At 43.1% G+C, this 144179-nt stretch overlaps 2 protein-coding genes across 3 annotated transcripts; both read left to right on the forward strand.

Annotated features, from left to right (window-relative positions):
* Positions 1 to 25368: 25368 nt before the first annotated feature.
* LOC147428328 (ATP-citrate synthase alpha chain protein 3-like) lies at positions 25369 to 68491 on the forward strand. 2 transcript variants are annotated; one of them, XM_086497318.1, is made up of 14 exons: positions 25369 to 25565; positions 53798 to 53911; positions 54434 to 54496; positions 54740 to 54901; positions 54975 to 55055; positions 55125 to 55176; positions 66507 to 66621; positions 66706 to 66787; positions 66890 to 66985; positions 67066 to 67167; positions 67283 to 67399; positions 67495 to 67611; positions 68098 to 68164; positions 68334 to 68491. In XM_086497318.1, exons 1-14 carry the CDS (start codon positions 25467 to 25469, stop codon positions 68396 to 68398), a joined length of 1332 nt encoding a protein of 443 aa, XP_086353444.1. In that variant the 5' UTR covers positions 25369 to 25466; the 3' UTR covers positions 68399 to 68491. The 2 variants fall into 2 exon arrangements, with proteins under 2 accessions (XP_086353444.1, XP_086353443.1); XM_086497317.1 differs by having other exon boundaries at positions 25372 to 25565; positions 68098 to 68491.
* A 12560-nt stretch (positions 68492 to 81051) lies between these two features.
* LOC147428329 (ATP-citrate synthase alpha chain protein 2-like) lies at positions 81052 to 86551 on the forward strand. The gene is made up of 6 exons (XM_086496830.1): positions 81052 to 81084; positions 81570 to 81632; positions 81861 to 82022; positions 82096 to 82176; positions 82246 to 82297; positions 86409 to 86551. Exons 1-6 carry the CDS (start codon positions 81052 to 81054, stop codon positions 86549 to 86551), a joined length of 534 nt encoding a protein of 177 aa, XP_086352956.1.
* Positions 86552 to 144179: the final 57628 nt, after the last annotated feature.

The raw sequence follows: 144179 nt of genomic DNA on the forward strand, positions 1-144179 counted from the left end.
CTCTGAGGTTGCACGACAGGTTGATGCGTCTTTTGTGGACAGTCAGGAGATGCATCTGGCTGACACGCCTTGTCAGTCAGAGATGCCTATTGCCAAGGATATATATGTTGATGCATGCTCCGTAGAGCTAGCAGGGCCCGCTAGCATTGCATCGGCATTCGGTGGTCTCATGTATGAGATGCTGATCTTGAGACCAGATATCGCAGCTGTAGTGGGAGCATTTGCAGTTGGGGTTGTCAGTCGTTTGTTGACTGATGATGGCATAGTGCACGAGGGAGATATGCAGGTATTGCGTACATACTTGCAGTACGTGTGCGGTACGTCTGGTGGTGTATGGACTTACACGGGAGCAGGACTACCGGATGCACACGATCACAGCCAGCCAGTGGGCATCGGTTGAGAGCGGTTTTCTCTCACCTTTTGTAGTCTTTAGACTAGGTTCTCTTGCTTAAATGCACAGTCGCCTTTAAGTGGGAGGTTGTTGGGGTATAGGCGTCTGTGCCTTGCCCGGCCGCCCAGAGTCTGGGCGTCCACTGACTTGTATACCTTATACATAGCATAAGTGTATAGGGGGCTGCTCACTCTTTGGAGTCTCCCCACCCACATCGTGTGTGTCTCCTTCTCTCTCTCTCTCACTCTCCGTCTGTGGTGCTCCCCGATCCCCTTCAGAATTGTGATCTATTATCGGTTTTGTTGAGCCCACTATGTGGGAAATGGTGCAGACCTTGGGAGCTTTGGTTTTTATAATGGAGTCTTTTTAAACTTGCCTATGGCTTTACAATTATTGAACCATAGGAAGTCCGAAAGGAGCTATCCCTCGGCAACTTCGCTATGTTAGACTCACTCCACTACTCTATAATTAACCAATTCGAGCCGTGGGTATAGGTACTTAAGTTCCTAATTTCAAAGGCTAAGAGGAGTAGCAACTAAGGTTTTGAATTGCCAAAGCATACACTAAGTAAACACATAAGTTTAATTAACATGGCTGACACTAAGCAAGAGAGTAAAATGAACATTGATAACTTTGATTTTGCACATAAAGGTGCTAATGATGATGCCCCATGTTTCTTAATTACCTTGTCACTAGGTTGCAACAAGCTATGGGCAACCCCACTTTGCAAGCCGAAGTTACTCAACAACTTCTTGCTTATGAGACTTCCTTTCCTCTCCAAGAGGAGAGAGAGCTTAGGAGGTCTCTTGATGAGACTCCCAAAAGAAGACTCTCTGCCATACAAGAGGAGGAATCCAAAGATCAAGAAAGTAATGAATCCCTAAATTCCTCCGAAGATGTGGCTTTACAAAGAAGGCAGACTAAACAATCGCCAACTCCTCCCAAGAGGAAACAGTTAACCCATAGTCCTTCACCAAAGTAATCCACCACACCATGGTTGCTTCGCACATCAATTCCCAACAAGCGGCTAGATGGAATGTCATGTCCATGGAACATAAAGACAAAAGTGATTCCAAGGGGAAAATTAATGCCCAAAATTCTTACCAAGGCTATTCCAACAACAACAACAATCAGTCCAAGGAGAAGGGAGTTTACAAAGGTAAATATAAACTCTCTTCTAAAGAGCTAGAAGATTTTTGTAAGGACCACAAATGTTTTAAGTGTGGGGAGCAAGGCCATGGTTATCGTCCTTGCCCCAAGAGAATTGCTCGCAATGAGACTCCTAGAGCCTCTATGTTTGAAGCTCCAAAAGAGGATGCTCATTGCCAAGGATTTCTCCTTTCCTATGCTTGGGGAAAGATGGAAGAGCATGATGCCTTTATTTTGTTTCTCATAACTTCATATGCACGGAGTTTACCACTAAGCTAGGTATACAAGCCCACAAAATGGGAGATGCATTGAAAGCCAATGGAGCTATCAAGGGACGAGACGTCTCAGTTACTTCCTTAATTGGAAAATTAAGGCTATGTGGACAAAAAAGATTTCTTCATCTCCCCTCTCAAACATGAGAATGTTATTGTTGGGGCACCATGGTTTAACCTCATGGCTTCCAACATGAAGTTTTCTGAAAGGAGAATTTACTTCACCTACAGGGAAGAGAGCATTTACATAGATGCTAATGAGTCGGGCAACACCATATCCTTGCAATAAAGGGAATCAAGAGGAATTACAGTTGTCTAATTTCCTAAATGGATCCTAAGATGTTTTCATTGATGACATCCCTAGTGAGATACCTCTAAAATGAAGGATGATGACCATGCAATTGAGCTCCTACCAGGAAGCTCACTGCCTAACAAGCCTCCTTATCGAGTTTCACAAGCTCAACAAGAGGAGATCATGAGGCAAGTGCATGAATTGATGGAAAAAGGGATGGTGAGGTCTAGCTCCTCTCCATTTTGTTCACCATTGCTTTTAGTGCAAAATAAAGACGAAACATTGACTATAGTAGTGACTAAATAAGATTACTATCAAAAATAGATTTCCCATGCCGTGGGTAGTAGATCTATTTGATAAATTACAAGTTTTGGCCTGATAAATGCTCCAGCCACATTCAAACTCATGATGGGCAAAAATCTTCAGCCCACTCAAATTCTCTTGAGGAGTACAAGCTACACCTCCAGGTAATTTTTCAAGTTGTGTGAGAGAATAAGCTTTTCATTAATCAAAAGAACCGTGAATTTTTCCTACAAGAGATTCAATAGTTAGGTCACATTATCCGTAAGGATGGCACTCGTATGGATCGAACAAAGTTAGAGATAATAAGAGGATGGCCTAATCCAAGGAATCTACAGGAGGTTCGAAGCTTCATAATTATGTGTGCATACTATAGATGCTTCATTAAAACAGTTCTCGCTAAAGCCCATTACATGACTTAACAAAAAAGAACGTTAAGTATTCATGGACTACAAAAGTGCAAGAAGCTTTTGAAGAAGCTTAAGGAGAATCTTATCTCTCAACGTGTACTCACACTACTAGATCTCTCAAAGCCATTTGAGGTCCAATGTGGTGCTTGTGGTAATTTCCTTGGAGCTATTTTGCTTCAAGAAGAGCATTCCATAGCATATGAGAGTCAAAGACTCAACTTCGATAAGTGAGTATTGGGCAAATACAAAAAAGAGCTACTAGTTATTCTATACATTGCCCTAAACACGTGGAAACACTATCTCTTGGGGACTCCATTCATCCTACGAATGGATCACAAAGCCTCAAGAACTTCATGATGCAAACCAAGCTCTCCGACAAACAAATGAGGTGGGCAAATTTTCTTTTGCGATTTAAATTTTATATTGCTCACATCGCTGGCAAGCACAATCAAGTGGTCGATGCACTTTCAGAACGACCAAGGGTAAATGTGGTGTCTATAGCAACTCACAATGATCTAGTTTTTATGATAGATGAGTATGCTACTGATTGAGAATTTAAGTACGTAACTACAGCCTTTGCAATAGGGAAGAAAAAAGAAATATTCACCTTTAAGGAAGATTATCTTCCAAACAGCAATAGGCTATGTGTTAATCACCCATACAATAACAAAGTCATATATGAATCCCATACTTCTCCTTATGCGGGGCAAAGATGGATCCCATAATCTACTCTGCGAGGAGTAGAAATGTTTTTGTGTTGGTCTACCATGAAAATTAAACATACAAGAGTATGTTTCAAAATGCATGGTATACCAAAAGTTGAAATTTGATCGAGGGAAGCAACTTGGATTGTTTCAGTCGATTGGCTTAACAAGAAAACACACTCTACCTGTCAAAAAGACTATTAAGGCACATCAAATGGCAACCCTCTTTAGATCTCAAATTTTCAAGTATCATGGCTTGCCAGCATCCATAGTGTCGAACAAAGATCCTAAAATGACCAATAATTTTTGGAAGCGTCTCTTTGAGAAGCTGGGAAGTAAATTAAATCTCTCTTTCGGCCTATCATCCGAACGGATGACCAAAGTGAAATAACTAATTTAATGATTCTTGAATCTACTAAAAGCCTATGTCATGGATGTAGATCAACATTCTCAATTAGAGAAGTACCTACCTCTTATAGAGTATGCGTACAATGACATTGTACATACTTCTATGGGGAAAGCACCCTTTGAGGTTAAAGAGGGAAGATCCAAAATCCCCTTACTACTTAAAGTACATGAGAGATCTTCACTACTGATGAATATAGCCAAGACTCACAAGAATCTTGTCCAAAGATTAAAGAGGTTACATCCATCTCAAAGCAAAGGCAAAAAGGGCTGCCGTGCTAATAAGCACAGAAGAGCCTTAGCCTTTAAGGAAAATGATTGGGTCTTGCTAAAGTTTCTCAAGGCTCAAGAGTATGATGCTAAACTAGCAAAAAGATACTATGGTCCTCAAAATTCTTAATCCAGTCAATGAGATGGCTTATCAATTGAATTTGCCCCACCATTTGCTCATGCACAATGTTTTCCATGAGAACCTACATAAGCCTTACAAAGGAGCGCCACCAAAAGAAGCAATAGTTGTTGCAGACCCTCCAAAAATCAAAGATCAAGAAGAAGTACTTCAACCTGAGTCCATCCTATGACATGAAAACAAGGTATTAAGAAACGGTAAGATTATCTGATGATATCTTATTAAGTTAAAGAATTATCCTTTTAAAGATGCTAAATGGATGCAAGAAACCTAACTTTAGGATAATATAAACCTTGTCAATGCTTAAAAATGTTGCACTTGTTTTTGTCTTATAAGACTAGTTCTCTTTTTATTGTGCACAAATTTAAGTAGTATGCATGCTTAGAATCATGTTTGTGGTGACGATGTCTCCCAAACACCAAGTAGAATTTGCCACTCTACTTTGGAAGTATGATATGGACTAAAGAGCAGACATGCTTGCGACAGCTATGTCTCCCAAGCACCAAATGGATTAGTCATCCATCTCGGAATGATGTCTTACGGTAAAAAGGGATCCTCTACCCGCTAAGAAAAATTGACTAATGACTATGGCTTTATCTCTTTTACCTCATAGTCGAGGATGACTATGATTTCAAGAGAGAGGTAATGTCATAAAATCTAATACCTAACTAACCCAAATGATTTTCTCATATTAAACCGATGATTTAATGTGGGAGAATAAACGGGAACAAGAGTTAGAATAGAGACATGTGCTTCTAGACCTATCTCAGCAGGGGACCAAAAGGAGAGATGGTTGTATCTCAATAGGGTTCCAAAAGGAGACGGTCTACCAAAGAGCAATGTGCAATAAGTGCTTCTAAACTTACCTCAACAGGGGACCAAGAGGAGAGATGGTTACATCTCAATACAGGTCCAAAAGGAGGTACTCTATCAAAGAGCAACGTGCATCTAATGGAGCTTAAAAGACGTTAGGGTTAGCTTCATTAAATACCTCCAATAGTTAGTGTTAAAATTCCTTTGACCTTAGGCAAGCTAGGGTTGAGCTTGAGGTGGAAACCCGACCTAAGCTTGAGGTGCTTGTCGTGCTTGATGATTAAGGTGCGTGCTTGATGACTAAGGTGCTTGTCATGCTTGATGACTAAGGTACTTGAGGTGCTTGTCATACTTAATGAGGAAGGTGCTTGAGAAGCTTCCCATGCATGGGGGGTAAGGTGCTTGAGTCAAAAAGAGACCCTACAAACTTAATGAGGAGGTGCTTGACAAGCTTCCCATGCATGGGGGGGTAAGGTGCTTGAGTCAAAAAGAGACCCTACAAACTTAATGAGGAAGGTGCTTCAGAAGCTTCTTATGCATGAAAGTCCCAAAGTTAGGGGAATCTTTGACTTAACCTTCCACTCACCCAAAGGGAACCCCTTTTCTCAAAGGGCACATGGGACACATGTCAGACTCTCCCTATGCTTAACCACATGGTGTGCTTGAATGCTATTGGTTGGGCTAAAGAGGGGTCCAATGAGCTTCTAGTTCCATCCAAAAAATATATAGATATTTTCAAGCTCTCTCTCTCTCGAAGGGGTAAGGAGGACATTTGTCCAAAGACTACCCATGTACTTGGATGCATGCTGCATGTGATTGGCTAGGGGGGAGAGGGGTCCAATGAGCTTGAAATATGTGTAAAAGTTACAACTGGCCCCAAGCAAGCAAGGGGAGTGTTGGGGAGATATACACCACACACACACACACACACACACACACACACTCATTTTGTGGATTCATGCTCACTTGGTGAAAGTTGAGGAACTCCACCTCCTTCTCCAAGCTTGTGAGAAGTGAGAGCCTACACCAACACTCTTGGCTATGGAATGCAAATCCAACCAAGAGCCATGCTTCAATGCTTAAGCTTGCCATCTTCTTCAACTTCATTACTATGCTATCATGTATGCTAGCAAGAAGAGTGATGATAAGTGAGAAACTATTTCTTTCTCCTATGGAATGTTTCTTCTTCCTCTTCCCTACCCTCATTCCTCGCTAGCTCTCTCCACCTTCGAAGGTGTTTGAGGCCTTGGGATTGAGGCTTGGGATAGTTAATGCTTTCTACAAAGTTTACATTATGTTTGTGATGCATGAAGCTTTCCATCTTCATTGCATCACCTAGGTCACAAGGAACATAAAGATTGTATTTACCAAGTCTCTCTTGATGGGAGAAACTATAACACAAATGCCTATTGGAGGGGGGACCGGCTCCGTATGAATCCGGTCCTCAACTATTGTCATGTTCTCTAAAATCTCTCTCTTGCAAAAGTATTGTTCATGCCAAGTTAACTAAGTACCATGTTTATGTTGCTACCATCAATTAAGTTCACCCGCTATGCTCACAAAGTAATCTCACAAAAGTGCTTTATCGAATTTCCTAATTCTGCTACTCTCAAAGTTCATAGGCCATTTCCATTACATCGTCCTTGTTTCCACCTTTGAATACTGGGAAGGAGATTTTTAGATTACTAGAATGCTCAGTGTCACTAGTTCTGGATTTGTGAACTGGTTTCTTCTCTTTCGATCCTCTCTTTCTGTAGTGGTATGTATCAACATCCAATCGCTGACTATTTCAATTTCAGACACTGTATCTTCTGCATTCTTCTTTTATGACCTTATTGATGACTCTCTTTACTGCCCTCACTGTCTTTAGTGTGTTTTTGGATTTGCTAGGATCGGTTTCTATGTTCAACCCATTCTACCTTCCTTCTCCTGGAATGAGTTGAGTTCCGGGAATCCCTTGATTCAGTAATTGTCCCTGGCTTTTGGGGGAACATCTGTCTGATTATATGTTCTTTTTAAATTTTGGAGCCTTGCTCTGATTCCTCCTGGATTGGATTGTTATGGTTTGGATAATCCATGAATCGGGTAGCTGGCCTTCGACCTCGTGTAACTTTTATGGGTGGCATCTCTAATGGGTTATAATGTCTCTAACACAACTGGGAGATAGTTCAACTATCAAGAGAAAATTCACTCATGCCGCCGTGATTGCTAAAATGGAATGAGCTGGACACTTCCAGTTAGCTATTCTAGGTTGGTAGTTAGAGTTAGTTCATACCAAACAATAGACTTAAGACCAGATCAGACATAACTGGAAGACAAGACTGTAATGACAGTGAAACAAGAAATGAAGACTGGACTGAAAAGGTGGAATTGGAATTGTGTATTAATAACAATCAATAGACAAGCACAATGATGGTAACTCAGTGGGAGTCAGATTACAAGAGTACATCAGTTCCAAGTTACAAGGATTTGGGCTCACGAATAATACAATGTAGCTGATATGGGATCTGACAGAGCCTCAAAATGAAGTAATGGACTCTATTTATAGGCCTCTGAGTGATTGTGCATAGTTACAATTACTATGGTAACTGTCCGTTGTTACTACCTAGGATTGTTCCCACCATCCACACGTTTGATTCCTCTAAATTGTTTGAAAGGGTGATGCTCAACCTCGAACTTGGGGACTCCAATCTTATGGTTGCATCACACTTTGGGCTATCAGAGGGAAGGAGAAGGGAAATCCAACATTACTAGATAAAACCCTTTTTTCTGATGAAGCTTGACGATGGAGATGTTTCTCCTTTTGTATTATAATGCACTCATGTAAACCCCATAACTTTCATTTATATACCCAATGTCATTGTTTTTGTGTAGGAGAAGGGAAATCCAACATTACTAGATAAAACCCTTTTTTCTGATGAAGCTGGACGATGGAGCTGTTTCTCCTTTTGTATTATAATGCACTCATGTAAATCCCATAACTTTCAGTTATATACCCAATGTCATTGTTTTTGTGTATACTTATCAAAGCTTGTAATGAAAAAGCCTTGGTGGCTTGAGACTTTTAAATACAAGGGGATACAAAAATGCGTTCTCATCGATTTGCACATGCTATGGAGAATGCAGAATAAAGAGGCCATTATATGAAAAAAGAATGAGTTCATTTTTTCGCATTTATTATGTAAAGATGGGGGAGTTCCTTTTTGGGTCCTTTAATAACCATGAAAGTGTCCTTTTTTTTAAGGCATGGATTTGGGATTGCAAGCTTTTTTGTTTCGACACACTAGAGGTCTCATAGGGGGAGTTGCTTATCCCTTCCAAATATTAGCCATGTTTCATGGTCGGGCAAGGGCCGCATACCATCGGGCAAGAGCCACAATTAGGCATCACCATGGCCACCTAATTGATGCACCACGTGCTGGGAACAATGGAGAGAACTCGTAGCAACGAGCTAGGAACCTCCTCCTCGAGTGAGCCTATCATAATAATCAATATCTAATTCTCCTAAATGATTTTCTCATATTAAACTGATCATTTAATGTGGGGAAGTGCCAGGGGAGAAAAAGCTAGAATATTGGTTAAGCTAGCAGACCGGCCACAGTAGGGATCCAAAGGAGGGAAAATAGGGATCTAAAGGGGGGGCCATCTGCAAAAGAGCCATGTGCAACAATGGGCTAAAAAGACCCTAAGGTTCAGCCCATTAAGACTTCCAAAATTCAAAGGTTGTGCCCAAAGGGTTAAAGCTTAGGGGGAATTGGATGCTTTGTGTGCTCTCCAAAGTCAATGCACGTCCCTACATGGGAGGGGGCGAGCCCTTCTTCTAGGGGATGAGAGAGAAATACACACACACCCACACACACACACACACACACAAGCCCCTTTACACAAAGGGAATTAGGGACACATGTCAGCTCCCTAGCCCAGATGCCCACAAGGTGTGCCCAATTCCTATTGGATGACCCTTGAAGTGGACCAATGAGAATTAAGCTAGAGTAAATCTAGTTTAATTAATTTAAAAACATTTAATAAAAGAAACCAATAAGAATTAAGTCTCCTAGAAGACTATTGGGCAGTCTCCCAAAGGGTCCAATGAGCATTCATGAGCCCCATGGCTTGCCTGATTCCTATTGGCCAGGAGGCAAAGGGGTCCAATGAGAGTTTAGTTTAATTATTTAATTACCTAAAGCTCTCACAAAAGGGGAAAGGGGGACACATGTCAGAAGGCTATCACTTATGCTGCTTAATTGTGATTAGCTTGACTTGGGGAGGGCCAATGAGGCTGCAGGAAGAGCAAATAGTAAGGGGGCTCGCCCAAGAGAGAGAGGGGGCTGATTTTTGCAAGGCATTAACACACACACACTCACACAATCTCATGTGTGAAGAAAAGAAGACTATCTCTTCCCAAGCTTTAATGGAGAGCTCATCACCTACTCCAAGCTTGTGAGATAGAAGCTTACATCAACACTCTCTTGGCATGTGGATGCAAATCCAACCAAGAGCCAAGCTTCAATGCATGCTCATCTCCTCTACCAAGCTAATTACTAAGCTAAGCTATGCTAATATGAGTGATTATGTGAGGAGATGTACATCTTTCTCGTAAGATACTCCTTCTTCCTCTCAATCTACTCTCATACCCTGCTAGCTCTCACCATCTTCGAAGGTGTGTGAGGTCTTGGGTCTGAGAACGGGGATAATTCAAGTTGTGTTTGCTAAGTGTTTTGCTTAGTGCATGAAGCTTTCATCTTCATTGCACTAGCTAGTCTTGAAGGAACACAAACAATTGTATTGTACAATGTCTCTCTTGATGGGAGAAACCATAATACAAAGCCTTTTGGAGGGGGGACCGGATCCATGAAAATCCGGTCCTCAACTGTTGTCATTAGCTTAATTTCTCTCTCTTTTCAAAGTATTGTCGATGCTATCTAACTAGGTGTTATGCTTTTTGTTGCTCGCTCCACCCAAGCACTCTTGTAATTCTCATTAGGAATCTATTCTAATGAAATGCCCACTATGTTCATGCTCATTTCCGCTACACACAAGTTATTAGGCCATTAAATGTTACAGAGCCACCCCAGGAGGAGGATGCACTCGAGTGTCCAAGGGCAAGAGCCCTAGCAACGTGAACACTAGGTGAGCACAAGGTGTCCCTCTCCAGTGTGGCCCAAAGGGGGTTTGAACCCACAACTGGTAGGTTGAGAGGCCAGAGCCTTATCTTTAGACCAACTCTTTGGGGACAGTTGCAAGCTATTTTACGAAATTTAACTCTACTTTTTGAGCTGGTTTGTGACTTTTGAGTTGATTTTATGAAGGAAAATCAAGAGGAGAGGAAACTCAAACAATGTAAGAGATTATCGTGCAAGAGTATTTGCATTAAAAGGCTTTCCTAATGGCTCTAAAAAAATTAAACTCACTACCTACAGAGTACATATACAAAGTGCTTAGTGAAAAGAAACTCTAAAGAGGAAATAAAACACTAAAGAAAAGAAAAAAAAGAAAAAAAACACAAATGTATAAGGTGCACTCGACCATCTATGCCACCATGCAGGACAAGATTTTTGCACCCTTTTGGACACTCCTGAAGCTTGGAGGCGGCATAGAGGAGCTAGCACACCCCTGGCTCTCAAAATCTAGAAAGGGTTCCTTGGACCCCTTCAGGAGGGAAGTTGCACGCTTGGTACACAACAAAGGAATTTCTATTTGTTGGAAGGATGTGGAGCTTGTAGTGATGCAACGTAACTTGGGTATGTACGAACGGCTTCTAATCGGTACACTCTTAGAAGTACTCGTAGCCTCACCTCCACTTGTTAATGGATCAAAAATTGATTAAAGAGTTGGTCGAAGCATAGAGTGTTCGTGCTTCCCAAGACTCGGATTACCTATAATGTGTTGATATACAAAGCGGATTGTTCATCCCACTCACCAAATTTGGAAGAAAAATTGGCCTGAAGAGTGCTGGCAAAAGAGTGTTAAGGACATTTGGGAGAGTCAATGGCCAAAATACATGAATATATTCATCTAGAAGGTGCTATGGAGAGCCTTGCCTACTGGTATTAAGGTGCGAACTAGAGGGTTGGCTCTGACACCTGCTCTGGTTGTAGGTCAGCCTCCAAAGACCCCCTTCATCTATTCATCACGTGCCTTACTTCACGTGGGCTGGCGGCTAAGGTGTGCAAATGGGTATGGAGAACTTGGAAGACAATTTTCTTTACCGGTGACCTTATCTTGGGAGGGCGTGGATTCCAAAGCCATGCCATTTTGGTGTGCACCCAAATGACTAGATTTTGCTACCTGAATCAGGTCTGGAAGTCTAAGAATCTTCAGGTATTTGAGGCCAAGATGGTGATAGCTTGTTTTGATGATATTGTGCGCATGAGCACTGAGCTCATCCATGGTGTTGGAGCTAGAAGAGGGTCAATGGATAACAATGAAGATTTGACTCATGCAATGAGCTGCTTGGAACACTCAAGAGGGTAGGTTTGTAACCGATGGTAGTATATCTTTACTTGTGTACAAGCCTCTATTAGAACCCTAGTCCCCCCAAGGCACATGTAGTGCTTGTGGGCAATTGTATTCTTTTTGAGTTATATAATTTCTCTCAACTTACAATTGTGCATTGCATAAAAAAAGGTGCACTCGACCATCTCTATTTATATGGACACAAAAAGTATTTTGACTTTCCACTTCCGTGGGTCTTTTCATTTACTAAACTCACCCTTCACTTATGCACATTCTTGTTCAATTGCACCAATCACGTCTTAGCATGCATAGATGGCCGTTACACGTTCAACAACCAGCAATCGTTCCACGTTACACGCAGCTAACGTGAAGGATTTATTATTTCCCAAACACAGAGAATCAAGGCATACCCAAGAATCAAAGTGTCACCTCCTCTTGGTGCTCTCTGCCTCCCCCCGTCTTTGGACACTCTTCAACTCCCTCTCGACCGTGCTCAGTAGCTCTCGCGGGCACACCTCCAGTGTCATCTCGTCGAGGAGGACGATACCTTCTTTTTGGGCCACGTGATTGGATGAATATCCTTTGCCATAATAGAGTATAATGTCGACGAGGAGGATGGTACCTTCTTTTTGGGCCACGTGGCTACCTGAATATCCTTTGCCATAATAGAGTAGTACCGATTTGATCTTGTTATGTACATTTTAGAGTGCTGATCTAGCATATTGCTTGAAGTTGTAGTGCAATAGTAACCAATAAATTCATAAAATAAGTAAAAATCTTAATCTAGAGGTGAGAAAAAATGGAGAATTTAGTATTGAGGTAGCTCTTGTTTAGACAAGATCATTACAATTGGCAATGTCAAAAGCGCTACATCTCTTTTTTCATCAAAGAATCTTGTTTTACACACTAGACTAGGATCTAGGCCCCTACATTGGCAAGATAAACTATCTCACCAATCTCTCTCTCTCTCTCTCTCTCTCTCTCTCTCTCTCTCTCTCTCTCTCTCTCTCTCTCTCTCTGTGTGTGTGTGTGTGTGTGTGTGTGTGTGTGTGTGTGTGTGTGTGTGTGTGTGTGTAGTAGTTCCTCAAATGTTAAAAATTCTCTCCTTCTTCTTCTTCTCTCTCTTGAGTTCTCTCTTTAGAAATAGGTATTGACTTCAAGATGCATCTTTGAGGTATTGACTTCAGCATTAAATGTTTTCTTCTCTTCTTGCAACAGAAAGGAGCTATATAGTGTTTACGACAAGAGACTTCTTGGGATTCTCAACAAGGCCGTCTATAGTAGATGAAAGCACTTCCTTTGCATCTGAGAATATTAGATATATGCTTGCATTAAAAAAACAAAAAAGAGAGAAAGGAAAATCAAAAAATGAACCTCAAGCCAACTCACAATTTGAAAGAAAGAGCACAAAAAAGGACTCGCCAAGCAAAAGCTCACTACACGCATTCCATTCCTAAAATTAATAGTTCTATGCATGCACTTCACAAAGGGCCTCACACGCCACTTTTTAGTTGGAAAACCCCTTGTAACATTTAATGGTCTAGTAACTTGTGTGTAGCGGAAAATAGCATGAATATAGTGGCATTTCATTAGAATAGCTTCTTAATGAGAATAACAAGAGTGCTTGGGTGGAGAGAGCAACAAAAAGCATAACACCTAGTTAGATAGCATGAACAATACTTCAAAAGAGAGAGAAATTAAGCAATTGACAACAGTTGAGGACCGGATTTGCATGGAGCCGGTCCCCCCTCCAAAAGGCTTTGTATTATGGTTTCTCCCATCAAGAGAGACATTTTACAATATAATTCTTTGTGTTCCTTCAATACTAGCTACTGCAATGAAGATGGAAACTTCATGCACTAAGCAAAACACTTATCAAACACAACATCAATTCCCTCACGGTCTCAGACACAAGACCTCACACCCCTTCGAAGATGGTGAGAGCTAGCGGGGTATGAGAGTAGATTGAGAGGAAGAAGGAGTATTCTTACGAGAAAGATGTACATCTCCTCACATAATCACTCATATCAGCATAGCTTAGCTTAGTAATTAGCATGGTAGAGGAGATGAGCATGCATTGAAGCTTGGCTCTTGGTTGGATTTTCATCACAAAGCCAAGAGTTGTTGGTGTAGGCCTCCCTTCTCACAAGCTTGGAGTAGGTGGTAAGCTTTCCATTAAAGCTTGAGAAGGAGAGAGAGTCTTCTTTGCTTCACACATCAGATTGTGTGAGTGTGTGTGTGATAATGCCTTCCAAAAATCAGCCTCCTCTCTCTCTCTTGGTCGACCTCCCTTGCTAATTGCTCATGCTACAACCCTATTGGACCTCCCCACGCCTAGCCAATGGAAATTAAGCAGCATAAGTGATAGCCTTCTGACATGTGTCCCCCTTTCCCCTTTTGTGAGATCTTTAGGTAATTAATAAATGCAACTAAAATCTCATTGGACCCCTTTGCCTCCTGGCCAATAGGAATCATGCAAGCCATTGCACTGCTGAAATGCTCATTGGTCCCGTTGGGAGACTGTCCAATAGTCTTCCAAAGAGCTTAATTCCTATTGGTTCTTTTATTAAGCGTTTTTAAAGTAATTAAACCTTATTTACTCTAGCCTAATTCTCATTGGTCCACCTCCATGGCCATCCAATAGGATTTGAGAACACCTTGTGGGCATCTGGCCTAGGGAGCTGACCTGTGTCCCCCTTTCCCCTTGTGTACAAATGAAGCTTGTGAGTGTGTGTGTGTGTGTGTGTGTGTGTGTGTGTGTGTGTGTGTGTGTGTGTGTGTTTCTCTCTCATACCCTACTTCTTGGGCTCGCCCCCTCCTATGTAGGGACTTATGAAGACTTTTGTACACACACACACACACAAAGCATCCAAATTTCCTAAGCTTTGACCTTTGGACACTACCTTTGAATTTTGGAACCTTAGCATTTTGGAAGTCTTAATGGGCTGAACCTTAGGGTCTTTTAAGCCCATTGTTGCACATTGCTCTTTTGCAGATGGCCCCCACTTTTTGATCCCTATTTTCCCTCCTTTGGATCCCTCCTATGGTCGGTCTGCTAGCTTAACCAATATTCTAGCTTTTTCTCCCCTGGCACTTCCCATATTAAATGATCAGTTTAACATGAGAAAATCATTTAGGAGAATTAGATATTGATTATTATGACATTACCTCTCTCTTGAAATCATAGTCGTCCTCGACTATGGGGTAGAGAAGATAAAGCATATTCATTAGTCCTTTTCCTAGCGGGTAGATGATCCTCTGTGCTTGTCAGCAACAGCCTTTTGCCTTTGCTGTGAGATAGAGATAGCATCCTTAATTTTTTGGAAAGATTCTTGTAGGTCTCGGCTATACTCATCTACAGCGAAGATCTTCCCGTGTACCTTAAGTAGCAAGGGACTTTTTTATCTTCCGTCAATTACCTCAAAAGGTGCTTTTCCCGTGGAAGTATGTACAGTGTTATTGTGGGCATACTCCACTAAGGGTAAGTACTTCTTCCATTGGGATCTTCGATCTACTTCCGTTACATAGGCTTTTAGTAGATCGAGAATTGTTAGGTTAGCTATTTCACTTTGGCCATCCGTTTTCGGGTGATAGGAAGAAGAGAAGTTTAGCCTTGTTCCTTCCAGAAATTACTGGTCATTCTAGGATCTCTATTCGACACTATGGACATTCGCAAGCCATGGTACTTGAAGATTTGTGAAATGAAGAGGGTTGCCATTTGATGGCCTTTGATAGTCTTTTTGACATGTATAAAATGAGCTTGTTTACTGAACCTGTCACTATCGTCCATATTCCCGTATTCCCATGGATAGACTTAGGCAATCCAAATATAAAATCCATGGATATGCTCTCCCATGGTGAATTAGGGATTGGCAAAGGTTGAAGCAATCCAGGTTGCTTCCCTCTATCAAACTTTGTCTTTTGGCATACCACACATTTAGAAACATACTCTTATATGTTTGCTTTCATGGTAGGCCAATAGAAATATGTCTCAATCTCCTTTAGGGTAGACTGAATCCCTCGATGCCCTGCATAAGGAGGAGCATGAGATTCATACATTACTTTCTCACGTAGTGAGCTAGTAACGCATAGTCTATTTCCATAGAGAAGATAACCATCTTGTAAAGTAAATGATTCCTCTTTCTTCCCTAGTGCAAGGGTTGAAATCACATCTCTAAAATCGGGATCATTTGCATACTCATCTATCATAGAAGATAGATCATTGTGAGTTGCTATGGAAACCGCATTCACTCTCGACCGTTTTGAGAGTGCATCGGCTACTTGATTATGCTTGCCAGCAATGTGAGAAATATGAAAATGAAATTGCGAAAGAAAGTTTTCCCACCTCATTTGTTTGTCGGAGAGCTTGGTCTGTGTTATGAAGTACTTAAGACTTTGGTGATCCGTTCTCGTAGAATGAAAGGAGTCCCCAATAAATAGTGCTTCCATGAGTCTAAGGCATGTAGAACTGTGAGGAGTTCCTTTTCATATATTCCTAGAGCTTGCTCAACAGGGTCGATCCTTCAACTTCATAGCCTATGGCGTGCCCTTCTTGGAGCAAAACAGCTCCAAGGCAATCACCACAAGCATCACATTGGACCTCAAATGGCTTTGAGGGATCCGATAGTGTAAGCACAGGTTGAGAGATAAGCTTTTCAAAAGCATTGTTCTCCTTGGCAGACCATGTGTACCTAACGTTTTTCTTTGTTAGGTCATGTAATGGTCCTGCTATTAGTGAGAACTTTTCTATGAAGCGTCTATAGTATGCACACATACCTATAAAGCTTCTTAAATCATGAAGATTCCTTGGTTTAGGCCATCCTTTTATTACCTCTAACTTTGATGGATCCATTTGGATGCCATCTTGAGAGATAATGTGACCTAAATACTGAATCTCTTGTAAGAAAAATTCACTATTCTTTCGATTAACATAAAGTTTATTCTTTCTTGGAACTTGAAATATTACCTAGAGGTGTTGCTTGTGTTTGTCTAATGAATTAGAGTAGATGATGATATCATCAAAGAACACTCCAGTAAAGGTTCAGTGAGGCCCGAATAGCTTCTCCATCAAGCGGTTGAATGTGGCTGGTGCATTGGTCAAGCCAAAAGGCATGAAAATGTATTCATAAAAACCAAACGTAGTGCGAAATGCGGTCTTTACAATATCTTGATCAACTATCCTTATTTGATGATAGCCACTTTTTAGGTCAATCCTACTGAAGTAGGTGGACCCTTGTAGCTTATCTAATAGGTCTTCTACCCGTGGAACGGCAAACCTATTCTTGATATTGATCCTATTTAGTGCTCTATACTCGACACACATACGATATGTGCCGTCTTTCTTTTGCACTAGTAGCACAAGAAAACAAAATGGAGATGAGCTAGGCCTAACCATGCCCTTCTCAACTAACTCATGCACTTGCCGCATAATCTCCTCTTGTTGAGCTTGAGAAACTCTATAAGGAGGTTTGTTAGGCGGTGAACTTCCTTGAAGAAGTTCAATTGCATGGTCATCATTGCCTCGTTTAGGAGGTAGCTCACAAGGGATGTCATCAATAAAGACATCTTGAAACCCCTTGAGAAAATTGGATAACTCTAATTCCCTTTGATTGTGTATATTTCTTTTGTTAAAAGATTAGGTTCATTTTGAGAGTCTTTAACAAAAATCATGTACACGGAAATAGAGCTCTTTATTGACTTGTTGAAAGCTTGTGTATGTACAATGGGTATAGTGTAACCCATTTCCTTAGCATCTATATACATATCTTTTTTCCTGAACTTAAAGGAGATTCTCATTTCAGGGAATTTAACATTGGCAGCATTGCGATCAAACCATGGTGCCCCTAGAATTACATCCTTATGCTTGAGAGGAGAGATAAAGAAGTCCTCTTTGTCCACATAGCTTTGGACATGGAGCCTCAATTTCCCTATTAAGGGAGTGACTGAAGCTTCTTGCCCATTGAAAGCACCGTCTGTGTGGCGGGTAGGACATCTCCCATCTCGTAGGCTTGTATGCCTAGCTTGGTGGCCAACTCTATAGATATAAAATTGTGACTAGAACCAGGGTCAAAAAGAATAAAAGCACCATGTTCTCTTACCTTTCCCCAAGCATGGCATAGAGGAGATCCTTTGTGGTGAATTTCCTCCTCTTGGATTTCGACCAAGGTAGCTCTAGGAGGTTCATGGTGGGTGTTCTTTTGGGGACAAGCGCGGCACACATGCCCTTGCTCGCCGCACTTGAAACAACGGTTATCCTTGCGATAATGCTCAAGCTCTTCAGGAGAGCGTTTATTTTTGCCTTTGTAAACTCCCTTCTCTTTAGCTTTGTTGGAGTTGTCCTTAGGAGACTTTTGGACATTGTCCTTCCCCTTAGGCTCACTGGAACCCTTGTTTTCCGTGGGCTTAAGATTACTTTTAGCCCCCATTTGGAAATTGATTCGAGAAGCCACCATAGTATGGTGTATAACCACTGATATGGTGCGTGGCCTTTGGGAGTTGACATACTCCGCCATTTCTTCAGTTAAGCCCGCACAAAATTGTTGCTTTTGCTCTCCAAAATCCAACTTCTTGAAGACAGTGGCTTTGAGTTGTAAATCCCAAAACTTGTCTACATATTTGTGAATGGATTCGTAGGGAGAGAGCTTCAAGCTTCATCATTCGGTGAGTACTTTGTCTTTGGCATCGGTGGCCAAAAACTGCTTCATAATGGAAGCTCTTAAAGCTTTCCATGTTCGTGGAGCTTCATCGTTGGACCATAGGCTAGACCACCATTGTTTGGCAGACTTTTGAAAGTGCATAGCTACATGGCGTAGCTTAGAGGACTCCATGAAGCCCTCATCTCCAAACGCCGCATTGAATTGTTGGATAAAGGCCAAGACTTTGTCCGTATCACCAAAGGTGCCATCGTAGGTAAGGAAAGAGATGCTCTTCCCTCCCTCTTTGAACTTCTTTAGCTTGGACGACCTCTTCCATGCGGCATAGGATTTCCTATGGCCTCTTCTTTTTGATGGTTCAAAGGTTGCACCATCACTTTCTTTAGAAGATGAAGAATTTGAGGAAGATGGAGAAGAGGGCGACCTCTTTCTCGCCTTGATCTTCATTGTCTTCACCATCACTTTCATAAGAGGAAGAGGATGAAGAAGATGGAGAAGAGGGTGTCCTCTTTCTTGCCTTTTTATTCTCTTGCTTTTTGTCATCCCTCTTTGAAGTATGGTGTGGAGAAGTATGAGATTGTCTTCTCCATTTTGGAGGTAATGGAGAGCGTTTAGCCCGTCGTCTTTGTGGAGCCATCTCCGCCGAGGTGGCGGGAGACTCACTTCTTTCTCGTTCCTTCGGTGGAGGCTCTTGAATTCTCCTTTGAGAAGGAGATGTGTCATCAAGGAGCAAATTTCTGAGCCCTTCATATGGATCCTCTTCTTCTTCCCGAATCGGAGAGAGACCTCTTTTGGAAGTCTCTCAAGGAGGCTTCCTAGGTGCTCTCTCGTCATGGTGGGGAGCTTGAAGAATTCCATGAGCACGAAGCTGCCGTTGCACTTCACTTTGGAGGGATGGATTGTCCATGGCTTATTGAAGCCTAGAAACAAGATAGTTAACAAGCATCAGGGCATCATTAGTAGCCTGCTCATTAACAAAATCAAATTTATCAACATTAATTTCACTCTCTTTACTATTGTCAGCCATTCTAACAACTTTTATGTGTAAACTTTTTAGGTGTACTTTGACACTTCAAGCCCTAGCTGCTACTCCTCTTTACCCCTTTAGAAAAAGCACTCAAGCTATTGTACTCGTGGCTCGAATACCATTAATTGCAAGGAATAGAAGAGAGGGTCATTCAACACCAAAACAACACCCGCTCCTGTCAAGCTGTAGGCAAGCCTCATAGGACTCCACTATTAAGACCATAGCTCTCGATGGTGATGCCCCGTTAACTGCACAAAGGCATGCACACTGCAAGGATGAAAAATCCCTATTCTACTTACTCACATGCAATTAATAGTACCAACCATTTATAGCTAGCTTGAGGACCTCCCTTCTTGAGCAAGAAAAGAGAAACCTTGTGCTCCGATACCAATGTAACATTCAATGGTCTAGTAGCTTGTGTGTAGCGGAAAATAGAATGAACATAGTGAGCATTTCCTTAGAATAGCTTCTTAATGAGAATAACAAGAGTGCTTGGGTGGAGAGAGCAACAAAAAGCATAACACCTAGTTAGATAGCATGAACAATACTTCAAAAGAGAGAGAAATTAAGCAATTGACAACAGTTGAGGACCGGATTTGCATGGAGCCGGTCCCCCTCCAAAAGGATTTGTATTATGGTTTCTCCCATCAAGAGAGACATTTTACAATACAATTCTTTGTGTTCCTTCAATACTAGCTAGTGCAATGAAGATGGAAACTTCATGCACTAAGCAAAAAACTTATCAAACACAACATCAATTCCCTCATGGTCTCAGACCCAAGACCTCACACACCTTCGAAGATGGTGAGAGCTAGCGGGGTATGAGAGTAGATTGAGAGGAAGAAAGAGTATTCTTTACGAGAAAGATGTACATCTCCTCACATAATCACTCATATTAGCATAGCTTAGCTTAGTAATTAGCATGGTAGAGGAGATGAGCATGCATTGAAGCTTGGCTCTTGGTTGGATTTTCATCACAAAGCCAAGAGTTGTTGGTGTAGGCCTCCCTTCTCACAAGCTTGGAGTAGGTGGTAAGCTTCCCATTAAAGCTTGAGAAGGAGAGAGAGTCTTCTTTGCTTCACACATCAAATTGTGTGAGTGTGTGTGTGATAATGCCTTCCAAAAATCAGCCCCCCCTCTCTCTTGGTCGACCTCCCTTGCTAATTGCTCATGCTACAGCCCTATTGGACCTCCCCAGGCCTAGCCAATGGAAATTAAGCAACATAAGTGATATCCTTCTGACATGTGTCCCCCTTTCCCCTTTTGTGAGAGCTTTAGGTAATTAATAAATGCAACTAAAATCTCATTGGACCCCTTTGCCTCCTAGCCAATAGGAATCAGGCAAGCCATTGTGCTGTTGAATGCTCATTGGTCCCGTTGGGAGACTGTCCAATAGTCTTCCAAAGAGCTTAATTCCTGTTGGTTCTTTTATTAAGTGTTTTTAAATCAATTAAACTAGATTTAATCTAGCCTAATTCTCATTGGTCCACCTCCATGGCCATCCAAAATAGGATTTGAGAACACCTTGTGGGCATCTGGCCTAGGGAGCTGACATGTGTCCCTCTTTCCCCTTGTGTACAAATGAAGCTTGTGAGTGTGTGTGTGTGTGTGTGTGTGTGTGTGTGTGTGTGTATTTCTCTCTCATCCCGTACTTCTTGGGCTCGCCCCCTCCTATGTAGGGACTTGTGAAGACTTTTGTACACACACACACACACAAAGCATCCAAATTTCCTAAGCTTTGACCTTTGGACACTACCTTTGAATTTTGGAACCTTAGCATTTTGGAAGTCTTAATGGGATGAATCTTAGGGTCTTTTAAGCCCATTGTTGCTTTGCTCTTTTGCAGATGACCCCCCTTTGGATCCCTATTTTCCCTCCTTTGGATCCCTCCTGTGTTGGCTGGTTTGCTAGCTTAACCAATATTCTAGCTTTTTCTCCCTTGGCACTTCCCCATATTAAATGATCAGTTTAACATGAGAAAATCATTTAGGAGAATTAGATATTGATTATTATGTCACCTCTTATGAATATGGGCACTAAAAGGCACAACATAGCCATACCTTAAAGGCAGTGCCAATAAAGCCTATCACCCATAGGAGTACAACTTGGAGGAGTACAATGTGTGTACTGGCTATACGTCAAGGTGGCATATAGGGTGAGTGCAATATGAACCAACGTATTGGTGCATAGTACCATGTAAAGTGATTGCCATTATCTTTCTAAAGAAACACTCCCCAATATGGATCCAAACCTAATTAGCAAGTCAATAACAAATGGGGTGTATCTTGGAATGCTAAGCAATGGGAATACATATTTACATGTATCTAGGCTTGCCCTCTAGCCATCAAGCACAAATGTCTCATGTGGCTCATCCTCCACCAGGGGGTTTGGATAGGGTCAAAAGCCAAGAAAATTGGGGTTTAAGATGGAGTTTGCTACAGGTGCAAGGTTCATGAAGAATGTTTGGTCCACCTATTTGTCAACTACAAATATAATCTTTAGTTTAAATTAGAGCTCCAAAAAGCATGCAACGTAGATGCCTTCTTTCTGACTTGGAGGCCTTTGTTATTGGTGTGAATGCAGCTTTGTAGATGTGTTGCTATGAACCTGCCTTAGGGGTGCTTTGTTATGGCAGATTTTGACGGAAAGAAACAAAGCAATGTTTGGCCATCCCCATTCCCCATCTGCAGTCCCCATGTCTATTTGCTTCATTGGGGTTATGAAGCAAAGCAGTGTTTGGCCGTCTCCATTCCCCATCTACAATCCCCATGTCTATTTGCTTCATTGGGGTTATGAAGGAAGTTTATGGCTGGGTAACCGATGTTACTGTCATTGAAGTCAAAGAATTGCAAAAAGTTCTTAGATGGCAAAGATGGAGACCTGTCATTCTCTCATTTTATGAGCCTTTAAGAATTCATTTGATCCTCAAATAGTTCTTCCTTTCTTGATCTCTTTATTGATGTCATCTTTTTGGCATGTCTTCTCTTGGCCTGGATAACCCATATCCTTCCTTAGGGGTGTTTGTACCTTTACCTTTCTTTTCATTAATTTAGTAGTTTAAAAAAAAAAAACTTGTGGTTTGCTAAAAAATGTACTATTATTGGGCCTTCAATGTCTCTAAGCTTTGAAAAACCTCAAATATTGACTTTTGTCAAATTGATCATTCAAATTAAATGGAAAAAATATCAATTTTGGTACTACCTAATTAGTCTTTTCATGAGGACTATGTTGCAATTTTTACATTTCAAATCTTAAAAAAATTTTAAACCCCACCCCCCCCCCCCCCCCCCCCCCCCCAAAATTTATGATTTTTATCCTTGAGTTAGAGCTTTTTAAATAGTCAGGTAGGTGGTGTGTAAGCACACCCTCCATCCCCTTTTGGGATGGGCCACACTCCTCAGCACTAAAGCCCAAGGGGTCTTTAATGAAGACCCCATCATGGGATCGACGATACGACCATTTGAATGCGGGAGATACGAGACGAAATCGATTGTTGGATTTAGTTCAAGCGTGTTCAAGTTTAGTTTGTTTTGTCCTAGTTTACTTTTTCTAGTGAAGTTCACTTTATATATTAATGTTTGCACATTGGAAACACGAAAAGCCACGTGCGCTCCCGATTAAGACATTGGGCTCCCACAATGCACGCTCGGGTTCAAATTTAGTGGGGGACACGCCACACCAATTTTTGGTTTGACATCCAATCTCTTCGAGATCATCGCGCATATGTTCTGGCCGTAGACCCTGTGGACTTACTGTCTAGGGGCCACTCCCGCCGATATGGCCCATGCCCTTTATGGTGGATGGTACTTGCATTGTGTCAATACCCTCACTTTGACTTCCTATCCATGGGCCACACCAACCAATATGGCTCCTGCTCTTTATGGATGGTGCTTGCATTGTGTCAATACCCTCACTTTGACTTCCTGTCCAGGGGCCACACCAACCAATATGGCGCCTGCTCTTTATGGATGGTGCCTGCATTGTGTCAATACCCTCACTTTGACTTAATGTCTAGGGGTCACACCTGGAAAGGTACCTTCCACAATTAGAGTTTGCCTATAATAGTAGCAAGCAATTTGCTACTGGATTTAGCCCATTCATGCTGATGTATGGATTTGAGCCTAAATCCCCTATTGCTATTGGCATAGAGAAAGTCAAAGATTGCCAAGCTCATGATTTCTTGTGCCCTCAAGACTAAAGAACACGGGGTCTTCAATGAAGACCCTGTAATGGGATCTACGGTGGGAAGCTGGACGCATGAGATGCTAGGTAGACTTGACCGTCTGATTTAAAGAAACGTGTCTGAGTTTACTTTTTTGTCCTAGTTTACTTTTTTGTCCTAGTTTACTTTTCCTTGCAAAAGATTACTTTATAGGATTTTTTTTCAGCTTTGTGGACAATGAAATGCATGCGCCCGCATGGTTAGCTCATCGTGCTGCCACAACCTAGGTGGTGGGTTCAAATCGAGGGGACAAAGAGCATTGACCCGTGCCTTTTTGCTAGATTTCGGTTCTCCTCGAGATTTGTGCGTGTACTTGTCTGTCGTCGATCCCATGACAGGGTCATTGAAGACCCTCTGTTCTTTAGTCTTGTGGCACACCTGCCTAGATGGCTTGGGCTCTTTATGGATGGTGTCTACATTGTGTTAGTAGCTTGTCAATAGGTGATATGATTTTTGAAAAAAAAAGAAGAGAATCAACAGAGATTCTCCTCATGCAATGTGTGAGCACTTAACTAAGGGTAGCATGCAGATGCCATGTGGAGAAAGGCAAAGAGACGCAAGGGTGCATAGACTCCGTAGCCGGGGGAGGGATTCCTGCAGGCGTAGAGTCGTGGTGCCGTGCGAGGGCTATTTTTTGGCCTAAGAAGGCCATATAGAGGAGTTGGTAGAGAAAACGTGCAAATCTCTCACCATCAAAAGTTTCACTATGACATTAAATGTAAGGTACCCTTTGTTTGCACTTTAGTCTTTTCATCACCATTTGATTACATACATTTTTTTTTTCATTTTAGTGTTTTTAAAAGGTGTCTCTATATTGGTGTTGATGTGAGGCATTAAAAATGTATAAAGAAGATCCTCTCCCTCTCTCTAACTCATGAAAATAAGTGTAAACTTGAAATTCTTTTAATTTTTAGGTCAAAATTTGAAGCATTTGCCGATAATAACACTAAAACTTGTGTAAATTTCTTGATTTTTTTAACAGCAAGCTCAAAATGTAACTGAGATTTTACAATTTTAGCCGATTAAAATACATTGGACCCCAATTTTTTTCCAATACTACCTCCCTCCCCCTCTCTCTCTCTCTCTCACACACACACACATGCACGCATGCACACACACCAATGTTCGATTTTTAAAAATAAAAATAGAGTAAAATTACAAAAAAATACCGATTATTTTGTAAAATTTCTTCTTTGACTCTACCCAAAGGAAATTTTGTATGTTTTTCTGAATGATTTTTCTCGAATATTTGATGTCACACACACACACACACACACACAATGTATTACAACTAAAAATATTGCCTTCTTGAGGCCATCGTAAAAACTTTACCTTGTTTTAATGTTGAGGATTGCAAAAGCTCACAGCTTGATGTGATAGTTGGAGCGGTTACAATAGCGGCGCTCAGAGCTTACTGCAACCCGAATTTTGATCGAATTTGTTGTTAGCATTTTTCAAGGGTAGGATAGGAAGGTAAGACAAATTTGCACACAATTGTGGCAAGGGTAGAGCTCTTGTCAACAACTCTGTCCTGTAATTGACTGCAAAGCTGAGGCCCTCTTGTCCTTTTCCTCTCAAAGGCGGGGGTAGACTCCAACTCTGCCGAAATTGACAAAGTTGAGCAAGCCAGGTAGCGTTGTTGACGCACACAAGCGGGGGTACAACTCCGGCATGCGGATCCCGCCCTAAGGTACTCCTTGAAGTGAGAAAATGGGATTCGAAGGCATCTCGTAAAGCAGCGAATAAAAGTGAGAACGAGCCGTAGGTAATGAATAGGACTTTGTCAATAACCTTGGTGCTTATCCACAATGCACATCAAGTATTTTCAATTAATATCGGTTGATACGGACGTATATTTTTTTAGCGATAATTAAGCGCGCTCGCTCTCTCTCTCTCTCTCTCTCTCACTCTCACTCTCTCTGTCTCTGTGTCTGTCTCTCGTGAAATGTAATTTTCTCCATCCATGGCCAGGAAGAAGATAAGAGAATATGACTCCAAGCGGCTTCTCAGGGAGCACCTTAAGCGGCTAGCTGGAATCACTTTAGATATCTACTCAGCCCAGGTGCGTTTGAACTTCCTCCATTTCGGGTGTTAGTCCTTGCAGCTGCTCAAGAAATGGTACTAAGCATGTACTCTTCCCATTGACTTGGCACTCTGGCGAACAATTAATGGCACAACTTTTTATGTCCGCCGCCGTGTCTTAGTGGCCTCATGCATGCCATTGATTTCAAGCTCAATCACAAAGTGGCAGAGAAAGATGTTAAGAGTTTCAGTTCTTGTCTGTGGTAGCTTTGGCATCTTTTAGGAGCATGTATCAGGAAATGGTAGCTGTCTTGTGGTTGTGCCGTGTCATGAATCTCCTAGTGATCTTTGGCCCTTAGGCTTAGCATATGATCTAAGCTCTTGCTCCATCATTTTTTGGCAAAGGTGTGGGCAACCATAATTGTCCTACCACCTTGGTTGCAAAGTCTTGGGATAGAGAATCACTTGAAAAGAGAATGGCCTTGCATAGCCCTCTCTATATCAAGACCTCTGTAACGGATCCTCTTGATCCCAAACCATGGGAACAAGCTCCTCCCACGTCAAATCATTGATCCTCTCTGAAGTAATCATGGTTGAATAGAATGCATTGTACTCGGTAAAATGCATGATCTAGATTATAGCCATATCTTTAGAAGAGATGATTCTTGCATCTTCTTAATGCGATCCTTCATGGACTTCGACTATTTTGGGTCCAAAGCATGCCTCCATTTGAGCTCTCTTCATAGACGTCATCCTATTGTAAACCTTTTCCAAGTGGTACAAGATCGCTCGAACATTAGGCATACTCGGAACATGTCCAAGTACCTCACGCGTATAATTGAGAATGATAAAAGACCGGATCCTTGTATTTAGCCGATCCCAAGCATGTTGAAGCTCTGCAAGCTTCTCCAACTCCAGAGACTCGTGTGTAGGAGCCTTTGGCGGCTCAATCTTATTGTGCACCATCAAGATAAGGCCGCAGGTCTCCAATACCGACTCTAAAGCACCTTCCAGTTTTGGTAGTTGGTTGCATCGAGTTTTTGATCCTGTGGAAACACCGGCAACATCGGAAACTTCCTCTCAAGCAATTCCACAAATGCTCCAAAGCATCATTCACTATATCTACGTAAGCTTCTTCTTCTATGTCCCCCTCATGAGGACTCTCCGCAACATTCTTCTTTTTCGGTGCCATTGTCAAGACACTCCAAGGTCGCAAAGCAATTCTCCATAGGCATCAAGGTTGCAAGCAACCTCCTCTCCTCGGCAAGGGCAGGGACACCAATTGAAATTGGTCCAAAATCAGTCCCCTTTGTTGCACACAAGTCTTCTGCTGGATGGTTGAAAATTTGCAAAGGTACCGAGCATGAACCGTGCCACTTGAATAACCTTTTGGTCTTCAAAATAGTCATGCTTTATCCAACTTGAGGTTGAAAATCAATAGCACTCGGTTGTCTATCGGTTGAAAATAGCAGCTATGCAAGGGTTCTTTGTGACAAGATAGAACAAATCAGCCCCCTCCCTATGCAAAAATGCAAATCTAGCAGTCTTCTTTGCGATGCAAATGCAGCCACAAGGCGCTCTTTTGTTGGTTGAAAAATGCAACCTCACATAGCCCCTCGTGCTTTGGACCCACTAGGCTCACAAAGTCAAGCCTATGCCTCCATTGGCTTTAAAACCATATCAAAGTGCAATGGAGGTGTGGTGACAAGGGAACACTTGGGAGAGAGGAGAAGAGAAAAAAATGAGAGAGAGAGAGAGAGAGAGAGAGAGAGAGAGAGAGAGAGAGAGAGAGAGAGAAATGAAATGTTATATTAACGTCTTCAAAAGGCCAAAGTGACCTATGAGACCAAAAAGTTACAATGTGGTGGATCTAATACAAAGTCAGAGTAACAAGATGACAAAATGAAATACTATGGAGTCATGAACTGCTAGGTGTGAACTAAGCAGCTAAACAGCTAGCTGGGATAGCTAGATCAGAGGAGATCCAGCATCGGTCGCTGGCGGATCTCATCAATGTCCTCCATGGTCAGTAGTCTGACCGGGCGTCGTGCATGTCGAGCCAAAGTGATCCGAATCCTCTGATGCAGCCTTCGTCGATGCTGTGTAGTCCCCCGCAGTCGTGGGCGTCTGGATCTCCCCAACTCAGTCGCTCGGTGGATCAGTGTGCCTCTGGTGTGAGGCGACGAGCATTGCTGTGGTAGTAACTTCTCCGGGTGTCCAGTGGCAGCTCTAAAGAAGTCTGTGATCTGTCTCTGAGACTGGCTGGCCTCTCCTCTCATCAGGCTCTCTCTCTGTCTACGTAGCTCGAGCAAAAACAAACCCAAGCATCTTTGATCCTCGTACCGCATGACTCTAGAGAATGGTCCAAAGCCCTGTCTGAACAAGCAATGGAAGTGGCCTCCTATCTCGTAGTAGACGGGGCGGTGGCATGTGTAGTGCAACTCTGTCTCAGGCTCGATGTCACATAGGGGGCATGTCCTGGCCTCTACCGGTACTCCGCTGTATCTCCCAGTCTCGATCCACAGCTGGTGTGAGGATGTGTGTATCTGGCCAATAGCACATCTTATCCCATGAGACAAGTGGGTGTCCATGTATTTGGGCCTCGTCACAAAACCATCCTCCGTAAGCTGGAGGAGATGCTCTCTGTAGAAAGCCATCTTCGTGCCCAGCTCCTGTGCTGGCTGTATCCATGTCCTCTTGGTGTCTAGCTGAGTCAAGTCCTGGCGAAGGAGCCTGGTGATCTAGGACTGTGTAAGACTCAGAGAGGGCGCATCCAGTGAGTACTGGAAGGGAGGCAATTTGTCTATGCTGAACCCATGTGCTTGAAACCATGATGTCATCTCCCCATACCAGCATGTTGTATCTCCCTGCATGGCTAACTGTCGAGAGGACTCAAGTGCAAGGCGTGCATATCTGTCTCTAGGCATGTGGGAGTGCAAGGCGTGCATATCTGTCTCTAGGAAGTTCCCACATGCAGTGTATGAAGGAGACAGATCTGGTGAGCGCCTCAATCACTAGTGGGGGGGCAGCTAGCTCTGCTCGTACAATAGCACGTGGTACTGAAGCCTTGGCTCTAATGAGCCGCGAGATCATAGAGACCAGAGGCTTCTCCATGTCCCCCCATCCATCACTGCGCCCTGTCCTCCCATGATGATCCAGTGAAGGTCCCGAAGCCACCAAAGTGTCAAAGAGCCAGAGCTTCGTCCGAGGCTCCTGAAACTGAATCTGTGAACACATCCTTTCCAATCTACCCAATGCTGCATGGGCTCTGGTCAATCTAGTCTCTGCTGTCCTCCTCAATGAAAATGCTGGCCCACTAAAAACCACTCCAAGGTAAGTGTAAGCATCTGTATACTCCACCTTCTCCTGGCCGTATGTGAATGCTGACGCTGACCTCCTGATCCACTGTGGGGTGGTATTAAATACCATGACCTTGGTTTTACCAAGGTTGACGGACAAACCACTTTCCTGGGCAAACCTATGTAAAGCATCCAAGTGACGTTCCATCCCCTCCAGAGAGTCGGAGATCAACACAATATCATCAGCATATAACAATATTGAAATCCATGTCCCTGCCAGCTGTGCACCTCTATCACCATCTCTCTCAATGTAGTCAGAAACCTCATCCATATACATACCAAATAGAGTAGGAGAGAGCGGGCAGCCCTGCTTCACCCCAATAGTGGAGTAAACCGGTGTGGATAGACCCTCTGGGGTGCGTACATGCCCTACTCTGACCTGTATAATGCCATGACCTCCCAAATGAGCTCTGTGGGTACTCCCATCTGCTGTAATCTGTGCATCAATCTAGCTCTGGGCACTGTGTCAAATGCTTTGCGGAAATCCACAAAGCTACATTAGATCCGTCTCCCATGCGATCTACCCTCCTCAATGATGGCTTTGAGTGTCAAGATATGGTCAAGCGTAGAAAAACCCCTCCTAAAACTTGCCTGCCCGGCTGTGCGTATCCCGTCACTCTCTGCCCATCTACTCAGCTGCTGCTCAAGAATAGATGCTTACAACTGTGCCAATGTGTGTCCAATCATGATAGTGCGATAATTCCCATGCTCCATAGGGTCTCCCGACTTGAAGATAGGTACAATAGTAGATAGGCTCCAAGTATCAGGCAAGCCCTCACGCATGGCACGGTTAAACATAACTGCTAGAAGCTCTGCTAGTAAATCTCTGGCATGAGTGAAATGCTCAGCCACTAAGCCATCATGATCATATGCTCTCCTAGTCTTCATCTTGTCAATGGCCTTCCTCACCATCTCAACGGTGAAAAAAGCACGTATGTGGGCATGGATCGGGGGCGTCGGGAAGGGGGGTCTGCTCAGGAACCGTGTACAGAGATGATGCATACTCGCCCCAGGCCTCTGTAGAAGTGATGGCGGGGGGGGGAGTGCTCATGAAAGAGCCGCCATGCCTCACGTGAGTCTTGACTCAAGAATAGCTGGTATAGATCCTGCTCTAGGCGAGCCAAAAACGTCCTCTTCTTCCGCCGCACTAGGCATCGGAAGTCAATCTGTGATTGTCTGTGAGTGATGTCCCCCAAAAGCACCTACCTCTGAAGTCTAGCTCTAGTGTCCCGGCATTCCTCATCATACCAACTGTTCTGGGGCATGCTCCTCGAACGGCGTCTCTGCTCAGGCTTGGTATGTGGGTATGCCTCTGCTGCTACATCATGTAGTGTCTGTGTCAGTATAGTAGTAAGCTCCTCTAGAGGTCGCCCTGGCTCCTCTGTGCACAGGCGTTTGTAGATCCCATCAATGTATACAGAGTCCGTCTCCCGCGTGAAGGTGTAGCGAGTAGGGATTGCTGCCCGTAGCCTATGTGCTACACTAAACTGAAAAGAGATGGTCAACGATACAAGAGCATGGTCCACTGCCACACCAATAGGTCTAGGTCCAACCGTGAGATCTTGGATACTAGAGATGAGGCTCGGCTGTGCCATGACATAATCGACGGTGCTGGCTCCGTGTTTGTGTGGAAAGCATGTAAAACCCCCCGCAACGGGAAATCTTTGTAGGCCATTCAAGATGGCCAATCCATGTGCAGTCCCCATGTCTATCAAGTGTCCTCCATACTCAGTGTGTTCTCCATCCTGTGATAGTCTGGATAGGCCCGTCTCTGCAACATCCAACTCTCTCAGCATCTCCTCTGAAGTATCATAAAATACTGTCTGATGATGGGCAGTCCTAGCATTGAAATCCCCTAGAATGATGATGTTACCATCTTTAGAGAACTCCCATATATCATCGTCCAAAATAGAGAAGGGGGACTGTCCTCTGGGTGGTGTATAAACTGACGTACTCGGGGGAAAGTAGCAAATAGCAATGTAAAGATATCTGCCTGTCTCTGCTCTCAATCTCACCCACATGTACCTAGCTTGCTCATCCTTGCGGGCTATGTGTATCAATGGCTGCAACTCCTCCCCGAATAACACTGCCACTCCTCCTGAGCCCCGCCCTCTGTGCTCTGATCGTGTCTCCTGTCTATAGGCTGTCTCCCATCTATATCCACTAATGTGAGGCATAGATTGCCCTGGGGCCTGATGTGTCTCAGAGTAGAAGACGATGTCTCTTCCTGTAAAACTATCCTCAAAAGCACCCACACAAGGCGCATAGATCCATTACAATTCCAGGTGGCAACTTTGAGTGTGGTCCTCTAGGTCTCGCATCGTCATGTGGAGCGCGCTCTACAATCACCACCCGGCCATCTCTGTAGAAGGCCGTCTTTCCCTTCTCCCTTGCCGCTTGAATCTCTGGCATTACCTGTCTCATATGCGCAAGCTGTGTGAGAGTGAGGTCATCTCCAAGGAATATGCCTGTTTTCTTTAGTGTAGGGCTCTTCTTCAAAAAGTCCTTCTTTGCCTCCATGGATAGGAAACGGATGATTAAAGCTCTCCCTTTTGAAGTCTCCCCATTGCCTTGTGTCTTCTTCCCTACCCTCCATGCCTTTGTATGAGTAGCCTCACTACCCATCATGCGGAGAACTTCCCCTTCCACATCATCTCGATCTTTTAGACCGGTTACTCTTATATGCAAGGCTCTAGTTTTCCTTCGCTGCTCTTCTTCTAGAGTCATGTTGATGATTGTAGGTGTAAGTTGCAGTGGAATGAATGTTGTTCTTTCTCAAGATGAGTGTTCCATATTTTGCTCAAGGTTCCTTTTAGTTCTCATGGAAGGGAGAGCCTTCTGTTCCTAATGGAGAGTGCTATGATCACGAACAAAGTGAGTGGATACTGTGCGTGCAAGTGTGTGAGACTGAGAGATAGAGAGAAGAGAGATACGACACCAGAGACGTAAAACCCTCCTCCGAAGGCCCCACTCGTTGGCGAGAGTGGTCTACGATTGATTGCACAAACGGGTACAATGATGATGCATGAAACTGATGTAGGTCTAGGCTATTTCGACGATGACAACCCAAATGGCGAGGCCGACAATAGGGCTGAAAACTGTATGGATCTAACTGCTGTCCAAAAACGCTCACTGCTGAATTCTGCTGCAAGTAAAACGCTAAACTTCGGGCTGACTTTATGCTGCTAGAAAAACGCTGAATTTGCCTGATAAAAAACGCTGATGACTGCTGTGTTTTAGGGCTGAAAACGTTGCTGTCCTGCTGCGGTTCAATGCTGAAAACACAGGTTTTATGTGCTGCTGGTCAAGGCTGAAAACGCTAGATGCAAAGGGGGTGAAGCTGTGCGGTATCTGCTGAAATCGCCAAGGCAAAGGAATGGCTAGCGATGATGCAAAACGCTAGGGCTGAGGGAGGGAAAAACGCCAAGGCAGGGGGTGCTTGGTGGTTCTTGCTGAGAGAGGGGAGGACCTGTCACCAATCGCCTGGTGTTCTCCTTGCTCATCTGCTGTTTAGTGCAAACCTTGGTTTGCTTATATATTTTCTTACCCAATTTAACCTACCTACTTTCCAACAAAAGTCACTTAAATTAATAAGTGAAAACTGTCAAAAATAGGTAAAATAGGCTAAATGCACTGGAAAAATCCCCTAACTGATTCTAATGGATTCTGATGGGAATGCTTACGATTATGCTGTGTGCAACCAGAGGAAATGCATCTATACTAAGTGACTGGGCATGCACAGTCTACGAATAGACTCACAAAAGTGCCAAATCACTTCTAATCTAGACTGACTAGACTGACGGAACCCTGTTATGCTGTAGCTTGTCCATGGACACATAGGGTTGGATGTGTCACGTGACATCCCCTCCTTTTTAAAGTGAGGTATTGGTACCGAGCTGCATGGCTTCCTTGTAGTCTACCAACAACTCTCGATAATCCTTGAAAAACTCTTCCTCCTACGTCTCGTTCAAACGATAGGGAGCCTTACTGACAGGCTGTGCCCCCTCCATAAGCTCGATGCGATGGTCCTCTGGCCGCTCTGGAGGGAGACGAGGTGGAAGATCATCCAGCAAAAAGAGATGGTTAAAACTTCGTAAACAACTATGAGTACTTAGCTGGAGCTTGAATGCTTTGGGAAACTGGAGCAGCATAGATTAATGCCGCTTGTGCTCCTCGTCGTAATTCACGCTTTACCTGCACATGAGAGATGAGAGGCAAAGAATGCAGGCCCTCCTTAACACGAATGATGAGGGGGAAATCAGTTTTGGCATGTAAAGTGAGAGTGTTAGCCTCCTAATTAATGAGAGGGTTGAGTTCACGAAACCATCTTATGCCCAAAATCATATCACATCCTTAGAGAGGAGACACAAGAAATTTCCTACTGAAAGAAGCTTGTTGAACGGTAAACATCACATCAAGGCACTCCTTCGTGATGAGAGAGTCCATACAAGGAGCGAAGCCAGAAACCTCCAGAGGAGATTTATGACCAACCTCTAGGCGGGCTCTCTCAACAAGAGAGAGACTAATCACATCATGCATATTGCCTGGATCAAACAATATGATAAAACGCTGACCCTTTACATGACCATAACACTTCATGAGAGACTCATCAATGTGTGCGTCAGAGTCATGTGAAGATTCAGGGTGGTGTGTGAGAGTGCTTATGGTTGTTGTGGGTGTCTTTCGTTCTTTAGGTGGGACTGTCTTAGGACAAGCCTTCTTAAGATCCTTCTATTAGTTAATGAAAACTGCCCATAGGGCTACAACCGCCTTTGCAAGAGAGGGCTACAAAAACCATGATGGGGAGACTCTCCCAATGAAAAACAGCATATGTACAATGAGGTTAAATCAAGAGATGGGGGGAGGGAATAGCCACACAGGTGGACGGTAGTGCCATCTGAGCACACCTTGGACTATGGTGTAGAAAGGCCTAGGGCGCCAGAGTCTAAGAAAAGCCTCTCGGCGCTCCCGCGTGCGGTCGGAGCTGCCTTGTAGTCCCTCAAGCTGGCCTCTGAGAGTATGGATCAGCTCTAGCCAAAAGTCACGAACAGTCTCTGCTGGTGGCATAGGGCGAGCCTCAAAGATGCGGAAACAGCGGGCCCGCCAGGTGAACCAAAGTGTCAGGCCACTGATGAGCTCCCAACACTTCTCTCTCTCATTGCACCACTCCTGTGGAGTATGCTCTGTAGCAGGTTGGAGTGTAGGTCGCCCCTCTTGCATCACTATCATCCTGCTGTTGGATGATAGCTCAAACTGAAGTGCCGGGCCCGTGAGGGTGGACCAAGCCGCTGCCCCCCAAGTGTACTGTCGAGCCGTGGAGAGAGCAGGCATCAGTCGAAGAACTCGTAGCCATACCTGCTGGGCCGAGGGACAGTCCCAAAGACAGTGACGCTGACTCTCCACCAAATGGTCACAAGCTGCACATGCAGCCGAGAGACCACTATGCACTAGCCAGCTCCCTACTGTAGTAGCTATGTGTGCAACCAGCCATTGGAACAAGGTGACTCGCCTTGGCTGTCTGGAGTCCCACAACCTCTCCCAAAAGGCTGCCAAGAACTCGACTGTGAGACCCTCCTCCTGCCAATGACGTGCTGTAGCGGGGCGGGCCTCTCTGTGCTGCTAGTATATGACGTTCCACTCGAACAATGTACTGAAAGAACGGGACTCCTAGGTGGTCTGCAGAAGAGAAGGGGTCCCTCCATAGCCACTCACCAGGATCCCACTGTACTCTTGCCAGTGGACAACACTCCCAAGTCCACAGCCTCCAGTGTCCAGTCTCAAGAGCTGTTGGGTCAGGGTCTATGACGCAAGTCCTCCCACAGATGCCCACTACTCGGATCCTTTGAAAACAACACTCTATTACCTGCGGGGCCTCTACTGTAACTCGCTGTAGTCGTCCCCCACCCTGAAGCTCGAAGAACAGGGTTGGGACAGTCTCTGAGCAGGCCCTAACTGAGATGAGAACCTCCAGTCGTGTGAAGGCTCCCATCCACTGGGGTGCTACTGGCTCGAGAGGCGTGAGCCACTCAACTGGAACTGACTCTGAGATGTCCTGACACATGCTCTGCACCCCTCTCATGCCGTGTAGTAGCTGGAGCCCCTGCACTCCTCTGACAAACCTGTGAACTCTACCCAGTCACCTAGAGAGCACGCTAGAGCTGCTGCCATGGGACCCCAGGAAACATGAGGCCGATTACCAACCAAGTGGCCTATGTGAGTGCTAACCATGGGGTTCCAGACGAGGGGCTGCCGAAGGCGCTCCTCCGTGCATGTCGGCTGTCTCTGCTCCAGGCCACGCCGTAAGAGCTCCCAAGATCGAAGCAAACTCACAGCGAAGCGGTCCTCCAGTCTCCTGCTCAAATCAACTCTGCGCATCTCTGTAAAGATCCATCTGGTCGAAGGTTGCCAAGGGCCTCTTGACTGAGGCACCCTGGCACGAAGCCGCTATAGCAAGAACTCCTTTCAAGGCTCCTCACCTGGAAGAAGTCCTCTGACAATGAACTTCCCAAGAAGGGCTCTGCTCTGCTGTGTTGGATCAATGATCCCAAGCCCTCCCCGAGAACAAGGAAGTGTGATGACCTACCAAGCCACCTTGGCTCGGGCTATCTGAGTGTCACGTCCTGACCTAAGGAAGTTCCTGATCAGCCTCTCTACCTGGTTGATACAAGAACTGGAGAAGATCTAGCAGGAAGTGATGTACCACATAGTCGCCAACAACACCTGGTTGGCAACTACTACTCTGCCAGCCAGAGAAAGTCGTGCTGAGCTCCAATGTAACAACTTTCTCCTGATAGACAGGAGAAGGGGGGCAATCTGCTGCTCGAGAGACAAGTCCAAACCAACCTGACAACCCAAGTACCGAACTGCAGTCCCTGGGGGAATCCACCTGAAACCCTCTCCTGGCATCCAATCGGGCACAGGAGCACTACCAAGCGAGAAAGCCACTGTCTTTCTCCAGTTGATCAGTGCGCCCGATGCACAACAGAAGGTCTCCAAAGCCTGCTCACATCTGTGAAGGTTGGCCTCCTGGCCATCCAAGTACAAGGCTGAGTCGTCGGCAAACTCAACGTCCAGTAGCTCATCTCCCCGAATAGGGAGTGCTAAGCCCCGTAGACCAACCTGCTGTGACACCAAAAACCTGCTCATCGCCTCCGCATAGATCAGAAAGAGGAAGGGGGCAAGAGGACAGCCCTGTCTGACCGAGCGTGTAAGCATGAAGCGATCACCTCTACCTCCTGCCAAAAGAACCTGACTGTGAGCCTGTCTGTACAAAGCTGACACCCCTCTGATCCAAGCATCTGAGAAGCCCATCCTGCGTAGAGTGCCCTCTAGAAAGTCCCAGTCAACTCTGTCGTATGTCTTCTCAAAATCAAGAAGAAGAATCACGAGGTCCTCACCACGGAGCCGTGCCAGGGCAGAAGCCTCCCAAAAAGTAAAGATGTTGTCAAGGATACTGCGTTCCTTGACAAAACTTGTCTGGGTCCCATGTATAAGGCTCTCTAAAAGTGGCTGAATCCTCAAACTCAAAGCCTTGGCAAGAATTTTGTAGGCTGAGTTGAGGATGGTGATGGGGCGCCACTGTCGAATCTCATCCAAGGAGCCACCCTCCTTGGAAATGAGGTAGATCAGGCCCTCACTCATGCTGTTAGGCATCACTCCTGTGTGCAAAATGTACTGAAAAGCACTACAGAGATATGGGCCAAGCAGGTCCCAGTACTCCAAGAAAAAGCTGGGAGTCAACCCATCCTCTCCTCGAGAGCTACCACGGGGGAGGGCCCTAAGAGCCGTGTGCAGCTCCTCAAGCTGAAGCGGCATCTCTAGCCTCTGACGCATCTCCTCAGTCACAAGACAAGGCATCTGTGCCCAAACTTGCTCCTAGCATGCATCCTGCCGCTCTGACTTGGGCTTTGCAGACAGTAACTCACGGTAGAAGTCAGTAGCAACTGCACGCATATCCTCGGGCTCACAAGCAACTGACCCGTCGGGCCTTCTCAACTGACTGACCTTGGCATGCGAGTGCCGATGTCCCACTGTCTCAAAGAAAGCACCAGTCACTCTGTCGCCCACCTGAGTCCACTGAGATGCCTGTCGGTGGAAAGCAAACTCATGTCACCTCTCCTCTGTGCTAGCAAGCTCCTGACGAGCCTGCTGTAACTGCCCCTCCAACCAAGGACTGTCTGGATGTTGCTCCTGCATCCTCTGTAGTGAAGCAATGCCCTGTTTGAGACGCTGCTCCGCCTCTCTCGCTGCAGCCCGGCGAGCCAGAGACTCCTGAAGAAAAAAGTGGCTAATCTGAGCTAGGCCTGAGGCCACTCTGTGAGCAGGAGAGTCTTGCCTGTCTCTGCCCTCTGTCCAGAGAGCCTCTACCCTCTCTCTGAGTACTGAGTCCAACAAGACCTTCTTTGGGATGTGAAGCATCGTGCTCCCACTCCTTTGCCTGTCTGCCACTGTGAGGATCACTGGTGCATGGTCCGAGAAAGAGGTCCCTGCCAGGATGCCCACTGACCCTCCCAAGTCACTGAAGTGGTCACTAATGTAGAAGCGATCTATCCGCGATAGATTCACTCCTCCCACTCTGCGGTCCGATCGAGAGAAGGCTAGACTGTCTGGGGGCCTCACAAAACCAAAGTGCTGCCATGTATCCGAGACCCTCAGAGTCATACAAAACCTCTCCCAAGCTGCCAACTCGACTCCATGCACAGTAGCATGGCTGCCACCAATCCTGTCAGAAGGGTCCTCCAACATGTTGAAGTCCCCTCCTATGCACCAATGATCTGCCTGCGGCAGAGACTCAACAATCTGTGACCAAAACTCTACTCGAGCACTCGCCACATTAGGCGCATAGATGTTCAGAAACCCACTAGGCCACCCTGAACTTGCATAGTAATCCACTGAGCCTTGCCTGGCACAATAATCCCTCTGCCCACAATGGCCTGCTGCAATGAGTCCGCAATAGTCATACATACCTCACCCTGGATGCCTCCAGGTCCAAAAGCAGCCGGCCAAAAAGTATCATATCGTCCACACAAAAGCTGACCACATCGCCGAATGCGGCTCTCACACAGATGGTGCTTCTAAAGCATAAGGAGATCAATCTCTCCTCCCACAAGGCAACGCTGAAGCTCTTGTCGCAATTGGCCCCGCTGACGCTGAAACTGGGGCCCACCTACTCCCTGCACGTTCCATGAGACGATCCTCATGGGGAGCGAGAGAGAACAGATGCTGCCGCAGCAGCTAGACGGGCTATCTTCGAGGCTGGCTTGGATGGGGAGTAATCCGCATCCGAGCGTCCTCTAGATAGGTGTGACTGCAATGAGTGCCTAGCCCAAGCCCAAGCAGAGCGAGCCGTGCGTAAAGCAACCTCCTCCGTCCAGGAGTCCTCATGAATGTATACATAGCATGGCAAACACTGTGTATCAGCAAAGAAGTAAACCACAATGTGTCTACATCCTGCTGAGTCTGGGGGTGTCACCGTAAACTTGGCCAATGGCCACAAGGCCTGTAGCATGTCTGTAACTCCTAGTTCTTCCATGTGGTGAGAGAACTCTAGGACCTGTGTATGCAACCATCCCAACACTGAGTCGAGAGTCCACTCTGTCTGGGCTCTGCCGCAAAGGGGGAAGGAGAAGCCAACTGCTGAGTCCAAGGCCTTTGTCCCCCTAGCGGCAAGGAACAGAGCATGGACCCTAAAGCAGGCTGCCTCATGGTCTGCTGAAGGATCGCCGAGAAAACAAGTGAAGCCGTAGTCGAAGAAGTCCTAGCGGTGCCGGATGTTAATGCTCGTCGGACCACGAGGGATAGCTGCAAGGGAAGATGTATGTACCTGCAGAGAGGGCCGTAGGAAAGGCTGACCCTCTCTCGCTAGGCGAGTCGTGGCAAAGGCGCTGCCAAGAGATCTCCTAGCCGCCGGAGAAGGCCCTGCCCCCTGGGCCGACTGTGGAACTGGAGCAGGAGGGGGGGGAGAAGGAGCTGGGGGAAGCGGTGGAGAAGAGGGGCGGGAGGGGGCGACAGAGGTAGAGGGGCGAGGTGCAGAGGCGGCGGGAGCAGAAGGCGGGTGTCACGATTGTGACTATGTTGCAGTATTACATCTCTTCCTAGTTGCAGATACGCGAAGTGCCATGCCGAGGAGGACCCCTGCGCTTGGATGGTCACACCCCTTCGCTCAAAGGACATGCCTCTTCACCAAAAGCCACACTCCTTTGACGACTGGTCACACCCCTTTGCTCTACGGGTGCGACTTTTCGCCCAATGGTTGCAGCTCTTCGCCAAAAGGATGCGTCTTTACATCTAAAGTCGTGTCTCTTCACCAAGAGACGTGTCTTTTCATTTATGTCTATTCGTCTCCTATATAAGGAGCCCTTGTATCACACAATCAATCAATCAAACACACGTTCCTCTCTTGTGTCTTTGTCTCTAGTCTAGTTCAGTTTTCAGTTTTCATCTAAGTACAGTTATGAATAAACACACTTAGTAGTAGTGTTCTTCACAGTGGTATCAGAGCAAATTTTTTCCCGGGACCCGAAGGTTGTGAGCCTCTCACCCTCGCCGCTACGCTCTAGCCCTTCCCGGAGTTGCATGGAAGCAGAAGAAAGATGGTACATATGTGCATACAAGCATGAGGTAACTTAAATCTATTCTGTTCCAATTACATACATATAGAACAAAGGACAGGGATGCAAATGTGGATGTGCGGGAGTGCCACGTACCTGGCCTCCTCATCGGGTGGTGTCCCTTTGGGATTGTGCGCGCACCTCTTCCTGTGAAAGGACGGTACCTCTTCACCTTGCTCGCACCCTTTCGCATACGGGTGTGTCGCTTCGCCTGTGTGCCCATTCACTCAGCAAGGGGCTGAATTCTCTTTGCTGGCTACTGCACATCAAAAGGGGCACCGCTTCGCGAAAGGGCATCATAGAAGCACCGCTTCTCTAAGGGTTGCACATAGGGTGTACCCCTTCCCCGCACCCTTTCCACACACCCCTACGCTGCAATTCTCTATGCTGGCCCTGAAATTTGCTTGCACTGGCTGCTTTGCGCTGAAATTCCCCACACACTGAAGCGCTGGCTGAGTCAATCGATGGGCTGGAAATGTTGAAACGCTGGCTGATTTGCATGCGTTGGTTGGCTGAATTCCCACGCTCCCTGGCTGCTGAATTTCCTTGCGTTGAACCTCTTGCGCTGGCTGTTTTGACGTTTCAGCCCAACAACACTAATTTATTGAACCATTAAAAAAAAAACCCAGCCCAAAGTTTGTATGCTTAAGTGGCAGCCCAAATTGGATGGCCGGCCTTTCCCCAAATTAACCCCAAAATTAAAAAGGCCCATGTGAAAGCACCTAGAATCCCTTTAACTTATTAAAATACCCAAAAATTTCAGCCCCGAAGTGGCCGGCCACACTTGACCGGCCTCCCCCAAATTAACTCAAATTTTTAAAACCAATGTGAACTCACTTACTTGATTAAAAAAAAAAAAAAAACCCCAAATTTATTAAACCCAAAGTGACCGGCCAAACTTGGCTGGCCTACCCCAAAAATTTATACACAAGAATTACAACCCATGTGCAACCATTAAAAGAGAATTACAGTAAAACAAATAAGATCCATCGTCCGAGCAAAGCCTTCCTTTTCATCAACGGTTCATGCTCGAGTATTCACCTCTCATTGTGGAAGCATCGGGTAGCCGCCTTGGAACAAGATATCTCCTCACTTACAATGAAATTGGAGGCTCTTCGGCGACAATTGCAACAACCTTTTGGAATCAAACAGTTTTCGACAGTTTCTCAGCAATCTATGTCTCACCCTCAGCATGTTTCTTCAGAGACAAGCCAACACAAACTCACTTTGCTTGAGCAACAATATGCTCAGAAGCAACATTCTTTGCAGCATGACTGTTATAACAAGCCTCAACCTCAAAATGATTATCGGCAAAAGCAGCAACATGAGGCTAGATCTCCCCTTAAAGAGCATTCAACCTCTTCGAAGTGGGCTCACATAGTGGCACATATTTCCGACCCTAGTCAAGTACTCGGTCGTGAACGCCGCAACGCTGGACAAGTTCCCCCTTGCAAGCCATGCCATGCTTCTCCTACTCTGGAAGCCTTAATACCCGCTGATAAAGCTGAAGATTCAAGAGATTTTGGTTCATGTGTGGCATCCCAAACGCACACAACTTCTTTGGTTGTGGTCCAGGCAAAAACAAAAGCCTCGTCACCGCCCTTGCAGAATGAAGTCTTTGTTTCTGATGAGATAACTGATGGTGTGGTGAATGATAATTCTTCAAACTTGAAGATACCAATTCTTACCTTCAATGATACAAAGGATAAAACAGATATAGAATCTTGCAGCACGACTTTAGTCGCTGCAATTGAATATTTGGACACAACTTGTTACACAGATAAACCTTTACAGATGGATATACCTCCAAACACTAATCTGTCTCAGTCTACGACATCCCTTCAAAAGGATTTTATTGTTCCAGACAAACCAATGGAAATACCTTACAGATTTCGAACCAGTGGTCTTTACTCAAAAGAAAACTCAAGTCAGTTTATCAATAATTTTACTCGAAGCAGATACAGATTCAATCTTTTCTTGGACAAAGCTCGAAGTTACAAATGACTTTGACAAAAGCACTAATCAAGTTGCAGATGTGATACTGATACTTTTGAAAAAGATGAGACAAGTTGCAGATATGATCAGTTTTCAGTTTGGCAAAATAGTCATGATCAATAAGAGTAGACAGTCCCAATGGCTGAGCCGATCTTGGATAGAAGTGGTAAGTACTCCCTCTGCAAATCCGGAAAGCAGACCGAGATGGGGATGTCTGCCTCCTCTACTAGAACATCCGAAGCAGGGTCGAAACCATGTCTCCACTGTCGAAAGTGGGCACGTGCTGCTCGGATGGTCAGTGGACTCATGGCGATGACCTTGGACGCCATCTCGGAGGTCTCAAACTCGATCTGGTAGTAGCCTCGTCCGAGTATCTGCACGTCCAGGGTCTTGCCCACCTCTGCGAGAAGGCGGGCCTGGAGAAGGTCACGCAGCTCTCCTCTGCTAGGTCGGGTGCCGAGAATCTTGCAGATGACAGAAGTCGCCTGCAAGCGCTCTACCTCTGCGGCTAGGCTCGCTTGCTCTGTCGGTGAAAGAGCAAGTCGAATGGTGGGCTCAGCGGGGTCGGGCGAGGGGGCTTCGGGCGAGTCCCTCTGTGGCGGAGCTGGAGCCTCCATCTGTGTCTACTGCTGCGTCGGAGGAGCGGATAGAGTGATTTCGCTGCAAACGACCTTGACGAGCACTGTCCAAGGAGTAGTACTGCCAATGCCGGCTGAAGGAGACCTTCGGGAAGAAAGGCGTAAAAACGAAGGAAGCGGCGGGGGGGGGGGGCGGGCAATGCGGGATGGATGGGATATGAGCGGCGGGCGGGGCAACGTGCTGGAGGGGCTGCGGGCTGGGAATCGGGCGCGGCAGCAGTAGGGGGGTGGGGGGGGGGGGGGGGGGGGGGGTGGGTGGGCAGCGTACGGGGCGGGCAGGGGGGATGGCTGCGCAGGGGGCGGGCAGGGCAGGCTACGCTAGGGGGTGAGGGCGGGGGTGCAACGCAGGGGCAAGGAGGGAAGATGGCGATGGCGAGGAAGGGGGAGGGGGAGCGAGTGGGCAGCAGTAGCGAGCGGCTATCGCTTCTTCAAGTCTATGCAACGATATTGTTGAAAGTTCTAGGACAAGCCTTCTTAATGTGACCCTTGACGTGACATTGAAAACATCTACCTTCTTTAGCATAAATCACTTGTTCTTCAGTCGTGATGTATCCTCCTAGAATTCCTTGTGAAGCTTTTTCATCCGGGGTTAGCTTAGGGTCTGCAGGTGCTTTAGCTTTACCCTTAGATTCATTGTTAGAGTTCTTTTCCGAGGAATTAGAGGAAGAAGGGCTAGAAGAATTACCATTCTTACCATTATTACCGTTCTTACCATTCTGCGTGGTCTGAGAATTCTGAGAGGTCTCTTGAGAAGTCTTGTTCTGGCTTTCCCTTGTTGTGCTTCATCTCTTGGGAGAGAGCAATCGCCACCGCCTTGTTGAGATCCGGGGGCTCAAAGACTTCTACATCAAACTTGATGTATTCGTCTAACCCAAAGAAGAAAGCATCCTTGCGCTCATCATCCGATTTGCGTAATTGAGTGCCGAGCTGCAAAACACGGTTAGAAAAAGAGATAACTGGCATACCATGTTGCTTGAGATTGCACCAATCTTCCTTCAATCGTGCTAGGTACTGAGGAAGCATAAACCGTGCCTTGAGCTTGTCTTGAAAATCAGCCCAATTGAAGGACAGGGACGTGAATTCGTCGGCTTTCTCTAGGTGCGCGGCTAACTGTGCCTCTTGCCATGCGTGGTACCAATTGATGGCATCGCTGGCAAGGTACATGGTTGCCGTCAAAACTTTGCTATTTCCTATCTTCTTAGTTGTCGCAAAATAAACATTAAATTGATGCAACCAAGAATGAATAATCGTAGCATCCATCTTACCATCATACTTACTGAAAGTCAACTTCTCTGTGACTAGATGGTTGGAATCCGCATCGTGGCTTGCGCCACTTGAGGAACTCCCATGATCTTTGGCTGGTTCGGACTTTGAGGCAAGTACTTGTTGAATTAATTCTTGAGTGCGTAGTTCTCTTTGAGCCTCACGCTCGACCTCCAAGGCCACTCTTTGAGCTTCACGCTCGGTCTCCAAGGCCACTCTTTGAGCTTCACGCTCGGCCGCCAAGGTCACTTTTTGAGCTTCACGCTCGGCCTCCAAGGCCATGCGTCGTGCTTTCTCTGCTTCCTTTCTTTGTTCTTTTCTTTCTTTTCGTTCGTCGCGTTCGCATTCCAAAGCAATGTGAGTCTCTTCTTGTTTGGCCATCATGTTCATGCGAGTCTCTTCTTGTTTGGCCATCATGTCCATCATCGACTTGACCATTGCCTCCATAGGATTTGGTCCACTTTGTGGCGTAGATGGCGAAGGGGGAGGGTTGGAAAAATCTCATGGTGGGGAGAACTCTTCGTCGTCTCTCTCATGCTCACCACCTGTATGCGAAGTATCCATTCCGCTTCGGGTGATGACCATGCACTATGATCTTTGGTTCTTAAGTCCACAAGGGACTTGGGTTCTTGAGGGTCTTGGGTTCTTGGGGTTCTTGAGGGTCTTGAGGTTCTTGAGGTTTCCTTTTGCTTGCAAACCGTGTTTGAGAAGGTCTTCTCTTCACCCGAGTTCTACTCCTTTCTGTAGGCGCACCCCTTGACGGCCTTGCGCTCACACCAAGGTTTCTTTTTCCCACCTCACGTCGATTGGCCAGCCGCTAAGTGCACGGTCCGCTCTCAATGAGTGAAAAGAGACACAAGGGGAGGCTGGACAAGCCCTTCTTTCTTGGGATTCCTGTCACTCTTCAAAAACACGATTAGGAATCGACACGCCCAAGCGAACTTGGGTTCGTGCGACCGCAACAAGCAAAAAATACTTGGGATTCTTGTGGTTCTTTCCTTGAGTGATACAGGACACTGCCAAAGCTCTGATATCAATGTAAGGTGCATCGGAATGAATGTTGTTCTTTCTCAAGATGAGTGTTCCATATTTTGCTCAAGGTTCCTTTTAGTTCTTATGGAAGGGAGAGCCTTCCGTTCTTAATGGAGAGTGCTATGATCACGAACAAAGTGAGTGGATAGTGTGCGTGCAAGTGTATGAGACTGAGAGATAGAGAGAAGAGAGATACGACACTAGAGACGTAAAATCCTCCTCCGGAGGCCCCACTCTCGTTGGCGAGAGTGGTCTACGGTTGATTGCACAAACGGGTACAATGATGATGCATGAAACTGATGCAAGTCTAGGCTATGTCGACAATGAAAACCGGGATGGCGAGGCCGACAATAGGGCTGAAAACTGTATGGATCTAACTGCTGTCCAAAAACGCTCACTGCTGAATTCTGCTGCAAGTAAAACGCTGAACTTCGGGCTGACTTTATGCAGCTAGAAAAACGCTGAATTTGCCTGATAGAAAACGCTGATGACTGCTGTGCTTTAGGGCTGAAAACGCTGCTGTCCTGCTGCGGTTCAATGCTGAAAACGCAGGTTTTATGTGCTGCTGGTCAAGGCTGAAAACGCTAGATGCAAAGGGGGTGAAGCTGTGCGGTATCTGCTGAAATCACCAAGGCAAAGGAATGGCTAGCGATGATGCAAAACGCTAGGGCTGAGGGAGGGAAAAATGCCAAGGCAGGGGGTGCTTGGTGGTTCTTACTGAGAGAGGGGAGGATTTGTCACCAATGGCCTGCTGTTCTCCTTGCTCATCTGCTGTTTAGTGCAAACCTTGGTTTGCTTATGTATTTCCTTACCCAATTTGCCCTACCTACTTTCCAACAAAAGTCACTTAAATTAATAAGTGAAAATGTCAAAAATAGGTAAAATAGGCTAAATGCACTGGAAAAATCCCCTAACTGATTGTAATGGATTCTGATGGGAATGCTTATGATTATGCTGTGTGCAACTAGAGGATATTCATCTATACTAAGTGACTGGGCATGCACGGTCTACGAATAGACTCACAAAAGTGCCATATCACTTCTAATCTAGATTGACTGGACTGACAGAACCCTATTATGCTATAGCTTGTCCACGGACACATAGGGTTGGATGTGTCACGTGACAGTAGGAGTGGGGACGGATGTGGTTTCTTTCCCTTTCCCTTTCTTAGCGACTTCTATCCATTTCTCGGCCTCATCCGCCTTCTTCTGCGTCTTCACGATCACATCCATCCATGAAGACGTCTTTACCACCTTCTGTTTCTCCTCCTCTGTGATCATCTGTACTTGCTTCTTGATGACCAAAAATAGAGCATTACAATGGTTTTTGAGTGAAGGTGTCGGATACACATCAGCTCAGAAAAGAAAAGAACCCAAGGGGAATCTGGTGAGGGGACGGAGGAAGCCGGTTTAGGAGTTCGAAACTTCTGGATTATGGCTTTACCATCTCGATAGACTGCCCATTTACCTCATTTGCGAGCTTCATGCATCTTCTTGAGTTCACTTGCTTTAGCCTTGAGTTGATGTATGTCAATTCTTCAACGATCCAAAGCTTTCTCCCCTTGAGGAGGTGGGATTGGTGTAGCAGCCTCATCTGTTCTTCTTTGTCGTTGAAAGTGAAGATACAATGCTCAGGTGGCACAAGTCGATGTGTGGGGGAGCAGGAGAGAGAGCCCACTTGCTACTCTATGCAATGAGAGTGAAGGAGAAGAGGAGAGTTGCGCAGAAGAAGCTCACGCAGAGAGAAAACGTAAGAGAGAGAGAGAACGCACGTCAAAATCTGGGAGAGGTCACAATTTTTTTATTTTGGGCTTGACCTTTGAGTATATGAGTAAGTGACTAGGGGGCCATTCACACTTGGGCCCCCTCACTTATAAGTCTTTTAACTTATAAGTTAATAAGTACAAGGCACTTAGGCCTTTATTCCCTAACAACCTCCCACCTAAAGGCAATGTACCTTGGGAGATCAAAGAATCAACTAACTATGATACATCAGCTGATCATGCACTTACTCATCCAACACCCATCATCTGTCGGCAATATGCAAACCGCTCTGCTGGAAGACTCTTGGTCAAAAGATCTACAGGGTTGTCATCTGTGTGCACCTTGACAAGTGTAATGCTCTTGTCATCAAGCACACTTCTGATAAAATGATACTTCACCTCTATGTGCTTTGTCTTGGCATGAAAAACAGGATTCCTTGCAAGCATAATAGCACTCTGACTATCACAGTGTAGCACAGGAACCGGTGACTTAATGCCAAGCTCTTCTACCAAACGCATGAGCCACAAAGCTTCTTTGCATGCCTCAGTGGCAGCCACGTACTCAGCCTCAGTGGTAGACAAAGCAACACATTTTTGCAGTCTAGAAATCCAAGAAACTGCACCTCCTGTGAATGTAAACACATATCCAGAGGTAGACTTCCTACAATCTGGATGTCCAGCAAAATCTGCATCTGTAAAGCCATGCACAGATGTCTCACTCTTCCCAAAACAAATGCACAAGTCTTTAGTGCCTTTCAAGTATCTCAAGATACACTTCACTGCTTCCCAATGCTTTTTGCCAGGATTGCTCATGTACCTGCTTACCACTCCCACCGCAAATGCAATGTCCGGACGTGTAGCAACCATAGCATACATCAAGCTGCCAACGGCTGATGCATAAGGAATCTTGGCCATTTCAGCCCGCATATCATCTGTGTTTGGGCAGTCATGTGCAGTCAGTTTTACATATGGAGGCAGCGGAGTACCAAGTGCCTTTCCCCCATCCATATGAAAACGATGTAGCACCTTATTGACATAATCTCGTTGAGATAGATACAGACGCCGGTTAGGTCTATCTCGAGAGATACGCATGCCCAAAATATGATTAGCATCACCAAGATCCTTCATGTCAAAGCGATTCTTTAAGCTTTGCTGTAATGCATCCAACTCCGTGACATTTTTACCCGCAATAAGCATGTCATCAACATACAAAATCAGCAATAGAAGAGATCCATCACTTGCCGTTTTGATATACAAACAGTGATCAGAATTACTTCTTTTGTATCCTTGAGACCTCATGAATGTATCAAACTTGTGATACCATGCACGGGGAGACTGTTTCAAACCATACAAGCTCTTCAAGAGTCTACATACTTTCTTCTCTTGCCCCTTTGACACAAAACCTTCTGGCTGCATCATATAGATCATCTCAAGCAAATCGCCATGCAAAAACGCTGTTTTGACATCCATTTGCTTTAGGTCCATATCTTCAGAAGCAACCAGGCCTAAAACAAGACGTAATGTGGCAAGCTTTACAACAGGAGAAAAAATCTCATCAAAATCCACACCATGCTTTTGCTTGTACCCTTTAGCAACCAAACGTGCCTTGTACTTAGAAGAAGCATCAGATGTGACCTTGGTCTTGTAAACCCATTTACATGGCAGAGCCTTATGCCCTTTAGGCAAATCAACCAAGTCCCATGTATGGTTTTTCTCCAAATACTGCATTTCCGAAACCATTGCTTTGAACCATTTCTTACTGTCTTCCCGTTGCATAGCCTCTTTATAGCAAGACGGCTCACCACAATCAGTAAGCATGACATAGTCCAAAGACGGTTCATATCTATCGGGGGGCCTTGTCACCCGAGTAGACCTACGCACCCAATGATCCATAACAGGTGGATTTTCAGCCTGTAAACCATCAAAAACAGCAGGCTGTTCAGCCGGTTGCATCGCAACAACGGGCAGTCTAGGAGCATCAACCTGTTCCCCTACCTGTGGTGCATCAATGGCAACTTGTTGGGGCTGATTTTCAGCAGCTAATGGCTGATTTTCAGCACCATTTTCAGCATGTAAAGGCTGCTGAACATTGGGCCTTCTTGGCTGTCCATATGTAACATCTTCACGAAAAACAACCCGGCGCACTTCCTCGACCTTTGTGGGCTGTTTGTGCATGCAATTCTCATTGAAGATGACATCATTGCTGCGTATGATTTTCCGTAATGCGGGATCCCATAATCTATACCCCATTTCACCATCCTCACCATATCCTAGGAAAATGCATTTATGAGACTTTGGTTCTAGTTTGGTGCGCAGTTCACTCCGGATGTGAACATATGCCTCACAACCAAACACTCTTAAATGTGCATATGAGGGTGGCTTGCCAGACCACACCTCCTCAGGCACCTTTCCACCCAAAGCCTTGCTAGGTGAGCGATTAATCAAGTGAATAGCTGTTTGCACAGCTTCTGCCCAAAAACCATGAGGTAATGCAGCATGTGACAACATACTCCGAACTTTCTCTTGGATAGTCCGGTTTAACCTCTCTGCAACTCCATTTTGAGAGGGATTAAAAGGAGCCGTGAGCTCTCTTTTAATACCTTTAGTAGCACAAAAGTCAATAAATGCTTTTGATACATACTCCCCCCCATTGTCTGAGCGCAAAGACCTAAGCTTCTTGTCAGTTTGATTCTCAACAAACGCAAGAAACTTCTTGAAAGTATCCAAAACATCGCTTTTAGCACGTATTGGATAAACCCACACCTTACGTGTAGCATCATCGATAAACGAGACAAAATATTTCTTTCCCTCTAAGGACAACTGTGGCATTTCACATACATCGGAATGCACTAAGTCTAACCTGTCAGACTTCAAAGAAAGAGACCTTTTGTGCGGTGTTTGACTGTGCTTACCATAAATACAGTGCTCGCAATGAGAAAAATCAGCATACCTCAAACACGGCAAATAACCACAACGAGACAGCGTTTCCATTCCTCTTTTACTCATGTGTCCCAACCGGCCATGCCACAAAGAAACACTTGGCTGTTCGGTTACGGCGACAACATAGTCACGCACACTAGATACATGCAAAGGATACAAAGTGTCCGATTTACAACCCTTAGCTACAATCCGGGCCCCTTTACAAATTTTCCACTTGCTATCACCAAAAGTGGTGTGATAGCCTGCATCATCTAGCTGCCCTGTACTAATCAAACTCTTCTTGAGTTGTGGCACATGGCGCACTTTGTGCAAAACAAAAGTCATACCATCAGCAAAGGAAAACTGGACACTGCCAATACCTGCAATGTCACATGCATAGTTATCTCCCAAATAAACAGTGCCCTGCACCTCACCTGAGTACTGTGTAAACCAATCCCTATGAGGTGTTACATGAAAGGAGGCACCTGAATCAAGAATCCAAGTATGCATGTCCACATCAGAACCCATAGCAAGGGTATGTGCATCCACAGAAGAGGCATTGAGTACATCAAGTGCTGCTGTCACTGTCACAACTACTAGTAACATTGATTTCCTCAATCAACACAGTGCTCTTCTTGGCATTTCCCTTGTCCTTTGCATCAGTTTCAGCACCCTTGTTCTTCTCTTTCTTCCACTCATAGCATTCCCGTTTATAATGCCCTTTCTTTCCACAATGATGACACACAACATCTTTCCTACGAGATTTGCTGCGTGCCCTGTCCTTACTGTCAGATTTCTCCCTCTGTTGAGACCTGCCTCTCAAGTGCAATGCATTAGAAGACCCACCTGTGGTGTTCTTCCTGTTCATCTCTTCCATCAAGAGAGAACTCTCTACATCTGCATACTTAAGTGATGCACTTGAGTTACTAAGAGCTGTCCGGAATACATCCCAACTCTCGGGCAATGTGCATAGCAGAAAAGTAGCTTTGAACTCCTCATCAATCGTAAATTTCAGCTCTGTCAGTTGGCTGAAAATAGAATTGAATTCATTGAGGTGCACTGACATGTGCGTGCCCTCCTTCATGCGGAGATCCATAAGCTTCTTAAGCCAATACACTTTACTGGCAGCACTCTGCTGTGCATACAACTCGTCTAAACGCTTCCACATGCCCCATGCTGTCTGCTCATTCTCTACATTGAAGAGTAAATTGTCAGACACCGAAAGCATGATCGTGGAGCGAGCCAACTCGTCCACTTCTTCCCATTCTTCAACCTCCATATCAACCGGTTTCACACCCTGTAACTTAATAGGTTTCGCCTGTTTCTTCTGCAACATCACATTATAACATTGCTTCTTCCATATAGCAAAGTTATGGGCACCTTCAAGCTTGCGAATGTGCAACAAATTGCCACTTTCACTGCTAGAAGCCATTCTGAGTGATTGCAAACACTGAAACCCTGTTTTGCCGACCTAAACACGCCCAAATGTGCGCAATCGGGCAAAAAACAGCTTGCTGTTACAGAAAAACAGCGAGCAAATTCCACGTGAAATCACCCCAAAACGGCGTACATTCACTGCCAAACCCTTACCAAAGGTTTCCACAGGGTGTATACATCATTTGCCTGCTGAAATTCCCTGTTTTAGGGCAAAAATCAGACCTGTAAACACCCGTTTTGCTGAATTTTCAGAACCTCGTTGGTGGAAACACCTGTAAGATTGACCTGTGAGACTTGCCCTAATGAACTTGCATCAAATTGACCCTGAAATTGGTCAATTTCAGCAGAAATAGGCTGCTGTTCGCCAGTTTTTGAAACCCTAATTTTGGGGAAACTGTCACCGGAGGTCGATTCTACACGGTGAGAGGATCCCTTCGCGACAGAGTTGATCGAAAACGGTTGAAAATCCTTCCCGCAGCGAGCAAGAACAGAATTCTGATCTGTGTTGCGAAAATGGCTCTCTTGGAAACCCTAAAGCTCTGATACCATGTGTGGGGGAGCAGGAGAGAGAGCCCACGTGCTACTCTATGCAATGAGAGTGAAGGAGAAGAGGAGAGTTGCGCAGAAGAAGCTCACGCAGAGAGAAAACATGAGAGAGAGAGAGAACGCACGTCAAAATCTGGGAGAGGTCACAATTTTTTTATTTTGGGCTTGACCTTTGAGTATATGAGTAAGTGACTAGGGGGCCATTCACACTTGGGCCCCCTCACTTATAAGTCTTTTAACTTATAAGTTAATAAGTACAAGGCACTTAGGCCTTTATTCCCTAACACGATGTGTGTCATTGATCCAAGAGATGGATTCGGGCTTGATATTCAGTGGTTGAAGAATATCATTAAGCTTTGTGATTGCTTCTTCAAGGGTGTCCTCGTCGGTACACCATGGTGAATGGAGTCCTCTCATCTTGACCTTGAGGCCAAGAAATTCTTGCAATTGGCATTCGTGAAAGACCACTTGTATTTCGACATCAAGCTTCTCTGTGATTTTGTGTTGCCTCGTGTGCTTCCTTTTTGACCGCCAAGACTGTGTCAGTGAGGGATGCTTCCACTTTGTGTGCTTTTGCAAATAGAAGTTTGGCTCTCTGCTTTCTTTGTTTCTTCAAGCTTGCGCAAGCGTCGCTTGACTTCTTCATTTTCTCCGATGAGTGCTTGAATTTGAGTTTTTAGGGCTGTAATCCATGCATCTTGGCGCACAATGGGGTCCTTCCTTGGCATAACTGCCATTGTAAGAAAACTCTTGCGTGTGTGAACCGGGGTACCAAAGGAGGCCATTGAGCTCTTTAAAGCTGGAGATTAGAGGCTGAAGGGGTGATGCTCGTGAAGCTTGGGAGTCAAGGCTGGGGGAAATTAGGTCGGGTTGGGGCTAGAGCTGCCAATCTAAGAGATGCATGTGGGTTAGTAGAGTGAGTAGAAGGTCGCCAAGCAGGAGAGTTGCAAGAGCACCAAGTGTTGCACAATCCTTGAAGCCGCAAGTGTTCAATGGCGATATCGGCTTCACTGCCGAGAAGAGCACGAAGGGTCGTGCGACGGATGGTGTGAATAGCAGGATGGGTTGGGGCTGATGGGGTGAATAGCAGGGCATTTTATTCGAGCTGCAGTGGTAGTACCTTTTGTTCGACAACCTGCCGTACTTCCTGGGGTTGGGGTGCTCTTTTGTGTTGAGCTGGGGTGCTCTTTTGAGTTGATGCTGAGGCCGTACCTTCTCTCCATAGGTTGACTGCAGGCAAGGCAAGGGTTGAGGTTAAACCCCCGCCTAGGTGCCGCCCTGTGACCTAGTGGGGAGTCTTGGCTAGGGTTTACCTTAGGGTTCGGGCTAGCGGAGAGAGAGAGAGAGAGAGAGAGAGAGAGAGAGAGAGAGAGAGAGAGAGAGAGAGAGAGAGAGAGAGAGAGAGGACCCTTCCGATGGGGCCCAAGTGACATAAAGGCATATAAATAAAGCAGGACCCACACACACACACACAAGGATTTGTGTTGGTCTGATGACGTGGTAATTGTACGGAAAATCCTGATTTTGCGCTGACATGATGACATGGAAGATTGTACAAATTTTCGCGTTTTGCGCTGACTGTTGAAGTGGCAGTTGTACGGATTTTCGCGATTTACGCTTGCAACTTTTGAGCATGGCTTTTGGACTAGATGCTTTTTGAGTTTGAAGGCTTTTCATGTAAATTGCTTTTGGGGCCTAGGGCCTTAAAAAATATGAGGCCATGGGCTCATTCTCTTGTGTAAGGATTCTAGGAACTAATCCTTAATTAAGTACCTAAATTCATGATTAAGACTTAAGAAACTTGAACTTGACTCAGAGATAAGACTTAGAAGACTCTGTGTTTGATTGATCGAATGAATGAATGAAAATTGAGTACAATGAATGAGAGAGAGAGAGAGAGAGAGAGAGAGAGAGAGAGAGAGAGAGAGAGCTCAAATGTTGGATCTCTGCACTGAACAACGTGCCAAAAGTACAAAGGGGGGGGGGGGGGTGTGCATATATAGGCAATTTCGCAGAGTTTCCCTACTTGCTTGGAAAACCCCACGATCCTAAAAAATGGCTAAAAATGCTAATAAATATGTAAACTCACTAAAAGTGACGTGACAGACACATTTAGTAGTAGAAATGCAGAAGCCTTGAGACTCTGACCTTGGGAAACGGGGTCTCGCCTCATACCAGCCTACCGGGTGGGTAACACCATGGAATGCATCACCGGTGGGCAAGGGAGGCCATGACAACAACCAATAGGTCCCATGGCACAAAAAACAGAACAAGAAAGGTATTTTGATCAAGGCAACAGTTTAGGCCCTTGAAGCCTCTCATGCATCAGAAGCTCCCCAAGTTGCTCTTGCAAAAGTTCAGCAAGCATAAACAATGCATTCAACAATTGCAGATAATCAGCAAGGTCCATGTCAAGGGCGAAATGAGTGACACTTTGGGCCTACTTTGATGTACCTGCCCTCAGAATTGGCACCATTTGAGTGTCATGAGGTGTTTTCAAGTAATAGAAGTCAGCCTCTTTTCTTTTGGGGAGAGAGAAGAAGAGAAGAAGAAGAAGAGAGTTTTAACATCGTAGGAAACTATCCCAGGAGACCTTAAAGATCTAGCCGACGAGGAGTTGAGAGAGAGAGAGAGAGAGAGAGAGAGAGAGAGAGAGAGGGAGAGAGAGAGATCTCACCTCTATTTAGTAATCACCAAGGTTTCTTGTACAGGTCACAAAGGACACCGATTTTGATGAGCTTGTGGATAAAGAGCCATGGCTGACTTCTACAAGGCTGGTAGTGAAGCCAGATATGCTTTTTGGAAAACGTGGCAAGAGTGGTTTGGTATGTTTTTTTTCTTTGTTGGAGATGCAATGCTCTATGCAGCATGTTTTAAGTAATGGCATTGTGTGATTTGGAATGTCACTCTGATATCGCTCCTTGAAAATCTCGGCGTATTGTTCCGACTCGAAGAATTGATGATGTTTTGCCTTCCAGTTTGCATAACTTGAGTGAATGAAGGGGCATTGATGCACCTATGCACCCTGTTTGTTTGAATGCTTGAGAGAACGCCAGCATTTGTGTCTGGTACGTATCCACATAGACAGATATGAAATTGCTGTTACAAATGCAACACACACTTCACATCTATGCACCAATGCACACATGTTCTCTCATCGCTATCAAATTTTCTAAAAGCTATGAAAAATTAGATCATTTTAAACTTATAATGTTTAGAGATTCTTTGCAGCAGTGCTTTTGAGGTTTGTGGAATTCTCTAATAGATCATGATTTTCCGTAATTATTCAACTTCTGTAGGTCTTGATATTAGGTATGCCGTTTCTTAAAGCCAATATTGCAATGCAGGTTGCTCTTAATTTGCAATTGGCTGATGTCGTTGTATTTGTCAAAGAACGCCTTGGGAAGGAGGTATAATGTGTACTTAATTTTTGTGTACAAGTAACACATGAGCCTTGACAGATAAAAATGATTTTCGGTACTGTGTACTCAGATCAGCCTTTGAAGGCTAAACCTTTTGATTCTCCATGGATAGATTTCTATTTTGGTTTAGACTCCTCATTTCCTCTATCAAGCAGTATTCTTTTGTTTGCTCCTCGATACTGAGATGTTTGGTGACAATAATTGTTTGGTGACAATAATTGTTTCTTACAGATTGAAATGGATGGAGCTAGAGCTCCCATTACAACGTTTATTGTGGAGCCCTTCATTCCACATGATGAGGAGTTTTACCTCTCTATTGTGTCGGAACGGTTAGGTTCAACAATTAGCTTCTCCGAGTGTGGAGGAATAGAAATTGAGGAGAATTGGGACAAGGTGATTTGCTGTAGCTATTTGGAATTCGTGTGTTACATGGTCTTCCTGATGGTATAGGTGTTTGGGTTTGCAGGTGAAACAAATTTTTGTTCCAACCGCTCAGCCTCTAAGCACTGAACTTTGTGCTCCATTAATTGCCACTCTCCGTTTAGAGGTACTACCAAGTAACTTTCTTCAGGGTTGTTAAGAGTAAGTCTTGAAAATTCCGGTTAAATTTTTGCAGATCCGGAGAAAAATTGAGAGTTTTATGAAAGGTGTATTCCACGTGTTTGAAGGTATAGTGTTTCGTATCTGTCAATCTTGAGCTATCTAAATGTATTGTCTACGGATGTACTATTATTTTGTACATAGATAGGGCTTTGCCCATGGATGAAGAATTTGTGTTGTATCTTTTGGATTTTTACCCTAACAAACAATCTGCCTCCTCCCCTGCAGTTCACACTGTTGTCCCCATTTGCTCTCGTCCTTGAGGGTTACAAGCATGGCACGAGGAGTTGTAGGGCAAGAAGGGGAGAGAGATTAGATGAGATGATCTTCAAAAGGCCAAAATGACCTATGAGACCGAACTTATACAATCCTGGATCTGATACAAAGTCTATGTGAAACAGTAAAAGTGTATGTACAAAATAACAATAAAGAAAATGATAAACTTGGTGGGTAAGTATCTAGGGAGGTGTCAAAGATCAAAGGCTTGCATGGGTCGATGCCGAATGGTATCAATGTCCTTCACAGAGAGGGTTTGCACAGGACGGCTCCCGTGTCTCGCCAAGATAAGTCTGATCTCTTGTTGTAGTCTCTTTTGTTTGGAAGAGCGACCTCTCATCGTGGATCTCCCAATCTCGGTTGCTTGATCACTTAGTTTGCCTCTATTGATGATATGGTCTCTAGCTCTGCTATATATATATATATATATATAAATAGATAGATAGATAGAGAGAAATGAAATGATATATTAACGTCTTCAAAAGGCCAAAATGACCTATGAGCCATCAGATACAAAGTGGTGAATCTAATACAATGTCTGAAGGACAAGTTTAAAAAGTACTGAATGTAAAATGTGAAAAATGAAAAATGAAGTGTGAGATGTGAAATGTGAAATGTAGAATAGGCCCTCAATGACACTCTGGGTGTCGTGCTAGAATGCCTCTGATCCTCTGCTGGAGTCTCCGTCGATGGAGTGTGCTCCTGTGTCTTGGTCGTGGTCGCCTCGATCTCCTGAGCTAAGTCGCCCTGTCAATGAGGGTGCCTCTGGTATGAATGTGGGTACAACTCTGTGCTGGTGGTTGGTCTCCTGGCTCCCTCGATCCAAAGAAATCTGTGATCTGTCTCTATGACTGTCGTACTCCATGTCTCCTCAGCAGACTATCTCTATGTCGATGTAGCTGAAGTAGATATAAGCCAAGGCATCTCTGATCCTGATACCTCATGACTATATCTAGGGGTCCAAAACCCTCCCTGAATAAGCAATGGAAGCGCCCTCGTATCTCATAATACACAGTGCAGTGGCATATGTAGTGTAGCTCTGTCTCTGGCTCTCTATTGCATAGTTGGCATATCCTATACTCCGGTGGTATACCTCTGAATCTACCCGTCTCAATCCAACTGGTGCGAGGATGTGCTAATCTGACCGATAGCACATTGCAGACCATGAGACAAATGAGTGTCCATGTAGCTCGAACGAATCACAAACCCATCTCCCGAAAGTTGGAGAAGATGCTCTTTGTAGAAAGCCATCTTCGTGCCCAACTCCTGCATCGGCTCTACCCATGTCCTCCTGGTGTCCAATTGTATAAGATCCTGACGAATGAGTCTAGTGATCTCCGTCCGTGTGACTGGCAGTGAGGGTGCATCCAGGGAATACTGAAAAGGAGGCAGTCTATCCATGCTGAAACCATGCCTCTAAAACCATGAGGTCATCTGCGCATACCAACATGATGCGTCTCCGTGCATCGCTAACTGTCTAGAGGACTCAAGAGCCAATCTAGTATATCTGCCTCTATGTGTATCCCATAGATTGTGCATAAAGGACACTGATCTGGTAAGAGCCTCAATCTCTATAGGAGGGGCTGCTACCTCCTCTCGAATAATCGCATGTGGTACGGAGGCCTTGGCTCTAATCATCTGGGATATCATAAATACCAAGGGTCTCTCCATGCTCCTCCAACTGTCATGATTCACAGATGGTCCCCAAACCTGGACCTCATAAAGCATAGCTGAAGCAACCAAAGTATCAAAGAGCCATAGCTTTGTTCGTGGTTCTTGAAATTGAACCTGCGAACGCATCCTCTCTAGCCCTCCCAATGCCGCATAGGCTCTGGACAGTCTAGTCTCTGCTGCTCTCCTCAGAGTAAACCTCGGTCCCGTGAATACCACCCCCAGATATGTATATGAATCTGTGTACTCCATAGTGTCTTGACTATATACGAGTGTAGGTGCCGATGTCTTGACCCACTGTGGTGTGGTGTTAAACACCATAACCTTGGTTTTACCAAGGTTCACAGACAATCCACTATCCTCTGCAAAGCTGTGCAATGCATCCAAGTGTCTCTGCATGCCCTCTAGTGACTCTGATATCAACACAATATCATCAGCATATAATAACAAAGGGATCCATGTCCCTGCTAGCTGAGCGCGTCTGTCGCCCTCTGTCAATCTAGTCAGAAACCTCATCTACATACATACCAAATAGTCTAGGGGACAAAGGATACCCCTATTTCACTCGAATAGTGGAATGAACAATGTCAGAAATCCCCTCAAGAGTGCGTACATGGCCAGTCACTGAGCCGTATAAAGCCATGATCCCCCATATGATCTCTGTGGGTACTCCCAACTTCAGTAGCTTGCGCATCAATCTGGCCCTCGGCACTGTGTCAAATGCTTTGCGGAAGTCCACAAAGCAACAATACATCCGTCTCCCATGTGCCCGACTCTCCTCAATAATGGCTCTGAGTGTAAGAATATGGTCCAAAGTGGAGAAACCCCTCCTGAATCCAGCTTGTCCTGTTGCTCGTATGCCCTCATTTTCAGCCCATTTACTCAGTTGCTGTTCAAGAATGGATGCATACAATCGTGCCAATGTGTGCCCTATCATAATAGTACGGTAGTTCCCTGGCACCGTGGGGTCCCCTACCTTGAAGAGAGGTACAATAGTAGATAATCTCTAAGACTCGAGTACTCCCTCACACATGACCCGGTTAAACAACGGCGCAAGAACCTCTGACAGTAAATCTCTAGCATGTATCAAGTGCTCTGCCACCAAACCATCATGATCACATGCTCTCCTAGTCCTCATCCTGTCAATGGCGTTCTTCACCATCTCAGAGGTAAAGAAGGTTAGTGGCTGGACATGGCTCTAGAGGGTCTGGTAATGGTGGTTGCCCAGGTATTGTATATAATGATGCTGCATACTGACCCCAAATCTCGGGAGAAGTAATCATTGGAGGAGGTGAGTGCTCATGGAAGAGACGCCAGGCCTCACCTGAATCTCGACTCAAAAAGAGCTGATACAAACCACGTTTCATCTGGGCTAAAAAGGCCCGCTTCTTCCGTCACACTAAACGCCGAAGGGCAATCCGAGACTGTCTATATGTAATGACTCCAAGTATAAGCTCGCTCTGAATCTGAACTCTCATCTCTCTGCACTCCTCATCATACCAACTATTCTGAGGCATGTTCCCAGAACGTCTTCTGTGATCTGGTTGAGTGTGTGGGTATGCCTTGCTGCCCCATGCAAGATCTCCGTCAATAGAGTGGTGATCTCCTCCACGGTATCTATAGGCTCGGTTGCCCACATCCGACTGTAAATCTCCTCCACATAAGCTGAGTCCGTCTCTGGTGTAAAAGTATACCGTGTGTGTGCAATCCTCCGTGGTGTCTGAGAGGCACTATACTGGAAAGAGACTGAAAAAGTCAAGAGAGCATGGTCCACTGCTACTCCAACAGGTCTAGGTGCCACACTGAGATCCTAAACACTAGAGATGAAGCTTGGTGAAGTCATGACATAGTCCATGTACTGGCCCCATGTCTGTGTGGAAAGCATGTGAATCCCCCAGACGAAGGAAAAATCGCTAGACCATTAAGTATGGCCAAACCATGCGTAGTCGTCATCTCCATGAGATATCTCCCATACTCTGTGTGCTCTCTATCCTGTGAGTGTCTGTCAAGCCCCATCTCCGATATATCCATCTCTCTAAGCATCTCCTCCGAGGTATCATAAAATACCGTTTGGGAGTTGGCTGTCCTAGCATTAAAGTCTCCCAAGAGAATGATATCTCCATCTCTAGAGAACTCCCATATGTCATCATCAAGTATAGAGAAAGGGAACTGCCCTCTAGGTGAGGTATATACTGATGTGCTAGGGGGAAAGTAACATATAGCAATGTATAAGAATCTGTCCGTCTCAGCTCTCAGTCTCACGCACATGTATCTCGCTTGGTCATCTCTCCGGACAATCTGTAATAGCGGCTGCAACTCCTCCCTGAATAAGACTGCTACCTCTCCTGAACCTCGACTCCCATGCTGGGATCTAGTGTATCTCTCCGGACAATCTATAATAGCGGCTGCAACTCCTCCCTAAATAAGACTGCTACCCCTCCTAAACCTCGACTCCCATGCTGGGATCTAGTGTCTGGCCAACAAGCTGTCTCCCATGAATAACCAGTCACACGTGGCATTAACTGTCCAGATTTCTGACGTGTCTCTGAGTAAAAGACAATGTCTCTATCTCTGAAGCTATCCTCAAAGGCACCCACATCCAGCCTATATGATCCATTACAATTCCATGCCGCCATCCGGAGTGTGGTCCCATATGTCTCGCACCGTCATGCTGTGCGTCTTTCTAAAACCACTACTTTCCCTCTTCTGTAAAAGACAATTTTTCCCTTCTCCCTTGCTACCTTGATCTCTGGCATCAACTCTTGCAAATGTGCTATTTGTGCTAAAGTAAGGTCATCCCCCATAAATATCCCAGTTTTCGTAAGTGCTGGTCTCTTCTTCAGAATTCCTTTCTTGTTTCCAAAGTCGGGAAATGCAAAATAAGTGCTCTCTCTTTGACGTTTCCCTTCTCATCCACTCCCTTCTTTCCTAGTCTCCAAGCACCTGTGTGCATAGGTTCCAGGATGCCCATGCGTTGCAAGAGTTCCTTCACTTCTTCTTCTACATTTTCGGTGTCTTTGATACCTGTAATACACACATGGAGAGCTCTATTCCTCCTCTTCTGTTCCTCCTCAATGGTCATATTGATGATGGTAGAAGTCTGTGCGGCTTCTGGCATCCGGGCCTTCCCTTTCTTTGCACCCTCAATCCATTTTTCTGCTTCGTCAACCTTCTCCTGTGTTTTAAAAAGGCGCTCCGCCCATGAGGAAGCCGCTTTCGAGTTTTGTTCTTCCCCTTCGCGCAGAGTTGTCACCTGCTCCTTAATTTCTTCGAGCTCCTTTAACGTCGAGGGCTGATTTCCCCCCTCCATTTCGGGCATGATTTTGCAAGCTACAAGGTCCCCTTTAAGCTCTTCAATCACTGCATCCTTTTCCTTCATGTACTTTTCCACATTGGTTTTCCAAGATTCAAAGCTTGCAATTGCCTCATCCAACTTTTTCTGCATAATACATTCCATTACATTCACTTCTGCCCGCATTAGAGCCTGCATCTCCCCTTTCACAGATAGATACATCTCATCATGCTTACCAAGCATCGCTTTATCCAATTCTTTCCTCATATCTAGATGCATACATAGAATTCTTATAACTTTCTGCGTTTGCATACATCTCTTTCTTGATGTCATCTCTCATAAAGCTGAGGTCCGATTTAATCATCACTTGAACCCTCTCTATGATTAGATCATCCTGGACTCTGACGGTTTTCCCTGCCCGTAGAGATCTCGGCGAGAGTACACTATCTCTGTTCCTCCGTTTGAATGTTGCTTTCATTTTTTGTGGGGTGGTGAAGCTACCTGTATCACCATCCTCGGCTGGTTGGTCCATCCGAGAGAGAAGAACAGAGCGAGCGGTACATTGTACAACAATCCCTTCTGATCCCCGAGAGAGAGAGAGAGAGAGAGAGAGAGAGAGAGAGAGAGAGAGAGGATGAAATGAAATGAAATATTAACGTCTTCAAAAGGCCAAAAAGACCTATGAGACAAAAAAGTTACAATTGGTGAATCTGATACCATGTCCGAGTACGGAAATTACGAAGTTACAAAGTTAGAAAGAGCCAAGTTACAAAGAGCTAACACTACCACTAACACTAAAACACTAAGGAGAAAGGAAATAAGGGGGAAAGGGGGGGGGGGGGGGGGGGGGGGGGGTTTGTGGGTTTAGATGAAATCTCTCATCGGTATCTGTCGGATCTCATTGACCTCCTCCATGGTCAGAAATCTGCTTGGGCGTCTTGCATGTCGAGCTAGAGTGATCTGTATCTTTTGTTGCAACCTTCGTCGGTAGTGGGAGACCCCCGAGGTCGTGGATGTCTGGATCTACCAAGTTCAGTGGCTCTGTCAAGCAGTGTACCTCTAGTATGAGTAGGCTCTGAGATCTACTGTAATGACTGCTCTGTTGGCTCTCCTCTGTCTGGTGTAAAGAACTATGTGATTCGTCTCTGAGAGTGTCTTTCCCCTGATGTCGTCAGCAAGCTCTCCCTAAGTCTGCGTAGCTCTAGCAGGAACAATCCGAGACACTTCTGATCCTTGTATCTCATTACTCTAGAAAAAGGTCCGAACCCTTCTCTGAACAGACAGTGAAAGCGGCCACGTATCTCATAGTATGCTGGGCAGTGACATGTGTAGTGCAGCTCTGTCTCTGGCTCTAAGTTACATAGGTGACATATTTTGGCTCCTGCCGGCACTCCTCGAAAACGGCCAGTCTCGATCTGAAGCTGATATGAGGATGTGCGTATCTGTCCAATAGCGCATCTGATCCCATGGGATAAGTGTGTATCCATGTATGCTGGCCTAGTCACAAAGCCGTCCTCCGTGAGTTGGAGAAGGTGCTCTCTGTAGAAGGCCATCTTCGTGCCCAACTCTTGTGTCGGCTGTATCCATGTGCTCCTGGTATTTAGCTGAATCAGATCCTGACGTATGAGCCTGGTGATCTCTGTCCGTGTGAGAGACAAGGAGGGTGCATCCAAGGAGTATTGAAGCAGAGGTAATCTATCCATGTTGAGATCATGCGACTGAAACCATGATGTCATCTGTCCGTACCAACATGTTGTATCGCCTTGTAGAGCTAGTTGTCGAGATGACTCCAGGGCAAGCCAAGCGTATCTGTCTTTGGGGAGATCCCATAGACCGTGCATAAAGGAAGCTGATCTCGTCAGTGCCTCCACCACGAGGGGGGGACGGCTAGCTCGGCTCTCCATACATCTCCATCCATCTGTGTTGCTAGATCCCCCATACCTGAACTCCATAGAGCATAGCTAGAGTCACTAGAGTGTCAAAAATCCAAAGCTTTGTTCGCGGTTCTTGAAACTGAACCTGCGAACATATCCTCTCCAGTCCTCCCAGAGCTGCATATCCTCTCGTCAGTCTAGTCTCTGATGCTCTCCTTAGTGAAAACACCGGTCCACTGAATACTACCCCAAGATATGTATATGCATCTGTGTTCTCCACAGTCTCCTGGCCATACATAAATGTGGATGCCGACCTCCTGACCCACTATGGTGTGGTGTTGAACACCATAACCTTGGTTTTCCGCAGATTGACCGACAATCCACTATTACGAGCAAATGTATGCAGAGCATCCAAGTGACGCTGCATCCCCTCTGGGGAGTCTGAAATCAGCACAATATCATCAGCATATAGTAACAACGAAATCCATGTCCCTGCCAGCCGAGCCCCCCTGTCCCCCTGCCGCTCTACATGGTCTGAAAACTCATCCACATGCATCCCAAAAAGAGTCGGGGATAGGGGGCATCCTTGCTTTACTCCAATAGTGGAGTGGACCATGTCAGACATTCCTTCAGTGGTGAGTACCCGCCCCATCACTGTCCTGTATAGAGCAAGAATACCCCATATCAGCTCTGTAGGCACACCCATGTCCTGTAGTCTGTGTATAAGTCTGGCTCTCGGCACTGTGTCAAAAGCTTTGCTGAAATCCACAAAGCTACAATAGATTCTCTTGCCATGGTGTCTACCCTCCTCAATAATAGCTCTGAGTGTCAGAATCTGGTCAAGAGTGGAGAAACCTCTCCTGTAACCTGCTTGCCCTGGTGCTCTTAATCCCTCTCGCTCTGCCCATCTACTCAGCTCCTGCTCAAGAACGGATGCATACAACCTAGCTAATGTGTGGCCAACCATGATGGGCGATAATTCGCGGGAATCATGGGATCTCTTGACTTGAAAATAGGCACAATCGTAGACATACTCCAAGTCTCCGGGAAGCCTTCATACATGGCTCGATTAAACATCATAGCCAGGAGCTCTGCCAGCATATACCTGGCATGGATGAAGTGCTCTGCTACCAGACCATCATGATCATGTGCTCTCCTTGTCTTCATCCTGTCAATGGCTTTCCTTACCCTCTCGGCAGTAAAGAAAGAACATGTCTCTGGGCATGTCTCTAGTGGGTCCAGCAAAGGTGGTTGCCTTGATGCTGTGTAGAGAGATGTGGCATATTCTCCCCATGTCTCAGTGGAGGTGACCGTGGGCGGTGGTGAATGCTCGTGGAATAGCCTCCATGCTTCGCCTGAGTCCCGACTTATAATAGCTGATATAGATCCCGCTCTAGCTGAGATAGATAGGATCTTTTCTTTCGTCGCATTGGCGGCGAAAGACTGTCTATGTGTGGTAATACCCGTGAGCACTTCCCTCTGTAGTTTGATCCTCGTCTCTCTGCACTCCTCATCATACCAACTGTTCTGGGGCATGTTCCCAGATCGTCTCCGTGTGGGCTGGCTGTGGGGGTATGCCTCTGATGCTGCGTCATGGAGCGTCTCTGTCAATATCTGAGTGAGTTCATCTAGTGTCCGTCCCGGCTCCTGTGTGCATAGCTGCCTGTATATCTCATCCATATACACAGAATCTGTCTCCCTCGTGAAGGTATACCGAGTGTGTGTGGGGACCTCTCCTAATGGAGCTGTGCTGAACTGAAAGGTCAGGCTGAAAGACACGATAGCATGATCAACTGCTATTCCAACTCGCCTAGTGCCCACCATGAAATCCTGAAAGAAAGGAATGAGACCTGGCTGGGCCATAATATAATCCACTGTGCTGGCACCATGTCGGTGTGGAAAGCAAGTAAAACCTCCAGTTGTCAAAAATCTTTGTAGGCCATTCACAATAGCCAATCTGTGTGCGGTGCCCGTATCTATCAAGTATCTGCCATATTCAGTGTATTCCTCATCTTGTGATAGTCTGGATAGACCCATCTCTGTGATGTCCAGCTCCCTAAGCATCTCTTCGGAAGTATCATAAAATATCGTCTGGTGGTGGGCAGTCCTAGCATTGAAATCCCCTAGTATGATAATGTCACCATCCTTGGAAAACTCCCATATGTCATTATTCAAAATAGCAAAGGGGGATTGTCCTCTAGGTGATGCATATACTGACGTACTAGGAGGAAAGTAACAAATAGTAATATAGAGGTATCTGCCCATCTCTGCCCTGAGCCTCACCCACATGTACGTAGCCTGTTCATCCTTGCGTGCTATATATGTCATTGGCTGCAGTTCCTCCACTCCCCCTGAGTCCCATCCTCGATGCTCCGATCTGATCCCCTGTCTGTAGGCTATCTCCCATCTATATCCGCTCACCCGTGGCATGGATTGTCCCGGTGCTCGATGCGTCTCAGAGTAGAAAATGATGTCTCTCCCCGTGAAGCTATCCTCAAAGGCCCCTACATCAAGACGGAGTGATCGATTACAATTCCAGGTTGCCATCTTTAGTGTGGTCCCATAGGTCTCGCACTGTCATGTGGGGTGTCGCTCCAATATCACCACCTTTCCATCCCTATAAAAAGCAATCTTCCCCTTTTCCCTTGCTGCTCTTATTTCCGGCAATGTGTCGAGAGGGTGAGGTCATCTCCAAGAAAGATGCCCGTCTTCTCTAAAGTCGCTCTCTTCTTCAAGAAGTCTTTCTTCGCTTCCACTCCATGGAAGCGGAGAATGAGTGCCCTTTCCTTCGAGGTTTCTCCGTTGCTCCCACTTTTCTTAGTGTCCACTCTCCAAGCCCTCATATGCATCTGCTCGTTGACCCCCACCAGAGTCATGAGTTCTTTCACCTCTTTATCTACATTATCTTGGTCTTTGAGGCCACATATCCTTACGTGTCAGGCCCGCACATGTCTCCTTTGCTCCTCTTCTAGTGTCAAGTTGATGATGGTTGGTGTGGGGGTGGGAGTTATTTCCTTGCCTTTCCCTTTCTTGACAATCTCGATCCATTTTCCGGCTTTTTCTGCTTTTTGTTGGGTCTTTGTGATGACATCTACCCACGAGGTCGTCATTTCTTTTTGTTGCTCCCCACCTTCTTTGATGGCCCGTACTTGTTCCTTAATCGTGTTAAGCTCTTCAATGACAGAGGGTTGAAGTTCTCCCTCTTCGAGGACATTCTGCGATCGCACCTTTGCAAGCTCTTTCTTGAGTAGTGCAATTTCCTCATCTTGGGCCTTCACACGATCTTCGAGTGTACGTATTGTGCTTTCTTGTGCTGCTATGCGTGCGTCGAGTCCATTAATAGTACCTAAGAGGTGGCGGTTGATCTTGCTGATGGACTCGCTCAGTTCTTCTTTACATTTTTGGATGGCATCCTCCACCGGGTCATCCTTGCTATTCGGCTTTCTCATGATTGAGAGGCCGCGACAGGGAAGGGAGAGGGGGTACCGGAGTGAGGAAGAGTTTTTTTTTTTCTCTCTCTACGCGTGCAGACCTATTCTCTCTCTACGCTCTCGGATTTCCTCTCTCTACGCATTCTCTCTCTATGCCTAAACTTCCTTCTCTCTCTACCATAGAAATCCACTCTCTCTCTACGCTAGAACCTCCTCCTCTCTCTTCGCTTGGGAAAAACTCCAAAAAGGTCCTCTAGGGGGGGGTGGGCAGGGGGTTTTAGCGTTGCAAGAAAATAAGGCACAGGGACGGGAGCGCGCAAGGTGGGGTGCAGAGCAAGGGGCGGTGGGAGCACACAGGGGCAGGCCGGCAGTGCGTGAGCGGGGGGGGGGGGGGGGTGTGTGTGTGTGCAGAGCGCGCGCGAGCAAGGGGGTGTGTGCAGAGCAGGGGGCAGCGAGGGAGAGCAGGGGCGCGAGCAGAGAGCAAAGCGGGGGGGGGGGGGGGCAGAGAGAGAGAGAGAGAGAGAGAGAGAAGAAGAAGACGAAGAGAGTTTTAACGTAGTAGGAAACTATCCCAAGAGATCTTAAAGATCTAGCCAACGAGGAGAGTTGAACTCAAGGCCTCTTATTCAAGAGGGAAATGGCATAACCAATCTACCACACTTGGGTGAGAGAGAGAGAGAGTTTGGGGGGGGGGGGGGGGGGGTTTGTGTGTGGTTGTTGGCTGGGCTGGACAAGCACAGCAGGCCGCATGGCCCATGAGCCCAAGACATTAGATCTGTGACAATTTAGTGAAATTAGCTATTCTAAGATTCCAAAATGAATGCAATTAAGCTGATTGGTTTCTTGTTTCTCAGATTTGGATTTCACTTTTTTGGAAATGAACCCATTTACCCTCATAGATGGTGAGCTGCTTCCATTGGATATGCGAGGAGAGTTGGATGACGCAGCAGCATTCAAAAATTTCCAAAAGTAAAATCTATTTGTTTGGGAAAAAAGAAAAAAAACCATGAGGCTCTCAGCCCACCAATTTGCTCCTTTTATCATCTTGTGCAGATGGGGTAATATTGAATTTCCTCTGCCTTTTGGAAGGGTCATGAGCCCTGCTGAGCAGTTGGTTTATGGAATGGATGAGAAGGTAAGAAACTGATGTAGAAGGGTGGTTTATACAATCTGCATAGTCATAAGAGATTGATTTGATCTTGCCTTTTGATATCATGCTACTATCACTGGACTGTAGACAAGCGCCTCATTGAAGCTGGCCGTGCTGAACTCCAAGGCCCGCATCTGGACCATGGTTGCTGGTGGTGGTGCAAGTGTTATTTATGCTGATACGGTAGTACATCTATACACCCAGTTTCAATGGTACTGTTGCCAGGGCATGCTCTTGAATTGCTGCATCAAAAATGACCGCAGGTTGGAGACTTGGGCTATGCGTCCGATTTGGGCAATTATGCTGAATATAGTGGTGCTCCCAATGAAGAGGAGGTCCTTCATTATGCGAGAGTTCTCATAGATGTAGGTGTTAACGCACACGATAGCATGTTTTTTTGCTTGAGCTCAACTTGATTTTTGTGCAATTTTTCCTTGAACCAAGTAAGGCCTTTCTATTAATTCTATATAATGTGATCAGTGTGCTACAGCCAATCCTGATGGGCGGGGAAGAGCGCTCATTGTAGGTGGAGGTATTGCAAATTTCACAGATGTGGCTGCTACATTTAGTGGTATAATCAGAGCCATGAGAGAAAAGGTAAAGAAAAGCAAAATACAAGTATTCATTTGATGCTAGTTTATTTATATAGCATAATAAAGGTTCCTTTTTTTGTCTGTGTAAATGTTTTTTAGCAAAGCCAGCTAAGGGAAGCAAAATTGCGGGTTTACGTCCGAAGAGGAGGACCGAATTGGGAGCAGGGCCTTGCAAAGATGCGAGCTCTGAGTGAAGAGATTCATGTACCAATCGAGGTGTTGATACACTAAATATTTTGACACACTACTCAATATTAGTTTTTTTTTTTCAGAAGAAATTCATATGCCAATCATAATCCTTTTCCTTTTTTTGGGGGGTGGGGTGGCGGCGGGGAGACCCTTTCCAGAGTTTGTATATGTAGATGGGTTCGCAAATTTATCTTATCTGTGAACCTATAAATATGGGATTTGGGGCAAATCTTTTGAAATTTTTGAAAAAGAAAGCACTTTACAGTGTATATTTGGCGAATTTATCTTCCAAAATCACGAAAATTTGGGAGTGGTGGGCCAATTGAGTTTTGTAAAATAGCCATTGAGCTTTAACTAGCACCTGTGTTGAAGCACAGGTGGGGCAGGGCGGATTCTGAGTTTAAGTTGAACTTGGCTCACAGCATAATTACACAAGCACCTTGACCACGGAGTCAAACATGTATTAGATTTGTAAAGCTGTTTATGGGATTTTTTGGTTTATCTTGATTGCAGGTGTATGGTCCTGAGGCAAGTATGACAGGAATCTGCAAGGAAGCTATTGATTATATCGAAGTGTCAGGTTGAGAAATCATAAGATTGATCAAGGCCTGCGGGAATTGTATACAAAATGGGTGTGACATTAAAAGCCTTCTACAGTGTATGTTGTATATTGATGTGCTTACAAGAAAAAGGATTAAAAAAGTGGGCTGTGTATAGTCAGGTATAATAATGATGATGAATTTGTACAGAACGCGTCTCCTCCACTTTTGGAGGTTTGGGCCAGCAGTCAAATACCACTAAGGTCTCAGCTTGATCACCTGGGTTGACATGTTGCCCACTGCTGACAGCCATTTGTATTCTCCATGTACAAATTAATACATCCGAGAGTGGAAGTCTTGACATAGTATCTTCATGAGCTCTCTCTCTCTCTCATTTTTTATTTTCAGCACTTATATCCTTTTTTGGATATCCAGAGGACACACACATGTATATGGTTTTGTCTCACATTAATAAAGCTTTCTTTCTTTCTTTTTCTCTTCTGTGACCACACCAAGGTTCAATTGTTTTTGGCCTTGACAAGGGTTCAAAGGAGAGGGTTGCTTTTGGACCTAAGCAAGGCCTTGCTTGACTAACAGAGGAAAACCTGGTCAGAGTTTGAGCAGCAAGCCTCAAAAAGATACAAACATTTATCCGCCTCCGCCAAAAGCATAGCACCAGGGCTAGAAAAATACATTTTTCCTAACTGAAGAAAATAAGGGCAAGCTTGAAATTCTCCCGGCTTTTAGGTCAAAATTTAAACGTTGAGGGTAATTACACAAAAATTTGTGAAAAGTTCCCGGAATTCTCCAAGGCAAGCTCAAAATCATAAATACTTCATTTGAAAAAGAGGAGAGAAGGAAATTTTGATCTTTGAGTGCACTTATGAGATCTTTGAGTGCACTTATGAGATCTTTAGATTGCTAGCAAAGGTGGACCCTTTTGCACCTTTGAAATAGCTTACACCCTAGCATGTTGTCATAGATTGATGACATTGTGAGGTGCTTGCTAATGTGGTGAGATTGGCAATCCATGATGTGGTAGTTTATGATGTGATAGATTGATGGCACACATAGTGACATGGCATACCACATGGTGTTAGAGTTCATATACTTGTCCACTGGTGGCTCTCGTATCTCCAAGGAGCATATTAGGGGGAGGGTTGTTTTGTAGGTATGCCTAGTTGTATTTGAGGTAGACGTACCTTTTCTCGATGATGCACTCCATCGTGTTGCCCACTCGATAGGCTAGCATGAGGTAAGACCCTTGTTCCTAGGATTACCCAGGGCCATAGTTTGCAGAGTTTTGCATTTCTGCTCCTAAATGTGTGTTGCAAGTCACTTTCAGTGAATTCAAACATTTATTAGCATTTTGACCATTTATTAGGATTGTGAGTTTTTAGGTTGGTAGTTTTCCTATTGCCCTATATATGCAGACCCATTTTGGCATTTTTGTGATCTTTGAGCAGAGATTCCATCGTTTTGAACACACTCTCTCTCTAGCGTTCTTTCTAACGTTTTGTGTGCAGCCTTGTGTTTTTCTGTCACCAACTCTCTCTCTCTCTCTCTCTCTCTCTCTCTCTCTCTCTCTCTCTCTCTCTCCATCAATGTTTTTTTCATGCGATCTCTCTCCCTCTATCTAGCGCTAGCCTTCCCCTACCTGATGAGCCCCTAGTTGTCGATTCACATCTGCAGATTGCTACATGTGCCCGTTCGGTGGGCGATATGCGATAGAAGGCCATCTGCAAGATCTGTCACGATACATTGGACTCCCAAGAGGAGGTTTATTTGTGTTCGTCGGAGAGGAGATAATCACATGATTCACCCTTGTCCGTTGTACCTTTGACATAGTATCAGAGCCATGACATGCTCTCCAATTGGGTTGGTGATCTATGCGATTTTTTGTTGCTGAATTTTTGTGACGAAAAGAGACGATTTTTTGTTTTTCTACGTTTTTCACTTGTTTGGGGTTGATTTTGGCTGCAATGGGTAGATTTAAAGGTTTCCCTTCCTGTACCTCTACCTAGCCTTGCTCATTAGTCACATTAGATTGATGAAGGATGCAAAGTAGATTAGGGATTGATTTTTTTTAATATATGATCGAGTCTCTGTAATGAAGCGAATAGCCTGAGAGGTGCACTTGAGGACCCTAAATGCGAAGCACTCATCCACGTGGAACCACATCAACAAAAAGTGAAAGTTGGCCATGCAAAAAGAACTCGATTCCATCAAGAAGAATAATAATAGGGAGTTGGGTCCGCGGCCTGCCAAGCAGAAAATGATTGGTGTCAAATGAGTCTACGACACCAAGTATAAATTTGATGGCTCTTTGGACAAGCACAAGGCATGACTTGTTGCCAAGGGCTTCTCTTAGAGACAGAGTGTGGACTATGACAAGACCTTTGCACTGAGTGGGAGGATGTCAACCATTGGAACAACTTTTGCCCTTGCTGCTTTTTTGAGTGGAACGTTTTTTAGATGAATGTAGTTTTGGATTTTCTCAATGGCAACTTAGAGGAGGAGGTGTATATGGAGCAACCGCTAGGGTTCTTGGATTTGTAGGGTCCTACCACCTTGGTTGCAAAGTCTTGGGATAGAAAATCACTTGAAAAGAGAATGGCTTTGCATAGCCCCTCTATATCAGGACCTCTGTAACGGATCCTCTTGATCCCAAACCATGGGAACAAGCTCCTCCCACGTCAAATCATTGATCCTCTCTGAAGTAATCAAGATTGAATAGAATGCATTGTACTCGGTAAAATGCATCATCTAGATTATAGCCATATCTTTAGAAGAGATGATTCTTGCATCTTCTTAATGTGAACCTTCATGGACTTCGACTATTGTGGGTCCAAAGCATGCCTCCATTTTAGCTCTCTTCATAGACATCATCTTATTGTAAATGTTTTCCAAGTAGTTCAAGATCTCTCGAACATTAGGTATACTCGGAACATGTCCAAGTACCTCACGCATATAATTGAGAATGATAAAAGACCGGATTCTTGTATTTAGCCGATCCCAAGCATGTTGAAGCTCTGCGAGCTTCTCCAACTCCAGAGACTCGTGTGTAGGAGCCTTTGGTGGCTCAATCTTAATGTGCACCATCAAGATAAGGCCGCAGGTCTCCAATACCGACTCTATAAGCACCTTCCAGTCTTGGTAGTTGGTTGCATCAAGTTTTTGATCCTGTGGAAACACCGACAACATCGGAAACTTCCACTCAAGCAATTCCACAAATGCTCCAAAGCATCATTCACTATACCTACGTAAGCTTCTTCTTCTATGTCCCCCTCATGAGGACTCTCCGCAACATTCTTCTTTTTTGGTGCCATTGTCGAGACACTCCAAGGTCGCAAAGCAATTCTCCATAGGCGTCAAGGTTGCAAGCAACCTCCTCTCCTCAGCAAGGGCAGGTACACCGATTGAAATTGGTCCAAAATCAGCCCCCTTTGTTGCACACAAGTCTTCCGTTGGATAGTTGAAAATTTGCAAAGGTATCGAGCATGAACCGTACCACTTGAATAACCTTTTGGTCTTCAAAATAGTCATGTTTTATCCAACTTGAGGTTGAAAATCAATAGCACTCGGTTGTCTACCGGTTGAAAATAGCAGCTATGTAAGGGTTCTTTGTGACAAGATCGAACAAATCAGCCCCCTCCCAATGCAAAAATGCAGATCTGGCAGTCTTCTTTGCGATGCAAATGCAGCCACAAGGCGCTCTTCTGTGTTGAAAAATGCAACCTCACATAGCCCCTCGTGCTTTGGATCCGCTAGGCTCACATAGTCAAGCCTATTCCCCCATTGGCTTTAATAACATATCAAAGTGCAACGGAGGTGTAGTGACAAGGAAACACTTGGGAGAGAGGAGAAGAGAAAAAAATGAATGAGAGAGAGAGAGAGAGAGAGAGAGAGAGAGAGAGAGAGAGAGAGAGAGAGAGAGATGACCTATGGGACCAAAAATAGAGCATTACAATGGTTTTTGAGTGAAGGTGTCGGATACACATCAGCTAAGAGGAGTTCGAAACTCCTGGATGATGGCTTTACCATCTCAGTAGACTGCCCATTTACCTCGTTTGCGAGCTTCATGCATCTTCTTGAGTTCACTTGCTTTAGCCTTGGGTTGATGTATGTCAATTCTTCAACGATCCAAAGCTTTCTCCCCTTGAGGAGGCGGGATTGGTGTAGCAGCTTCGTCCGTTCTTCTTTGTCGGTGAAAGTGAAGATACAATGCTTAGGTGGCACAAGTCGATGTGTGTCATTGATCCAAGAGATGGATTTGGGTTTGATGTTCAGTGGTTGAAGAATATCATTAAGCTTTGTGATTGCTTCTTCAAGGGTGTCCTCGTCGGTACACCATGGTGAATGGAGTCCTCTCATCTTGACCTTGAGGCCAAGAAATTCTTGCAATTGGCATTCGTGAAAGACCACTTGTATTTCGACATCAAGCTTCTCTCTGATTTTGTGTTGCCTCGTGTGCTTCCTTTTTGACCGCCAAGACTGTGTCGGTGAGGGATGCTTCCACTTTGTGTGCTTTTGCAAGTAGAGTTTGGCTCTCTGCTTTCTTTGTTTCTTCAAGCTTGCGCAAGCGTCGCTTGACTTCTTCATTTTCTCCGATGAGTGCTTGAATTTGAGTTTTTAGGGCTATAATCCATGCATCTTGGCGCACAATGGGGCCCTTCCTTGGCATAACTGCCACTGTAAGAAAACTCTTGCGTGTGTGAACCGGGGTACCAAAGGAGGCCATTGAGCTCTTTAAAGCTGGAGATTAGAGGCTGAAGGGGTGATGCTCGTGAAGCTTGGGAGTCAAGGCTGGGGGAAATTAGGTCGGGTTGGGGCTAGAGCTGCCAATCTAAGAGATGCATGTGGGTTAGTAGAGTGAGTAGAAGGTCTCCAAGCAGGAGAGTTGCAGGAGCACCAAGTGTTGCGCAATCCTTGAAGCCGCAAGTGGGCAATGGCGATATCGGCTTCACTGCCGAGAAGAGCACGAAGGGTAGTGCGACGGATGGTGTGAATAGCAGGATGGGTTGGGGCTGATGGGGTGAATAGCAGGGCATTTTATTCGAGCAGGAGAGTTGTAGGAGCACTGTCACGAGGACGTGGCAACTGCTAACCTTAGTTGTTGGTTTCTTTTCAATGATTTTTGTTTAATTTTTGAGACCCTCTTTTTGAAGTTGCAAATGGTCGGACATTTTATGGCCAATGTGAATGGTAGTTTCACCCGCAGACGGGAAGTTGGTCGGCACTGGAACTCGTAAAGTAAAAGGATGTTTAGGCTCAGTTCAAGATCATGTAGGTCCCCTCGTCGCACTTAGCAAGTTGGTGGATACTAGGAAGTGAACTCAATAAAGGCATAAAGTCAAGGTGGGATCACCAACAAAAAGTATTCGACAGTTGGGCCACATTGCACTTTTGGATGCGATCCCAATGAGGATAGATGGTCAAATGATCAGTGGGAGTCCAACGGAAGCATCTCCTAAAAATTAGGGAACTGCTATTTTGGGCCGTGAAATGTGTTCGCGTCATTACCTTCTGTATGACCAAGGGAACAATTTATTACTCTGCTGCAAACTCAATTGATGCACCAGTTGAGAGATTTTTAAGCAGGAAGCCCAATGCGGGGAAATTGTATGTATGAGTGCCAAGTGACACTTTTTGGCCAATTTACCAAGTTTGGAAGAACAGATCTCGTAACTGACTTTTTGGAGCAGTTTTGGAGGCTGATAATTGTTATTTTCAGCCATTTCTCTCCATTTTTGAGCTTCCCACGACTTTACCTAGGTCCAATGAACTCATTTTCAGCATTGGAAGGCATCAGATGCGTGTTTACAAGGCTGTTTTATTGCGTTTTCAGCGATACACAAGTTTTGGCAACCATGGAAATCTTTCCCTTTTTGCATCTATTTGTTCACAACAGATGCATTACAGGTCAAGCGCAGATGAGGGAGCGCTCCATTTATGCTGGGAGGATGCTTCATTGAGAACCTGTGTCACAGGTTAAGAGATATGGAGTGCTTTCTTTCCCTTTCATGTACAGTGTGGTGCTAGGAGTGATGCCCTGCACGCTACACATTGCTCTCTCTCTCTCCCCTACGTGCAGTTATGTGATGCCCCACAAGAGTGCTCTTCATTTGACTGATGTACAACTGTGTGGGTTCATGCTTTTGTGTTGAGGCAAGAGACTCCTTGAGCAGAAACAGGGGTAGCTAGCTGCTACTACAAAGCAGGCATCGGTGAGGATCATAACCTCACCATACATGTGCAAATTCGGTGTTGTGTATGCGGAGAAAATTGACTGTTTTTCAGCCATACGGACGCCAGAACCCTTGGGAATCATGCCCCACTGGCAAAGGACAGGTAGGGGACTGTTTGGGCTGAAAACAGGGCAAAAACTAGTAAATACAGCGAGCTGAATTTACTGTTTTTGGGTTGGAATTGGAGGGTATACACCAGCGGAAGTGAGTTCTAGCAGGGGAATTGGTTTCACACAAGTTTTTGGGCTGTTATGCTGCCGAAATTTGGCCAAATCAGGTAGTATCTAGAGGGATATAGGTAAAGGATTCCCAGGACTCTACTTTGTAATTTACCCCCTCAAAGAATAAAGAAATACCGAAAGGGGCGCCAATTTTGGGGCCTACAGGTTGTCGGCGTCCGCTCGAAGCATTCTAGCTACCGAGCCGTGTGTGTGCTTAAGTGTTAATTCCCGTCGCAGGTATCCTTTGCATGTTCTCTGTGTGTGTGTCTAAAGTAAAGAATTTCGAGTGAAAGCCAAAGCCTACCGCCCCACGGGCCGGTTTCATGGTTCCATCGCCGAGATATCAATCACTTTTTCCTCAAGAAGTGAGCCTCGGTTGTTTTGGGTAAAGACATAGAGTACAGGAACTTGGAATTCACTACGACTGATAGGATGAATGACACCAAGGAAGAGGGTTTCTCTTCACAGAACACATGAAATTCTGCATGTTTGCCCTGCCAAAAAGTGGTCAAATTAGGTTTGATTTTCTGCTGTGTTTTTAGGGTTTGCAACTATGAACCAAGATGAGATAGGAAGAGGTCTCACGGTGGTAGATTTCCCACTAGATCGCCTATGGGAGTGATGTGGGTCTGCCAAGTGACACGCTGCTTGCCGATTCTCTGAGGCGATTGCTTGGATTCTTTGACGCATCGGTAAATCATCTTGAAATTTGAGCTTACTTGGTCATGGGTGGTACATCAGGTTGTGGAATTATGTTCGTTTGCAGAGGCAAGAGCCTTTTGCACACGTAAAAGTTAAGGGATAGGTTGCAAGATGCTATGTGGTGAAGTTCAAGAACTATCCACCTATGGATGCAAAGTGGATGGAAGTGCATGAACTGTCTATCACCAAATGTATTGCAGCTTTACCTTGAGTCCTTTGGGTTACAGCCTACGTATGCCCCAACCCAATGTCTGCAAAGGAGGGGTAATGATAGAGCTAGCACATCAAATGTACTCATGGATTTAGTGCAACAGCAGTGTACAATTTGACAAAAGTATGAAGGTCTCATTAAGTCAATTGTACATATGTTTTGACAGTCTTTCTTGCGGATACATGCGATGATAAAAGGGTGCTTACCACATAAGATCATCTATGGCATGTATTTATGGTATGCAATCGAGGACGTTGCGATTTCAAGAGGGGGGTATGTCATGAGGACGTGGCAACTGCTAACCTTAGTTGTTGGTTTCTTTCCAATGATTTTTGTTTAATTTTTGAGACCCTCTTTTTGAAGTTGCAAATGGTCGGACATTTTATGGCCAATGTGAACGGTAGTTTCACCCGCAGACGAGAAGTTGGTCGGCACTGGAACTCGTAAAGTAAAAGGATGTCTAGGTTCAATTCAAGATCATGTAGGTCCCCACGTCGCACTTAGCAAGTTGGTGGATACTGGGAAGTGAACTCAATAAAGGCATAAAGTCAAGGTGGGATCACCAACATAAAGTATCCAACAGTTGGGCCACATTGCACTTTTGGATGCGGTCCCAATGAGGATAGATGGTCAAATGATCAGTGGGAGTCCAACGGAAGCATCTCCTAAAAATTAGGAAACTACTATTTTGGGCCGTGAAATGTGTTCGCGTCATTACCTTCGGTATGACCAGGGGAACACTACTAGGTGGCTTTGTGAGCAAGGATTCTTATTAGTGTTGCATAAGCAACAAAAAAGGTGTCGTTATCTATGTCGCTACAAGAATGTCGCTTAAGCAACGCCCATAGCAATGTCGGAGAGGCTTCTAGTCTCTATGATTTCTCGGATGATTTGGGCTATGGCCTCAGTGCCACATCAGATTATTTGACCTGGGTTGATTGCCCCTCGCTCTTGTGGTTGAGGCCCTTACTAGATCAGTAGCCTTCATATGCAATCACATGGCTTCAACATGGATAGACTACCTCCATTCTAGTATTCCTTGGATGGACCCTCCCTATCTCTCACATGGACATATCACACCCCGGGGAGGTCACCTAATAAAAATGTAACCTATCACGTGAGTTCAACAGAAGGGTATTTAAAGTTCTTGAAACTTACAGAAACATATATACAAAAGAGAATTATTTTTATTTTATTACTCTGCTGCAAAGTCAATTGATGCACCGGTTGAGAGATTTTTAAGCAGGAAGCCCAATGCGGAGAAATTGCATGTATGAGTGCCAAGTGACACTTTTTGGCCAATTTACCAAGTTTGGGAGAACAGATCTCGTAACTGACTTTTTGGAGCAGTTTTGGAGGCTAATAACTGTAATTTTCAGCCATTTCTCTCCATTTTTGAGCTTCCCACGACTCTACCTACGTCTTATGAGCTCATTTTCAGCATTGGAAGGCATCAGATGTGTGTTTACAAGGCTATTTTGCTGCGTTTTTAGCGATACACAGGTTTTGGCAGCCATGGAAATCTTCCCCTTTTTGCATCTATTTGTTCACAGATGCATTACAAGTCAAGCGCAGATGAGGGGCCCTCAATTTATGCTGGGAGGATGCTTCATTGAGAACCTGTCACACAGGTTAAGAGATATGGAGTGCTTTCTTTCCCTTTCATGTACAGTGTGGTGCTAGGAGTGATGCCTTGCACGCTACACACTGCTCTCTCTCCCCCCTACGTGTAGTTATGTGATGCCCTACAAGAGGGCTCTTCATTTGAATGATATACAACTGTGTGGATTCATGATTTTGTGCTGAGGCAAGAGCCTCCTTGAGCAGGAACAGGGGTAGCTAGCTGCTACTCCAAAGCAAGCATCGGTGAGGGTCATAACCTCACCGTACAGGTGCAAATTCAGCGCTGTGTATGCGCAAAAAATTGACTGTTTTTCAGCCATGCGGACGCAAGAACCCTTGGGAATCGTGCCCCACTAGCAGAGGATAGCTAAGAGACTTTTTGGGGTTGAAAACGGGGCAAAAACCAGTAAATACAACGAGCTAAATTTACTATTTTTGGGTTGGAATCAGAGGGTATACCCCAGTGGAAGTGAGTTCTAGCAAGGGAATTGGTTTCGCACAAGTTTTGGGGTTGTTATGCTGCCGAAATTTGGCCAAATCAGGTAGTATCTAGAGTGATACTGGTAAAGGATTCCCAGGACTCTACTTTGTTACCCTCTCAAAGAATAAAGAAATACCGAAAGGGGCGCCAATTTTGGGGCCTACAAGTTGTCGGTGTCTGCTCGGAGCATTCTAGCTACCGAGCCGTGTGTGTGCGTAAGTGTTAATTCCCGTCGCAGGTATCCTTTGCACGTTCTCTTTGTGTGTGTCTAAAGTAATTAATTTCGGGTGAAAGCCAAAGCCTACCACCCCACGGGCCGGTTTCAAGCACCAAGTGTTGCGCAATCCTTGAAGCCGCAAGTGGGCAATGGCGATATCGGCTTCACTGGCAAGAAGAGCACCAAGGGTCGTGCTACGGATGGTATGAATAGCAGGATGGGTTGGCGATGATGGGGGCTGATGGTGTGAATAGCAGGGCATTTTATTCGAGCTGCAGTGGCAGTGCCTTTTGTTCGACAAGTTGATGTATTTCCTGGAGTTGGGGTGCTCTTTTGTGTTGAGTTGAAGTGCTCTTTTGAGCTGCTGCAGAGGCCGTACCTTCTCTCCATAGGTTGAATGCAGGCAGCGGCTGAGGTTAAACCCCCGCCTAGGTGCCGCCCTGTGACCTAGTGGGGAGTCTTGGCTAGGGTTTACCTTAGGGTTAGGGCTAGCGGAGAGAGAGAGAGAGAGAGAGAGAGAGAGAGAGAGAGAGAGAGAGAGAGGACCCGTCCGATGGGGCCCAAGTGACATAAAGGCATATAAATAAAGTAGAACCCACATACACAGAAGGATTTGCGTTGGTCTGATGATGTGGCAATTGTATGGAAAACCCTGATTTTGTGCTGACATGATGACATGGAAGATTGTACGGATTTTCGCGTTTTGGGTTGACTGTTGACGTGGTAGTTGTACAGATTTCCGCGATTTACGCTTGCAGCTTTTATGCTTTTTGAGTTTGAAGGCTTTTCATGTAAATTGCTTTTGGGGCCTAGGGCCTTAAAAAATATGAGGCCATGGGCTCATTCTCTTGTGTAAGGATTCTATGAATCCTTAATTAAGTATTTAATCTCATGATTAAGACTTAAGAAACTTAAACTTGATTCAGAGATAAGACTTAGAAGACTCTGTGTTTGATTGATTGAATGAATGAATGAAAATTGAGTACAATAGGCTCCTTATATAGGAGACAAAGCGACACAAATGAAAAGACACGTCTCATGGTGAATAGACGCGATTTTAGATGTAAAGACACATCCTTTCGGTGAAGAGCTACAACCATTGGACGAAGAGTTGCAACAGTAGAGCAAGGGGGTGTGACTAGTTGTCAAAGGAGAGTGGATTTTGGCAAAGAGGCATGTTTCTTGAGCGAAAGGTCATGACCATCCAAGCGTAGGGGTCCTCCTTGGCATGGCACGTCTCGTATCTGCAACTAGGAGTAGATGTAATACTGTAACATAGTCACAATCGTGACATTCCCTCCCATTTAAAATAAAACCCAGGATAGTTGTAGAAACTCCGGGAGAAGGAATATGTATTTCTACTTGCTTCTGCATCCATAGCTCTTACTGTTAAGTCCCACGTCATGGCACTGTTGTTGACCATAACTATTTTGCCAAACTGAAAATGGATCATATCTGCAACTTGTCTTATCTTTGCCAAAACTATCAGTATCATATCTGCAACTTGATTAGTGCTTTTGTCAAAGTCATTTGTAACTTTGAGCTTTGTCCAAGAAAAGATTGAATCTTTATCTACTTCAAGTGAAACTATTGGTAAACTAACTTGAGTTTTTTGTTGAATGATGACCATTGGTTGGAAATCTGCAAGGTATTCCATTGGTTTATATGGAACAATAAAATCCTCCTGAAGGGATGTCGTAGCTTGAGACAAAGTAGTATTTGGAGGTACATCCATCTGTAAAGGTTTATCACTGGAACAAGTTGTCTCCAAAGATTCAGTTGCAACGACTAAAGTCATACTGCAAGAGTTTGCATCTGTTTTATCATTTGCATCGTTGAAGGTAAGGATTGGTATCTTCAAGTTTGAAGGAGTATCATTCACCATAGCATCTAGTAGTTGTTTAGAGACAAAGACTTTATTCTGCAAGGGCGGTGACGAGGCGGATTTTTCTGCCTGGATCACGACCAAAGAAGGGGTTATGTGCCGGTTGGTTGTCACAAAAGAACCAAAATCTTCTGAATCTTCAGCTGTTTCAGCGGGTATTAAGGCTTCCAATTGAGAAGGGGGAGGTCGAGGGAGCTGTTGCCTCTTAGACATTTGGAAATCCACAAAGCAACAATAGAGCCGTCTCCCACGTGATCTTTCTTCCTTAATAATGGCTCTGAGTGTCAGAATATGATCAAGAGTAGAGAAACCTCTCCTGAAATTTGCCTGTCATGCTGCTTGTCCACGTCTCTCTCTACCCATCTACTCGATTGCTGCTCAAGGATGGATGCGTACAACCGTGCCAATGTGTGTCCAATCATGATAGTGCGATAGTTCCCATGCTCCATAGGCTCCCTTGACTTGAAGATAGGTATGATAGTAGACAAACTCCAAGTATAAGGTAGGCCCTCGTTGATGCGAGAGAGAGAGAGAGAGCCCAAACGTTGGATCTCTGAACTGAACAACATGCCAAAAGTACAAACGGGGGGGGGGGGGGGGGTGCATATATAGGCAATTCGCAGAGTTTCCCTACTTGCCTGGAAAACCCCACGATCCTAGAAAAAGGCTAAAAATTGTAATAAATATGTAAACTCACTAAAAGCGACCTGACACACACATTTAGTAGTAGAAATGCAGAAGCCTTGAGACTCTGACCTTGGGAAACCTTAGGAACGAGGGTCTCGCCTCATACCAGCTTACTGAGTGGGTAACACCATGGAATGCATCACAAGTGAGCAAGGGAGGCCAAGACAACAACCAACAGGTCCCATGGCACAAAAAACAGAATAGGAAAGGTAAGCTATGTCCATTGATATTTTGGTCAAGGCAACAGTTTAGGCCCTTGAAGCCTCTCATGCATCAGAAGCTCCCCAAGTTGCTCCTACAAAAGTTCAGCAAGCATAAAAAATGCATTCAACAATTGCAGATAATCAGCCTTGTCCATGTCAAGGGCGAAATCAGTGACACTTTGGGACTACTTTGATGTACTTGCCCTCAGAATTGGCACCATTTGAGTGTCATGAGGGGTTTTTTAAGTAATAGAGGTCGGCCTCTTTTCTTTTGGGGAGAGAGAAGAAGAAGAAAAGAGTTTAACGTCGTAGGAAACTATCCCAAGAGACCTTAAAGATCTATCCAACGAACCAAGGTTTCTTGTGCAGGTCACAAAGGACACCGATTTTGATGAGCTTGTGGATAAAGAGCCATAATTGACTTCTACAAGGCTGGTAGTGAAGCCAGATATGCTTTCTGGAAAACGTGGAAAGAGTGGTTTGGTATGTTTTTTTTCTTTGTTGGAGATCCAATGCTCTATGTAGCATGTTTTAAGTAATGGCATTGTGTGATTTGGAACGTCACTCTGACATCGCTCCTTGAAAATCTCGGCGTATTGTTCCGACTTGAAGAATTGATGATGTTTTGCCTTCCAGTTTGCATAACTTGAGTGAATGAAGGGGCATTGATGCACCTATGCACCCTGTTTGTTTGAATGCTTGAGAGAACGCCAGCATTTGTGTCTGGGTACGTATCCACATAGACAGATATGAAATTGTTGTTACAAATGCAACACACACTTCATATCTATGCACCAATGCACACATGTTCTCTCATCGCTATCAAATTTTCTAAAAGCTATGAAAATTAGATTATTTTAAACTTATAATGTTTAGAGATTTTTCGTAATTATTCAACTTTTGTAGGTCTTCTTTGACATTAGGTATGCCGTTTGATGCCGTTTCTTAAAGCCAATATTGCAATGTAGGTTGCTCTTAATTTGCAATTGGCTGATGTCGTTGTATTTGTCAAAGAATGCCTTGGGAAGGAGGTATAATGTGTACTTAATTTTTGTGTACAAGTAACACATGAGCCTTGACAGATAAAAATGATTTTCGGTACTCTGTGTACTCAGATCAGCCTTTGAAGGCTAAACCTTTTGATTCTCCATGGATAGATTTCTATTTTGGTGTAGACTCCTCATTTCATCTATCAAGCAGTATTCTTTTGTTTGCTCCTCGATACTGAGATGTTTGGTGACAATAATTGTTTCTTACAGATTGAAATGGGTGGAGCTAGAGCTCCCATTACAACGTTTATTGTGGAGCCCTTCATTCCACATGATGAGGAGTTTTACCTCTCTATTGTGTCGGAACGGTTAGGTTCAACGATTAGCTTCTCCGAGTGTGGAGGAATAGAAATTGAGGAGAATTGGGACAAGGTGATTTGTTGTAGCTATTTGGAATTCGTGTGTTACATGGTCTTCCTGATGGTATAGGTGTTTGGGTTTGCAGGTGAAGCAATTTTTTGTTCCAACCGCTCAGCCCCTTAGCACTGAACTTTGTGCTCCATTAATTGCCACTCTCCGTTTAGAGGTACTACCAAGTAACTTTCTTCAAGGTTGTTATGAGTAAGTCTTGAAAATTCTGGTTAAATTTTTGCAGATCCCGAGAAAAATTGAGAGTTTTATAAAAGGTGTATTCCACGTGTTTGAAGGTATAGTGTTTCGTATCTGTCAATCTTGAGCTATTTAAATGTATTGTCTACGGATGTACTATTATTTTGTACATAGATAGGGCTTTCCCCATGGATGAAGAATTTGTGTTGTATCTTTTGGATTTTTACCCTAACAAACAATCTGCCTCCTCCCCTGCAGTTCACATTGTTGTCCCCATTTGCTCTCGTCCTTGAGGATTACAAGCATGGCATGAGAAGTTGTAGGGCAAGAAGGGGAGAGAGATGAGATGAGATGAAATGCTATATTAATGTCTTCAAAAGGCCAAAATGACCTATGAGACCGAACTTATACAATCCTGGTGGATCTGATACAAAGTCTGTGTGAAACAGTAAAAGTGTATGTACAAAATAACAATAAAGAAAATGATAAACTTGGTGGGTAAGTATCTAGGGAGGTGTCAAAGATCAAAGGCTTGCATGGGTTGATGCCGAATGGTATCAATGTCCTCCACAGAGAGGGTTTGCAGAGGACGGATCCCTTGTCTCGCCAAGATAAGTGTGATCTCTTGTTGTAGTCTCTTTCATCTGGAAGAGCGACCGCTCATCGTGGATCTCCCAATCTCGGCCGCTTGATCACTTAGTTTGCCTCTACTGATGATATGGTCTCTAGCTCTGCTATATATATATATATATATATATATATATGTATGTATGTATATGTATATGTATATGTATACACACACACACACACACACACACACATATATATATATATATATATATATATATATATATATGTGTGTATATGTATATGTATATGTATACACACACACACACACACACACACACATATATATATATATATATATGTGTGTGTGTGTGTGTGTGTGTATGTATGTATGTATGAGCTAATTAACTAACTAATCCTCTCTCAAATCCCACCACAAATCATACATTGGCTAGCTACTACTCACAAGTGCTAAGGCTGATTAGATCTAGCACAAACTCAAGGCACCATTTTGACTACTAATTGTGACAAAGACAAGCATGCAAAACAGCCGCCAAATCCATACTTAATCCTATCAAACTCAAGCTTAATGAAGCTCTAATCTTAGCACACACACATGAGAATGATTAGCACAACATATGCCGCTTTAGTTCTACTCTAATCTTGATAAAACAGCAAATGCATTGCTACAACCACTTAATCATGAAAGCACACAAGATGAACAAACAATACATGAGATTAACACCTTATGCAAGCATAGATTGCTATTGCTCTAAGGAGTAGTGGAGAGATGAGCTCCTTGCTCACCAAGATCTCACACTTAGAAATGACCCAAAAGAATGAGTTAACCCTAGCCTCATTGTCCTTTATACCTAGGGCTAATTTACAATGTCCTCTTCACACGTGGGCGGACAACCCAAATCTTGACTAGCCTAGGCTTAGCTAAATGGGAAATTACTATGCCGCTAGGCTCCATAGTCTTCATCTGCTCTCTCCATCCATTCCGCACCATCCTCTTCATGCATTATTCATTCACTCTTCACTTGTTGTAGTCCCTTGCGCTTACTCCACATAGTCTCTTTTGCATGCCTTTGGCTTACAACCAAACACCCCCAGATCTAAACGTTGTCGCTCCAGAGACAACGCCTTTGCTTTGTTGTGTAGAGCTTGTGTTGTCATTGCCTTGCCTTCATGTGTTGATCAATTACATCTTTAGAATAGTATTTTTGGTCTTTAAGTATTGGAACAGAACATGGTTGACTTCTTGGCATTGTTTTGTAGATGATGAGGCTTGCTTTGTGTTATTGATCTAATTGAAAAGAAAAGATAAAAGGAAAATATTGGTGCTGACACCAAATTAGTTGAGAGGAAAAAACCCAATGGTAAAAAAAGTGCTCTCAATGTTGCTCTTATTGCTTATGTACACGTGGAACTTGAAGAATATGTACTTTGTGCCTGGGTCTAAAAGCCAAAAAAAGTGCCTAATGTATGTGTTCAATGGTAGGAACACCCTATATTCATATGAAAAGATGTGCATTAAAAACAAGATGTTGTGCAAGAGGTAGTTTTTGATGGGTTCTTCAAAGAGAAATGGTAGCAAAAGAAGCACTTAAAGCACTTTTAAAGCTTCCAATTCTCTGAGAAGGGCTTTTGACGATGAAGTTCACTCCATATGTTCTTGCAAGAAAACAAGACACAAGTGATAAAATCTTTTCATTTTACATGGTAATTTCCAAGGTGCTTTTTTCAATGTGCGTGGACATCTAGTTAAACTTGTGTTCTAATGCAATGCCTTGTAATGTGGCATCAATATGAGTTGAAGCTCATGCGTTGAAACATGTTGTGCTTGAGACCTTGGGTACTTGTATAGAGTAACGCTAAAGCATTGCTCTAGGCAAGTGGCATTTGTTGGTGAAGATTATCCTAACTAATGGACTTGGAATCTCCGGCTCCATCACCTTAGAATAGTAGACTTAGACTCTTATGCCTATAGGCCCTACATAGGCCATAACTAATTGAACTTAAGTACATAGCTCAACTCTCCAAGTTCAAGCATAAAAGAAAAAGACACACACAAGAATTATATACAAGCAATGTATGGTGGAATTTACAAGGTAGGGAAATCAAAATTGTAAAGCATAGAAAATTTTCTCCAATGATGTAGCGGAGCTTTGCAATAACTCTTGAAATAGCGTTTTTCCTTTTGCGTTGATGTTATTATCATCATATTTGTAGATGCTTCTTCATGGTTGAATCATTTTTGGCATCTAGCTCTTGTTGATTAAGTAAACCCCCAGATCTAAGCCATCTGGTATGATGGAAATATGCTATGATGGATCCTTGGGGTTAGTCAACTAGGGACTTTTCCTGCATTTGTTGAAACATTTGAATGTACAAGGGATAAAACATACATAGGCTTATAATAGATGAGTAGCTGTAAGGGAATACTTGTGCCCATGACATGTGAAGTACTCATTGTGCTCGTACATTGCAATAATAGGGGAATGGGATCTGTGTTGCAGAGCCTAACATGATTTGATGGAAAATAATTTAGCTCTGGTAGATGTGTTGTCTTCTTTGACAAGGTTGATTGATTTTGACCCCCATTAAGACATTCCTAGAGTGAGAGGCTTCAAATATGTGATTGTGTAAGGAATTTGGCATATTTAAGCATTAATAAGTAAGTAGTTGCCAAGGGATATCCGTGCTTATGTCGTGATTTGTACAAATGGGAGTCATGTGTAATTGTGCTTGTGCTTGTACATTTTCATAGCTAGGGAATGGGATTAAACCATGTTTGCGCAATTCAAAGAACTAAACCACAGCATTTTGTGACAAAGTTTTGGTAAGTAATTGACGTAGTAGTTGTGCGCGCTCCTTGATAGTTACCGTTGCATCTTGTTGAACTTTTAAATCTTGAGAATGAGATGCAATGAAGCCAGACTCCATTGAAGGTGAAGATTTAGGGATTTCCATTTGTTGTGGTGGTTTAGGTAGCCATACTAATTTGGATTTACTTGAAATAGATGCTAGTTCCAACTGCTTCTTTGGAATCCACTTTTGAATTTGCTTCAGTTGAGGAACTGTTGATAGAACTCGTGTAGAATTCTTAGATTTCTTTGCTTTTGGTGGACTCTTTGTTGTTCTTGGAGGTTATTGTGGTTGGTCTTTGGGTAGACATATGTTTGTGTTTCCATGGTAAAAACCTTGTTCTTGTAGTAGCAAAGTTTTTGGCATCCATCTATATTATTTTAGCTAACCCCCAGATCTGAACCATTTTGTACCTTTGAAAACTTTCTTTGGCCTCGTTGTTTTGGTTTGTTTGGCTTCTTTGGCTTTAGCTTGGGTATCCAAATTTGTTGAGCACCTTTGTAGAAGCCTTGTACCTGTAAAAACTTTTGTGACACCCATCTTTGTTTGATTTGTTGAACCCCAAATCTTGGTTGTTCTGCTCTAGAAGCATTTGGCTTCCTAAACCTTCTTTGGGTTTTGGGTTAAGTAGGTTCTATTTTGGGTTGAATCTCTAAAGGAACATGGAATTGAGTTTTGGATTTTCCAGTCATTGGTAAGTTAAACTGATGTGCTCCAATGTTGAATGAGATGTGCAATGTGGCATAATTGAGCATGCATTGTTGCTTGTAGATCCATTGTTTTCCCAATATCACCTGCTCATCCTCTGCACAATCTACAACTTGAAAAAGGATGGACATTCCAACACCTTGGATGTAGACCATGACATCAGCAACACCATAGCTTTGCACCCTGATCTTGTGAAAGCTATATAGCAAGTCTTGTGTTGTCATTGCCCTTTTTTTCTTTAGCCGATTGAAGATTGAAAGTGGCAATATGTTGGTATCGGCTCCAGAATCAAGTAGGGCAGTGTATGTGCTTGTCCATGTTTCTAACCCTATTGTTAGCAATGGTGTTGGTGGAACTCTTGAGTTCAAAGGGTTACTTTTGACTGTCTTTACTTGCAGTTTTTGTCAGTAGGTTTTTGTTACTTTGCTTATAGCCACCTATTTAACTTCAGTCTCCAGCCTGTTCTTGGCTACATGCATGCACTTAGACATCCCAGTGGTTAATTTTTCATAATAGAGATTTGAAGATTTACCATTAACACATTTGGCCCTTGGCTCCCCACTTAGCATTTTTTTAGTTAAACTCATAGGTTGACTCTTGGCTTGCATGATGTATATCGATGTGTAGTCATATCCTAACTTATCACAAAATTTTGTGCCCTTGGACATAGCACTCACATCCATGGTTGCAAGAACTTGCATCCATGCATGTTCATCTATTTCAATAGCAGAGAAAGGTTGAGGCTTGTAATCATCATCCTTTTCTAACCGTCTTGTTCTTTCCATTTCTTCAAGCATAGAGGCTCTTTCAAAGAGGTCACATAGCCATGCACCCTCTTCACTTGTGGTATTATCTGTGTGCTCCTTGTTAGGATCATATGAGTTTGATTCAAAATCCTCAACTAGGGTTTTGGTAACATCCCTATATGGGTGATCATCTAAGTTGACTTTGATTATTCTATTATTGTGGCAGAGATAGAGCTTGTTATAGCCCCAATCTTGCACCACTAGAAGTTTTTGCATAAAAGGTCTCCCTAGAATCACCTCATAATTGGTATCTTGATCAAAATCTACCACTGCAAAAGTATGCTCAATCTGTATTCCACAGATGGTAACTTCCACATCTTCTAATAATCCTAATGGGTACTTCACCACACCGTCAGCAAGTTGTAATCCCATGCGTGTTTTGACTAAGGCTCCCTTTCCCCATTTTTTCCAAGTTTCCTTTGTCACAATACTGACCCCTGCCCCAGTGTCTAGTATTGCTATTGTGCGAACCTCATTCACAATCAATATTAAAGTGGTATTTCCCTTGTCCCCTTTTGCTTTGATATAATTACTCGTCTTGCAAAAGGCTTGTGGAGTTATGGCAGACATATCCTCCTTAACTCTTTCCTTGCAACGCTCTTCTTTTAAGTTTCCATGTCTTAAACTCTCTTGTATCTGACCCCATAACTTTGGTTTGAAGCGTAAAACTTCTTCTAAGGTTAGCGTAAAAGCCTTTGGACTTTGTAGTAGCATTTCAGCAGTGATGTCCTGAGGTCCAAGTTTTTGCTTTTTGACACTCCTAGTCATTGGCATTGGTATGATCTCTAAGTGATCTTCATAATGGCCTAAATAAGAAGGGAGAGTAGCTAAAGTTTTAGAGATGCTAGGTGGATGATTGTCTTGTGAAACATTCTCAACACTTCATTGCTCCTCTTCTTCTTGTTTTGAAAGAGAAGATCCAACAAATGATAATGGGGCAACTTTATAAGAAAAGCTTTCCCTATCTTGTTTATTCACCCTTATCTCATCCCAAAGCTTCTCGTGGTCAACTTCATCAAGATTTATCTCCAACCATGGCTCTACTTCAAGCTCACTATCTGGTGCATACAATTGTTCTACGTCCATCCTAAGTGATTGATCCTCATTTATTGGCTCCAAAGTGGGTGTTAATTTTGGTACTTGATCAATTTTTTTAGGCGGTCCCTCCCACATGGTTTGTGTGTCTTTGATCAGCTTCATGTTTTTGGCTAACTTGTGATTCTCTTGAATTGGATTAGGATGTTCTTGTATGTTCTTGGGTAAAATTGGTTCTGGTGTAATCCTATCCTCAAAGGCTTTCAAGAGGGCTTCTAGGTTTTCATTCACCTTTTCTATGAGCACTGAACCCCCCGAACTAGTTTTGAATAGTTCTTCTAGTGAAACTTGGGGTTCATCTGCATTTTCATCCCCCAATGCTTCATCATCTTATTTTGGTGGCATTTTTATCTTTTGCGCTTTTCTTCTTTTACGTTTCTTGGGTTTCTTTTTTGTTTCCAATTTGTTTGGCTCCTCAATGTGTTGTTGTTTAGCTTGAGCTCTTGTCACAATATTTAGTGAAGTTGTTCATGCTTCTGAAGACCCTGGAATAGTCTCAACCATATTCAATGGGGTCTTTTCAGGTTGTTCCCTTGGGACTGGTCTTGAAGGACAATCCCTAGGTAGATGGTCATTTCCACAAGCACTAGAATAGCGTATCACTTTTGGTCAGTTTTCTTTTCTTGGTGCTGCCTTTTCCATTTTCTCATCATGACGGTCCCTTGTTCCATGATCCTCATGATTTGTAATACATGGCTCAATTGATTCACTAGGTGGAGATGCTTTTTGTGTAGAAGTTCCTTGAACATGACCTGTTTTTGCTTTGAGTTGCATAAGCAATTGGTTTGTTTCATGGCTACTAGAGGCATGTCTTGCAAAAATATCTTCCACATGGTAAAATATTCTTGGCTTTTTCCTTTCTAATGGTACACTCCCTTCCACTTCAACACTCATCAAACTCTATGTGATTCTTCTCGAAGAGATGCATATATAATTTCTTATCCCTTAACCCCTCAAGGAAACAAGAGATTAGTCATTCTTGACTTGGCATCTCCTTTTTAGGACATCTTGTTATGTATGTTCGGAGTCGGTCAATACTCTCTCACACAGTCTCATTTTCTTTTTGTTTAAAGCCTAGGATTTGAGTCATCGTATTGTGCTTTATTCCTATCTTGGAAAAGGGTTCTATGAAGTGTTCTACCAAGATCTCAAAGTCATACAAAACATTTGGCTTTAGTGTTTGGAACCAAAGCAAGGCTTAGCCCTCCATGGTTAATCCAAATCCTTGCACCATTGTGTGCATCAGTCACTCCTTCAGCAAAAAGAAGTTGACGATACTTTGCTATGTGGTCATATGGATCCCCCGTTCCATCAAACTTCTTACAAAATTCTTGTAGGGTAGATGGCCTTAAATTCTTAATTGTTTCATCCCTTACATCCCATGTTCTATCTATTCTCTCTTCCCTTTCAAATCTTGGAGGTACTAGAGGTGCTTTTGATCTTACAGGTTTCTCTCTAGGTCTTGTCTCACCCCTTGGGTGCATTCTAGAGATTGGTTCTTCTAGAGGTATAGCCACTGATGGATCCAAACGGTCACAAGGAGCACTCACCAAAGATCTTTTAAGTTGGACATCCTTAAAGTGAGTGGCAGTTGCCACTTCTGTATGTAGTTTTACCTGAACACCCTCCCATGTATATCTTTCCAACTCATGCCGATGCACTATTCTATATTGATTTTTACAATCATCTTCAAGTGAAGGTGGGTTTCCATTTTCATCATGATAAACATTGATAACATTTTCAAGTGGATATGTGTGCATCAAAGACATTGGAGTGCAATAGAATACACCCACACTATTTCTATATAATACCACATGCTCTTGATCAAGCATAATCCTAGCAACTTGTACATAGGAAACTTCAATAGGAGCAGCTGAAGAGCTTACCTTTGGGTCCAAAATTGGTGGATTTGTTGGAATGTAAGAAGCACTTTTGGTTGCCCCCACATCCTTTGGTTCTGCAATTGATTCTTGGAGAGGCTTCATGTATGCCCTTGCATGCAACACAATCCCTTGAGGGTTCATGTCCTCGTACTCTGGCGTCATCAAAAAGATTGTTCCTTTTGCGATAATATATTGGTCCACTTCAAATCTTACCATGACATAAGGTTCTGACATAGTAGGAGCATTTTCCAATTTAACAACATAAGTGTTAGCGGGATCAACATAGAGCTTGGCCCAACATGATTCTCTCTAGCATACACTAGTCGTGTGTTATGTAGCGGCTTTGTAAAGTGCGCATTAGCCCTTTGTTTATCAATATGGTACAAGTCATCCATGGTATTGGATGTCATACTATCCAATACTCCTTTAAATTTTTGGAATGCAATGTTCTATCCTCTTGAGTGAGGTCCAATGGAGCAATAGCTCTTGTCCCACTTCTTTGAGTAGATACCTTTAACTGTCTTGTGTTTTATGTGTAGCTTCCTTTGTGCCAATAGACTCTAGAAAGCTTTCCTTAGACCCTTGAGTCACAATCCACTTGTTACTGGCTTGGTTTGATTGATGAGAGTGGGGCTTACCCTAGATAGGTACCCACTTTCAATATTTAAAGGATTTTAGTTAGAAATATCAATAAAACTAAAATTGACATGATAGAGTATAGCTAAAAAAATCACTAAAAACTGACCTCTACAGCTCAAACAGGCTCCTGGACATGATCAAGTCCAATAGCACTGCTTTTGCGCTTAATCTTGGATGCTCACAACTTTGTTTCTACTCTTTTAATGTGTTTTGACAAGTTGTGCAACGTTGGAGTTCCTTTTAGGTACCTTAGGAGTTCAATTATCAACTATGGCAAGCTAGTCAACACAGTTTTGGCCCTCTCTTGCAAATACTGGACTTGTCTAGAAATCAAAGCACATAGGGGAGATGTATAGGAGTCAAGCAAGAGGTTGAATACCCTGAATTTCAAAAAAAATGGTCTATCTACTCTCTGCCCCTCAGATTGACATCATGATGTCAATATTTGAGCTCAGATCGACATCAGCTTTTTAGCTGATTTGAAGCCCATTAATTGCTCCTTTAATGCGGGAGAGTTAGGCAGGGGTAGTTGACTGCCTGCGCACTAAAAAACAGTTGTTTTATGGCAAAGTAGAGCTCACGCACGTGCACACCGTTCCCACTACACTATGCCAAGGATCCACGAGGTAGTGCCTAGGAGATTAGCTCAAGGCCAAAAGTCCCACGCGACCCCCAAAGGATAGCTAAGCGATAGCTTCATGCTCATGGCAACTTGTGTTCCACTCCCGGCACAATGCCGTATTCTAATCTACCCAAATAACCATGTATGCATAAATGAAAATGCTTAATTAAGAATAGAGCTCACTAATCTCCTTTTCCTACAGTAGCTGCACACAAGATTAATCAAGGTTAGATTGGGCCTAATTAGCCTATGCCTAAATATGCCTAATACTATGACACTACACTAGCTACACTAGCTCTACTCTTTCCTAGATAAACCCACTAATTCTAAAGCTAATACTAACTTCAGCTCACTAAACTAACACTAATGATCTATTAATGCTCACTAATCTATGGCCCATGCTAGCTTTCGCTAAGCAAGTAGCCCACTAATCTATTCTATTAAACTAGCGATGCAATGCAAGCTAACTAATAATACCAACTACAATGCACTCTAATCTTAGTCCACTAACTTCTAATTAATTACTTTATCTAATAGCTAACTAACTCACTAATTAGCCTACTCTAATGCTAACTATCCTAAATAGTTATCTACTTTAATCTATAAACAGTCCCTAATCTATGCTCTAACTATGCTACTACTTAGCTTAACTAAACTAATAACTAACGCTAATCTAATCTATGCTTATTACTCACTAATTAACAAAAAACAAAGAAATTAAAACTAATTTAAATATTAATAATCTATGCTCTAAACTAACAACTAACTACACTACACTAACTACACTATCTCTAAACTAACTCTAACTAAAAACAGCAAATCAAATCTAACTAAATCTCACTAATCTAAGCATTCTTATGCTAATCTGACTACTAGCTATGCTAATCTAATCCTAGCTAATCTAATGGAGGGAATTACTCACCGCAAAGGGGTTTTTAGTAGAGATTTTTGAGCTCTACAAAGTCCTCCCTTCTTCTCAATGCACACACCATTAGCTACTAACTACTCTAATTAATCTATGATTAACACTAATCCTAAGTAACCTAATGCAAAAAAGAAGAAAATGTGATTCCTTTTTGGCCCTTCTAGCTAGAGCTATTGCGCTTATCGAATGAAGCAAAGCTCACTAGCTTAGGTCTCTCGTTCCCCGGCAACGGTGCCATTGTTCGGCCGCCATAGCACTAGTAGTGCTCCGATCTCTCGCACACACACACACACTCGTACTACAAGCTTCCAAACGGATTCTCAATTTGGTGAAGCTTAAGTTACCCGTCTAGCTCACGGAGGAATCAATGCGACGTCTCTCGCATTGGAGCATCAGGCTATCTCTCAAGACAAACACGCAAGCAATCATGCACACACATTCAATCCGCATCTCTACCCATAGCTAGTTAACTAACTAATCCTCTCTCAAATCCCACCACAAATCATACATTGGCTAGCTACTAATCACAAGTGCTAAGCTTGATTAGATCTAGCACAAACTCGAGGCACCATTTTGACTACTAATCGTGACAAAGACAAGCATGCAAAACAGCCACCGAATCCACACTTAATCCTATCAAACTCAAGCTTAATGAAGCAAGCTCTAATCTTAGCACACACACATGAGAATGATTAGTACAACATATGGTGCTTTAATCCTACTCTAATCTTGATAAAAACAACAAATACATTGCTACAACCACTCAATCATGAAAGCACACAAAATGAACAAACAATACATGAGATTAACACCTTAAACCATACACCAAATCAGCACTTAGAATTATATTGATGAAATATGCTGAAAATAATGGAGATAAGTAGAAAACTACAAGAGAAGAGAGCAAGCTTTACTTGCCTTGCATCATAGAGAAGATGCAAGCATAGATTGCTATTGCTCTAGGGAGTAATGGAGAGATGTGCTCCTTGCTCACCAAGAGCTCACACTTAGAAATGACCCAAAAGAATGAGTTAACCTTAGCCTCATTGTCCTTTATACCTAGGGCTAATTTACTATGTTCTCTTCGCACATGGGCGAACAACCCAAATCTTGACTAGCCTGGGCTTAGCTAAATGGAAAATTACTATGCTGCTAGGTTTCATAGTCTTCATCCACTCTCTTTATCCATTTTGCACCATCCTCTTCATGCATTCTTCATTCACTCTTCACTTGTTGTAGTCCCTTGCCCTTACTCCACATAGTCTCTTTTGCATGCCTTTGGCTTACAACCAAACATATATATATATATACATATATATATTGTTAGGAAATAAGACGTAGCTAAATAGATAATTGAGTAGATTACTTAATGGAGAGAGGCAGATTTATATACACGAGATTATAGAGTAGAGAGAGAGAGAGAGAGAGAGAGAGAGAGAGAGAGAGAGAGAGTACACATGATATACGTGGTTCACCCAATGTGGGCTACGTCCACGGGAAAGCAGCCACTCAATGGCTTTAGTACTTCAAAACAAGAAGTAGTTTACAAAGGGATTATACCCTTAATGGAGCTCCCGCCTTGCTTCACTCTCACCACCTCACACTCACCTTGTTGCATCAACTTCACACTATGAAATGTGTGTAGAAATGGCCTCTTTTTATAGGCCAAAAGGGCTGCCCTCTCTTATGAGAGACAGCCATGTGTAGCCGCCCTTGTGCGAATAAGTCCAAATCGGACCCTCCAATCCGCTCATGTGTGGCCGCCCTTGAGAAGACAAGTCCGCTTTTGAATTCGGCCACCGGCCATTGAATTCCAACCACCGGCCACCGGCCATTGACTTCCGACCACCGGCCATCGGCCATTGACTACCGGCCACCGGCCAACCAACCGGTTGTTTTCCGACCACTTTCCGACTGCCGTCCGGCCATAATATTCCGGCAAAAAAGAATATTCCGGCCTTTAAAGTTGCCCCTGATTCTTGTCCGTGAAAATTTTGGTTTCCGATGAGTGATTTTCCTTCACGCACGATGGCTTCTCCTCATAATGGGGGCCTTACAAATGTGCGCTTTTACCACAGAAAATTACAAGGGTAAATCAAGCTCCATACTTAACATATATATATATACATATATATATATATATATATATATATATATATATATATGTATGTATAAATATATATACATATAAATATATATGGCTCAACCTTTTCCACAAGTCGAGATTGATGAGCATGCATAATTGCAATTTTTGGCAATGATTGATGTTAGTGCTATGTCTAAAGGCACTAAGTTCTGTGATGAGATGGGGTATCACATTACTCCTATTCTTGTACTATAAGTCAAAACTGAGGAACAAGCAAAAATTGAACCTTTGGGGTCGGTGAGGGATGAAATTACCTTGACCGATGTCTCCTATGAGAGTGAGAGTGGTTATCTAGGGGATTTCGCCCAATCCAAGGGAGAGGAGTCTGAAGGGGATCCTATTGTGAATGAAGAGGCACTCAAGAAAATTAGAGACCTTCTCAGCCATTTGCCCAATGGAATTGAAACTCTTAACCAAAAAAAAAAAAAGTGAAGACACGAGGATAGCAAATAGTGAAACAAGTTAGTTTGAAAAATGAATACATACACATGGTGGGTGTCGTAGATTGCATTACGGGTTACAAAAAATGGAAGACAACTTTGGTCTTATACAAGAATTAAAGGGGAGCAAAACTCGAGACACGCAAAAAGTTAAAAACAAAGGAGGCCACAGAAAGGAAGTAACATTGCAAAATCGAAAGGTCAGGCCAAGAGATCTAAACATTCGGTGGAAGATCCACCAACCATGACAAAACCAGAACGCAAAACTTGCTATGAGGAGTGTAAAAGAACACTAAAGAAGTCATGGCATTCCTTCATAGTTTATATATATATATATATATATATATATATATATATATATATATATATATATATATATATATATATATATGTATGTATGTATGTATGTATGTATGTATGTATGTATGTATGTGTGTGTATGTAAATGTAAATGTACATGTATATGTATATGTAAATATAAATGTATATGTATATGTATGTATATATATATACGTGTGTGTGCATGTATGTATGTATGCAGGTATGTATGTATGTATGTATATATATACATACATACATACATACATACATACATACATACATATATATTGATGCGACGAAATTGTGCCACCCTCATCAGTTTTTTTTTTGCGCACCAAGCAACCCCACTTGTATACAATTTTTCTTCCTTCGGCAGTGTTTTTCTCTTACAAGTAGCTCTCGACACTCTACCCGTGAGAAGAAGCCCTAGTGATGTGGAATTGATGAGCCACCTTTTCTCTTTTTGCAACCTCATGCTATAATATCTAGTCTATTCACTCATGAGATTTCCCTCTCCTTACACCCTACCCCCCTAGTTGCCTCTTTTTAGTCCTATTTAAGATCTCAAGGAGTAAATGAGATCTATCCTTGCTCTTACACACTTTGACCAAGAAAATCATAAAAAATAGAAATGCTTACACCTTTCACTTTCATAGTACTCCTTTCTTACAAGCATTTATTTCCACACATGTGACCCCTCACCTCACCTCTTCCACACACTTATCTTGCATTTATGAGGCCACTTGTAGAAAGTGATGTCACCCCACTTTTTTTATGCAAAAAAAATAAAAAATCATATTCACCTTTTCTCTTCAAGCCACCTCTCCCATGTGCCATAATAAAGGTTATGTCCCTTCCCTTACACCTGACCTCTCTAGTCTACCCACATGTCATCTACAAGCTTGTTTTGTCTCCTACTTATCTTAACCTTAAGCATGCTTTTAACCTAAGCTACTCCCTCCTCCTCCTCCTATATAAAGGCATGCCATGCCACTCTCAAAGGGCTTCAAGTTTCAACACTAGAAGAAGAAGAGAACACTAGAAAAAGAGAGATTCCAACCCACTCTCAAGAAGAAGACCTTGAACCTCTGCAAACCATGCTACTCCTCCTCCTCTCTTAGCCTTACTCATACTCTCCTCCTCCATCTGCTTCTACAACCCTCTCTCTCTCCCTCACCATGCTTTCCCCTTAGTGCGTCTTGTAGCTTAAGCTCCCTCCTCCACCATCTCCATGAAGTAAGCCACCTCCACTCGCCTTGCTCCACCTCTCTTACCTTGTCATGGCCACGCAAGCGCTTGCCATTTCTAGCTTGAAAGAAGCATTTCCATCTTCCTCTCAAGCCTCTCTTGCTCCCGCACATGGTGACTTCCCATGAGGCTTTGACAAGGCCGCCTTCTTGCTTCTCCCTTCTCTACACTATGCTTACTTATATACTTCTTATGCTCACTTATGTACACCCTACTCTTACCGCGGTATGGCATAATAAAGATCTACTTTCATAGCCTCCATAATCTTGCTTCTTGAGTAAAAAGGAAAATAAAAAATGAAAAACACATGTGGTGCTCATGCTCCTACATGACCTCACTTCTTGTGTTGGTCATAGTTTTCTTGCTTGCTTGGTTGGTTTCTTGGTGGGTACGCAAGATTTGCCCACATCTCAAGAGGATTGAATATCATGTGGTGCGTTTGGCTTCTTGTTCCCCTCTTCCTTGTGTGTGTGGGTGTGTTTGGGTTGGTGAAGTTTGTGTGGACGTGTTGGTAGACCATGTGTCCTAGTCCACCCCATGACTAGGTGGTGCCCCCAGTCTTGTTCATGTAGTCTATGCGCACCGGGAGCGGGCAGGGAAATGAGGCCACCGGGTCCCGTTCATTTTTCTCGGGCTCATAAGTTTTTGGTGCCCCCACTGAGGAGGGCCAACGCTTTCAGTTTTCATGGTTATGCAGTCATTTCCTACGTGGAGCCTAGTTGGCATTGTCAAGTTCTTATTTTACACCAAAGCATTAGCACGTGAGAACACCGTTGATTTACATCTTGATCCTCACACTGGGTTAATCACATCTACCGTAAAACTTAAAGCAAGTGATGTCAAGAATTTCTTGAAGGAAGATGTAACTACCTCAAAAAATCTTGTTTAGGAGTGCCCCATTTGCATGTGTAAAGAGTCTGGGTGTTTACGCCACACAAAAGCAGCCATAAGGAGGAAGATGAGATTTCAAATTAATCCATCATGTTCATGAATGGACACACTTGCCGAGCGATTGCACGCTCTTCCTGAAGGTTCACAAGCCGAAATTCTTGAGCGACTAGGCGAGTCATGGGATTTTTACACCAAAGATTTAGTGCTTCACTTTGATTGTATTGAGCACCAGCTAGAAGGGAGTTCGCAAGATTTATTTTGTGCGTTACTTTCCTGTCACTTGGGTCTAGTAGACGGTGTCCGCATCAAAACCTATCACCTTTTTGAGCCCACACGATGGACAGGAGAAAGACAGCGACAAATGTAGTTGCTACAAGACAAGCATTTTCACACCTATTTGGGGTTAGTGAACAACCACACACCTACTCAACTAGAAGACGGTGAGAAACGGATTGTGAAAGCTTGGAAGGGAGACGGTGATTTTGAAACTACATGGAAGGAAGAATATGAGAAGCCCCCACCACTAACACACTTATCTTTTAATTGGCAGCCCCAGCCTGGTTACAACCCTTTGGATCACCCTTCAACATGGTAACCATATTTCTTCACTTCTCTACACATGGATTTGTGGCTCAAGGAATTTGAGCACTAGGAGACAATGGAAGAGGAAGCTATCTGCTTTGTACATTGCTTTATCATCCACCACTTACCTAATCTCCCTGCACCCCAGCTTAGTGGAGTTGCTAAGGCCGTTCTTCACGAGCAATTACATAGAATCCCTTATAGTCACCAGGGTCTCTTGACTGGTTATACCCCTAGCACATCTCATGTACTTTCAAGTTCTGTAGGAGCTTGCCCGCATTGTTGCACACTTCCACATGACTTGCTCTGTTTTGCTAGTCCCCGTTGATAAATGGTTGAAGTAGAAGATAGAGTAGCAAGCTCACAAGGCTCAAATTCCTCCATTTTAGAGCACCTAGAAGAAGAAGTTACATCTAGGCAAGGGACCGAGAAGTATAGGAAAGGTCATTTCACGCACCATTCCAAACACACAGAGTTTAAGAGGATTCCACCCCGCAAACAGCTACTCATGCCCGAAGGAGCGACAGATCTATGAGTCTGATAAAGGTCTATTTATTCCAACGAGTGAACAAATCTATAGAGGTAAGCTTCTTGCTCAAATATTCACTTCGCTGTGTGCTTGAATGGCCCTCCCAATGTATGGTCTATTAATGATGTGTAGATACCGAAGTCAATGGACTGGATAGACCAGATCTACATGGTGGGTTTATCCCCAAGATAAATGACAGGTTGTTCACTCTCTCTCTTTCCTTACCCCTCTCTTGTGCTCTTAAGAAATTTTAGTTACTCATTTTGTTTGTTCGTTTCTACCAACATAGAAATGCACAGTTCATTCAAGATATGGGCGCTTTTTTGGACATGTTTGAAGAGGAGTCCAGCCTGCTAGCATCTTTGAGGTGTATTCGACGAGCAGCTAGGTGTGAGAGCGTAGATGGACGGCTTCGCGATGAACTCGTCGGCTATGGCGGAGAGGTCACAGATCTGAGAAAAGAAATAGAGGAGGCTTGTGGACAGCCATACAGAGGCTTGTAGGAGAGCTCTCATGAGCTTCCTAGTGCTCACATATCAGTCCACAGTTCCTCTATAGATCAGCCCACTGTGTACATCATTTTCCCTCTTCTCGGCAAGCTTTGCAACGACTGGTATAGGTTGAGTCTAGTACTCCCACAGGTGTTGCCAGTTGCAGTTGAGTGGTTCTTCTGCAATGTTGTGGCTTGCATACATGGTCTTTGAGTGGGTAATGCTCTATGTATGCTTATGTGGTGAGCAGTAGATCTTGTGAGCAAGTGCAGAGGTTGGTTGTGGATGACATGTATGGTCACTTGTGGTACTCTTTGTGAGCATTTGCGGGACACAGGTTTGCAGAGCTTATGCATGTATGTTCAGTGTAGTTTGATGCGCATTGATTGCTCATTGTATTGAGCTTGCAGGACAATGGTTATTTTGTGTTGATAGCCATTGTGTGTCGAAACTCTGGCAAAATTTTCCCAGGAGTTTTATGCGCATCATTTATACGATCTAGATAGAGATTGCGGATTTCACTCAGCATTTGCATGCGGTGTTCTCTGCAGGTGGGAGATTTGTGCGTGTGTATGCATCGATACCGCACAGTGTGGGCTTGGTGATTAGCTCACGGTTTGACAGGCGTACAATTATCTTGGCACACTCACAGGAGTGAATATTGTAATGTATGCTTTTGTGGCTACGAGCTAGGTAGCCGGATTCGAGTCATATTGACTTGTGATTTTGTGCAAGGTTTTGCATGCTTATTGGTGCAATTTTGCATCAAGTTTTGAGCCATATTTGTAGACTTTTGTTGATGCGATTCGAGCCAGTTTAGGGCTGATTTGGTTGACATTTGCTACTCATTGTTGGTTGCTCTTTTGCGAGCATTATGGCTGATTTTTCATTTGACTTCCAGCGTTATGGTCTGACACAGTTTGATGGTGCAAATTTTGTTGCTTGGAAGGAGCATATGCTTGTTGCATTGGCGGATTTGGGGCAGGATAAACCCTTGCGTGGTTTATCGGCGAAGCCCAAGTCTATGCATGATGATGATTGGTAGGATCTTGATGAGTTAGCCATGTCTATGATTCATTTGCATCTGGTTGAGTCTGTTTACTGGCAGGTCTCGAGGGAGACTACAAATCATGCTTTATGGCAGAGTTTACATGCTATGTACGTGACATCCATGTCTACAGGGGAGTCTAGTCCCACTTCTATGTCCATGGGAGAGATTGGTCCCACACGCAAGTCTCGATGGCATAGAGACTTGACATGTTGGCATTGTGGACATAGAGGGCACATTAGGCGTCGATGTTTTAGGCATTTGAGACAACGGAGGCGACAGATACGTGATGCAGATTTGGGCATGATAGATGCTAGTGAGATCAGTACGGTGGTTACTGAGTATGCTTGTGACGGCGATGTCACATTTACATCTAGCTTGTCTTCAGACGATCTTATGTCTACGGATTGCATATCGGATTGCACATTGTCTTCACATTGGTTACTAGATTCAGATGCTACTTTCCATGTCACGTTGCATCGTGAGTGGTTTAGCACATTTTCTAGTGGGAGACTTGGTTGTGTGCACATAGCTGATGGTGTTGTGTATGACATTGAGGGTGCAGGAGACGTATGTTTGTCCTTGCCTAGTGGTATGAGATTTACCCTGCGTCATGTGCGTTATGTGCCAGATCTGAGACGGGATTTGATCTCAGTCAGACAGTTACGGGATAGTGGATGTCGGGTATCGCTGCTTGAGCGATCTTTTGTGTTGCATTTGGGTTCTCTAGTGATTGCGAGAGGTGCTAGAGTTGGCACATGGTACCCATTGCACATAGTACTGGTGCGAGATGGTCGAGTCTCAATCTTGTTACAGTCATGCAGAGAGTGAGAGACTCGGACAGTCTCTTTTGCTCATTGGTTGCAGGGTGCTTTGCATGGAGTGCAGAGTAGTGAGCTCGTTGTGCACACAATTGGGGCACGACTTGAGCAGTCACACAGAGAGGTGATAGAGTCAGACATGCATGCTTTGCTAGTGACTGAGCAAAGCAGAGAGTCAGTTGTGTGAGATACTTCTATGCAGGATAGACAGGTAGAGTGGTCTTGCTCTAGTGAGTCACGACAGGAGGACGTTGTGCAAGAGTCTATGCATACGGAGTTAGAGCATGAGAGCTCTAGTGAGTCACAACAAATTGAGTGGTCATGTTTGCAGTGGATGATTGCAGAGGAGGCTGAGATGTCAGTGATTATGCAGTCATTCCTTTCTATGCTTGATAGTGAGCATGGGGACATAGTTGTGCAGGATATGTCTTCCAGCAGACACCTAGGGCAGCTGGTTTGCTCTGAGGTTGCACGACAAGTTGATGTGTCTTTTGTGGACAGTCAGGAGATGCATGTCGTTGACACGCCTTGTCAGTCAGAGATACCTATTTCCAGAGATATATATGTTGATGCATGCTCCGTTGAGCTAGCAGGACCCGCTAGCATTGCATTGGCATTTGGTGGTCTCATGTATGAGATGCTGATCTTGAGACCGGATATTGTAGCTGCAGTGGGAGCATTTGTAGTTGGGGTTGTCAGTCATTTGTTGACTGATGATGACATAGCGCACGAGGGAGATATGCAGGTATTGTGTACATACTTGCAGTATATGTACGGTACGTCTGGTGGTGTATGGACCTACACGGGAGCAGGACAGCCGGATGCACACGATCACAGCCAGCCAGTGGGCATCGATTGAGAGCGGTTTTCTCTCGCCTTTTATAGTCTTTAGACTAGATTATCTTGCTTAAAGGCACAATCGCCTTTAAGTGGGAGGTTGTTGGGGTATAGGCGCCTGTGCCTTGCCCGACTGCCCAGAGTCTGGGCGCCCACTGACTTGTATACCTTATACATAGCATAAGTGTATAGGGGGCTGCTCACTCTTTGAGTCTCCCCACCCATATTTGTGTGTCGTGTGTCTCCTTCTCTCTCTCTCTCACTCGAGAGCAAACCACTGTCTCAAGCAAAGAAAGATACACAACTCCTCACTCTTGCGAGAGTGGATACAAAAATACAAAGCTGTGTCCAAACTGACAAAACCTGTCAAAGTGAGAGTAAACACTCGATCACAAAGTATGGTGAGAATCTGGGAAAAATACGGCAGAATTTTCCCTGAAAACTGAGCAAAAACTCAAGTACAATCTCTCCATAAACCATAATACTACTCAATGCCAATGAGTAGAAATGTCAAAATGGCTCCACATTTTCACATACAATGGCAATCCGCACTCAACGTACATCAACGGAGTGACCGCGCATAAGCAAGCGCCAAAAGATTTGCAATTCCGAAACTTGATCAATGCGAAAACAATGCTCTCAAGAGAGCTCATTGGCACTTGAAAGTGCTCGCCAAAATGCATGTATAATGGGCATCAACCATGCGCCATAACCATATGCAAACCATCTGCAAAGACCATGAATCCAAGCACAAAATCACTGCCAAAGTATCTTGTGAAAACCAGTGAAAGAAGCTCCACCTGTGTGGTCCAAAAAACTGCGTCTCTCAAGAGACCGCCTCGGTGGTGTGTAAACGCCTCCGTACTTTGTTGCGCAAGTCTACCAAAAAACCCTCAAACCACAAGCTGCAATTGCATCTTCAGCTCACAATTTATGCACTCAATTTCAAGAATCTCCCGTGCTTCCAAAAGTGCATCAAACTCGCACACAATGCGACAACAGAAAATCTGGAATTTCTGTATACAGTCAGTCTGAGCTGAATATCAGCAAAACGGTGAGAAATTTGCAAAAAGTTTCTTCTGCAAAGTTGTAGACCACGTTGAAACGGATGGGCATGGTGTACAGAATTCTCAAATCTACATTCTACAAGGAGAAAAACGAATCTGAAACAGTGCTTGTGCGCTCCTTGCCGCACTGTCGAAGCAAAGGACTTGCCAATACACCGTATGCGAGCCACAAACGGCTCCAAGCACACAACAAGCCTAAACTAGCAAGCTCAAGAAAACAAAGGGTGTGTCACTCACCGATCTACGCTCGCCTTCGTGGTGGATTCCTCGCCGCGATGAAGAAGAAGCTGCAGTCGTGCCGCGCTCAACCGCTTCGCCGCCGTCGTGCCTTCGTAATGCTCGATCGCACACACACTCTCCCTCTCTCTCTCTCTCTCTCTCACACACACACACAAGGAGGTGAAGAAGAAGAAGATGGAGATGGAGCAAGAGCACTCTTCAATTGCACAAATGAGAGAATGAGTAAAAATTAGGTTTAGTTGGCTTTTATAGGAGCTCACCCCATTCACACTTGGGCGCCCATGCTTAACCAACTAATCCCTTGAATGTCCAAGTTAAAGTGCGCCTCTCATCGGCGATCACTCTACCTTTCCCTATTGGTCCGACAAGCCCGGTACCTGACTCTACCAAATACATAATACGCGTCCATCGTAGGTGATGGGTGTCCGTGAGCCGTGAGGGTTAACATGCCCCCCTTCCTGATGTAGATTCCGTCCTCGGAAGCTATTGAGTTGAAGCTGGGTCGTCGAGGTGGAAGAGCATTTGAGATGAATGTCCTTAGCCTTCTTCAGTCACTGCAAAATCAAACAACATTGGCACAGTAATTGCATTCTCTTAAAAAGCATATGCAGTTTTAGGTAGACACATTGATTGGTAAAAGAATTTCAAACAATTTGTTAGCAATGAACATTAAATTGCAATGTAATCAAATGCATAAACAGATGTAAAGGTAGAAAATTAAACAAGTCTGGGGTCGCTAATTTGACGGTCGAAAAGCACTAGAGATCGAATATTAATACCATGGGTAAGCTTCTTAATTTTCTGTGGTCAATTAAGTTGTTTAATCGCGAGAGCCAAGTATTGATGTTCGAGGCCTGACTAGAGGCTATATCTAGAAAACCTTGTAGTTAAGCTACCATAAAAGGAATTTCTCATGAAATCATCGCCTGACTGATTACTTTTTCTTTGACTCCCCAAAGTCTTTTCACATTGATTCAATTATGATGTGTGTGCTTATTTTGTATGCCTTGGGTTTTTTGCTTTTCAAGGAAAAGCGCCCACGCTGGGAACCTCTAGGGCTCTAGTACCATAGGCAATACATGTGAGTGAAGTACCAATTCAAGCTGAGATTTCTCATCCAGCTTAAAATTTTACATTGTGGCACTTTGATTTTTTGCTTGTTCATTTTCAGCATTTAAATTTTGTAACTTTGGGGGGTCATATAACATTGATACACTCCCCAGGCTCATCACATTAGTAAACTCCCTTTATAATACTTAAGCTAAAGGTCGATAGGGTTAAGCCCACTAGAAAGCCCTAGTACATTTCATACAATGCTGCCTAAATCAGATTAAGAACCTAAGTAACCATTGCTTATTAGGAAGGCATTCCCCATGGTATTAAGAGAAGATTTCTAATACCTAGCTTGGTCAAACTAGCTTAGTCGGACTGCTTGATTTTTACACCTAAACAAGTGATTATGACAAAAGATTGCATTGAATTAAATGTTGGATACTAAGCCAATGCGCTGAATATTATGCTAGCAATCACAATCAAAGCAGACAATCATAGATGCAAAAAGATAAGGGCAATGCTAATGGACAAGAAACACCTGTTTGTGTTGATGGTCGCGCTTGATTTGAAGTGTGAACGGGAGAAAGGTTCCATGAAGGTCCAAACTCTATCAATAGCAACACGCTCCTGTACACACTATGAAACACAAACAATACCTCTAGGAGGCACATCAGTGGGAAAAGAGAACTTGTCTAATCACTCAACTCTAAAACAGAAACACTCCTATCGTACTAATCTTACCTACCCTCCATCACTCAAGTAATGAGGATCAAAGGTGTTTTATGGCATAGGTTTCTGTTTCACTGTACCAAATGTGACATGTGTAGGTCTGAGTCAATGTTTTGACTTTAATGTGCATACTCGTTTGCTAATTGCTCTTGCTCCTTTTTTTTTGTTTTTTTGTTTTTGTGAGTATAAAGCTTTATATGTACATTCCCTAAGATCGGAATTGAGAGGTCAGGGAAAAAGGTTGAGAGGGAAACAAATGAATGATGACTGTCAGCAAACACTCCCCCCTTCCTTGGGTAGATCATACTGTTTGAAATGAGCTTGTCACCCTTTGAAACCAATTGTTCCAGTTGGTAATAGGTGAGGATTTTTGCCAGTAGTTTGTTATTACCCTAGGTGCCTTGTCAAGTTGCAAGGGTGGTAAGGTACTCTCCCAGGATCGAACTTGAAGTGGTTCATTAGGTGATTCTTGAACACTGGGAGGTGTGGATTCTTTTGTAGCTTCATAGAGGTCCACTACTATAGATGGAGGCTGTGTAGAAGCTTTTACCTCTATGGATGTATTACATGAGGAGCTAGAAGCTTCATGGGACTCCCCCCTTCCTGAGCTAAGTGGAACAAATCGTTCTTTCTTTGGTACCCAAACTAGCTCGGGAGCAGGTGTGTAGCATTCTGTGATTTTTTTCTTTCCATGATCATTGATTCGTTTTGGAGCTACGGGATTGGGCTCACTTGGGTCAGGTGATAGGTAAGAGCACACTTTACGTTTGGGCACCCAGATTTGATCATTTCCTTCATAGTATCCTTGGGCTTCCAATAGTCGTTTAGGAATCCAACGCAACGTTTCTTTACATTTCTTGGAGCGAGTGATACGTTTCTTACAAGGCTTCTGTTTTTTAGCACTAGCTATGGTCACTAAAGAAGCTTTAGGGACCCACTTGTATGTTTTCTTCGTTACATTAGGATGAGTCTTGTCAGAAGCGATATGCATTGCTTGTAGCATATTTAAGGGTATAGGCATTTCATCCCCCTCAGGTGTTACCCAGGTCGTCCCCCTATTTCCCCAAGTGTCTATGGTTGATGCTAGGTGGACCCAATCCACATTGTCTGATTCCGTCATACCCGGTAACACATCCATGTAAGGAGAATCTTGGCCAATGTCTGTATCCTTCTTACAAGTGTAACAATATTGTAGTGGGGCCGAGTGAACTGTGGTGTCAGAGCGATGATCAATAATGGTTTTACTCCCTAAGGGGTGTACCTTACCAGTCACCAAATCCACTCTAAGGACAGAGTCTTGGAATTGCAAATAGACATGATTTTTAGACCAATCGTGAACCATTTGTGCTTCCCTCATGAATGGTCGTCCTAAAATCATTTCATATGACATAAGGTGTTTAGAGAAATCCATTACAATGAATGTATGTCGAACCTTGTGTCCTAGAACTTTGATCTTAAGATCCTTGAGCATCCCCATAGGTTTGGCTATAGTACCATTTGCCATCTTTACCACAATGTTAGTAACACTGAGGCGGGGTTTTCCCATGGATTCCCAACAATCTTTTGTAACGATGCTAACTCCCGCACCACCATCAAGAATTCCCTTTATAGTTAATCCCTTGGTAGTGATGGGTAGGGTCGCATTAGACTCGTCGCCTTCAAAATACTGCCCTAATTCGTTAATGGGTACCTCGATCACAGACTCGTGTCCATCTAAGTCAAGTGATTGCACATGATTTTCTTCATCAATCATAATCGAGTCAGGCCTATTTGGTTGCGCAAACTGCGGTAATCCCGTTCGTAGCTCTCTGTTAAGGAATGCTCGAAGTGCAAGGAATAACTCAGGATCTCCATACAGCTTTGCTATGATCGTGGTTCGGACCTCAGAAGACATGAAGTCCACTAGTTTGGCAACATTCATTGGCGTTTTGTAGGGTGTAGGTCCTTGACTAGGAACTGGTGAGGATGGAATCTCATATTCCTCAATGGGATCAGGTATTCCTTCGTTAAACATCCTTTCCAACAAGAAGGGTGTATGCTCACTTTCTGATGTCCTGTCCTCACTCCCTTCTTGGATGATACTAGATATGGCTAACGGTCTATGGTTCATGTGGGGTGGATGAACTTGCGTGGGAAACACTATGTCATGAATTTTGACCTGCATGGGTTCTGGTTCTAGTTTCCTTTGAGTCTCCTCCACTAAACCTCTTAGATGTTTCACCTGCTTAATCTCGTCTACAGGGTTTGGGTACGTCCCAATCTTCTTTTTACGATTCTTCCCTTTTTGCCCCTGCGGTTTATCTTGGGGGTCTTGGATTGGATTTGGAAACACTTGTGGTGTTTTCAGAGGCTCTTTATGGTTTTCTCTCATTCGGTTTTCATTTGGTTCCATGTTACGGTTTTCTTTGTCGGTCTTTCCCTTTGTGGTATTGGTTCTAGTCTCCATTGTCTCGACTGAATCTGAATCATCCTCGAGGTCATTCATATACACGGGGTCATCTCCTGTTCCTATGTTTGTTTTGGAACTTGGCTTTGAATTTTCCGTATTCTGCGACTTCTTCCTTCGTGTCTTCTTTTTCTTTGCTTGGATAACTGACGCGGTATCTCTCTCTTCGAGGATATGTCCTGGCCCTTGAAGCATGGACCGTGTAATCGCATAAGCGGGTGCGACGGGTGGTATTGGCGATGTCACACTAGCAATTTCGACCAAATTCAGGGGTGTGATTTTAGGCGCATTTGGGTTATAGGGGCATTGGGCAATCAAGTGATCTATGCCACAACGATTACATGTGAGTATTGGCATTGCATACGTGCTCCCTTGATTCATTTGCATCTGTGCAGCATTCTTTTGCAGCCTAATAGGGCACTCCGCTACTCGATGTGGTCCCCCACACTCGTAGCATTGAAGAGGTGGCCTCCTAGCCTGGGTGTTGATATTTTGACCTCTGGATGCGAGAGCAGCAGCTTGATAAACCGGCTTGACTTGTCCCCAACAATCTTCCATGTAGTATATAGGACACTCTTCCAATGTATCAAGTCCGTAGGCAATACTAGTGTCTATTTCCTCCTCACAACCATCTGCATAAGCATTTGATGGCTCGCAACCTACTTGGTTCATAGGGGCGACTCTTGGATCTTCAATAAACTTTTCATATCTCTGCTGTTAGAAAGAGCCTCTAGTACAATTAAACAATCAACATGAGTATCTAGATTATGTAGAGCTTACACTATTTGCGCATGAGAAAAAGGAGAGACAGCGGGTGGGAGAAACCTGTCATTTATTTCTGCATTTATCTTGGGGCTATTCAACCCATTTTCATTCTCTAATTCGAGACCTGCTCCACAATGAGAATACACATCATACAAGAACCTTACGTTTGGAGGGAGAGGCAACATTATGGACAATAAGCTTACTTGTTGCAATCAACAGTAATGTGGGGGAGACCTCACCAGATCTGATCAATTAGCACCTATAGAGAAGGAAACCTTAACCCTAATGCTCTACCCAAAGGAAAAAATAACAAAACACACAGTAAAACACACAAAAATTCACACGCACACCACACAAACAAGCAGCTGAAACAACAGTCTACAAAACAGAGAAAAAAACACAAGCAGAGCAGGCAACAAAGACAAAAAAACAAACAAAAAACAATCAAAACAAAATCAAATAGAAAAAGAAGAGGGCCAAGCAAGAGCAATAGCTTTCAACTTTTCACTATGTTGTAGGCCCTCTCTTTTCGTAATGTGAGTCAATATAGAAGAACTTGGATGCTCCACATGAACGGACAACTTTTGCCATGTGAAAGAGTCTCAAAATTAAAGTGAGGTACACCCAATCAAACCTTTATGAAGTCCCTGCGTCTAACCCTAACCCTATCACTCCTCTCAAGGCGGAAACCCTTTTCTCAAGCAGTTGGCTTGCTTGGAACCCTAACCCTACACCTCTCCTTCTCTAACCCTAACACTACCCTTCTGAAGGCGGCAACCCTCCTCTCAAGGCGGCAGCAGACTTGGGCGGTAGTCCGCAGCAGCACCTTCTTCGCCGCTTCTTCTAACACTACCCTTCTCTCATGGCGGTAGCAACACAACTCAGCGTGCCTTCTCTTGGTCGACGATCTATAGCAACAGCACGGCTCAACTTGACACACCAGTCTTCCCTGGCAACACTTGTCAACTTGCTACCTTCTCATACGTGGGTTTATCCCCAAGATAAATGACAGGTTGCTTGCAATGATCTACATGACGGGTTTATCCCCAAGATAAATGACAGGTTGTTCACTCTCTCTCTTTCCTTACCCCTCTCTTGTGCTCTTAAGACATTTTAGTTACTCATTTTGGTTGTTGGTTTGTACTAGAGACTTGGAGGTTTTCTACCAACATAGAAATGCATAGTTCATTCAAGATATGGGCGCTTTTTCGGACATGTTTGAAGACAAGTCTAGCCTACTAGCGTCTTTGAGGTGTATTCGACGAGCAGCTGCTGGAGAGACTGTGATCTTCGAGTCGGATAAAGATCAATTTGTCCCAATGGATTTCCAAACAGATCAAGATCTGCAAGCTGCTTTAGATGAGTCTTGCTAGGCTGTCTCAAGATGCAAATTTTAGTTGTTATTTAAAACTGTATATTATTTAGAAAAAAAACTTTGAATGTTCTCATGATTGTATATATATATATATATGTATACATATGTTCTTAAATTATTGGTATTTTAATGAAGAGCAAAATTTTCAAATTGTCTATTGGTCCATCTCTTGAATTTGCTTGATATATTGATTTGACTAGTGCAGCGAGCAAGACCCTCGATACGTGAAGTTGCATATCTTCATGGTTTTCTGACTATTATAGAGGATTTGGCTAACTCTTGTTAGCCGAACAGATAAAGGCGCTAACAGTGATTGCTGAATTGTTGGTTTTTTACTCTCCTTTGATAATCCGCGATACGTGAAGTTGCATATCTTCATGGTTTTCTGACTGTTATAGAGGATTTGGCTAACTGTTGTTAGCCGAACATATAAAGGCGCTAACAGTGACTGCTGAATTGTTGGTTTTTTACTCTCCTTTGATAATCCGCCATGGTTCTAACTCTTCTGCCATGGCTCTATCTTGTTATAATGCATCGAGTGCACATGTAAATTGTCATGCATTCTGTGTGCATAGGGATGGAAGGGTGCACACACTATAAGCAGATGTATTTCCGTACCACTAGCAGCCTTATCTCATAAGGAGAGAATTGTTCACATTTGGATGCATCCCTTTGAAAGGGAGCTGGGATTTACAGCAAGGGAGGGATGCACGCCCTTGTTAAACTCATGCATATGCATGATAGAAATGTATGAAAGCTGAGTTGTATATTCTTAAGTGAGAATGTTGCTTAACAGTCTCCTAGCTACTCCATTCTGTACCTTGCAGCATTTCGTGATGTTTGAGCATGAATGTTATTTTATAGTCTGCATGCAGACCTCGTAGGGAGGGAGGAGTGTGAATGTTGCCTGCATGCACAAGTGTGAATGTTGCTTAACAGTCTTCTAGGTGCTCCTTTTTGTACCTTGCAGCATGCAATTCTTCTACTCAGCCTGGCGCAGCTTAGTGTGCACCTCCTCTTAATGCCTCCTGTCCTTGCCAGCCACATCTAGCTGTGCCAGCTAGATATGGTTGGCAAGGGCACAGTGTCTGCTTCTTGGCAGAATTACGTGATGAGCTTTCCTTGTTTCTTGAGTTCTTGTTAACTCCATATTATTTGGACAACATTGCAGTGTCATTTTTGGCAGATTTGAGTTTGTAATGACTTGGAGCAATGTCTTCATTCTTGATAGTTGAGATGTATGTATGGGCTGAATATTGATTCCAAGCTGTTTATTAATCACAGACTTGAGTCCTAAATCCATGGACTTATCATCTTGGCCTTCCATTGATGCATGTGATCGTTGGGTGGTGCCTCCTAATTCCTTATGCTCAGTTGATACATCAATGCTCATGAATCTTACTGATAGGACATTCCAATCAGCAAGACTTTCCTCTGCCAAGGAGTTCTTCATGAAAGCTAGGTGCCGCTTTGTCAAGTGTCATTCTGCCCTCATGGAGACATTAACGGCCATTGGGTACTCCAAAACAAAGCTCAAAGGAGTTTTCCCTTATGAGCAATTCGCTCAAAGGGATCCTTTAACTGGAATTGAGGAGGTCAAGAAAGGAATCCGCATTAGCAAGTTGCTATACAATCAATATTTCATTGATGCCTCATTCAAGAAGTTGCTATATGCTCTAAGATATTGGTATTATGCTCAAGTAGAGAGAGGGTTCGATGCCGTTCCTTCAATTCAACGAACTAAGCTCTTGAATATGGCAGAGACCTATGATAGTGAGATATTTTGTGAGTCGCTAGCATGGCCAAATGTCAATGTCATCTTCACATGCGATCACCATAGGAGGGTGATCAAAGTGTATAGAGTAGGAAAGTGTTATAATCTTGTTGGTTGGGAACCCTTGCGGGAAGACGTAGTATTTAAGTGAGATGCTAAACACAAATTTGCAATCTAAAAGCTTATATAAGGAATTTTGTGTAGGAGTTGAGGGGTAGAAAGCTAGGAGCTGAAAAGTGCAGTTTTGTATAGAAAATACTACAAAAGGGTGTTAAGAAATGTAATGGATCTTGCTATGAACTTATATATGTTTTTAAGTTTGTACTAAAATAATATTTGCTTGGATTTTATAAGGTATTAAATTATCCTCTTATGCATTTGTTAGAACTCTCCTTACCAAAGGAGAGGACTATTGTACATAGTTTTCAATTGTTTTAACACAATGAGTTACCTAATTAACATTCCCCACATCTCTCTCTCTCTCTCTCTCCCTCTCTCCCTCCTTCTCCTTCTCCTTCTCCTTTTGTGGAGAATACTCATGAGCCTAGCGCCACTTGTTTTTTAGGATCTTCACATTGCTAAAGTTGTTATTGAAATCTCACCTTTTTGTATAGAAAATACTAAAGGGTGTTAAATAATGTTATGGATCTTGCTATTAGCTTCTATGTGGTTTTTTGTTTGTACCAAAATAATATTTTCTTGGATCTTTTAAGGTATTAAATTATCCTCTTATGCATTTGTTAGAACTTTCCTTACCAAAGGAGAAGACTATTGCTTGTCTTCAATTGTTTCAACACAATGAGTTAACTAATTAACATTTCCCATATATCTAATTCTCTCTCTCTCTCTCTCTCTCTCTCTCTCTCTCTCTCTGGGAGAGTACTCATGAGCCTAGTACTACTTGTTTTCTAGGATCTTCACATTGCCAAGGCTGTGATTGAAATCTCACCTTAGATTTATACGTTTTTGTATATGCATGTGTAATATTTTCATGGATCTTAAATGTGTTGTCCAATCTAAAATTACAAAGGTAAAGTAGTAATTATTGCTATGGGAGTCAAGTATCTTTAGCTCCTTGAGTGCTTGTATTTAATAGCTTGCACACCAAAATTCAACATGTAAGTTTTCGTTCTCTTTTGACTTCATTATTGCTTGCATGTATTGCCCAATCTAACATTACAAAATGTCAATGTTTGCTACAAGAGGAATGAGTATTTTTTGTCTCAAGTGTTTGTAAAAAGAAGTTATTTTTTACTTCATTATCGTGTAAATGTGTTGAGATTACAATTGATAACAAAAAATGAGGATAGGGTACAACAATTGTATTTAGTTTGTTTGAAATAGTTGTGTTAAATGATAATGAGTACTAGCTTTATAGTCATTTGGAGTTTGGTATCTTGCACAACTCTTTTTGAACATAATGTATGTAGTTGTATTATTGACTTTTCTATTTCATAGTACCTGTGTGTGTGTGTGTGTGAGAGAGAGAGAGAGAGAGAGAGAGAGAGAACTTTTAAATAGCTTGGAGATGGCACTAAAAAACTGTGCATGGTATTAAATTATCTTTGGATTTGAATGTGAAACCTTACCCTTTCTTTGGAATCCCTCTTAAGTCCACACACCCCCAAAAGTGAGCGAGGTTTGGATGATTCAAAGCATCCGAATCTCGGCATACCATACATCCTCACCTTGAGATACATCAACAAGCATAGTGTTCAACATATGCTGCATAACAAACAAATGCTGACTCCTATCTTCAACTTATATGTATATATATATATATGTATGTATATATATATATATATATATATATATATATATATATATATATATATATATATATATATATATATATATATATATATATATATATATATATATATATATATATATATATATATATATATATATGTGTGTGTGTGTGTGTGTGTGTGTGTGTGTGTGTGTATACATACATATATATATATATATACACACACACACACATACATATGTCCCTAGGGCCATTCTTTTATGTGGATTTGTGTGTGTGTGCATGTAAGAATGGCCCTTGGGCCATTCTTACTGGTGTATGGACAAGCAAGAATGTCCCTAGGGCCATTCTTTTATGTGGATTTGTGTGTGTGTGTGCATGTAAGAATGGCCCTTGGGCCATTCTTGCTGGTGTATGAACAAGCAAGAATGGCCCTAGGGCCTTGCTTGTCCATAGATTAGCGAGAATGGCCCTAGGGCCATTCTTGTTTTTTTTTAGTAGTGTGTGTGTGAATGTACAAGCTAGAATGCCCCTAGGGCCATTCTTGTTTGTCTATACACCAGCAAGAATGGCCCAAGGGCCATTCTTGCTGGTGTATGGATCCTTGTTCAAGCAAGAATGGCCCTGGGGCCATTTTTGCTGGTGTATGGACAAGCAAGAATGGTCCTAGGGCCATTCTAGCATGTACATTCACACACACTATTAAAAAAAAAACAAGAATGGCCCTAGGGCCATTCTTGCTATTAGAAGGTGGGTTTGTGTGTGTGCGTGTGCATGTAAGAATGGCCCTTGGGACATTCTTGCTGGTGTATAGACAAGCAAGAATGGCCCTAGGGCCATTTTGTTATGTGGATTTGTGTGTGTTTGTGCATGTAAGAGTGGCCCTTGGGCCATTCTTGCTGGTGTATGAACAAGCAAGAATGGCCTTAGGACCATTCTTGCTGATGTGTTGACAAGCAAGAATGGTCCTAGGACCATTCTTATTTTTGAAAGTAGGTGTGTGTGGGTGTGCATGTTATAATGGCCCTTGGGCCATTCGTGCTAGTGTGTGCATGAAATAATGGCCCTTGGGCCATTCTTGTTGGTGTATGGATCCTTGGACAAGCAAGAATGGTCCTAGGGCCATTCTTGCTGGTGTATGGACAAGCAAGAATGGCCCTGGGGCCATTCTAGCATGTACATTCATACACACACTATTAAAAAAAAACAAGAATGGCCCTAGGGCTATTCTTGTGTTAGAAGGTGGGTTTGTGTGTGTGTGTGTGTGTGTGTGCATGTAAGAATGGTCCTTGGGCCATTCTTGATGGTGTTTGGACAAGCAAGAATGGCCCTAGGGCCAATCTGTTATGTGGGTTTGTGTGTGTGTGCATGTAAGAATGGCCCTTGGGCCATTCTTGCTGGTGTATGAACAAGCAAGAATGGCCCTAGGACAATTCTTGCTAATGTGTTGACAAACAAGAATGGTCCTAGGGCCATTCTTATTTTTGATAGTAGGTGTGTGTGGGTGTGCATGTAATAATGGCCCTTGGGCCGTTCCTGCTGGTGTGTGCATAAAATAATGGCCCTAGGCCATTCTTGCCAATGAATGGATCCTTGGACAAGCAAGAATGGCCCTAGAGCCATTGTTGCTCATGTATGGACAAGCACTAGCATGTACATTCACACACACACTATTAAAAAAAACAAGAATGGCCCTAGGGCCATTCTTGTGTTAGAAGGTGGGTTTGTGTGTGTGTGTGTGTGTGCATGTAAGAATGGACCTTGGGCCATTCTTGCTGGTGTATGGACAAGCAAGAATGGCCCTAGGGCCATTGTGTTATGTGGGTTTGTGTGTGTGTTCCTGTTAGAATGGCCCTTGGGCCATTCTTGCTAGTGTATGAACAAGCAAGAATGGTCCTAGGGCTTTGCTTGTCCATACACTAGCAAGAATGGCCCTAGGGCCATTCTTGTTTTTTTAAAAACTATGTGTGTGAATGTACATGCTAGAATGGCCCTAGGACCATTCTTCCTTGTCCATACACCAGCAAGAATGGCCCAAGGGCCATTTTTGTTGGTGTATGGATCCTTGGTCAAGCAAGAATGGCCCTAGGGTCATTCTTGCTGGTGTATGGATAAGCAAGAATGGCCCTACGGCCATTCTAGCATGTACATTCACACACACGCTATTTTAAAAAAACAAGAATGGCCCTAGGGCCATTCTTGCTGTTAGAAGGTGGGTTTGTGTGTGTGTGTGCATGTAAGAATGGATTTGTGTGTGTGTGCATGTAATAATGGCCCTTGAGCCATTCTTGCTGGTGTATGGACAAGCAAGAATGGCCCTATGGCCATTTTGTTATGTGGGTTTATGTGTGTGTGCATGTAAGAATGGCCCTAGGGCCATTCTTGCTGGTATATATGTATATATATATACATACATATACATATATATGTATATTTATATATGTATGTATGTATGTACATATACATACATACATATATACATATACATATACATATATATATATATATATATATTCTCAAGGACATGTGACTAGGGGATCACAGTACCATGGTGAATTATAACTCCTAGAAATCTTGCTTCTTCTTGGGCTAGTCTTGATTTTTGTTTGGAAAGGTTAATTCCCCATTTTTTAATCCTTTTTATGAATTTTCAATGTGTATATATATATATATATATATATATATATACATATATACATATATACATATATATATATATATATTCTCAAGGACATGTGACTAGGGGATCACAGTACCATGGTGAATTATAACTCCTAGAAATCTTGCTTCTTCTTGGGCTAGTCTTGATTTTTGTTTGGAAAGGTTAATTCCCCTTCTTCTTGGGCTAGTCTTGATTTTTGTTTGGAAAGGTTAATTCCCCATTTTTTAATCCTTTTTATGAATTTTCAATGTGTTCCTATATTATGTTCGAGAAGACCATAATATCATCTATATACATGCCATTATATATGGCATTCCTTCGAAGAACAAGTTGATTTTTTCTTGAAACAAACCTCGAGCAACATTGATACCCATAGGCATTGACACCCATTGGTAGTGTCCTTGAGGCACTATGAAGCTTTTTTTATATTGTCTTCTTTTCTAGTTATGAACTGCTAAAATCTGCTTTTAAGGTCACAGATTGTGAAAACTTTTGCATTTTGTATTTTTTCAAGAACTCTTTAGTAAAGGGTAGTGCATATTTGTTGTCCACTAAATACTTATTAAGTGTCGTGTATTCTACTGCTAGCCTTGACTTTCCTCTTTTTGTTCATTGTCATTGTTTACGAACAATGCTTTGCATGCCAAGTTTAAGCTTGAATTTGATAAAACTCCTTGTCCTTAAAGCTTTTGTATCTCTTGCTTTGCTAATTCAAAGTTAGCTAGGGTCCACTCCATGTCTGCAACTAGTACATACATACATACATACAAACATACATATTGTTCGGCGTTATAGTATAGTGGGGTGCTTCAACACTCCACACACATACACCACACGGATTGTCAATCCGACAAGCACACACCCGGCTAGCTCATGGAAGATACCACACATGAGTAGATGTGTAGGAACTTCTAGCTTACACCACTTGCATGTAAACCTACTCTCACACACCACTCAATCTATAGCCAAGAAGACTAATTACCGCTAATCCACTTCACATTCCCTTCATTTCATGCATAGCAAATCTATTGTGTCCTAGACAAGCAAATCTACACAAGCACTAATCAAATTCCAAGCATGCTAATCCCACTCCATTAACACACCCAAATCAGCAATTAATACTCATAAAGACTCACTTTTCATGGATGCCTAATCAAGCTTGCATACATGGCTTTCCGCTAATGCAAGTCTTGCCATTTATCTAACTAATCTAATTCTAAAACAGCAAGCACTCACTTCAATGAAACAACCACATTAGCATACTCAATCAAGCATTCAACAATAAGATTTACAAGCACGCATACACTAAAATTTGCAAATGAACATAGCATAATCATAACTTGAAATTAGTGGAGAGAATAGAGAGAGTATTTGCAACAAGAGCAAGCCGCCATTATCTCATTAAGCATTGTGTAATACAACTCCAAGCTCCAAGCTTGGATAGGCAAGTAGAGATGGAGGCTATGAGCTCTAGAGAGTAGGAGAGAGTTAGCTCTTCTCTACCTTGTACAAAGAAAAATGACCAAAAAGATGTGGGAACCCTAATCTCAATATCTTTTATAGCTAGGGTTCTTACATTTGTCCATTTCATACATGGGCGGACAACCCAAATCTTGCTTGTAGCTTACATGGGCTTAATGGTTACATGTGTAATAAAATCAAAAAACTACCTAGCTTCCCTAGGTTTTCTACTTCATCATAGCTTCATCCTTCATTATAGCCTTCGTCTTTGTTGTTGTCTTTGATCCGCATCCGCAAACACCCTAGATCTAGACGTTGTCACTCCTGAGACAATGCTTAGCATTTTTGTTGTTGTTTGCTGGGTCCACCTTCGTCACGGCCTGTTAGTGGAATGCCGCGATCGGACGTTGAAGTAAAGCTCACATGCACTAACATACTATGTCAATACAAAGGAAGCTACCCTGTTGGGGCATGGAAATGCATAGAGGTTGTCAATCCCTATGTGATACACGTCCTATGTCAAGCTAGCACATCCTAACTCAAGGCCAACTCAAGATCACAATGAAAAGAGCCCAGACTGCCTCAAACAAGCCTAGACTTGCCAAATGCTTCAATCAAGTGGATCTAACTCATAGGATGTCAAAATCATGCGTGGGTCGGCTCAAAAGACTACTAAGACCAAGGAGAAGCTACTGAACACCCTGAATCCTGATTTTGTGCACCTAATGAAATTGCAATTTCATTCACAGCAAGCAAAAATCGAGTCGCAGTGGTCAAAACAGCTTACCACTAGGTCTAATAGGCCTCTAAGGTCATTTCCTTCTAAAGGAACCACTTCAAAGCAAAGATTTTAAGCACTTAAAAGAGCACTTGCAAATCCTGCTTTCATTCATTTTAGGCAGAAAAACAGCTAGAAGATGAACTCAAAACATTGAACAAGAGAGAGAGAGAGAGAGAGAGAGAGAGAGAGAGAGAGAGAGAGAATGAGTACTTTCCATTCGTATGATCAAAAGAAGTGTTACAAGCTTGTGTAGAGCTATGGAAGCTTCACCTCCAAAGCTAGAATCTACTTCTTACGTGTTCTTCTCTAAAGCTCTCCAAAAAGCTCTCTAGTTTAGGGTTTTACATTGACTTATATACCTAAGCTTGTCTAGGGGTGGTTCCCACTAGCTTTCTCATTAAAAACCCCAAACTTCTTACAACTCAAGACTTCTTCATGAAGTTTGTACAAGCTGGAAGCCTTATAGCCCCAAATCCTAGGCTTTTCTAAATTAAAAAGTTTTCAAGCCCGTAGGCAAAATAAGCAAAAATTTTGGGAGCGGGTATGGGCAGTCCTGCATTGCAGCGCAACACTCCCCCCTTCTAACTTCAAGTGCCATTCTCGGCACTGGCATGTGGCATTGAAGTGCTTCAAGGTTGGCGGCCGAGGCAGTCTCGGACTTCATCATCATTTATCTTGCAAAGACCTGCTTCCCATTGCCGTTGGCGTTGGCGTTGTTCTTGTGTAAACAGATATGTTTCCATAGGGTTCTTTTCTTCAGCAGCTTGAAAGGCAACAAATCTTGCTGCACTATCCCTAACTAGAGGGCTGAAGATCTTTCTCATGGCTATTTGTTCAAAAAACCCTGTGTAATAAGCCTCTTCAAATGTAAGCATGAAGTGTGATGGCAAAAATTGCAGTCTACTAAACAAGCCCATTTGAACTTCATGTGAGTGGACATTCTGTAAATTCCAACACAGACCCTGGCTGCCTTCAAAGAATCTGGGCCATGGGGTCTTCATTTCCTCTGTCTCCTTGAACGTGACTATTGCTTCGATTATCATTTTGCAAATCTTGACCAGCATGAGACAGGCCAAATCTGGGATGGCATGGAATTTTGTAATAGTATCTTGACATTCTTTGATCATGTAAAACTCTGTAGGTAACTGATTCCCGGGTGGAGGGTTCATGACATGAGGATAGTTGAGGTATGTGGGGTAATTGGTTGAAAATGTTGAGAACTGCACCCACAACCTCCTCCTGATGCATGGGCAAAAGATTGGGTTGATGCGCAAGTCCCTTGGCACTCGAGCATATGAGAAAATGGTTTGAGGGTGCTTGCACATCCATGACACCCTCCACCCTGGCTGGTTCTTCATGACGGCAGGCACTCGCTAGTCGTTGATGTCAGTCTCATGCCATCCTTCAAGTTCATCATCCAATACATCAGGCCTGATGCACTTGATGCATGCCTGGCTTTCAAGCTTCAGAAGAGGGTATGGCAGAGAAGGTGCATGGTACTTCTCATAGGCATTGTCATATTTAAACGTTTGTGTGTTGGCACTATGGATGACCCTTTGCTCCCATTCCATATTTCTTTTGATAACGGGGTCGCTTTCTTACTGGATCTTTAGCTTGAGCTCTTCCTCTAGCTGAATGAGCTCAAAGAGCTGACATTGCTATACAGGAGGTTCTAGCTCCAGAAGGTGTTCAAATTCTCCCCCTGTTTCAAGGGGAATTTCTACATGAGAAGTACTAGGGATGTCAGGTATATCTTGAGAGAAAACCAGGGGAGGCTTCATGCCTTGCAAGCTTTGGAGCTGTTCTTTCAATTGAGCACATTCTAATTTATATTTTTCTTCTTGAGCTGAAAATACTGTGGCAAGCATTGTTCTTTGAAGCAATTCCACTTTGAGTTGCTCTTCCAGGCTGTTGATTTTTGCAGTGAGCTTTGAGACTTCATCGCAAGGAGCGGCTAGATCAATAAGAGGGTTAGCAAGGTAGGTGGAGAGGACCTAGTCCGTCTTCAGTCTATAGCCTCGCTAGCCACTTCCAGCACTGTCTTTAGCCTTTGCATGGCTAGCTCCGTCTGTGCTGCCTTCTCTTCTACGGTAATTGCTCGAAGCTGTGTATCATTTAGGTTCTGCACAAGTTCATTGCTTCGTTGGCATTTTGTTTCAAATTTGCTTTTTTCTAGAGTGATTTCTACCATAGCATCTTCAATTTTATCTCTTTGAAGCTCATTTACTTCTACAAGCATCTGCTTCTATCTTTGGTATGTCTTGAGTGTCTCCTTATCAAACAGTGTTTTGGTTTGAATGAGATTTAGCTGCACCACTATTTTGAGTGATTGATCTATGTCAAAATCATCTTCACTTTCTACTACAAGAGGCTTGTGGCTGGTTCCTGCTTCATTGTGTGTCGTGTGAGCATGCTCTTCCTGAGTTTGTTGCTGCATCCTGTTGTGCTGTGGTCAAAAGATGTATCTTTACACTGGGTTGTTCTTAAGATGGTCTTGCAGGAGGTGGTGTCTGTAGCACTGAGTGCTCATCATGATGCGTGCTCTCCTGGCCGCTCTCGGCTCATTCGCTTGACAGGTTTTGAAGGGCGGAGATGGCCTCACACTCCTTTTCTACAAGTTCTTGCTTCACACTGAGAGATACCAAAGGGGGTGTGACATCTTCATCATCCTTGCTGGTCAGGTCTATGAACTTTGTGGGCACTTGTGGTGGAGGCTCTGCTGTGTGGGCTTCTTCTGGTCTTGTTTGAACCTCTGGCATTTTGAATCCTTGCGGGCCAGGTCCTACTGGAGATAGGAGTGATCTGCTTGATGTCGCTGACCTGCCCGCCAAGTTTAAAACTTCGTGTGGTCAAAAGGTTTGTCATCAAAGTTAGGCGTTATGACGATCGGTACTTCTTCTTGAATCATGATGTGAGCGGGGTCAAAATGTATTAAAAATGGGATCACCATGAAATTCTTGCTCTTGTAGAGTCTGCAAATCTAGTAATTGTAGGTAAGGGAATATCCTGAGGTGTTGGCTCTGGCACAAAAGTGGTTTCTCCCATTATTACTTCTTCTGGTTGTGCTATAGAAGCTGCAGTTGGTGGTGGGCTTTGTGGTCGAGGAGGTGAAGGGAGAGGTGCGCTTTCCTTGGCGATTTGTTGCAGCTTGGCCTCTTTGAGCTTTTGTCATTTTGAGGTGCACGTTTCTCTTCCAGCGCTTCTAGAGCTTGACCTTTTTATCATGACCTTGCATTCCGGATCATCCAGAGCTTCTTTAACAAATGACTTGTCCAGGGTGGCCATGTCCTTTTCTTGTTATAGCAGGTCCTGTACTTCTGCCAATCTTTCTTCCTTCATTTTCAAAGAAGGCCTGTCTTCATTGTTTTTGGAACGGATCTCCTTTGGATCTTTCTTAGGAGGAGTGTCGCCTAATCCAATGCTTTTAAGATATTCTTGAAGCTCTTTTAGGCTTGTATGGTCAGCCTTCATCGTCTCATATGCTTTGTAATATCCCTTTATATGTTCTGGGATAGTGGCAGAGGTCTTGTATCCTTATGGTATTTCTAACTCTGGCTCTTCACCACTGCTGGAGGACTCTTCCTCTTCAGAAATGACAGCTTTTCCTTTTGCGGACTTGGTCCTCTCCTTTACAGGTTTTGGCATGGCAGATTGAGACAAAGGAGGGGGCAATTCATCATCCATCCCCAAAGCATGGTAGGCAATTCTCGTCAGCATGTGTCCGGCATAGAGGCACGGCTCTGTTTTGATGCTGCTAGATTTTGAATGAGCCTTGATGCTATCTAGTACATGTTTAGAGAAATTGGGTCTGGCTTGAGATAACCCTAACGAAGCAGAGAAATGGATTGAAGATGCGAAGAGAGGAAAGACTCAGATGCCCGTGAGCACACCGACCTCTACCATCATCATTATGACCATCGAGGAAGAACAGAAAAGGAAAAATGGAGCCCTGCATGTCCGTATTACAGGTATCAAAGATAAGGGAAATATAGAAGAAGAAACGAAGGAACTCTTACAGCGCATGGGCATCTCAGAGCCTATGCACACAAGTGCTTGGAGAGTAGGAAAGAAAGGCGTGGATGAGAAGGGAAACGTTAAGGATAGGGCACTTATTCTACCCTTTTCAACTTTGGAGATTAGGAAGGAATTCCTAAAAAATAGGCCAGCACTTGAAGAAAACAGGGATATTTTTGGAAGATGATCTCACATTAGCACAAGTAGGGCACATGTAGGAGCTGATGCCGGAAATCAAAGCAGTAAGAGAGAAAGGGAAAATCGCCTTTTATAAAGGTGGGAAAGTAGTTGTTTTGGAAAAACGCTCAGCATGACGGTGTGAGACCTATGGGACCACTCTTCGGATGGCGGCATGGAACTGTAACGGACCATATAGACTGGACGTAAGTGCCTTTGAAGACAGCTTTAAGGATAGAGACATTGTTTTCTATTCGGAGACACATCAAGTACCGGGACAGTCAATGCCACGTGTGACTGGCTATTTATGGGAGACAGCTGGCCGGCCAGATACTAGATCTCTTTGTGGGAGCCGTGGATCAGGAGGGGTAGCAGTCTTATTTAAAGAGGAATTGAAACCACTATTACAGATCGTCCGGAAAGATGAACAGGCAAGGTACATGTGGGTGAGATTGAGAGCTAAGACGGGCAGATTTTTATATATTGCTATATGTTACTTTCCCCCTAGTACATCAGTCTACTCCTCACCTAAAGGGCAGTCCCCCTTCTCTATTTTGGACAATGATAGTTGGGAGTTCTCTAGAGATGGAGACATTATCCTATTGGGGGATCTTAGTGCCAGAACGGCTAACTCTCAAACGGTATTTTATGATACTTCAAAGGAAATGCTCAGAGAGGTGGATGTATCTCGGATGGGGCTTGTCAGACAATCACAGGACAAGGAATACACTGAATATGGGAGATATCTCATGGAGATGACGACTATACATGGTTTGGCTATACTTAATGGTCTGGAGGCTTTCCCTTCGTCTGGGGGATTCACATGCTTTCCACACAGACATGGGGCCAGTACAGTGGATTACATTATTACCTGACCGAGCTTTATGTCTAGCATTCAGGATTTTAAAGTGGGACCCATACCGGTTGGAGTAGCAGTGGACCATGCTCTCTTGACTTTTTTAGTCTCCTTTCAGTACAGTGCCTCTCAGAGACTGATTCAGTTTATGTAGAGGAGATCTACAATCGGATGTGGGCAACTGAACCAGTATATAGTGTGGAAGATATTACTTCCCTGCTAACAAAAATCCTGCATGGTGCAGCAACAGAGGCATATCCACACACTCGGCCGGATCAGAAGCGGGGCTCTGGGAACATGCCCCAGAATAGTTGGTATGACGAGGAATGCAGAGAGATGAGAGCCCAGATCCGCCCAACAGTTAGATCTCTTCAGGCACGGCATGTAAAAGAGTACCATTACATTATGTTGCTTCCATAGCTATGTAATACATATCTGACCCCAATGTAGAGTAATGCCTTCAAAAAACGCCTCTCTTAAAGTTGTATTGTTGTTTGTATGAGTGTGCTTTACGTTGTGTAAATGAAATGTACATACATACAACACCTCAAGTAGACTCAAATAGTGAATGTTGCCACCACGACTTCTGAAGACAAGACAAGTTGGGGGCTGTTTTGATGCATGTTAAGATTCTTTTCGACACTAAGAGGTAGATCTGGGCTGGGGAGTTGCTGAGAGAGGCTCCATGGGTTGCAAAATTACCAGGCCGCAAAGACGAGATTGTGAAAGAAGATCTAAGCTGGTTTTTGATTATGGAAAGGACTGAAATTTGTTAAGACTGCTTTAGTATCGATCTTTTGTGCCAAAGAAAATACTTTGAGAGGCCGGCTAAAAATCTATGAAGACACTTAGTATGAGCTGTTACATTCAAGATGCCTTTAGCTTACAAAAATGCAGCCAAGACTTCATTCGCTTCCTCGTTGAAAATAAACAACAAATCTCAGTCTCTAGGTCACTAGAAAACGCAGATACATTAGACGAAAAAAAAGTAGAGCTCTATTCTAAACCCTAATCCCTAAACCCTAAATCCTAAACTTGGCCTTTCGAGGCATGCTATGAACTCGCTATTTTAGCCGTGTTCAAGTTTCAAGGCACAAAATCTCACTGTTTTTTGCCATTGCAACGTCTCGTCTTGTTGCAGCCCTGACACATTGCCTTTCTCTAAGTAGCACAAACAAACATGCTTCGAAACTTGCGTCCTCCCAACTTTTCGTATCTGCTGAAGCAACTAAATGCCGTTTCACGAACTCCAGATTTGCACATCTCGTATAACCACAAGGTCTCCGAGTCACCCACCACATGGCTGGCGTATTTCTCACGTTGTGAGACTCACCAGCAATTGCGAATTCGTTGTGCTTTGCACCGTGTAAATGGAATGTACATACACATAATATCTCAAGTAGATTCAAACGGTGAATGTCGCCACAATGACTTCTAAAGACAAGCCAGGTTTGGGGCTGTTTTGATGCATCTTCAAATTCTTTCGGACTTACGGGGTGGATCTCGGGCTGATGTGCACTCCCAATGTCAGAGAAACGAGGGATCGAAAATGCAAATCTCGACGACATTGATGATGAAAATAATTTTGCTGAATCGGACCGCGAGAGCCACCGAAATCGATGTGGTCTACAACTTTGCAGTAGAATTTTTTTTCAAATTTTGCACAGATTTTTAGTTATCGTTCTCAGACGGCATATATGTCTGAAAAGCAACTTTATCTTTTTGCTTTTGATTTTTCTCCTAATTGAAAACGATTTTGCAAAAATGGCCCGTTTGAGCCACTGGAATCAATGTGGTCTACAACGTTATAGAAGAAATTTTCTCTAAACTCTGAAGCGATTTTGGATTATCGTTCTCAGATTGCATACATGTCTGAAAAGCAAGTTTCACTTTTTGCTTTTGATTTTTCTCCTAATTGAAAACGATTTTACAGAAATGGCCCATGAGAGCCACTGGAATCGATGTGGTCTACAGCTTTGCAGAAGAAACTTTCTGTAAACTCTTCACGATCAATTTATATTTTTCTCTTCATCAATCATATATTTGTTACCGACGTAACTTTGCTGTAGAAGACAGTTACAAATCAAATCAGTGTTATAGATATAACTTCCCAAAATTCTATACTATTTCAAGCTCTCTAATACGTTCCGAGACATTTACTGATGATTTATTCTTGGATACCTATATTTCCAGATATCAAATGTCTATAGATCTGTTCATGGATATCTATCATGAATATCGTTCCGATTCAATCGAGCCGTTGATGATCGTCCAAATTCCGTCGAGCTACTGATGGTACATGATGTTTTGTTATATGATATATTCGTTCATTGATTCTAGTATAATTATTCTTCTAGAGATATAGTTTATGTCGTTTTATTGATAATCTTTCGTTGATACCATGATGATGTTTTGTTAGTACTTTGGTCATGGTCATTTTCGTTGATACCATGATGATATTTCATTCATACCATGATTATTCTTGGTGATATTATGATGTTGTTTCGTTGATACCATGGTTATTCTTGGTGATACTATGAAATTCTTTCGTTGATACCATGGTTATTCTCGGTGATACCATGATGTTGTTTCATTAATACAATGATTATTCTCGGTGATACCATGATGTTGTTTCATTGATACCATGGTTATTCTTCAGGGTGATACCATGATGTTGTTTTGTTGATACAATGATTATTCACGGTGATACCATGCTGCTTTTTGTTGATACCATGATGATTTATTCATTTTTATTGATACAATGATGATGTTTTGTTAATACTTTGATGTTATTCATTGATATCACTACGTTGATAAATGTCATTTTATGTAGTATATACACATATCATTTGCATCACGTAATCACGCATCTTGTACTTTTACATTCATACTTTATGTACACATATGTTGTCATGCGTATATATGTTGTCAAAAGAGTGGCATCCCGAACCACCTCTTATGGCATTGTGAACGTGATTATTTCACTAACAATGCTAAAAAAAATTCATGACTATGTTTTTTGAGTCTATGATCTATGTAGGATTGATCAAAGAATTGATTTCATGAAGACAATCTTGGTGACAATAAAAGATTTATGAAGACATGTTTGGTGATTCCATATTGATGACAACGTGAAGACTTGTTTGGTGATGCCATATTGATGACAAGCTACATAGCAGATTCACGGAGACACTTCTGATTACGATCTAATCAATAGTCTCTACACCTCTTTATTGAACCTTTACATTCATTATTGTATTTGATAGGATAGGAGTAATGTAACTCTTCATAAAACATTCATTGTAAAAGGAGTGATGTAGCTCCTCATAAAATATTCTTTGTAAAAGGAGTGATGTAGCTCCTCATGAACATTTGTACATTCAATGATTTTTATAATACAACGATGGGTGTATATAGAGCTGTGGGTTTTACCCTTGATCTCCCAAGAGTTTTTTCATCCACCCCACAGTTAGGGACCCTTATTTGAGCGGGGGTGTTGAGATTATATGTGAAGCAATATATGGCTTCTCTTTATATATCACCCATGCCCCCTCTATATATAAATCACCTCATGTGTGTATTCTACACACTTTGGGGTTCTATTTATCTGATCTCTCTCTCGCTCTCTCTCAACACTTAGCCCATATCATAACCTCTTGACCACGCGCGAGCTATCTCACTGTCACTCCTGATCCCAATTACGATCGCATACTGAATCATTAAATCACAATCATGCAGCTTCCTCTAATAATTGAGGTTGTCTCCTAGAATAGGTAGGGGTGAAAGCATGTGTAGTTGGTACCACTTTTTGCACCTTCTGGTGGTACCATCAATAGCACCTAGGTGGAGGAGAATTCAATGTTTTTCAAATTTGGGAAAAGAGGGAGAGGGAAATTCAAAATTTGCATGCAATATAATTTATGTACCTATAATCTAGATGCGTGCGAGCCATTATGAGGTGGAGTGAGTCCTCTTTTTTTGAACTTGTAGTCATCATGTCTTAGACATTCCTTGTCCTCTTTCTCCTTTCCTCTCATGCAACTAGCTTGTCACTCGGACGCTCGCCTGTACTTGTGTGCTTGCTCTGCTCCCATAGCTCGTGCTTCCCCCATTGCATGTTGTAGTCGTCACGCTCTACCTTCCCATTGCACCCGTCCCGCTCTGCTATAGTCCTCATGGAGCTCTGCACCCATTGCCCTCGACACAGAAGCATAAAGGTTGGAGCAGCATGCTCTACAAAGATGACTCCCACGAAGAACACTCCCTCCAGGAAGCGCAAAAACCAGACTTAGAGCACGGAGATGACACAGTAGGCAGCCCTACAACAAACACCACATCACAATAGGCCCCCACAACAACCACCACATAGTAGACCCCTGCAACACATGCGACACAACAGACGCCTTCAACAATCACGACATAGCAGTCCCCTGCAACCAACATGACGCTGCAGACCTAGGAACAAACATAATCGTTGAGACTCCCCCCTTCAAATGCATGTTGTTGGCTGAAAAATCTGTTCAGAAAGCTAAGCTCTACATTGCATTTTGGTCGTGTCTATCATTAGGAAAGATATGAACGCTCGAGGGGCCCTTGTGGATTAAGGTTAATTACAGACCAGCCAATAGGAAGAGGGTGGTGGACACACTCTATATCCTTAAAAAAGTAGGGGGACAAGGTAGCCTTACACCTCTTAATGGCCTCTTACCTAGTGAGAAGGTAAGGCAGGTGGCTAGGGGAAAGCGGGGGGGGGGGACCACTTTGACCTCTTTTCCCCCACTTTTTGGCTCGTATTTAACAATACACTAAAAATTTTAAATTTTCAAAAAATTTCAAATTTCAAGTTTTTCCCCCTTAAAAGGTCCCCAAACCGATTTCATGGTCAAAGAAGTAATTTTTGACCTCCAAAAGGAAAAAACATGCACTAAAAAATCAAAAAAATGGATCCCATGAGAGAGAGAGAGAGAGAGAGAGAGAGAGAGAGGGAGAGAGAGATTTCTTTGCGCTTGAGAAAGTTTGTTAGAGGAGCAAGAGAGCCAAAAATCCATTGAGTCCCCCCTTTTATTTTTATGCTAGTGTGCAACTAGTCTTGGATTAGAATGCTTCACACGACCAATGAGGTCGAAACACCTCATAATACAAGGGAAGCATGTTCTAACACTTTTCCTAGCTTGCTATGCAAAGTTGTAGTTTAGGTCAACTTTTCGGACCTTGTGTTTTTAGATTCTCCTTTTGAAGATATATCCACTGTTATATAGTATAATAGGTAGTTTTTCATGTGACATGTAGAGATTGTAGCTTAAAGATTTGTCGAAGGTGCTGTCAAGGACAATCCTTTTTGTACCATCGAAGGTGCTTTTAGCCCATTACTTGCTCGTTAAATGATATAACCAAAGAAAACCCTTGATGGCACACTTACTGAAGCAACCAAACGAGCACATATCATGCACTCACATCCACTCTAACCAACTTTTTCCAACTGTCCAATCCGGTAAAGATCTACAAACCACTTTTACCCTTAAACTGCCATATCTTGCACTCCATAGCTCTGATTAAGGAGCCATCTAGACCAGCTAGATTCCACTTTGAGGGCCATCTGTAGTACTTCCATTTCTAATTTGAACTCTTAGACTAACCACCTTTGATAGAAATCCTAGCAGAGCGCCTTCGACTCAATAACTACATAAGGAATACACACCTGCTACTCTTTTCCTACCCTTTGCCTTCATATTTGCCTTGCCACTTTAGCACGTACTTGTAGGAACACATAGCTTTGCCTTTCACCATTCATAACATCGACCAAATTTAGTTGTACCAATTTCCCGTTGAGTAGATCTAGACTCTCAGTTCAACAATTGGTTATTTCCCATAGTGGCGGTCCCAAAAAAAAAAAGGGAAACTCACGGTATGTGTGGATTAGAGAAATATGAAAGCTCATACTATCAAAGACCATTGCCTCTACAATTCATATATATGATGCTTGATGAGATAGTTGGACATGAGATGTATAAATTTCTAGATGGTTATAGTGTATATAATTAGTTGAAGATTGCACCAAAAGATAGAGGCAAAATGACTTTCATAGCTGAATGGAGAGCATTATGTATGTGGCTATGCCATTTGGGTTATATAATGCTCTGGCAGCATTCTAAAGATGCATGATGGAAACAGTCAGTGAGTTCTTGTGCAAATTTTTAGACATCTTTGTGGATGATTTAACCTTCTTTTCATCTATATAGATGCATCTACTATTCATGGAGATGATGTTTCAAAGATGTAGGGGAAAGAGGACCTGTCTGAATCCTTACAAATAACTATTCATGGTCTAGAAGGGATAGCCATGTGGTCACAAAACGTATCAAGAAGGCTAGAGCACCAACAACTATGTTTGAGCTTAGTTCATTTCTAGCATACATTAACTATTATCTGATTTCATTCATGTGTTTGTAGCTAAGGCACCTCTCCTATATGACCTAATCCAAAAAAAATGTAAGTTTACTTGGTCACCTAAATGTGAAGCCGCTTTCTAATCTCTTAAAAGTTCCCATCGGCACAAAGGTAATTTTTTTCCAAATGGATTGGGATTCTATTTTCCATGTTCATGCTAATTCTTATTGTATGGCGATGTGGACTATTTTGGTTCAACCCTATGGGCAAACTAATTACCCTATGTACTTTTCCAATCAAAGATTCAGTAAGGCAAAACAAGGGTGTTCAACCATGGAAAGAGAGGAACTAGGAATGGTGTTTAATGTCACAAAGCATAGACAATACTTTTTTGGAAATCTCTTTCATATTTATGTTGTTCATCAGGCCCTACTTTATTTGATTAATTCGGTGGGAGGTGTTCACTATATGTAAAACCTATATACCATGTGTGTTTATAGACTAGTTATAAAGCCCCTTATTTTTTATTTTTTCACAATAAAAGGAACCCTTATCCTATTCAAACTATGAGAAAAAATTCAAGATCATTTTTCATCTCCCTTTTGTTTATGAAAATATAGAATACAATAACCCCTAATGTTGGACCCATATAATAATTTTTTTTTAAAGTGTACTAAACCCCCAAGTTCACTAGTAAGTTTTTCATTCAAGGAAGGTTAATCAGATGGATGATGTTCCTACTAGAATTTGATTTCAAAAATTTTCATGATCCTAGTAAGACACTGTGGTTTAGACTTCCTATTTAGAAGAACAAAAGTTATATCATTGATATCCTTAATAGAGGAATCACTAGATGTTGAATTGTTTCAGACAATGACTATGGAGGAGCAAGATCCAGAGTGGCAAGGTGTGTATGACTTTTGCAATATGGTGGAATACCATATAATTTGTCAAAGTTTGGGGATTTAGAACCTACTTTTTAAGATCTTTTCAATGATATATTGGTTGATAGGGTTTGACAAAGCGTATATGTATTTCATCGGGTTGCCCACTTTGGACTAAGAGAGGCAAAGTCAAACCTCCTTATAGAGCTTCTTTGAGAGTCCAAATTTTACCTAATGGAATGACACATGAAAAATTTATGTGGATACTTCTCTTCTCACATCTTGTAGAAGAATATTCTTCAAGATCATTTATGGTGGCAGAGTATGATATCATATGATAGATTTTTTTGCAAGACATGTGACATTTGTGAGAGAATGTGTAGGCTAATAGTAGTGGGCATGACATCTGTGATCACTATTCAACACAAGGAAATATTTTTGAATTGGGCTCTTGATACTATGGGAGCTTTTAATACTTTCACATCAAGAGAGAGTACATATATAATCATGGAGACATGCTATGTCAACAAGTGGGTGGGTGGAATCCAATGCATTGTCAAATAATATAGCCAAGTCATAATCTTGGTTCATCTATGAGGATATCAATTGTCGATGTGAGACCAGAGGGAGTCTAGAACCTGTCTCTCCACCCTACCTCTAGAGGGAGACACCCCCAATATCGATTTTTCATTTGACATTTCTGGCAATACAAGATATGGTCTTGAACATACCAATGTAAACTTCGCCATAAAAATGTTATTGTATGAGTGCATAAGTTCTCTTTATGCCTAGGTGACCTACACTAGGACTGTCATGACATTCTTAAAGAACTTTCAATGAATGTTTGAGCCTATTGGTACACAAACTCTCCCCTTGTGGAGTTGGTACCCATCATCTATGGAAAAATTCTTCCATCTCTCTAGCTCATCACTCAAAAGACGAGGACTGTGTATGGAGGTTAAAGACACACTACCAATGTTGGATTAAAAAGGAGTCCTTATTTTCACTTGGCTCCACACATTTAAGTATGCTCATATTTTCCCTTGAGAGATTCCAAAAAGTCACTTTGAAGCTCAGTGAAATCAATAGAGTTAATCTTAGGCATACAACTAAGAGCATCAACTACCACATTGTATCATCCTTTAATATATTGGAGCTTTGCATAAAAAATCTCAGTTCACCTGGCGTTTCAACGCTTCAAATCTATTTGTTGTGTAAAAATTATTTTACACTTTCATGGTCAAACACAATCTCAAACTGAGCTCCATACAAACAATGTTACCACGTTTTCAAAGCAGACACTATTGCATACAGTTCTCTTTTGTAAGCAAAAGAATTCTACTCTAAAAAATCAAGCTTCCTACTTTCAAATGCAATTGGCCTTTCCTCATGTAGAAGGAATGCTCCAATAACATGGACCATTTCTAGCACGAATGGTTTCAAAGGATACCCAAAAGCTATAGGAGCTGCAACTAATGTGTCCTTGAGAGCATCAGAAATTTTATGTTGAGCTTCTCCCCACTAAAAGGTTCTCGCCTTGGCTTTCATCTGGTCCGTCATCAAAATTGAGATATGAGCATAGTTTTTTATTAATAAAAACATGCAAATCCCAATAAAATTTCTATCTCTTTTAGATTACTAAGAGAAGGCCATCTCTTAATGGCATCAACCTTGGATTTATCCCTATGTAGACTAGCAACTGAAATCACACGCCTAGAATAGTGAATTTTCTTGAGAAAATCACACTTGGATCCTTTGGTATATAACTTATTTTTCCATAACAGTTCAAACACATGATTTAGATGTTGTAAATGCTCCTCTTCAGAGACACTATACATTAGAATTTCATTGAGGAAAATGATAATAAACTTGCCTATATATGGTTTCAAGACACTGTCCATAAGTGTCATGAAAGTTGTTGGTGCAATCCAAAGAGCATATCGAAAACTCATAGTGTCCAAACCTTGTTTGGAAAGCAGTTTTGGGTATATTAGCAAGTCTAATACGTACTTGATAATACCTTGACCACAACTCTATCTTTGTAAAGATATGAGCATGGGTGAGCTTATTAAATAACTCATCCACTCTTGACAACATAATTATTTTCTTAACAGTAACAATGTTGAGTCCTTAGGAATATACACACATGCACATATTGCAGTCCTTTTTCTTCATTAAAAAGATGGAAGAGTCATAAGGTGAATGCTGGGTTGCATAAATGCTCTACTAAGGTATTTAAAAACTGAAGTTCCACCTTAGTAGCCTCAAAATGACTCGCTCTATAGGTGGTTTACTTATGAGCTTACTACCTGCAACCATGTCTATGCCATGTTGCACAACACATGTCAATGGTAACCTTGGTGAAAAATCATTTGAGAATACATCTTTGTATTCCATTAATAAATCTTTTAACTTATTAGCAACATTTACTTATTTTGGTGGGAGAGAAGTAGCCATTGTTGGAAGAGGAGAGGGAGAATCATGCTGTGTTGAGGAATTGTGATTTAAAACATTATCAACATTTGATAAAAAATGAAGACAAATGTCCCCTAGGCCCCTTGGGCTTCTCGGATACATAAGATGTAGCTACTATAAATCTTCTCTTCTTATGTCCATGTTGTGTTCATGCATTTATATAAGGGGTGCCAAAAATGTGAGTGTTATGTAATGCTTTTTTAGCAGATCGTCAAGCATCTTTGGGTCCTAGGTTTTAACACGCTTTTGAAGCGCTGATGTCAATCCATGAATGAACCCACGTACTTGATGAAAGGTATGAAGACTCTCTAGCTTGAGAATCACATCATGATAGTGCAAGATATACTCCAATAGTGTCGTATCTTGGTGCATATATAGAACACTTGTCCCATGCTGACCAATTTTTACTCGCTTCACTTTTGTGCAAAAATTCCTTTTAAACACATTCTTGAAGCCTTTGCAAGTATGTAATATGATACCCTTCTCCTTGAACGAGATCCACCATTTGTAGGCCTTACCCTCTACTGTTAGTCTTCTTTGTAGTGCCTTGATTGCATCTCAAGTGTGTTGAAGATCATGAATCCCATCCCATTTTGTCCTGAACATATTCACAATATATTTTTTGTGCTCCCTTTCCACCCTGTTGATGTCAATCACAAACATCATAAAGCACTATCCAATTGCAAATTTTATCGATTGAAAGACATTCAAAAAAGACCGTACCTAATTCGATGAAGATAGACCATCAATCTATAAGTAGCAAAAAGATCTTGCTATATTGTTCCCTCTTTGTGTGGAAGAACACCTTGTTGATACCACTTAGATATTCAAAGACTTTTCAATAAGAAGAAGATGCTTACTTTTGTAATCTTCTAAATTATATAAAAGTTTCCTACAATTTAAGAGGTACTGCGACATGGTTTTTCTTTGTCTCGACTTCCTACTTTCCTTTCAACCTTGTTGGCCTTGCTATTAGCTCTTGTTAGAAGAGAGAAGGTGAGGGGGGGGGTGTCGTAGGCACCCTCTCTTAGGGGACCTTTTTGAAAATCAACCAATATGGGCTTGCCTTGGTTGTTCAAGTGGGAAAAACACAAAGACTTTTGAAGCAAAGTGATGGTGGGCAACGTTGGAGAGAGAAGGTTGCTCATGGTTCCTTATAGTGATCTTATGAGCCTGAGATGAAGAAACAAGCTTTTGTCCACTTCCTTGTGCACTCCAAGAAGCCTAACAACCAGTGTTTCATTGCACGTTGCTCCAATCTTCCCTCCTCCTCTAAGTGGCCATGCCCGCCAAAGCTTCTTTATCGTGAGCTAGAGATGGAGAAGGTTCATGCACGCCCCTTCCTCAAAAAAGCTCCACTATTTTCCTTTCCACAAATTATCTCTGGTATGGTTGTGAGGCTAGAGGGAGTCTAGAACTTGTCTCTCCACCCAGCCTCGACCCTTTATGTAGGCACCCTCGAGCTCAATTCAAACTAGCACCTTGCCTCTAGCCCTTGCCCTGACAGTAGGTATGGCCATCCATTGTAGATAGTTTTAGATCAAGGGACTCATTTCATAAATAATACCATCTAGATTCTAAATGAAACTTTCTCTATCAAGCATCCAAAATCAACACTGTATTATCATAGATGCAATGTATAGGTGAAAAGTAGTAATAAGACCATCAAGACAATTCTCACAAATATAATTTAGAAGGAACCCCATAACTTGGATGAGAAGCTCCAAACAACTTTGTGGGCGTATCAAATAGCATATAAGGTTACCACTGGTATGTTCTTTTCAAAATGGTTTATGTATCAGAGGCTGTCGTACCACTAGAGTTTCTTATTTTCAATCTCATACTAGTACCTCAGCATGGCATGGACTACAACTCAAATATGAAAAAGAGATTGGATTCACTTTTGAAGCTAGATGAGATTAGACAAATTATTGGCAATAAATTATGCCTGAAGAAAGTTTTGGTTGTTTGAAAGTTTGTCCATAATCTAGGAATTCATTCTGATTGTTTTCCTTCACTTTGAAATTTTGATATAGGGCGCACTTTGGGAGCCACTTATGATAGTGTTAATGTGAGATTTGGAAAATTTTTGTATGTAGGAAATGTAGAAGCAAAAGAAAATTACTTCTCTCACAGACATGGCAAGGAAATTGAGTAGATGAGAGAGAGAGAGAGAGAGAGAGAGAGAGAGAGAGAGAGATAGTAAATAAGGCACAACTGTTGTGAAAAAGAAAGAGAAATTTCATTTTTAGTTTTTGAGGCCTTTATAGGCATTTACAAACTTCACACCTTGATCTTGACTGCCCAAGTTAGGATGACCCTAACAATCACCCCGTTCAGCCAAATTTCGCGTACATTACAATGAGGTTTTTTCACCCCCTAAAAGTCATGTCATATGCCTAGGCTAGGATCACTTGATTCATTAGGTGGTTCCCACTGGGTTTATCACTTGGTTCAATTGGATACAACTAGCACTACTCTTTAGGTTCACTTGATACATTAAAGAGGCTCTCTACTAGATTCATCGCCTCGGTTCAATTGGATACATTTAGCAAACTCAGGTATCATATGATAATCATTAAGGTCTTACCGCAACTCATTCTCATGGCAAGGTAGTGTCTAATCTTGTTACAAAGACCTTATCAGAGTAGATAATTGTGGGGCTTTGTAAAAAAAAAGATCATTCGTCATTCATATAATCCTTGTCGAGCAAAATTCTTGTGAATAGCGTCTTAAAGATAAATGGCCTATTTAATGTTTTAAATGAAGCTTTGAAAAAACAATATGGATTGGCGGATGTCACTAGTAACAATTGTACTACACCAGCATTGACAAAGCTATTGTCACTTGGTTCTATTGATGTCATGGTTGAGATTAACCTTAGCTATGGGGCTCATCTTGTATCATATCAGCTTGATATATATGGCAAGGACTGTCAAGAGGAGTTGACACCATGGGCAAAGATTATGACCTCCATAGTGGCTTGCAAAGGTAATGTACAATGGATGCGAGGAGTGTTGCTAAGATGGACCTCAACATAGTGCATAGGATCGTGAGCTTAGGAGAAAGTGCGGCACATGTAGGACTTCTTGACTGAGCAAAGAGCATCCCGCTAGATTACTTACGAAGGCTTTGGTCACAAATGAAAGGGTTTGTGTGTGTGCTTATTATAGAAATCCCCTTTGATATACAAACTATACAATTAAATTATACTAAACACCATTAGAAACAAATATGACATATGCCATAACAATTTGATAAGATATGATATATGCCATAACAATCTGATTTGTTATATTCTCAAAAATTACAACAGATTGATACAAAGGTTGTGGCAACGAATCATATACCGCACAAGCCTAAAGTTTGTACCTGCCACCATCCAACAATATAGAGGCATTAAAATACAGTCTGGCATTGTGAGAAGAGAGGTTCAAGACCACCTTAGCTGCTTGTGATCGTCGTCCATCCCAAGAAAAAACCTCGCACACTCAAGTGATAACAATTTTCACTTCTTATTTAAGATATTGTACATCTCTCTTGGCCTTTCTCTCTAAGTAGTGTCTAGTCCTATGGGTTATGGTTGTACTAGATATACCCAGGGTATGATCATGAATACATTTAGCACATTCTACTACTAGCTTGTCATTGATTTCTTTTATTGTTTCTGGGTCATGGAAAGACATACATTTAGCTACATAATTGAAGTTGGTTTCCATGGTCAGTGTTTTCTCCTACAACAACAAGCTATTGATGAGATTTATGCCCCATTCCATGGGATATAATGATTGATCATCTTCTTATGGCAAGAACTCTCTTAAGTTTCCCACATAATTTAGAAAGGTGCATAAAGTGTACAATCTAGATTCATCCATCTAGGTGCTATGGTTATCATAAAATCCCAGTACGCTTGAGCACAAGTGGCCACATATCACTTAGTATGCATATTGACTACCTAGTTCTTGGTAGGCTTATCCATGGAAAAAATTAAAGTAACCTTTTTATATATAACCGAATGTCCATGTTAAAAACATTTTAGCTGGTCATCTATTACACATTCTTGCAAAACTATTCCCATCATGATTTATAAAATGACGGAATATACCCAATATTGCAAACTTATTAACCTAGATCTAGTGTGTTGGATGCCCATATCAGGAATACTAGGAAAATGTGTGTAAATAAAAAAATTCCAAGATCACAGGATACGATCAGTGTTATCAAAAGGAGGTTCACATTACAATCGAATATTTAAAGCTTGGTGTAAGGAAGCTACATAGGGTTACATCTTTTATTATATGATGGATGAACTGATCTTCAAGGGTGGTTATCTTATTTAGAAGAGGTTAAGATGACCGCCCAATGTTTCTCCTGGTTTCATAACTACTCCATACTCCCCATAGAAGTGATATTGTTGGTTGTGTTGGTAGCCAAGGATGTAGAGATTTTTAGTAAGCACATTACTATCAATATTTCATTCACATGTCTCAGTAAAAATGAAAAACATAGGTGGTTGTTATTCCTATGAGAAAGCTTGATCCAAAATGTGATGAGAGAGAGAGAGAGAGACCCTCCCCCATCCCTGAGAGGAAAGGTCCACTTGTTGGGGGATAGTAGGCCACCAAGTGGACCCATCCACCACCAAAATCTCTATAAGTAGTGAGACATCAAATTGACTGTTAGGGAAATGATTATTCTTAAGAAAACGTGTGATATGTCTAGTGATCCTTTTTGGGCAGAAGTAGTTCTTTTCAAAGAGTTCAATAAGTCGAGAAAAATCAGTAAATGCAAATGAGGTTCTTGATGCATTGTAAATGATAGGTAGAACTTGAGATATACATAACTTTTTTGTCATTCGTTTGGGCCAGTTGTTGTCAGCATGAATGAAATTCACATAGTTGCATGACAAGCTGTCTTTTTTCCAACAAGTATAAGTATCAAATTCTCCAATGAAGGGTCGGAGGATCTTGGTTGCAATGCTCAAATAAGAAGTGATCAATATGTGTATCATAAGTGGGCTTGATATTGATCATATCAAGTGGGTAAATAGAAAAGGGATCTTGATCTACTGAGAGAGTTCTATTGTGGTTACGGTATCCTAATACATACCGATTGTTGAGGAGGAGGAGATCATCCACGTATCTCCATGAGTATAAAAATGCCTATAACATGTTAGTTTTATGTACTCTTGACAATTTTTGGATATAGTCTAGCTCAAACCATGCTAAATATAGATCACACAACAATGGGGAGCATGCATATCCCATTTGTATTAGTTGTTTCTGATAAAAGATGCAAGTCTGGAGCATGGATACACAATTATCTAGGAGAAAATGGTTTGAAGTGATAAAAAACTCAAATGACCATGTGATTTCTTTATGTTTTTTAATGAGGATAACCTTTTTTTGAGACTTTTTGAAACCTTAGTACTTCGCACTGATCATTAATTTTATTATATGTTTGATTGTGTTGATCAAACCCTTATCCCCATAATGTGATATAGCTTCATAATAGGCTTTTATATCCAAAGTATATGCTAAGAAGATTCTATTTGGTAGGTTTATCAACAAATCATATTGATTATTAATAATCCAGTAGCCACTGATAGTAAACTTTGAGAAGGTCTTTAGTTTCTTATGAAAACTTTTTGTGTATTCAACAAGGCCACTGTTTAATGCCTTTAGAATAGATGCTAAGAGGAAAATTTAAGGTGAAAAAATACAATCGTGTGCATTGGTTATCCATCTAAATTCCCCCTTGTAAATTTTGTAATTGCCCATGAGATATGGTAAAGTATTTTTAGAGGTAAGTAATATATCGTTCTCTGAGGATAATTTTATGACATCTATAATTATTTTATCCTCGGATGGGGAAGAAATTTGAAACTCATCAGATGGTAGCCTTTTATAGGATGCTAGACCATCAATTTTTTTACAAATAAATACAGGGGTTTGAGAAGACTTATCCAAACCACAAATAAACAAGTACTCTAGAAGAGAGTCAATTTCATTCATCAGATCAGGGTCTAGAAACCAAGGTAACTGATTTACCCCATGTTATGGGAATTTGACTTTAAAGGCTTCATTTATTTTTTGAGATATATGATTGTGGTGCATACCACAATCATCTATACCGAGAATATTACATATTCTAGATCATACAACAATCCTTTCCTTAATAAATTTATAGGGTCTAAAGGGACCATAGGAATATGGTTATGTCCTTTACAAAAAGAAACCCTTTAGCGTGACATGCGTGCCAATGGTGATGTCTATGGTAAGAACATGTATACCAAAAGGTTCCACATTTTTACAAAATCTAACAAATCAAATGGGATTGAAAACATATTGAATGGTTTATAAAATCTAACAAATCAAATGGGATTGAAAACATATTGAATGGTTTATATAGGATGCTATTAAGAATGTTCATGTACTTCTAGCCAAATTTAATGCTGAAGTATGTCAATTTTTTAGGTATATCGTATAAATTCAAGATAGGCTTAATGGTAGAAGACAAACGGTTCTATAAAGTCCATAATTTATCACAAAAGCTAGATGTATATATCCCATTGGACTACTTGAGAAGGCTTTGGTAAAAACCGAGAGGGTATATATGTGTATTGCAGCTTCATCAAAGCAAGCTAATGATTGAAGCAACGAGTGTTGGTCTCCCTGAATGTGGCCTTTTGCACTAGCGGATGCTAGCTTTTCTCAAGTTGCTGAGTACACTCCTTTACAACCCGAAGCCTCGAGATTTTTCTCTTTCAAGCTTCCAATTTCTCTTTACTGTGGTTGATTTTTCTTTGACGTCCATCCTACTTGCTCTTTATTTCCAAGCTTTGTGAGCAATGAACTTGGCTATTCGTTGCTCCAAAAAAATGCTACCATATAGCTCTAATACCACTTGTAGAGCATGAAGTTAAAGCAAATTGATTCTCTTATTGACATGGCAAGCAAAACAAGTATGTGTGTGTGTGTGTGTGTGTGTGTGTGTGTGTGTGTGAGAGAGAGAGAGAGAGAGAGAGAGAGAGAGAGAGAGAGAGAGAGAGAGAGAGAGAGAGAGATAGATAGGTCTATTATCATCCTTGCAGATCAAATATGACCTATGGGACCAATTGAACATATCACATGGTGTGAGTGGTGGTCATAAGTGACTCTCGATGCTCAAAAATGGCTGAAATGAGCATCGCAATAGAGAGTCCACATCGTGGTTGGGAGAGGAAGGTATGTAGGGAGAGCTCATGGCTGAATATATGGAGAAAAGAGGACCTATGGTGCTCAAAAACTAAGCACTCAAGTAGTGTGTGGTACTCACTCTCTCGCACTTGACGAGGGCATACGGTGCAAAGTCGATGAGACTCTTCGCCAATGCCCCAACGTCTTGTCTCGCAACGTAGAGAATGGGAGCTAAGACAAATGGAGGCAATGGTGCGGATCGCACTCAATGGGATGGGCTCAAGGATGTAGGGATGGGTTCGGTTACCACGCTCGGAGAAGAAGAGAGATTTGTAGTTTGGGGCAATGTGTGTGGTGTAATGACTGAAGCGAGAACCTCTGGATTTCAGAGAGAGAGAGAGAGAGAGAGAGAGAGAGAGAGAGAGAGAGAGAAGGTTTCCTTGTGTAGAGTCACCATTCCATGGGAGATTATAAGGGAAAAAATATGGGAAGACTGTTCAGTGTATCTGATGGACAGCTAAGAGAAAGATGTTGTCAGTTTATGAGTAGGCTGTAAAAGTATCTGATGGACAGGTGAAGGAGAGATGATGTAATTGATGTAATATATGAGATGATGTAATATAAGAACATTTCCCAAAAAGAGAGAGAGAGAGAGAGAGAGAGAGAGAGAGAGAGAGAGAGAGAGAGAGAGAGAGAGAGAGAGAGAAGACAATGCATGACTTTATAGAGGATAATGCAAAAGAAAGAGAGATTTCATTTTAGGTTTTTGAGGCCTTTATAGGCATTTACAAAGTTTACACCTTGATCTTCAGCACCCAAGTTGGGCTGACCATAATTAACAGGAAACACAATCCTTAACACAAGGAAAATATTGGTTCTTTGTGCATTTGTAGATTCCATTGCTTTGATGCTCATTGAATCAGCTTGTAGATTAAGGAAAAGTGAAAAATGCCTATTTTACATTGTTTTTTTTAGAAATTGCCAACTTCCACGTTGATTTTTGGAGAATCCGATCTGGGTGTGACTTTTCTTGCATCACACAATCGTCAATGAGTATGGTGAGGTTTGCTTGGATAGATATGGTGCCGATTAGGAGGTATGAGCCATTGAAAATGGCAAAAAGCTTAGGGAGTATTGAATATTTTGTGTTGTTTTGTGGTCATGTGCAAGAAGCCTCCTTTCGACACTATTTCTCGCGTTGCTTTACTGAAAGATTGAAATCGACTATGCAAATAGCCATTTTTTAGCTAGCTATTCTCAGAGACGACCTCTATCATTAGAGCAAGTTGCACGATTTTTATTGTGATTGAGATTGCGATCGTGATTGTGATTACTAGTGTGTGTGTGAGATTGGGACTGGGAGTGAGACTCCCCCCATTGCATGATGTAGCCGTCATGCTATCGGAGTGCGCGGTTCTCCATGGTTGATTGGGAAAGCACCAGGCCTCTGGCTGTAGACAAGAGCTTAGCAGGCATTCAAACTAGGATAATAGAGTGCAGGTAGCAGTATTCAATAGGTTAATACACATAATACTGAGGTTTCAAGAGAGTAGAGAGAGAAGACTGCAAATAAGAACAATAAGTATTGATATGATGAAGAAACGAAGCTTCCAAATTCAAGAGCTGTGGTACAACAGATACACTGTAAGAATTCTAGCTGCACTTTTATAATCCAGTTGCATACACCCGATTGGTATGCCTTTCGAATTGCAATCCTTGCCTCAGAATTCTTCCCTAAGTTGCCCATCGTCCCATTTCCTCGTGCTTTGGCTTCTCCAATTGCTCCCAAGCAAAAGGACCCCCCCTCTGCTACAGGAGGTTCTCCCTCCAAAATCTCTCCCAAAAATGCTTGAAGATTTTACCCCCCCCAAAAAACCAACCGAACCTAAAAGATCCCCAACCCTTGCTTAGTGCAAAATACCCCTTTTATAGAGGTCTAAGTCTCCAAAAAAGGGGAAAAAAATGGAGCTCACTTTCCCGTGCACTTCTCTTTGAGCTCCTTTTGGAATTAGCTTTGCATTGCTTGCACTTGTCTCATAGTCCACTTCTGGTAACTCTTTGCATGGTGCACACATGGCTTTGTCCGCCCGATTCAGTCGCCCACTTCCTCCTTGCACTCTCCTTTTGGCTGGCCTTGCTCCATTGCTTTGCCCTTGTGGCTCTAGCTTGTCCGGTCCACTTTACCCTCTCTCTCTTTCTCTTGCTCCACTGCTTGCTGCGGGACCCTTGGATGGGCTCTTGTAACTGCCCTTTAGGCCCCTTGGTATGTCCTTCTCTCTCACTATCTATTGCGGGACCCCTTGGATGGGATCTTGTAATTGCCCTTTAGGCCCCTTGGTATGTCCTTCTCTCTCACTCACCTGCTGCGGGACCCCTCCCCTACCCAAGCAATAGCCACCTCGCTATTGGGAGGGGGGGTACCCCTTTAGTTTCAAAACTTTTTGGGCCCCTTAAGCGCGGGCACGGGCCCTACCAGGCCACCATGTATTCATATGCAAAGAGGTCTGCTAGTGCGCCACCGGCGTAGGGCACCGACGCTCGTCTCATCCAAAACCGACCGCCTTGACGGAAGCGCCGCCGTGCGAGGCACCACCAGCAGCGCCCTACGGCTCACGCCATAGCCGAGAGCTCTCACTCTCCTCATCCACGATCAAAAGGGTGCCCCATTGCGACCCCTATACCCTCCACATGCGCCTACAGTCTCTGCATATGGGTTTATTTCCCATCCATGTGGCAGCTGCTTGGCAACTGCCCTCCATGCCTTCAACAAAAATGCAAAAAAAAAAAACTTTATAAAACCCCAATTTGTCTCCTACTTTCCCTAGCATGCCAACTGTCACACGACTATCCGATTGTCGAGCCAAAAAACCCGGCCAAAATTTCATCATGTCAACTTGAAAGCCTCGGCTCTTGCCGCACCTCAAGATTCTCCAAGACCCCGAACCGAGGCCGCAAAAAGTGAGAAAATCATCTGTAGCCAGTAGCTCCGAGCAACTGCACCCTGACTTCCAACTGCTACAACTTTCTGCTCCGGGCTCCGTTTGATGAACAATCAACTCTTGCTAGCTCCATACACTGCATCACCTCCTTACACTCTGTCACGGTCCAAAAATTTCCAGATGGCACGACTCCCCATGTGGTCAGGTGGGAACCAACTTAGCCCCCGGCAAAACTTCAACTGGCCATATCTTGCAATCGGTAGCTCTGATCTGCAATCTAAAGAGACAAGTAGGATCCATAAATTGAGCACTATGCGCCTATACCCTGACATCCACTTGGGCCGCCTGTCCCCAGCTGCCCTGTTTGGCAAGAATCTGCAACACACTGAACCTTCAACATTCGATAGCTTGGGCTCCGTAGCTCTGTTTGATGAGCTGTTTGGACCTGCTCCTTCAACACTTCAAGATCTGCGTTTCTACAAAAAACCAGTCCTTCTTCTTTTCTTCACCTGTCAGTCCACTTAGTTCACTTTGGTCGACAAAAACCCACATAATACATACATTTATGCTAATCTGATGCCATAAACAATTCTAACATAGTGCATAGATTTGTCAAAGTTCATAGATACAAACAAAACTCTGTTTTTTAGCTTGTGCACGCAAAGTGGCACGACATCCACCCCCTCTAAACCTACACATCCTCCGGTATGTGCGAATCTTTAGAGGTTGTCCAAGCTAACATCTTCATCAGAAATCTCATCTTCATCATTTAAATTCTTATCTTCATCCACATTGAAGTCTTTGTCTGCAAGTTGAAGCTCCTCATTCCTTCTTTTATATAGCTAGACACGCTTACCTGCAATTGGAAGCTTCAACTCTGTACCATCCATCTCACATAATGTGTAAGTAGCATTAGGAAAAGCATGTTTAACCACATACATGCCAAACCACCGCTTAACCATCTTCCGCATAGCTGTGTACTGGTTGTCCAAACTGCTATCATAAACAAGAACCCAATCCCCTTCTTGAATAGCACAGGGCCTTAGCCTATGCTGCTTGTCAAAAGCCTCCTTATTTTTCAAATGAGCACTCCTCAATTTCTCCTTTGTAGCTTCTATATCCGCTTCTTCGTTCTAGCTGTCAAATCCTTGAAGCAAACAAATCTTCTCTACTCATTTATAAATCCCAAGGCAATATGCTCCATGTAGTCACCGCCTCCTCAAGAGGCATAATAGGCTTTTGTCAATACATAAGCTCTAATGGCATAAAACCTGTAACTGTGCTGTGTGTAGTGCGTGTTGGGGTATAGGCGCTGTGCCTTGCCCGGCCGCCCAGAGTATGGGCGCCCACTGACTTGTATACCTTATACATAGCATAAGTGTATAGGGGGCTGCTCACTCTTGGAGTCTCCCCACCCACATCGTGTGTGTGTCTCCTTCTCTCTCTCTCACTCTCCGTCTGTGGTGCTCCCCGATCCCCTTCAATTGGTATCAG

The sequence above is a fragment of the Adiantum capillus-veneris genome, chromosome 23 (assembly GCF_014529385.1).
Source record: "Adiantum capillus-veneris isolate H3 chromosome 23, ASM1452938v2, whole genome shotgun sequence".
NCBI classification, from domain to species: domain Eukaryota; kingdom Viridiplantae; phylum Streptophyta; class Polypodiopsida; order Polypodiales; family Pteridaceae; genus Adiantum; species Adiantum capillus-veneris.

Coding starts and splice junctions, on each gene's coding strand:
- LOC147428328 (XM_086497318.1), top strand. CDS start 25,467: ATGGCCAGGAAGAAGATAAGAGAATATGACTCCAAGCGGCTTCTCAGG. Junction 66,788..66,889: donor TTTATGGAATGGATGAGAAG/GTAAGAAACTGA, acceptor ACTGGACTGTAG/ACAAGCGCCTCATTGAAGCT. Junction 67,612..68,097: donor AGATTCATGTACCAATCGAG/GTGTTGATACAC, acceptor TCTTGATTGCAG/GTGTATGGTCCTGAGGCAAG.
- LOC147428329 (XM_086496830.1), top strand. CDS start 81,052: ATGCTTTCTGGAAAACGTGGAAAGAGTGGTTTG. Junction 81,633..81,860: donor AAGAATGCCTTGGGAAGGAG/GTATAATGTGTA, acceptor TGTTTCTTACAG/ATTGAAATGGGTGGAGCTAG. Junction 82,023..82,095: donor TTGAGGAGAATTGGGACAAG/GTGATTTGTTGT, acceptor TTGGGTTTGCAG/GTGAAGCAATTTTTTGTTCC.